Source organism: Perissodus microlepis, chromosome 11 (genome assembly GCF_051167445.1).
Source record: "Perissodus microlepis isolate ML-2025 ecotype Zambia chromosome 11, ASM5116744v1, whole genome shotgun sequence".
NCBI lineage: Eukaryota > Metazoa > Chordata > Actinopteri > Cichliformes > Cichlidae > Perissodus > Perissodus microlepis.
The window spans coordinates 18,446,198-18,584,736 of record NC_140471.1 but is presented as its reverse complement, the minus strand read 5'-3'; the positions used below and the strand labels follow the sequence as shown (position 1 = coordinate 18,584,736).

General features: G+C 39.9%; 14 protein-coding genes across 17 annotated transcripts in view; 5 read left to right on the top strand and 9 right to left on the bottom strand.

Annotated features, from left to right (window-relative positions):
* The window catches only part of LOC146377562 (uncharacterized), a 2,832-nt gene extending 1,972 nt beyond the window's left edge, over positions 1–860 (bottom strand). For both annotated transcript variants that reach the window (XM_084944747.1, XM_084944746.1), the window contains exon 1: positions 213–860. In XM_084944747.1, the coding sequence (XP_084800873.1) occupies positions 213–279 (67 nt within the window). In that variant the 5' untranslated portion in view covers positions 280–860. The remainder of the gene's footprint in view (positions 1–212) is intronic.
* Positions 861–989: 129 nt separating this feature from the next.
* LOC146377561 (allograft inflammatory factor 1-like) lies at positions 990–2,956 on the top strand. Its single transcript, XM_084944748.1, has 6 exons — positions 990–1,085; positions 1,276–1,337; positions 1,415–1,481; positions 1,583–1,624; positions 1,786–1,951; positions 2,575–2,956. The coding sequence occupies exons 1-6, from the start codon at positions 1,070–1,072 to the stop codon at positions 2,660–2,662; spliced, it is 441 nt and encodes a 146-aa protein (XP_084800874.1). The 5' UTR covers positions 990–1,069; the 3' UTR covers positions 2,663–2,956.
* Positions 2,957–4,874: 1,918 nt separating this feature from the next.
* LOC146377560 (casein kinase II subunit beta-like) lies at positions 4,875–9,421 on the top strand. Its single transcript, XM_084942888.1, has 7 exons — positions 4,875–5,000; positions 5,377–5,452; positions 7,262–7,364; positions 7,453–7,568; positions 7,648–7,723; positions 7,839–8,028; positions 8,144–9,421. The coding sequence occupies exons 2-7, from the start codon at positions 5,381–5,383 to the stop codon at positions 8,232–8,234; spliced, it is 648 nt and encodes a 215-aa protein (XP_084799014.1). The 5' UTR covers positions 4,875–5,000; positions 5,377–5,380; the 3' UTR covers positions 8,235–9,421.
* Positions 9,306–36,836, bottom strand: LOC146377559 (uncharacterized). The gene is made up of 33 exons (XM_084942885.1): positions 36,692–36,836; positions 30,069–31,420; positions 29,055–29,333; positions 28,830–28,934; positions 28,596–28,714; positions 28,251–28,469; positions 27,989–28,076; positions 27,460–27,612; positions 26,892–26,989; positions 26,419–26,591; positions 26,192–26,311; positions 25,295–25,531; positions 24,949–25,083; positions 23,805–24,824; positions 23,382–23,525; positions 23,095–23,244; positions 22,743–22,976; positions 22,488–22,649; positions 22,216–22,389; positions 21,920–22,120; positions 21,665–21,823; positions 21,195–21,401; positions 20,920–21,108; positions 20,132–20,337; positions 19,869–19,937; positions 19,700–19,744; positions 18,957–19,019; positions 17,418–17,597; positions 13,080–13,454; positions 12,451–12,573; positions 12,105–12,224; positions 11,939–12,019; positions 9,306–11,248 (listed from the first exon to the last, which is right to left on the bottom strand). Exons 2-33 carry the CDS (start codon positions 31,410–31,412, stop codon positions 11,219–11,221), a joined length of 7,002 nt encoding a protein of 2,333 aa, XP_084799011.1. The 5' UTR covers positions 31,413–31,420; positions 36,692–36,836; the 3' UTR covers positions 9,306–11,218.
* Positions 36,837–44,638: 7,802 nt separating this feature from the next.
* Positions 44,639–48,126, top strand: LOC146377558 (potassium channel subfamily K member 5-like). Its single transcript, XM_084942886.1, has 5 exons — positions 44,639–45,079; positions 45,613–45,724; positions 46,921–47,087; positions 47,173–47,341; positions 47,422–48,126. The coding sequence occupies exons 1-5, from the start codon at positions 44,897–44,899 to the stop codon at positions 48,123–48,125; spliced, it is 1,335 nt and encodes a 444-aa protein (XP_084799012.1). The 5' UTR covers positions 44,639–44,896; the 3' UTR covers position 48,126.
* A 230-nt stretch (positions 48,127–48,356) lies between these two features.
* Positions 48,357–52,466, bottom strand: LOC146377557 (serum paraoxonase/arylesterase 2-like). The gene is made up of 9 exons (XM_084942887.1): positions 52,354–52,466; positions 52,052–52,119; positions 51,785–51,840; positions 51,521–51,686; positions 50,125–50,248; positions 49,608–49,808; positions 49,280–49,361; positions 48,602–48,730; positions 48,357–48,518 (listed from the first exon to the last, which is right to left on the bottom strand). Exons 1-9 carry the CDS (start codon positions 52,434–52,436, stop codon positions 48,357–48,359), a joined length of 1,071 nt encoding a protein of 356 aa, XP_084799013.1. The 5' UTR covers positions 52,437–52,466.
* Positions 52,467–54,112: 1,646 nt separating this feature from the next.
* On the bottom strand, positions 54,113–59,163 carry LOC146377556 (serum paraoxonase/arylesterase 2-like). Its single transcript, XM_084944802.1, has 9 exons — positions 59,039–59,163; positions 58,885–58,955; positions 58,740–58,795; positions 58,406–58,568; positions 57,883–58,009; positions 57,506–57,709; positions 57,336–57,417; positions 54,958–55,086; positions 54,113–54,843 (listed from the first exon to the last, which is right to left on the bottom strand). Exons 1-9 carry the CDS (start codon positions 59,113–59,115, stop codon positions 54,682–54,684), a joined length of 1,071 nt encoding a protein of 356 aa, XP_084800928.1. The 5' UTR covers positions 59,116–59,163; the 3' UTR covers positions 54,113–54,681.
* A 3,080-nt stretch (positions 59,164–62,243) lies between these two features.
* LOC146377555 (casein kinase II subunit alpha-like) lies at positions 62,244–68,622 on the bottom strand. Its single transcript, XM_084944285.1, has 15 exons — positions 68,531–68,622; positions 67,721–67,812; positions 67,314–67,390; positions 66,984–67,112; positions 66,779–66,890; positions 66,583–66,684; positions 66,442–66,492; positions 66,271–66,330; positions 66,075–66,158; positions 65,852–65,962; positions 65,636–65,737; positions 64,208–64,308; positions 63,968–64,116; positions 63,780–63,869; positions 62,244–63,098 (listed from the first exon to the last, which is right to left on the bottom strand). Exons 4-15 carry the CDS (start codon positions 67,082–67,084, stop codon positions 62,983–62,985), a joined length of 1,179 nt encoding a protein of 392 aa, XP_084800411.1. The 5' UTR covers positions 67,085–67,112; positions 67,314–67,390; positions 67,721–67,812; positions 68,531–68,622; the 3' UTR covers positions 62,244–62,982.
* A 740-nt stretch (positions 68,623–69,362) lies between these two features.
* Positions 69,363–72,429, top strand: LOC146377554 (uncharacterized). Its single transcript, XM_084942628.1, has 11 exons — positions 69,363–69,400; positions 70,640–70,675; positions 70,815–70,876; positions 70,960–70,998; positions 71,080–71,127; positions 71,280–71,327; positions 71,462–71,512; positions 71,601–71,639; positions 71,748–72,146; positions 72,231–72,269; positions 72,371–72,429. The coding sequence occupies exons 1-11, from the start codon at positions 69,363–69,365 to the stop codon at positions 72,427–72,429; spliced, it is 858 nt and encodes a 285-aa protein (XP_084798754.1).
* A 528-nt stretch (positions 72,430–72,957) lies between these two features.
* Positions 72,958–74,175, bottom strand: tyrobp (transmembrane immune signaling adaptor TYROBP). Its single transcript, XM_084944812.1, has 5 exons — positions 73,924–74,175; positions 73,791–73,811; positions 73,553–73,696; positions 73,385–73,452; positions 72,958–73,263 (listed from the first exon to the last, which is right to left on the bottom strand). The coding sequence occupies exons 1-5, from the start codon at positions 73,958–73,960 to the stop codon at positions 73,207–73,209; spliced, it is 327 nt and encodes a 108-aa protein (XP_084800938.1). The 5' UTR covers positions 73,961–74,175; the 3' UTR covers positions 72,958–73,206.
* A 2,651-nt stretch (positions 74,176–76,826) lies between these two features.
* Positions 76,827–84,348, bottom strand: hcst (hematopoietic cell signal transducer). The gene is made up of 7 exons (XM_084943715.1): positions 84,289–84,348; positions 83,423–83,494; positions 79,068–79,206; positions 78,508–78,587; positions 78,304–78,324; positions 77,959–78,093; positions 76,827–77,727 (listed from the first exon to the last, which is right to left on the bottom strand). The coding sequence occupies exons 4-7, from the start codon at positions 78,560–78,562 to the stop codon at positions 77,684–77,686; spliced, it is 255 nt and encodes an 84-aa protein (XP_084799841.1). The 5' UTR covers positions 78,563–78,587; positions 79,068–79,206; positions 83,423–83,494; positions 84,289–84,348; the 3' UTR covers positions 76,827–77,683.
* Positions 84,349–84,379: 31 nt separating this feature from the next.
* Positions 84,380–91,772, top strand: nfkbid (nuclear factor of kappa light polypeptide gene enhancer in B-cells inhibitor, delta). The gene is made up of 12 exons (XM_084943711.1): positions 84,380–84,601; positions 87,818–87,954; positions 88,052–88,085; positions 88,313–88,500; positions 88,588–88,757; positions 89,287–89,392; positions 89,478–89,624; positions 89,725–89,776; positions 89,862–90,019; positions 90,241–90,357; positions 90,502–90,666; positions 90,781–91,772. The coding sequence occupies exons 1-12, from the start codon at positions 84,433–84,435 to the stop codon at positions 90,850–90,852; spliced, it is 1,515 nt and encodes a 504-aa protein (XP_084799837.1). The 5' UTR covers positions 84,380–84,432; the 3' UTR covers positions 90,853–91,772.
* A 714-nt stretch (positions 91,773–92,486) lies between these two features.
* LOC146377550 (FXYD domain-containing ion transport regulator 6-like) lies at positions 92,487–104,579 on the bottom strand. Of its 3 annotated transcripts, XM_084943713.1 has the most exons (13): positions 104,295–104,579; positions 101,310–101,366; positions 101,136–101,162; positions 99,632–99,655; positions 99,403–99,426; positions 97,507–97,581; positions 96,154–96,190; positions 96,038–96,075; positions 95,925–95,949; positions 94,732–95,826; positions 93,906–93,941; positions 92,958–92,995; positions 92,781–92,854 (listed from the first exon to the last, which is right to left on the bottom strand). In XM_084943713.1, the coding sequence occupies exons 2-9, from the start codon at positions 101,359–101,361 to the stop codon at positions 95,945–95,947; spliced, it is 282 nt and encodes a 93-aa protein (XP_084799839.1). In that variant the 5' UTR covers positions 101,362–101,366; positions 104,295–104,579; the 3' UTR covers positions 92,781–92,854; positions 92,958–92,995; positions 93,906–93,941; positions 94,732–95,826; positions 95,925–95,944. The 3 variants fall into 3 exon arrangements, with proteins under 3 accessions (XP_084799838.1, XP_084799839.1, XP_084799840.1); XM_084943714.1 differs by lacking the exon at positions 101,136–101,162 and having other exon boundaries at positions 104,295–104,561; XM_084943712.1 differs by lacking the exons at positions 96,038–96,075; positions 96,154–96,190; positions 97,507–97,581; ... (3 more) ...; positions 101,310–101,366; positions 104,295–104,579 and having other exon boundaries at positions 92,487–92,854; positions 95,925–95,955.
* Positions 104,580–105,390: 811 nt separating this feature from the next.
* On the bottom strand, positions 105,391–119,327 carry fcgbp (Fc gamma binding protein). Its single transcript, XM_084944728.1, has 22 exons — positions 119,258–119,327; positions 116,751–117,992; positions 116,290–116,636; positions 115,567–116,134; positions 114,868–115,466; positions 114,210–114,777; positions 113,707–113,972; positions 113,264–113,605; positions 112,592–113,165; positions 112,289–112,488; positions 111,896–112,037; positions 111,430–111,758; positions 110,751–111,330; positions 110,060–110,658; positions 109,111–109,678; positions 108,399–108,997; positions 107,699–108,266; positions 107,417–107,616; positions 106,938–107,318; positions 106,525–106,811; positions 105,611–105,660; positions 105,391–105,513 (listed from the first exon to the last, which is right to left on the bottom strand). Exons 1-21 carry the CDS (start codon positions 119,301–119,303, stop codon positions 105,651–105,653), a joined length of 9,015 nt encoding a protein of 3,004 aa, XP_084800854.1. The 5' UTR covers positions 119,304–119,327; the 3' UTR covers positions 105,391–105,513; positions 105,611–105,650.
* Positions 119,328–138,539: the final 19,212 nt, after the last annotated feature.

Sequence of the window (138,539 nt, the reverse complement as noted above, 5' to 3'; positions counted from 1 at the left end):
CCAAAATATGCAATATCAGATTAGCAGCATGCATATTTTTAGATTCATGGCATATAATTAAATTTCATTTGTTGTTAAATAATTTTTGGAGCCAAGATGATATACACTGAATAAACCTTTAGTTATTTAATTACAAATGTAGTAAGCATAGTTAAAAAGCGTTTTTTTTTTTTATGCAATCAGATCCGGACATTATCTGCAGAACTGCTTACCTCCAAATCCTGATGCGACATTCAACAGAATTAAAGAAAGGTAACCCTGAAGATATAAATGTAACATGTTCTGTGTAATGCAGCTAGTGAAGAGACAAAGATCAGTCACCTCTAGACCTTTTCATTTTCACTTCCTTGAAGTTACATAGAAGTCTCAACTGGAAACTACCATGAGTCTTTTGGATGTTCTTTACCTGATTATGTGATCAACAATACCACAGTGTGGCAAGAACTAGGCATTACATTTGACCAGTTTTGTGGCCAAGTTGCTTTCTGGGCTCGTGTTTAAAGTAAGGAAAAGAAAGTGATAAAGCTGCACTAAAGTTCTCTCCAAACACACTGATCTGACTTATGTGACTGCTTAAACCATTTTACTTCCACCCGTTCCAGTGGAGCTGTTCACTGGTACAGACATTTCACCTTTGAGGTACTTCCAGGTGTAAATGTGCACAACTCTTTCACTTTAAATGAATAAAAAGGAACCCACACCCAGAAAAAAAAAAACCGTGAATAACAAAATATGATGTAATCCAAAAATGCCTCATGAGCAAAAGTTTCCAGACTAGAGCACTAAAGAAAGATCTTATTGCCACATACGTCTTCTTCCTAAAACATACAATTTTAAATAAGCTGATAGATCACACGTGTGTCCTGCATGCACAGTTCTCCTAAAATATTATCTGTGTCATCAGGTTGGCCTCGTTTTCTGCAGCCTTAAATGTAACAGAGGAACCTCTTCTGTCTAACTGAAACTTTGTCACTTCACTTCCTCTTCTCGTTCAGTTTATAGAAGCATCATCGTAACCTTCCGCCTGTGTTTGTGTTGGTTTCACAGTTTCTCAGCTCTCTTGACAGAAATGGACTGTGCTCAAGGTTAGTTTGTCTTTCTGTTAGCTTTGGTTGTTAAAGCCACTTTAACCAGCCTGAACAATACAAGACTGAATTTACTTATTTAATCATTCATTTATGTTATTAATTCATTCATTAAACTATCAGTTCTTATTGATCGTTTGTGAGAGTTCTCTCAGGCTGTTGTTGTTCCTAAAATATTGGTTTTTCACAGGTGGTAAAGCATTTGGTCTTCTAAAGTCTCAGCAGGAGGAAAAGCTAAACGGTATCAACGAGGTGAGCTAAACACAGAACTGTTCAAGACGTCAACTGACACCCTGCAATGCTAAATTGTGTATTTATGTCATTATTAGGCTTTTCTCACAGATCCTAAATATGAAGGAGAGGAAGACCTGGCCTCAAAGCTTGAAATGTTTAAAAGTGAGTCTCAAAGGGGGTACCAGTAACACTTCAGTTCATTGTTCAATTGGTGCAAAGTCATAAATTTTGGAATAATAATAATCATATTGTTTATGTTGCAGAGAAATACATGGAATTTGATCTCAACGACAAAGGGGAAATAGGTAGGACGCCACTAGCCGTGTAGCCCTGAAGTAATTTTTTTTAGCAACATTAAGCAAGTGCTACTTTCAGTAGTGCCTCAGACAAAAAAACCAACAAAATAAACCTCTCAGATTAAGCAAGCAGTAATGTTTTTTTACTTCATTTTTCTTCAATTTTATAGACATAATGGGTTTGAAGAGGATGTTGGAGAAACTTGGATTGGCCAAGACTCACCTGGAACTGAAAAAAATGATGGCAGAGGTGGTTGGAAGTAGCTCAAAAGACACTATCAGCTACAATGACTTCCTCAATATGATGCTGGGAAAGAGAAATGCAATTTTAAAACTGTGAGTATGAAATAAGTCGCTATTCCGAGCATAGCTGTAGACTGCAAGTGGAGTCCAAGGTCAAATAAGGTTATAGCGAGATGAAGTTCCCAAACGACTGAAAAACTGAACTAATACTGGACATCAGAAACCTATACGTGTGAAATTACTGGTTATGTTGAAACTGAGCCTATATATCAAAGTAGTCCTTCAGATATTTTCTGCAGTTAGGTTAACTTGGGGAATGAGTTTCATTTACATGAACACTTTCTTCTCATTTACTTTCATTTTACTTGCTACGTGCACATGCTCTGTAGGTTTGTCTTTTTGTTGTTGGCAGTGGGGTAAAAAGATCCTATCCATCTCAATGTGATAATAACAATTTTACATAAATAAATACTATTCACAATAACAGCTTGCACAGCAACCCATAAGATACCTTTATAGATGAGAAGAGTTTTTCTTAGAAGGAATAATAAAAGAAATCTTGTATTTCAATTCCAGCACAGAAGCATTTTCATAAATAAACTGAAACTAAAAAGATCTAGGCCTACCGCTTACCGACAATAGAGAAACAAATGCGTAACGTTGAGGTTTGCAAGAATGCTTTTTAAAGCATGTAAAATGTCTTGTTTTTATTCAAGGATCTTGATGTTTGAAGGCATGGCAAAGGAAGAAGAGCAGAAAGAAGTTGGACCACCTCGTCGTAAAACCTTTTCAGACCTGCCCTGACCTTCCATCCGAGCTCAATTCTGTCAATAAACCTCCCCGCCTTCCCCCCGCCTAGATTTTAAAATCAATCAAAGGTAAAGTTGTGAAAAAAATGAAACATGAAGTAAAATGTGCAATTTTCATGAGATGTAAACTAGCCTGCATGTACTAGAACTGTACTGTTCTAGGTGTTTGTTCAAGTACTCTGATAATGTGAAATGTACATGGAGGTGGCAAAATATGTGATCAGTGTGGTTCATGTTAGAAGGTCAGCATTTTTACAAGTTCATTAAAAAATAAGTGGTTAAACAGTCACGGATCTCATGTTGTGTTTGTTAAAGTGAAAAGATTAAACTGCATTGCATTTTGCATTTCTGTTTTTAACCCTTATAGCTAAAAGAGCCTAAAAGTAAAAATATTAAACACATGAGATATAACTACAAACAACTGCTTTCGCTCGCCTTTATTTTATATTCTTTCATATTAATTTAAAAAAACAAAAACAAAGGTATGTTTCCATTGCATCTCCTCCATGCATCAAGGTATTTTACAGACAGAGGAGATAGAGGCACACCTCTTAACTATCACATTCAATTTGGGATGCATGACTGACATTATCATAATATTAGCCTACTTGAACTAAGGTGAACCATGTCTCATTTGGATCTGACGTATTACTTCCATTATTATTGGATTTGATTGTACTTATTTACTATAGTAGTTAAAAAAAATTGGGTGATTCACAATACAATATACAACAGTGTGGCCACTTTTCTTCTAATATAGCAACGTCAGATGTTGATCTTAGAGAACATGGCAAACAAACAATCAACAAAAAGATAATTGTACCGGTAGTAGGCTTATCTCTCCTTCGCATTCGCCTAGTATATGCCGGATGTAGTGATGGTTCGCTTGAAGCTGACGCTCCGGTGCGTGTGTCAAAAAAATCAACACATTGCTTCAGAAGCACTGTGTCGAAGCTTGATTCGTTAGGCCAGAGTCACGTGATCAGTGACGTCCGAAGCTTCATTTAGAACCTAACTGCTTCGGTGTCTGATTCAATGGTTTATAAGCAGGTGAATCATTCGCGGGATTTGTGGAGTGTTTTGATGGTGACAGATAGCGAACCACTGATCATTCTACTGAGAGATTTGGAGCCAGCGAGGAATAGAGGAGGTTCTGTTGTGTGGGAGTATTTTGAGTTGATTTTGGTCAATCGGGTGGGTTTTCCAGCTTTGTGTTCTGGCTGTTTGCTTTTGTTTTGTGCGTGTTTATTTTATCTGGAAACGGGAAAAACTTAAAATGTCAGAAATCTGCTTTTCATAATATAAATATCATTAAATAACTTTAGAAAACATTTAATGTTATAAAAATATATATTTTATTTTTAAAATAATCTTAAAATGTTAGTCTACAAAATGTGCAGCAATTTAATTTATTTATTCTCTTTAGCTGATAGTTTGTGGGGCCCGGGTAGACTGTATAACTGCATCTCTACCAGTTTTTCTGCACTCCAGCCTCTTCTGTGCCATGTGAAGGGATTTTCCTTAAGGCAGGAGAAATTATCTCCACGAAAATGAACAGTGGAACAAATTCTCTTCTGAAATGAAATGAAAAAGGGTTACCTTAAATGCATCATGTTTTTAATTTGCAAGTTCATAAGCATTTTCCCTTTCCATTTCACAATCAATTCTACCCCCAGGTCAAAAATATGTATAGGAAAATTTCCCTAATATAATATTATTTATAAATATACGCGTCTAGCGATTAATTGCATAAGTACATGGAGGCAAGACCTCACAGCAGAAGCATACTCCATAATGTGCATTATTATATGTATGTTATATGTAACGTGGTATTTTTCAATTATTGTATTTACCAACATCAAGAAGTCACAAGCAAAGAAAGACCACACCATGGTGCATGTTTAAACAAGGGCAGTTTACTGGTCAAAATTATTTATTAAACAAATAAACCACATTTTTTAACACAAAAAAATACACGTTCAAAACAGTGCTGTAACAACAGCAGCCCAATATCAGACAGAATTCCACTCTGTAGAGTGGACAATCATTATGAAGTAGTTGGTTTTATTTTGTGGATTCAAGCTGCTCTTCATATTTTTGGCCACAAGATGTCACCAGAGAGGACTGTGTTGAAAAGCTTCGAGTAATGAACCGTTTTTCAATACAAGCTTCAATGCTTCAGAAAGCTTCATTTGGACATCACTAGCCGGATGTGTAGTCGGCTACCTTATTTTGAAAAGACCGCATGACCGGAAATCATATTTTGTCACCCTAGGAGGGAGGACAGCTTAGCAAAGCTTCCAAATTGATGCGTTATTTAATATAAAAGAAGGGTGAGTGAATGCGACTGTTTGTATACAGTTATGCAAACACACAGGCGGTATTTATGTTAATAGATAGTGCCGTTGCAGTAATACATTTGTCAATCTCTGTACTGAACGTGTTAGCATGAACGCTAGCCAGCATGCTAAATCAAGAGCTGACGTATTTCCCAGGTTTGAGAGGCAGGTCTAAGCTCAATTAAAGATTATGTTTGACATTTTTAGTAAAACCCCAGGTGTCAGCTGCAGTCCTTATCTGTGCTGAAAATAATGTTGTGCTATGTTCACTTATAAAGCTCGGCTCACTAATCCTGTTAATGTTTTACTGCCTTTGTTTTTAACCTTTCTGGGTGTAAATTGGTTCACTGCGGCTATGTTGGTTTGTCAGGAGGATGAGCAGCTCAGAGGAGGTGTCCTGGATATCGTGGTTCTGTGGACTCAGAGGGAACGAGTTCTTCTGCGAGGTCAGTCTCATTTTCACTCTTTATTTTTCAAAGCTTTAGTTGCACCGTCATAAGCTTTTCACAGACTTCATCATTCGCATCGCCTGCTGGCGGAGTATACAGAAGCGTAAATTATGTCCCCACACCATCAGGCTGCTCTACACTGTGGCAGCACAAGCACTGTGCATAAATACGACTGCAATTCCTTAGTGGTTCACATGATTAAATTAAATCGAACCGTGACTTCTTGATTTTTGGTCCATATTCATCACAGCACCAAGATATATCAAATGTATTTGCACATCAGACCATACGTACAGACTTTCTTTGAATAAATCAAACCTGATGTGGTGTGCTGATTTCTTATGATCACTTTCTCTGTTTGCACACTTATGTTAATGGTTACAACATCACCTAAAGAATAATTTATTGATTAAGATCATGGAGACACTTGAATTTTATGGTTGAACGATTTCTATAAATCATGCAGATGTAATCTGTGAACCATTTCGGAGTTCAGCAGGATTCTGAGACCCTGCACCATGCATGCTTAGACTGAAAGATAAATGCCATTGTGTCTAGTATAGTGGTGACACATCAAAACAGCCAGTATTTAAGGATATGCTGCATGTTGCAAAACCATTTGGAAATCGCAGTGAAGCTACTCTCGATCAAAAATTACTTTGCTAAATTTATAATCTCAGCTAACAACATACAAATAAAAAAACAGTTTGAGAGCGTACTGGGACCTTTTGCCAAACCAGTAAAGTGTGACGTGTATGGTGGACTAAAGCCATCAGCTATAAAGAAGACAAAAATGACCACCACACTCATGATTTTGTTTGATATATTATGTGGAATAACACATGCGAGTACTGAAATGTACAGAATGTGCTTAAATCAAACTAACCAGGCTATGTAAAGATGTTATTTTACCTTCTGACCAGGTGTATGTGCTTAATGAATTTATTAGACCACCTTCCATAAAAACAAGAAAATTCAAATGCATCAAAAATGTGTTTGAAGTTTTACATCTGAACTGTTATCTATTAGGCAAACAACACACTGAATTCAAATGAATTTGTAGATGCTAGAAGTAGCTGCAGCTTTACATTAGAAGGACTCCTGGAAGTTCCTTTGTTTAGAAATTAGTTAATCACCTCAGTTACTTTTTTCCATCCAGTAGTTTCTGTTCTGTTGTAATTTCAGAACTGAAACCACCAAATAAAACACATTTCCCTTTTTTTTTTTTTTTTTTTTTTTTTGTTAAATCAGTTTTTTTGTGTTTGAGTGTCTGAATTTCTCTCTTGGTCAAATATCCCTGTGCTGTTATTTATATTGCAGTGTCTCAATAACTTGCAGGGAAATCTTTAAATAATGAAGTAGGTTGTCACCTACTGGATATCAACCTGGGGTCAAGGTCACACTATGGCCAGTAACCTGTAACCAGGATGATCTGCTGCGTCATTTACTTTCTGGTCTGCATTATTTATTTTATTATTTGGTATCTTTGGGGCTGGAAGATGCCACCTTGGACATTTTACACACACGTAGTTTTCAGTTCAGTTACATATAGTTAAGACCTGACTGTTGCAACTGCTCTCCTCGCCTGTTTGTGAAGAACACAGAGGGTTTTCTTTCTAAGAGTACAAAAAGGACATCAAGTAAAAATGCTTAAATGAAAAATGCCAAGAAATAGCTGGCTGCATCGCAGTAATCTTGTTAAACTCTTGTATAATGGTTCTATATCAGTGTGCTGTGCAGTGCACTGCTGCAACAGTAACTTGTGCTATTAATAGCCTTTGGTTTCCTTCTGCTGCTGTGTTTTAGGTTGATGAAGACTACATACAGGACAAGTTTAACCTGACGGGGTTGAATGAGCAGGTGCCTCATTACCGCCAGGCTCTGGATATGATTCTTGACCTGGAGCCAGGTGAGATTTTAAAGTGGTGCAAACCACTTCTCTCATAAAATGAGATAGTAAAATAGTTAAACAGGCTAAATTGTTTCTATTTAAACAGATGAGGAGCTTGAAGATAATCCAAACCAGAGCGACCTGATAGAGCAGGCAGCAGAGATGCTGTACGGCCTTATACATGCACGTTACATCCTCACAAACAGAGGCATTGCACAAATGGTGGGCTCTTATTTTATAGTTTTTGCAACAACCTCTTACAGGCATCACGAGTGATTTCTAAGTTTGTTCTTTTTTGTAGTTGGAAAAGTATCAACAGGGGGATTTTGGCTATTGCCCCAGAGTGTATTGTGAGAATCAGCCAATGCTTCCGATTGGTAGGTCTGATTTTTCTTGATCTTCTCATTGGGGGGGGGGAGATCACTTGAACTAAACAACACCCTGTGATATTTGTGACTATCCCTTCTTTTCTCTCTCTCCTGCGTAACGTAGGTTTATCGGATATACCGGGAGAAGCGATGGTGAAGCTTTATTGCCCAAAGTGCATGGATGTGTACACCCCTAAATCCTCTAGGCACCACCACACGGATGGAGCCTACTTTGGCACGGGGTTCCCTCACATGCTGTTCATGGTGCACCCAGAGTACCGCCCAAAGCGACCCGCCAATCAGTTTGTGCCAAGGTTTGTCCCCAAGTTCTTTTGCATCAATGTTACACTCAGCTTTCAAACGACACCAAACCACTGACCTCTGAAAAGTGAGGAATTTATTTATTTATTTATTTTTGTTGTTTTTTAGGCTATACGGTTTCAAAATCCACCCGATGGCTTATCAACTCCAGCTTCAGGCAGCATCAAGTTTCAAGAGCCCAGTAAAGGTGATTCGCTAGAAGCCATCTTTGACAAAGACAGTGGACTCAGAGACTTTGTTGTTTACAACTTGCGTGAAGCAATTGATTATGTATGACCAATAAATACCTGTACAGTTCTCCAAACTCACCTCTGTGTTGATAAGCACTTTCAGATTCAGCCATTTCCTCTCTTTTAGGAGGCAGTTACAGTTGAGCAATTTTTAATTATACTAATTAATTGAGCTTCAGACATGTGGTTGAACCTTAACTGATGTCAGTCCATCTTTTCAAAATAAAGGGGTTTCTCTTTTAGATTGAAAAGTGACTTTTACTCAGTGATAATGAAAACTGCAGTTTGCTTTGCGGCTTAGTTGAATGTAACAGAATGTCTCACCACCAGCCCCAAGAGGTTTGCCTTATCAGTGATTAAGCCTCGTGAAAATGTAACTATTAAATCCAGAACACATGTAGGAATGTGCTTAGATGTTGTTCTTGTAATATGTGCAAATAGATTCAGGTGCTCTTACCAACAACCAGTGAATACCAAATTAGAGAGATAAAGAAAAGACAAAAGGACCTATGCTTGTTTTAAATGTTACTCTTCAGTTTCAGGAGATATAGTGGCAGTGTATTTGCTTGTTTAGACAGCTCTAACAATCATTTCCTGATGGCTCTGTTTGTATATGTTTAAATAATGGGATAACGATCTAGACCAGGGGTGTCAGAACATAAGGCTCTGGGGCCAGAAGTGGCCGGCAAAGACTCCAATCCGGTCCACTGGGCAACTTTAGAAAAAAAGTTCAGAAATTTTAAACTTTTAACTGTATTTTCATCATTTTGACAGCGTTTCTTATTGATAAAGATCTCCCATTCATAATTCATCACAATAATTAATAATTAAATAAAGGTTTGTTTTTTCCACTACTACTTAGGTGTCTGTGAAGTTATGAAAACTTTGTATTGTATAATTACAGAATAGTCTGGGCACTGAACTTCCAGAACTACTGTAATTTTAAACATCCATCAGTTTCATTGATTCGGCTCACTTAAGATCAAAGTGGGCTGACTGTGTAAAATGAGTTTGACATCCCTGATCTAGACAGATGTGACTTTCCTTTTTTTTTTTTTTTTATTTCTTTTTTTTTTTTTTTAAGAGTTTGGTATTGAACGTGCAACATCCACTGCAAAACAAGTGACTGGCATTAAATATTTATTACTTACCAAGAGCTCATTTTTAATGTGACGTGCTTCATTCACAGACAGCCCAACAACGTGCAAAATAATGCTTATTTTATTTTATTTTCCATAAAAAGACAGGGATAAGTCACAAAGCAACAATATTTTCAATTTTCTAAAAACTATTATTTTTTTCTTAATGTGAAACTACTTTTTTATCGAGGGAGGAAAAAATGCAGATGTGGTTGAGTTTTAGCTATAATAGCAATGGCTTCTTTTTTTTTGTTTAAAAAAATGCTACCAAACATGCTACCTAGAAAAGATTTGTATGTTTTCTTCTCTATGAAAAAGTACAGGAAAAACAGCAAGTGAGAGCAACCTACTCAGACTATGTGGTTAAAAAGGCTTTACAAACTTGGTTGATTATGAATGTAGTATTTAACATGGTGGAAGCCTGGAAACCAGCTTGTGGTGAAACATCACAATACATCAAATCACATGAAACAGTTCCTACTTAACAAATAAATTACTGTATAGTAGAACACGTAGAAAAAAAAAAGACAACGTGTGCTCCCGTGAGAGGAAAAGCCACATTTATCGGGCAGCTGCCTTCATGGCTTACATGTGTGGCTATTGTGACAGACAAGCTTTTATATTTATTGACCTCACTTGACTGAACATACATGTACATTTACAATAGAGGTGGATAATAAATACATGGACATTCCTCATACAATCATACGGAGGTCTGTAGTCTTACAAAGAATATCAAAACCTGAGATAAACAGACCAAAAACCTGTAAAAACTTTTCATATCAACCAAATATGTTCAAAGCAGGTAGGACTTCTATTAAAATGAACAAAAACAGAGCTGAGTAAATCTCCACTGTTATCTGTGAGTTCTGTAAAGTCGGATGTACTTGGTGGACTACGAGAGGAAACGAATAAGAATGATTCAGGGTGATTCAGGCAAGACGAGTCTTAAATAGAGACCTCAAAATTCAGTAAAACAGCACAAATGGTAACCTACATTTTCATGAGCAGATATGAATAACTTAAAAACCTCACATTTGTACAAATACTATAAAAAGCATTACTTCTATAAAATAGAGAAATATTTCAAAATAGATTAATTTTTTAAAAATTCAAACTTTACAAGAATATGTAGGCTACTGGTTCTTAGCTGGTTGGGGAAGAAAATATTAACTTGTTTTTTTTTATTTCTTTCTTTATTTTTGTACCTGAGACGTGAACAAACTGTCCAAATTTGAGCAGAAAATATCTTTGTCCACATAGAGATGTGAGGTATGTCATTTCATTAAAATAAAAAGTCTCTCCTGAATTAAATAGACAAGTAAACAACAAGAAAAAAAAAAAGAGTTCCCTTGAATGTGGTCTTAACGTTCCCCTAGCAGCACCGTGGGAAGAAATGCTGATAATGGCATCTAAACTATAATGGAAACAGTAAATTTGTATAAAATCAACAATGTAAAAACCACTAGGAAAAAAAAGTATTTAAAAGCAAACGTAACTTGAGATCACACAACTGCAAATGCTGGGATTTAACCAATAAACGTGTACTCGCTAAACTTTTACAACACTAGGATGATCTGAGGACTGTGCAGCCCTGCCTACAATGAACAGCCTGAAAAAAATACAAAAACTGAAAACAAACAGACTATTAGGAATTAATATACGCTGTTATCAATCATTTTAGCTGCAGAGTTATGAGTGGGGTTTTTTTTCCCTGTTTTTTAAGATATGTGTGCGCAAATACAGCTGGTCACTGTGTGTTGAGTGCTGGGGATATCGGAGGTGATTGGTCAAAGGAACAAGGTGTGGTTCAGTTACAATGCTGATGCTCCGCCGTGCTTCTCCTGCAACACAGACATGTTTTGTTTATATGATCTCAAGTTGCTAAGACAAAACTGTCCTCGTCATTAAGCGCTAAAGAGTTGATGCAAGCACAAATTTAAGCAAAACACTGTAACTTCATATTTCAGATTAAAGAGTAGTATCTAAAACTAAGGAAGCTTGTTTTCGGTGCTGACAAAAAATTGGATAAGATTCGTGCGAATATTCTGTGCATTAAAAATATTTTTTGGACTCGCCTACTATTAATGTAGCTGTTGACCTCAACCGCTCACATGATTTTGCGGGATGAGGTTGTGGCATTTATTTTTCCAGTTCAAGCTCAATTTTTTACATTTTTCACATGCAAAATAAACAGATCTGACCAATCAGAGCACTGCATTTGGCAGCAAGTGCACTCGTAACTCAAAATGCGCACCCGTACTGAATATACAGTGATTAAATAATATTGTTTTACCTCAGAGACGATTACACGACAAGTTTGCATCTGAAAAATTTGGAATTAAATGCTGTTGTTTTGCACCGCACTTGGTGTAACGGTCTTTGCTAACTATCTTGGAATTTCAGTCCAGTTGTTGAAATTTTGAGTTAAGGATGGCTTTCTTTCCTTTTACTGCACAAACAAGCTTCCATATAAAACTCAGCCAAGAGAGCAAATACCGCCTTACGCCTAAACCTGTGTGTAGATTTTGTACCTTATCTTGGTCGATGTCAGAGTCTGCGGTTATGACAATTCTCTTCTCCACGCGAGTTTCTGAAGATCCACTTTTTACTACCTGTACGGGAAGGAAAATCTATATTAGAGAGGCATATAAAAAGTAATAGAACGGAAAAGCCGAGAGCCTAATTTGCTCTGCTGACCTTTGAGATGTGAGTGGTGGTAGTCGTCACTGAGGTGCCACTGGTGGTCTCTGAGGTAATGGTCTGGGAACTGGATACTGTTGAGCAATCTTTGTCCTCCTCTGTCCCATCAACGGTCACCTGAAGGAAAGAAGAAAAAAGGGATAGAGTGAATAATCATTTCTAAGTCATGTGACATCAAGGTTTCACCGAGGAAGGCACGAGGCTGCTTCATTCTTATTTTGGAGCCCTTCTACTGATCCTCCCAGACCTCCTTATTGGGAGTTTCTGAAGCCACCTCCACCATGCAAACCTGACTGCCTATAGCTGAGACAGATCTGGGCTGAGCAGCTGCTGGAGCCCCTACCTTTGAAGACTCATAGGTGAAGGTCTTAGTCGGGATGATAGGGACCTCTGTGGTGGAGATGCCACTGGGTAAGGGGCTGGAGACGGCTGTGATGGTGACAGTCTGCGTCTGCACCAGAGGGGGCTGTGAAATGGAGCACAGCCCCATGAGTGGCTGTTTAACCAGACACTTTGCACCACAGCAAACACTTTATTTCACACCATGCATTAGCTATTGCCTTTTTTTTCTTTAATTAGACTTTCACCACAACCGCTATTTCCTCTCACCAGATTAGTTTATTGTATTCGAAACAGAAGAATCAACGTGTTAACGTCACTTCCCACCACCAATCACTCCAAGAGAAACAGTGAATAAACGGCACAGGTGAGTTGGAAAGATGATCAAAAGTAATGGTTTTGTAGCAGAGATTGTTACAGTGACCCGTCACCGTCGTTAAAAACTTAGCACACCACTGTGCAGCACCTCTGCAGCGTCTTGAGTTCCATCTGACAATAACAAGCACTTTCACACCAAACCGAATACCACCTTAGGAGAGTCACAAGTTTTTTTATTTGTATCGGTGCTGCAAAGGAGTGTGTCAGCCAAGAAGGGAAATAATCAGCATCACCCCGAGGGAGTCAGGAGGCTACCTGGAAACAGCGTATGACCTGTGGACCATCGCTCCAGAAATAGGAAGCTGGGGAAGATCCACCTATCCTCCCAGAGTCATCCGACACTCCGGGACACGATCCTTCTTCCTCCGGGATCACTTCTAAAGCATTACAGGAGGGATCAGAGGAAGGAGGCAGCTGTGCCATTTCCACCTCTACGATTGGCACCAAGTTCGTCTCAAACACTACAACCTCTTCCTGATCACGTGACTCTTTTTCAACAGTAGCGCTGTGGACTTCGACACTCTCAGGCTCGCTCTTGATGGGTAGGCCTGTAAATTCCAAACTACAGCTGGTTTCCTCATGTGCAGTCTTTGTGTCTGAACCATTGCTTAGAGGTCTAATGCACACACTCTAAAAAAGACATAAAATAGTTACTATGTGAAGTATTTCCAACTGATACTGTGAAAATGATAAATACGCATGCATGCAAGCTAAAAATATGTACATAGAGTGGATTAGGCTGCACAAAGTATAGGTTTTATGAGGTACTGCAGAGACTGGTTATCTGATTGCACTTATGTAATAAAAATCAGCCCTGTTTTAATGCCATAGCTTAACAACACACAATGGCCACAATCATTTCTACATGGTGCATGCTAAAAGTAGGTGACCAAGTTTTATGAATGGTTACAACTTTATGGCATGCATCTTAACAATAAATAGAATGAGTCATGATTCAATTCTCCTGTTTAAATTTGGAGAGGAAGGAACAGCAGAATATTATGAAACCTGAAGTTTATATGAAATAATTCAATTCCATAAATGGAAATAAGAAGCATATGAACTGAATATGGAATGGCTTTTATTCTTTGGTCAACGTTGATTGTCAAAAAGTCATGCAACAAGGAATCTCTTGCAGCTGCTACATACTCCCTTTCCAAATACTGGTGGAGGACAAACAGGTTATTAAGAATAACAATTAAGCTGCCTCAAGAAATACTATAGTGTGAAAGGGTACTGATCATTTCCCCCATTAACAAGACTGCTGTTTTCTAGTGCATGTGAGTTCAGGAAAAAAGTCACAGTGGTCATCTTTTTCTTTTTTTTAAAGACAGTACTGTAAGACTACTGACAATATAAATGTACCTCAACATGTGTATAAAAGCAGGCTCAAAGTGATGCGGTCAAACATTAAAAACCTCCGGATAAAAGTCAAAACTTGTATCTTTAAAAGTCCAAAAGACGTCACAGAAAATGCAAACAGCACTGCGTTATCACTTCCAGTCCTGATCAGTCTTTGGAGAAGGAGAGGTTTGATTCTGGTTGGAGAAACCAGGGGTGGGGTGGGGGAATTGTGCCGCAGTGGAGGAAACAGGGAATCAAAGTCTCAACAGTTCAAAGGAAGCCTGAGAAAAAAAAAAAAAGAGGGCAGCTTCTCAAGTGGAGCAGAGGATGAGAGGTGAAAATGCTGGAGTGATGCTGCAGAGGAAGCAAAGGAAGGAGAAGAGGAGAAGAGAAAGCTAGAGGCTGATGGGTAGATGGGCAGGGTGCGGTCTCCGTGGGTCACATTCACACCTTGTGTGGGGCCTCCGCAGGGTTGAGACGACCCCCTCAGCTGCGTTTGGAGTAGAAGTCGAGCAGGGGGCCGCGCGGAAGGCGGATGACAAACTGATGGGAGGGGGGACGAGGATGAGCAGGAGGAGGAGGGGGAGGGGGGAAAAGATGAGAGGGAGGAATTTTAAAATACGATAATAAACTGAATTTGTCAAATCTGAATTTGTGCAACAGCTGATAAAATTATAACATTTTAAAGCCTTTATTAGAAAACAAACCAGATTTTATTCACTTTTCGTTTGTTTTCAGAGCATTGAAGTGTTACATGCATTTTAACATGCACTTTATTTGTTTCCATGAACAACAAACTTTTCTTTCTTCTTTTGAAAAGACAGAAAAGTCATTCACACTTGCGGTATCTTATTTAAAACTATCTCATCAGCTAAAGCTGATACAGCTGAGAGCTGATGGATAGCAACAATGCTATGCACCTCAAGTGACATCAAACTGCCATAAAGGTTCATAATGTCAGCAGCTCAGAACCTAAAGTTTAACTGGTTATTTTAACAAGTAGCTTTTACTTTATTTTAATTCAATTATCAGTCCGTTAGAAGCAGCAGAATCAAATCTAGCTCTGCTTAAAGTTGATGTTTACTTTTCTCACAGTAGTGAGTTGTAAATAAGACGATAAATGAATGATAAAAAAAAATAATATTACTCCTGTTATGAGTCATGTGGTTGTTGGCTCATATACTTTGTACAATTGTTCTGTTTCATTTCCAAACTGCTCGCTGTGAGCTGTCATTACAGTTGGTCCATAATTTGTTGGACAAAGGCGCAGTGTTTGTAGTTTGCCTATGCACATCACCACAGTGGATTTTAAATCAATATGACTGAAATGCAGACTTCCAGCAATTCAAGGTGTTTAACAAGTTGTGAGGTTTAAAAATAATGACATTTTTTTGCCAATTTTAAATATCAGGTTTGTTCACTTGAATAAAAATGTTCAAGTCCACAACCTGCTGACATCAAATCTTCTGTTTCTTTCCTTGTGAGGTTCTGTTACGTCTATTTGTGCATCTTTGAAATTTGGCCTTATGATCATTGGCTATTTCTCTCCTTCTCAATACTTTTCTCTTCCCATCATTCTGGTAGTTCATCTTGGTTTCATGTGTCCAGACTCTTTTAGATGTTTTCTGGCAAAGTCTAATTCGGCCTTCTCGTTTAACCACCCAGCTGTAAAGCCTCTGTATTTCCATTCATTTCCCTCTTGATAATACACTCGGACACTGATACTCTTACCTTGCTAACTTGCTTATGTGTTGTGAAAATGTTTTTTCTTAACCTTGGAAATATTTCATCATCCACTTTGGTTGTTTTCTGTGGTCTTTCAGGCATCTCGGTGTTGCTGAGCTGGCCATTGAATTCATTATCTTATAAAACGTCCGAGATTATTGATTTGGCCACTCTGTAGGTTTTTGCTATTTCTCTGATAGGTTTGATCGGATTGTTCAGCCTAATGACAGTCCCCTGACTTGCTCTAGCCTCATATTTTTGAATGACATTTTGAATCAACTTGTTATGTTATGTCTGTTTCATCTGTCGAGAAATAATAAGGGAACAAGTTTCACCTGGCCATGAAAATGTTGTGGAGACAGTGCATAAAAATGGCTGTAATTCCTAAACAGATAATGCTATACTTTTGTACAAGCCCTTAAATTAAAGCTGACAGATGGCACTTCAATCACATGTTGATGACTTGATTTCAAATCCACTGCGAAACTATTAAAAACAAATGTCTATCTCCAAGAAATTATGGCCCCTCCTGTACGTGTTTCTTTGAAAACTCAAGTGCATACCGACAATATGATATTTTTGAAGGAACTGAAGTTTTCAAATGTAATAATCTTTGTGTCCAAGTCATCATGAAGCACTTGATGCAAATGCATGCCAAGTGAACCTCAACAGATTACATAATTACTCATGTGACAGCGACTAAATTGAAACTGAGTTTCCATCCGTGAAAAGCTTCAATTACCTGAAATACTGTCATTCAAATATTTACTCATGTCAATAACAATATTAATAATAATAATAATGTTGTATTAGCTGTTTGCCAGAATCATTTACCAGAATAATGGCTGATACAACTGTGAATGAGGCCTCATCTCTTCATAAAAAAACAAACAAAGATGCTCAGAGAAAGCAGCAAAATAAAAAAGGTGAAAGCAGCGTAAAAAGAAAGTAAGCCAAGAAAAAAGAGAGGAAAAAGAGAGGGAAGAGGGGAAATACTGTTCAGCGCCAGCACGTGCAAAACGTCTTGAAGGTGGGTTGCCTTTTAGTCATGCAGCAAATTTGTAAAAGTCAGGTCTGTCAGTCATGCAGTACAAACGTGTTGGGCTTCAGAGGCATCCTAAGCAGGTCTGATTCAGACCGAGTGACATCTCAGGGAGGAAAACCTGTGCCAAAGATGCCTCACCCACAGCGGTCTTTTATGTGAATGAACAAATATAAAAGTCAACGAGTCCGGCTGCATTCTTCATACACATTCAATTAATGCATACCGCATGCCATCAGCTCAGATACATGCACACGCAAACTGTCAACACTGTCTACATCAGAAAGAGCCTGAATGACTCCTCTTCACAATTTCTTCTTTTTAAACATTACTCAAACACAAGTAAGTGCCAAGTCAGTTCCAAAACTGATCATCTTAATTAGTCAAATTAGATGTTATTTTTTACTATTTTTTCTCTCAAATTCTTCAACTGATAGACTAAATGAACTAAAAGGATCAGTTGTTTTTTGTGCCAGACTTACCCCATCCACGCTGGGCAGAGGCTGACCGTTGATTCCCAGGGTGCGGAAGGGAGAGTGTGTGGACAGGCGCTTGTCCCACTCACTTGGCTTGTGATCTGGGACCGCCTCCATGAAGTTTCTCTTCAGCTCACTGATGCTGGCGTGATGCCTGAGCAGCACCTCCTGAGGCTTATCGAAATCCTTTACAGAGGAAAGTCGAGATGGGAAAGACGTTGCGGTTGAGGGGGGGGGGAAGGATGGAGGATGGAGAAAGAGGAAAATACAAGGACAGAAAGTACACAGAGGTTGTCCAGGAAGGGAGAGGGAAGGCAGAAGATGTGTCGTAGAGAGGGAGAGATTAAAAGAAAAAAAAAGTCAGATTATTTGGTGTTTTTTTGCCGTTTTGTGCAACTTTGGTTGATTTATTGATGATTAAATAAGCAGAAGCGGGGTTAATGTGATTCTAAGCAAACACAAATTTTTCAGATTCCTTAAAAAATGATCAGTGTCTCCTTTTCAAAATGCAAATTAAACCTGGCAGCTGATTCATGAGAGCAGAGCTGGAGCTGCGATTTATCAAGCTGATAAATATTTGGAGTCATTTGGAGCCGTGGTTGGGTAGAGGGCCTAAACTATACAGCGCAACACTGAGCATCTATTTCACAGCATTAGGCTTGCAGTGAAACATGTTAAGAGAAGAGGCTGCAAACCAAAGAGCAGGAGAAAGGCGGTGACAGCAGACATTGTAAAAGCTCTTGAAGATGAAGGCTTGTTCCAAATGAAATCCCCGTTCATTTAAGACAAATGAACAACGGTCAAAGCGCTGATTTGGCAACATTTAGCACCAAGTTGATCTTTACAGGCAACTGCAGGATGTGATAGCAAATAAACAGAACATACTGCAAACTATATATCTGTAAATCATGAGCTGTTGTGGTGCAAAAGAGCAACTTAATGATAAATGTTTCACCAAATGGCATTTCTTTCATACACAACACAGCAAAGGGATCCCCCCCCCCATTTTCATTTCTACAGACTAAAACACTCATTTGCATAATTGTCAAGAAAATGAAATGCATTACTGACAAGTCTGAAAATGAGATGAAGGACAGAGCAAAAGAGGGAACAGGAGAATACTAATGATTATGAATAAATAAGTGCATAAAACATGAGCTCGGAGTGAAACCTGCCATTAAAAAAACAATTAAGGAAAGCTTCACTGTTCTTAGACCTCGGTGCCTCACCAACACCGCACGGTGAATCACTATGAACAGTTTGTGGATTATCAGGAGTGCAGCATCCTGAACAAGTTCAGATTGAACCCAGTCCATTTTTTTGGTCTTGTTGTTCTAAACTCAACAGCACTCTCCTGAATCAATCGGATCAGAGTCGGTTGCCACACACAAACACACATTTTTCATGTAATCTACAGCCGCTCGTTAACGCCGACGAGAAAAGTGTGAATCATGCCGCATGCAAGCGTGATGTTAAACAGCAGCCGGTGCGCCAAAGAGCAAGAAAATGCAGCTGGAGACCGACGTCTCCAGAAGGGATACCAACCTCCAACATTAATTGGCTATGTCTGATATATATTGAGTCACCCTCAATTTTCTTAGCTCTTTTCTGTGAAAAATGAAAAGAACAAAAAAAAAGAAGGTGGGTTTGTTTCAGTTTCCCTTTATGTTGGCATCAACCACACCTCTTCCATGCACACTACGAAGTTCACTAATGTGTTAATAAAACAGAGAAAGTAAGAGTAAGAGTGCATGCACAGTCGTTTGTGTGACCATAAGGGACCAAAATCTGCACTACACTAACAAAGCAAAGAACAGATGGCTCTGGAGGACTGACCGAAGATTTCTATTCTTATACCGAGAAAAGAAAAAAAGTGATGGAGTGACATAAATGTGATAAAACACCAGTTACCATGCCTCTTTAGTGCATTTAATCTATAATCATGCATGTGTGCATTCCAGTGTTAAGAACAGCAAGCAATGGGAAGAAATGATGTAACTGTTTCAACTTTTAAAAACAGCCAGAAGGTGTTAACGTACTCTGAGACTGTGAAACTGTTTGCGATCTATCCATTGTTATATTTTCTACCTTTTATAAAATTTAAAAAAAATAAATAAAAACATTTCTTGTGCATCGAACCTGATGTAGGTTTCATTTACGACCTAGCTGTGTGGAAGCACAACATGAGAAGAGGGTGATATTAGTCTTTGGGATGAGAAGCTCTTTATCATCAGAAATGGAGGTGGAGAAAATGGCTACGGTAACATGTACGGCACTAAGAATCTGACCTTTCGCATTCGCACCACCTCCGTGCTCGTCGTCTCAGACTCATGCTACCCCAGGGGAGGAGAGAGGAAGACGTGTTAGCATCCCCTGAATGTTGGCGTTAACACTCAGATCTCAACCGTGGTATAAGCACGTCTTCTGACATGCAAGACGCCTGCGTCTGACACTAACCTGGATGTCCCCATTCATGGTGGATATCAGTGATGAGTCTAGTTCTCTCTGGTCCCTCCACACTGCTGGCTACAGCAGCAAGAGATACACAGTTCACACTCAGACACAGAGAGCAATCTCAGATACTTTAGCATCTTTCGCCACAAAGGCTTTGTACCATTCACAATAAAAGACTTTCTATGAAAACACAACATTTGTTATCATTTTTTTCCACACATATTACATTACCAACATTTACAACAGCGATCAGAGTAACTGAATACCTTGGCGTCAGCCCCGGCTTCGATTTTTGAGGGCTCCACGGCTTCTACGGTGACCTGCAGCTTCCGTTCCTCCTGGCGGCTGGTTTTGATTGGAGTGGAGGTCTGGGGCTGGTCGAGAGTGGCCATGGGGATTCCCGCCTCCATCAGAGCAGCCTGGGAGAAGACCGGAGCACTGACAGGGCGCGTGCCCCTCTGGGCGCTCGCAGCTAGACAAAACGCAGACAAAATGGAAATGAGTGAATGTTGGGTTTTAGCACTGAGCAGGCTGCGAGTGGAGAGTTTTGTGAGGATCACGGTGAGTAAAATGCACACGAAAACAGATATAGCATTAAAAATAAAACAGCTTAACAAGCATATGGCACACTTAGCCTCAATGCTGCACAGGTATACTGTACCTCATTTGTTTCCTTTGCTCTCATTTAAAAGGACAAGCACGCATAAACGTAAGGATGTGATGTGGGCCAGAAGCAGATGTCCACAAAGTGGATCAGTAAAAGCGGTTCTTGTTATATTCCAAAGGCTGGATGCAAAAGACGATGGCATTAGGCTGCAAAAAGGCATAAAGCTAAATGAGATTGAACCAGGGAAATGACGACATTAAGAAAGCATTATTTCTTCAATCGAAGGTCCGTGAATAATGGAAAATGCTAGCTGTGAGCCAGTGTGTCCCGTGCAGAGGTTGCAGCTGTTAGAAATGAGTGTTTTTATGAAGCAAACAAGGCATGACCGTGTGTGAGTTTTTTTTAGCCACACACAAAACGAAAAAACTCCACACAAGGAAAAAATACCTGACGCTTTGAGGTCACCCTCGAGTAGAACAAACCAATTATCACTGACACGTGTTTGCGAGGGTCTTTCTTCCAGGATCCGTTTCTCAAACCCCGGTTTCGTCTCAGAAATCGTAATCTTTTTCGTGGCCGCGGCAGGAGCTGGAACTGTGACCTGTGCTGGGAGCTGCTCGCGCTCCGAGACAGCGGCTAATACAAACACACAACCAGGTGTTACTCACCTCAGCAAGAAATGTTTCGTATGTATTGGCATACCAAGCTCTTTGGGATTATACCTGATTTCTTAAGGGACTTATCCAGAAGAGCAAACCAATCATCTTCCACCTCTCTCACTGCTGGACGTGGCTGCACCACATCCTGCTGCTGCTGCTGCCGTATTCTCTCCACTACTGTAATTGTCTGCTGTGCTGTCTGCTCTGTGAGTGTAAGCTCTTTAGCAGGTCTTACATCAGGATATATATGGATGCGTTCCACCCCAGCCGCTGACAGAGTACAGAAAAAAAACTAAAATGAGACCTGCAGGAAGTTAAATATTCCCTCTACCTAAATATCTTAAATGAGCATTTTCCCCTGACATACTGCACCACCATACAAACACGATATAACTAAAGCTGGTGCAGTATTTCTGCATTCGTTTATAATGTGCTCCTAGTACAACATAATAGAAATCGAGCACAGTTGCCATGTTATTCAGTCTGATAGCATCTCATAGCAAAGCCGCACGGCCATACAAGCAGCAGAATACCTGGTGCTTTTGCTGCTACATCCAGCAGCACAAACCAATCATCATCCACTTTTCCTGCTCTTGCCGTTTCAATCTTCACCATCTCCACAGGTGGCCTCACACCTTCCACGATCTTCACTCTTGCTTCAGTGGTTGCCACTAGATCAATAATAGGTTTGACTACAGCAACAAACACAGAAACATAAACGTAAATACATCTGATGCAAACTTTTTGCGCACAGCTTCACACAGCACCCATTCGGCGTAGAAATCTACCTGGTTGTACGACCACAGGCTTTTCAAACAGGACAAACCAATCATCTTCTCTCTCAGAGAGGGAGGCAATTTGGCTGGCTCTAATTTCAGACACACTTGTCCTGTCTTGCTCGCCGTCCGCACCAATTACTGTCTTCTTCCATTTTTCGGTCACCTCAACCTCAAAAGTCTTCATTTCTGGAACGATCTGAGCTGGAGTCACTGGTACAGACAGAGTCAAAGGCATTGAGTGATACTGCTATGACCACCATAGTCCTCTTAGAATATTATGTTTCAGTCTGAATTTACTGTAATACCTGTTGGTATCATGACTTCATCACGTGCAGTACCAAACAGAGCAAACCAGTCATCCTCTCTCTCTGGCTGGGGAGGCTGTGGTGTAACCTGGTCAATCTGAAGCAATCTCTGCTCTATACTTTTCACTTCAGTTGAAACATCTGGATAGATTTTAGTCTGCATCGACATAGAAACTGCAAAACAAAATTTTGATTTCAACTCTGGCTACTATGAAGCACAAGATAAATCTTTTGTTGATCTTATAAAAAGCACATTTGTGAGCTGCAGATACCTATAGGGACATCTGGAATAACTTGCTTGGGAGCCACTGCTTCCACTTTCTCCACAACAGCATCCTCAACTACAAGCTCCCGCCTGGGATCAACAGCCTCTGCTTCAGTCAAGGCAGAAACACTCTCTCTGGTGTAAACCTCAACATACTCAGCCATGGAAGCTACCAACAAAGAAACGGAAAACTCACTGTATGACACTTGAGGCAAAAAGTGAATGAAGAAACAGCAGGAGCGCAGGGGAAAATCTGCTCTACCTGTTGCCACAAATGAGGGCTGCCTAATGGGAACATCCAGCAGCACAAACCAGTCATCTTCTCGTTCTTTCACATCCTGTAGAAGTGTTACCCCCTCCCTTTCTGGCAGCATTTGTTTTGCGTCAGCACCTTCAACCAAAATGTCAACTCTTCTTTCTCTCTGCTCAAGAGCTCTTACTTCAATCAGAGAGGCACGTTCCTCTGGGTGAGCAGCAATTCGCTCTGAAAAGGTGACTTAGTAAAAAAAAAAGAGGAAAAAGCTCAGGGACTTTGAAAATAAGAGTACCTGCAGTGCTTAGAATAATTGATTCTGCTAAAGCTGTGAGCCAGCACAGGGGACTTTTATGAATACCTGGTGGTGCGTGTGACGTTTGTCTTGAAAAAACATCCAGTAACACAAACCAATCATCAACTTTGTCTGACACTTGGTGTTGTAGCTTTTCTCCTATATATCTCGATCCGTCTTCGATTGCTATTTCTTTCCTCTCTTCCATGTGAGTAACTGGTAAGCAGAGTCAGGAGAGGCATCTTTAATCGCCAGCATTAACATGCAATTCTTTCATGAGCGAGTGAGGACAAAATAAAGCACAAGGAAGCCAAAGTTTCAAAAAACAAAACAAAAACAAGACCGAGCAGTACCTGATGGCCCAAAAAGCTTTTGTCGGGGAATAAAATCCAGCAACACAAACCAGTCATCAACCCGTTCAACGCTGATATGTGGTTTTTCTTTCTCGGGGTTGAAATAACCACCCTTGTCCACTTGAACACGTTCCACATCGGCAACTATGTAGGAAAGTGAAGACAGAATATTTGAGCGCGACGGAAAACAAATGCCCAGCTGGAAGAGAAGCTGGACAGTGGTGGTTATTCTCTCTTTAAAAAATACATAGGCAGTATGAAAATCTAAAGTCGAGTATATCTTACACCTCACTGCAGAAATCAAAGCAAAAGAAAAGAGCAAAACGAAAGCCGGTTTGGTTAATATAATGTTAGTGCTTCGGGACATGTATGTCTTTATGGTTTCGGTGATATTAGAATATCAGAGGGATTAGCATACTTTACCTGGTGTTTTGAAACCAGCTTTGTGTGGAGGCTGATCTAAAAGTATGAACCAAACATCATCAACTCTCGCCTGAGACAGACCTTCTGACCTCTCTGGAACCTCCCTCTGCGGCCTCTCCTCCACCACTTCTGTCTTACGCCACAGTTCCTGTCTTTCTAACATCTCCTCTGATGCAACACTAGACTGTCCCTGCACGTCTTCCATGCCTTCCTGCTGCTGCCCCCTCTCTTGTACAATAGTTACTATCTTCTCAGTCCTACGCTGAACCTTCTTGTATCCTGCTACAGCAGCAGAGCCGGCGACGTCTGCATCTTGCCACTCCTGTTCCATTTCACGCAGTTTCTCTCTAAAGCTATCGTCTGTGTCTTCTTCACCCTCCCACTTCACCCGTTTTATTTGTTCTTCCAAGTCATCCACTTCACCCTCACTTGTATCTATTCTCCGCACAGATTTCCTCACCACCATGTCCGTTATACCCCTGGATTGGATTGACTGTTTCTGCTCCAAATTGCTCTCTCCTTCCCTTAACGTTTCTACCACTTCCTTGCCCACTTGTTTTTCGCTCTCCCGCTTCACCACGATGTCTTCCTCCTCAGGCAACAAGTCCTTTAAAAACACCTCTTTTATTTGTTCTTCCAATTCGTCCACTTCGCCTTCTTCACCCTCTTTTATAACTCTTCTCCTCACAGATTTCCTCACCACCATTTCTGTTACACCTTTGGCTTGGATCAACTGTTTCTGCTCCATGTCTCTCTCTTCTTGTTTTAGCTTTTCTACCTCTTCCTCCCCCAGTTCTTCCTCTACTGCATGCTGAATTCTCCCTGCAATTTCATCAATTTCTTGTAGCCTTTCCTCAAGATCCCTCACGTCCCTCAATCTTCCTTCCAAAATTTCCTTCTCTGTAAATGCATCCGCCAACATCACTGTTTCCCGCATCCTCCCAATCATCTCCTCAGTGATCATTTGCTGTTCTTTCATGCTTATGACCTGCTCCTCCTCTTCCCCCTCCGTGGTAGAGACTGGAAGAGTGATACAACAAACCATTTAAGTGCTGCAATTAATTGGTTTTTTTGGGGTTTTTTTACCATTTTTTACCCAAAAAAGTGTGAAGGTTTTTGCAGAAAGCCAGACAAAGAAACTCACGTTGAAGTTTTTCAAAATGCTCAGTGGGAGACACGCTGAGCAGATGGTCAAAGTACAGGAACCAGTCATCCTGATTTATCGCCACTGGTTCCAGTTGGTGGTCCATAGAGCTCGTTTTTGCCAAGCTAATTTCAGCTGACATCAAAAAACAAGGTGCAACATTTTTTGTATCAGGTGATCAAACAACAACAAACTTCAAACAGCTGAAACGAGGGGGCCACGTGGAGCCACGTGCCTGGTTTCTTACTGAGTAGTGCCGTGTGCATATAGTATGGTGGCAACATGAATGAAGTGCATGTTAAATTTGCGATATTTGAGGCTACCCATGCACTATAAAGGTAGATACCTGGCTCTTCAACAAAATCAAAGGGTGATGGAATATGAGGCTGATGATCCAGAAGAATAAACCATTCATCTTCCGTTCTCCTCTGCTGGTGATCGTCATCGCTCGCCAGATCCTGCCACGGCTGACTGACTGTCTGGATAATGGTTTGAGGACCAGCAGTCCCAGTCTCCGTGCCAACAGTACGCCCCTCCTCCTCCTCCCAGGACTGAGTGAAATTCTGATCAAACTCCCTTCCGGCTGTGAAGACATGACGAGGTGATGCCAGTTATGTAATGGTTTTGCTGCAGAGATGACGACCGGCTGTGAATGCTGCACAGCGCTTCAAGCAAGCAAGATTTCAAGCTTTTGTGCCAGACTTCTGTGAGTCCAGTAAAGCGAAGTTAGTATAAAGATGAATGAAAGATGCCTTTTGCACTTTGGAACACAAACAAGCTCCAGATGGAACCCGTTACAATGATGGGCACTGGGGCAGTGATGAGGGAGGTCAGTCAGTCAAAAGTTCAAGCATAAAGGCACGCACTATAAGCAAATGAAAGCGGTTGTGCAACACACGTTAAGTGCAAAGTTATGAAATGAAAAAAAGAGGAACAAGAGCCTCAAGACTGGAAATACCTGTTTAGAGTTACATTTGTGAGGAAATTTGTTTAGTTTCTTTCAGATTTCAGTAACCAACAATACTGTGGAGTCACACTGGGGAAAGTACAGGGTACGTGTCCCATCTCATGTATCAGAATAGGTCACTTTCCAGACAAGCTGACTGTGCTGAACAGCAACAGTTTTGCAGGTGTGGAAGCAAAGATGAATGGAAAAATGATGCAAAAAGGCTGTTAGATCCTACAAAGCAATCTGCGAGTAGAAGGTGTGCCAAAAGGCATCACTTCACACTCTTCGAAGTACCTGTGAATTCAGAAGAAGGCTGGGGTCTGTCAGATACCATCAGCAGTGACCAATCATCAACCTGAGTCCTGGCTGATGCCGAGACTACCTGCAGAAACTGGAGAGTTTCATCTCCAGGTTCTATAGCAAAAGAAGTCAGAGGGCACCTTATTGGACCTGTGGTTTATTGCAGGACACACACACACATACACACACACACAGATGTGACAACATACACTCACGCATACCTCCATCTAGGTTGCGAGACAGCCTCTTGCTTGCAGATCGTGTGAAGCGAGGTGCCGGCCGGTCGATCATGGAGCTCGCCTGGCGGGTCTGGGCCTGAGTACGACCGCTGTACCGGAACTTAGAGCCCAAGGCGAGGAAGCGACGTGAAGAGGGCGGCTCCACTGTTGAAACCCTGAGCAAGAGATATAAGAATTACATTTTAACATACATACATGAACACTGTGGATTCAAAATTATAAACCCTGCACTGTCTTCTTTTTTAAAAAAAAAGGATTCGTGTTATGTAAAAAGATTAGCAACATGTTTGGATTTATCTCATTAAAGAGACAAAAGCTTTAAGGGTGTTCAGCTTTTCCTCTGTGGTTAAAACTGCTGTGGTGCCAATACAGGGCTTAAGGTGGAGTGAGGAGTTAGGTCCTCCCTATCCACTTGATAATTGGCTAAGTGTCACTCAGAATCAAAGTGTTGTTACCTGAAGAAGGTATGATGTTCAACACAAACTTTCCACAGCTTCTTTGAGGCTTTGTAGTTGGGCAGCTTGAAACCAATGGTGCTTTCATACTGCTCTTGCTAAAAGCAAAGAAACAAAAGTCAAATTCAATGACTCCATAGCGACATTATTCTGCAATTGTGAAACACAGTTTTCTTTAAATAGTGAAAGAAACTGAAAGACATCTGAAAAGCTGGATGTATCTTATCATTCTTGCAATCAGTTGGCTCAGTCATACAGTTACATTTATGTGTATAAGAAAACCAATAGCAATATAAACTAACAGTACTATTACATTTTATACCAGCCACTTCTGCTGAGAAATAATAAATAAGTTTAGGGGGTTAGAGTAACCCCCCCCCCCCCCCCCCCCCCCCCACACACACACACACACACACACACACACACAATCTATTGGTTATTAAAAGAAATCATTTCTTTACATTTTTCAAAGCTAAGCTCAGAGGAAATCTATGGAAATTGGATCTGTGTAGAACAATACAAAAATCAATACAGGTCAAACATACAGACTATGTAAAGTGAGATTTACCTCTGACGGCCTGATTTTGATAAAAAAGCTGCTCCGTTTGTATGAGATCTTGAGCACTTTGGGCCAAGGGAAACGGTTGATCCTCAGCTTGTCTTTGTAAACCATCAGACCACTGGAGCAAACGCCCAGCATTATATCAACACCGTCCAGATCCTGCATGCAAGAAACACCATGGAACATTTACAGCCCTGACCAAACACCGCCAGCCTGCACTTGCAATAATCAGTCACCGGGGGGCAGGTTTTCTCACGAAACACGAATGCTGTTTGAGGTCATGGAGTTTAGGATGTTATTAATCTCTTCTTTTTTTTTTCCAAAGGGGGTGACATCAATTTTGTAATTAAATATGGATGCTACTGCTGCAATACAATGATGCTATTGTAAAAAGAGCATTTTAAAATCGAATAAAAATCAATACATGCATACATACTTGTGACATGCATCTATGAAAAAGACTGGACCACGTGTTAAGAAGCAAAACCATTCATCCAAACCAGTAAAATAATTAAAAAAATAAAAATAAACATACCTTGGCTTGGTGCAGGTCAACTCCATACATGGCGAGCTTCTTGGCATTTTCCAGAAACAGCAGGTCTGCCTGGGCTGGACTCATTGATCTGGAGGCACACACGATAACGTTTAATTCAAAGATGTATTTTACTGTCAGAATCATTTTTGAGGCTCAATCATCTTCAAGCAGCTTTGAAAATGAATTAGGTTCCTTCAATGTATGCACATTGGGCTTAAATGAACACTGTGAAAAGGGCGTGTCTAGACAACTCCTTAATGACCTGTATGTGCGGTGCAGATCCATCACTTTTTCCTCCAGCTCTTTGCTCTGTCCGGGGGCCAGGTTCAAATCTTTAACGTAGTCGGTTCCATGGAGCTCGGGGTCATACTCTCCGAGTTCTGACTGGGCTGTGTAGGAGCCCAGCAGGGACAGTGTGACAAAGGAACAGGGAAGAACACCAAGCATAATGTCCTTTCTCAGCTGGAGACACAGAAAGTACCTGGAAAAGGTGTGAAACGATTAAGGAATTGAGTTTATGAACATTTATCCTGGGTTGAATAAATGCAGTGCAAAAGCTCCCTATTGCCTCATGTTGATCCATTCCTTTAAGCTGATGCTTGCTCACCTGGTTAGGTCTTCAGTAAGCTGAGCTGGATCAGGAGGGTAGAACTTGACGTTGAATGTAAACTCATAGACAGCACCTGGAACCTGTTTCCGTATCTCTTTGGTGGGTTCCAACCATGTCTGAGCAAAGCGGAAGAAATGCAAGAAAATTTGCTCACTTTTTTTTGCACTGTCATTCATAACATCCAGTTATGCTCCAAGTAATTAACACTACAGAAGGGTAAAACCATCCTACCTTGCTGGTTGGGGTTTCCCAGTGAGCCAGGCCAAAGTAGTCTTTCTCCAGGAGGTTAACATGGTCACACACCTTTGTAAGAAGTTCTTGGCCTTTAGCATGTTTCTAAATGAGAAAGAAAAACGCAGACATAGGACACACGGCAAGAGAAACTCTTCAGTTTCCATGTTTATCATCACAGAAAAGCAAACGCAACAGTGGTGCATTTTGGGAGGGTTTGCTTACATCAAGTTCACACTCAAACTGAGCGTCGTCCAGCAGGGTGACTTTGCACTGCATGGTCTTCTGACGTTTAGAGCCTTTAACCTCTTCAGTCTTCTTTTCTGTCTTTTCTTTTGCAGGCTTCTCTTTCTTTGCCTGCTTTTGTTCCTTTTCCTCTTCTTTGATTGGCTCTTCCTTTTCTGCTGGTTCTTCCTCTATTTTCTCCGTGTCCCCCTGTTTCACTTCTTCCACTGCTTCAGGCTCTTTTATCACAGCCTCTTCCTTGTGTTCCTCTTGGGCTGGCTAAAATAGTCAAAACCAGACAATTGCCAAAGTGTGTCACAAAGATGAAAGAGAAAGTGGGAGACATTATACAGAGCACCATACTAAGGTAGTACTCAAATAACCCAGGATGAACCCGAGCGGTTGATACTAGCATTAGTTCAAACCAGCATGGGTCATCTTTGTTTCAGACCAGCCTTTAAGCCCAAGTGAGCACAGTGATGCTCACTGAGCAAGCTGTCCACATAAAAAATTCATTAGAAAGCAAAACCCAATCAGCAGCATGAAGTGCTTTTTTTATAACCTTTGTCTGCGGTGATGTTCTTTTTTTTTTAGCCCTTGTTTTATAAAATACAGTTAGATGAGTTAGATGAATCTGTCTGGAGTCGGTCTACAGCACCTCTGAAAGTCTGTAATACCTCTTTTTCATCAAGGTCAGGCTTCCTGGGGTCTTGTTATCACAAGGACATTGCAAACAGTCTGAAATCACGGCAGTCGGCTTAAAAATAGAACTGCACATAACTTCAAAAAAATACGGTCTGTTTTTAGTGTTAGCTTTGTTTTTTGGTAGAAATATACAGGCAAAATATATTGTTTGACCCGTAAGTTTTGGAGGTCTGTTTAGGAGAGGCTGCCATATCTTTACATTTCCAGTGATCATGCTAATTTAAGCCAACTGCCTACTGGTTCTACTTTCATCTTAATCACAGCGAATCTTAGAACAAGAACTCTAAATGTGAGATTGTTAGGACTCACCTGCGCCTCTGTGCTGCTTATAGAGTGCTGATCAGCAGCCTGTTCAATATCTGGCTCAGTTTTAAGCTCGGGCTCAGGAGCAGCAATCGGTGCTTTCACCTGCTCCTCACTTGGTCCTTTCACTTCCTTCACTCCCTTCTCCTCTTTCTTTCCTTTGCTCTTTCCCTTGTCTTTTTTCTTCTCTTTGTTCTCTTCTTTTTCCTCCTTTTCTTCCGGCTTTGCTTCCTCCCCTTCTTTCTCTTTCTTCTTTGCTTCTTCTTTCACCTTTTCGTCTTCTTTTTTCTTCAACTCCTCTTTTGGTTTTTCCTCTTCTTTTGTTTTTGCTTTTTCCTCTTTCGTTTTTTCCTCTTCTTTCTTCTTAGCTTTTTCCTCCTCTTTCTTCTTCGCTCTCTCGGCTTCTCTGGCTTTTTCTTCTTCTTTCTTCTTTGCTTTTTCCTCTTCCCTCTTTTTTATCCTCTCTTCTTCCTCTGCTTTCCTTTTTGCTTTCTCCTCCTCTTTCTTCTTTAATTTCTCTTCTTTTTCTTTTTTCTTTGCCACCTTCTTGTCAACCTTTTCTTCCTCCTTCTTTCCAGCGTCTGCCGCCTTGCCTTTGACCTCAGCAGTTTCCTTCTTTTTCTCTTCCTTTTTCTCCACTTGCTTTTCCTCCTTTTCTACAGTCTGCTGTGTTGTCCCTTCCTTGTTTTGCTCCTCTTTTTTCATCAACTTTTCCTCCCCCTTTTTTTCCTCCTCCTTTTTTTCCTCCCCCTTTTTTGTCTCCTCCTTTTTCACTTTCTCTTCATCCTTTTCTTCTGCTTTTTTCTTGGCCTCTTTCTTTTTCTTTTTGCTACCTTTCTTCTCTACTTTTTCTTCCACGTTCTTTTTCTCTTCTTTAGGTTCTGCTTTGTCGTCTTTCTTTTTCACTTCTTTCACCTCTGGTTTTTCCTCCTCTGCTTTGGCCTCCTTGTCTTGACTTTTCCCTTCTTCCACCGTCTCCTCTTCTTTCTTATCTACTTTTTCCTCTTTGTCTGCCTTTTCGTCTTTGGCTTTTTCTGCCTCAAACACCTCTTCCTCTGAGCACTGCGATCGGCGTTTGAGGAAAGAGGAGAAGAGACGAGAAAGGCCTTTGCCAGCAGAGGTCCTGGTACGAGGCTTTAGCTGCTCCTCCTCAGGGGAGGTCGCTGCTTCGGCAGGCCCAGGCTCAGTGACCTGTTCCTGGGCCTTTGTGCTCGACTGCTCCCCCTCTGGGTCAGATGTAGCCGCCTCTGCCTTCTGCTTGTTCTCTGGTTCGGGTTCGGGCTCAGCGCCACTGGTCTTCTGCTTGCCCTCAGTGTCTGCCTCAGTCACGGCAGTTGCCTCTGTTGTCATGGTAGCCACTGCGAAGGTGAAACAGAAGGGAGTCATAGATGAAGAAAGGTCACAGCATTGATGGTGTCCAACAAACCAGGTTAACTTAACACTTCATTTACACATACGCAGTTTTGGAACAAACGTTTTTTTTTAAATAAATTTTAGGACATTTTTAAAGCATTTTTTGACATTTTACACGTAAAACTAGTGTTTTTTAATCAAGACAGCAACTATCACATCAGCTACACAAAATTTACTAAAATCTGTGGATTATTTCCTGTTTTAAGCTCTATCTAATCTGCCTTTCAGTCATCACCCTCGGCTCAGATTGCCAGCGGAACAGATAATGTTTTATTTTATAACACAAACAGGATTATTTCTACCCGTTCCTGCTTATTTTCTCTTAAATATTCTTCATTTTGACTTACACTCTTAATTAACAATAAGCAATTTTTCACTGTAATTTTCATTGTTGCTTCAGTGTATCGTTAGCTGCCTACTCCTTAAGAGTGCCTATTATTTATTAATATTCCAGGAAACATGGAGCCAACTGCCACCTACAGACTGCGCCGTGACTCAAACACACGCACGTATTTACACATGCACAAACATCATTTCATCACACAATGGTCCTCCTTGTTGCAGAGTGTTTCTCTGTCTGCACAGAGATCTCACAACAGGCTCATTAAAGCTCACTGACACAAAGGAGGCATTCTGCTCCGGATTTGCCTATTAGCACTGTCTACATTGGGCATGCCTGGCTCTTCAAATCACACACGCCCCTCATGCTTAGGTCATCTAAGGCACTAGAACAATATGACAATAAAGAGATAAATAAACCAATAAAAAGCTTATAAAGTTTTTTAAAAGTCATTCTTAACGTCTAAAATTGCAGGTCAATAAATTAACTCTACTCTTATTTCAGTCACATTTTGCTCTGCACAGTATTGTTATTGTATATGTCTGCTAGTAATGAGTAAATAAGTCACCTGATTACTCACACAATTTCAAATAGTTTAACACATCGAGATTTAAAAAATATTTCTTAGTGGTTTCACGTCCATCTCATTTTACCTCTTGTACTTTTCAACCTCACTCGGTTAAGGTGAGGCTGACTTCTATCAGTATGTAACAGAGCGAGCATACCTGCCCGTGTTATTACAATCAAAATGATGTGACTCGCAGTCCCAGTACTTGGGCCCTTTAATGAACACAACTTTGATCCTCTGCGGTGGCAGTGTGAGGACAGATCTGGTATATTTAGAAACTTCTAACCAGCTGATTAAATCACACAGGGACTAAAATAAACTGCAGGTATTATGCAATGGCACAACACCTCGCTTAAGCAAGTTACAGCCACTCGCATCGCAGATCAGCTCCTTATTTCGACTGTGCCGACGTGCACGCTCCCCCGAACTAGGTCTCGTCTGACTGGTGACGAATGTGGCTGTGTTTTTGTCTCGTCCATATGTAGTTCAAGCCCCACCCTGGGCTGGGGGAGGGGTGGGGGATGGGAAAACGCTAGACGGGCAGACGGGCCAATCTTCCAGATGCACGGGGCCGCCCCCGTTGGGTGCAGCCTGGACCTCTATACCGTGCACTTCCCACTGGCACTACAGGACAGCGGGAGAGGAGGAGGGGGGTACACATAAGAACAAATCCTCTTTAGCCCTCCCATTGTTTGTGTCCAGTGACCAATAACTGGGCTGAACACTATAACTAATCCTGCCTACCCTTCCCCCCATAAGACCCCCCCCCCCGTAGGCCTATTCCCTAGGTCACCACACACACATATGCACATACACACACAGATAGTGGTATGCATCAATGCTCACAGTCTCCTTTCGGTCTTTTAGTGCTCTGTCATCTCAATTCTGATTGTCAGAAAGCAGACATGCTCCTAATGGACCAGCTGAGCTTGTGTCTGCTGCCTCCTCCATTTTGTGTTGCCTATCTAACATCTCTGCTGTCACCCAGCTGAGCAGGCCCAACCTGCATCCTGACCAATTGAGACGGCGACCGTCACGCCACAGGATCTCAAGTCACAGTTAATTTCTAGCAACGTGACTAATATCTCCTCCTCTTACACATGGATGAAATGTTGCTGCACCAAGGGGGATAAAACTGCCCTCAATACCATATAATTAGTGTCTCTAATGAGCTAAATTATAGATGAAGCAGGCCACCCTCCAGCATAAGTGAGCTGCTGGATCAGGTGTGAACAGAACTGGAGTCAAAAGAGGATGTGATTTAGAGTTTATTATGCTCTTAATTCATCTGAAGGTTATTTAAAAATCTGAAAATAGGTGATATGATTGAGTGAACCTGACAAGAAAAATTGCATATGCTTAGTTATTAGCTATTAGAATAACTGCTTGAACTGATGCTAACCAAGCCACACGATCAAAACTCTATTTATTATTCTCACACTCCGAAAATATATTTGTCTCGCTACTAAAACCGTCACACTGTTTACCAGTGACGCTGCAGCAGCACCGCTGTGTGCATGTGTAATAAAATAAAAGCAGAGGGCTGAATGAAGACGAGCTTGCAGAGACGCAGGAGGAGGAGGAGGTAAAGTATATAAATAGCAACGTGTGCGCAAGAAGCTGGGACTCATTAGTTGGCCTTTACAGACAACCTCATATCTATTCCTGTTCACAACACGTGTATACATGTGCGCACCATCGCAACTGTACACTCAATTCCACTTAAAGCCCAGTTTTTGAAAATGGATTTAATCTGAATGAGTGCACTGCTCCGTCGTTATCAGCACTGACCGCTGACTTAAAATAAGCGCGGCTCCCAAAATAACTGCAACGACGTATAAATACTAGAAGACAACGAAAGCATGTTTCCTGGGCACTGACAGTAGGCTTAAGGAATTAGAAGGAGTTTAGAGTTAATCAGCCCCCAAGTGACCAAGTGAGATTATCTCCATCTACCTGCCCACAGGATCTCTCTCTCTCTCTGTCACCCTCCACCCTGATTCGCCAGCTCTGTGCTCCTCATCCTACATGCATCTGTATGTGTGTGTGTGCGTGCGTGCGTGAGCAAGGAAAAAGAAAAGCTGGCAGAAGCACAGTGGTGATCCGCTGTGCTGATTCATGGTTTTATGTGGAGCCCCGCCTACCTGGCTGAAAATCAACAGAAATGAACTGAAGACCAAGATATCAGCCCCTCCGGCCACATGGTGGCTCCCATTAACCTCTCCTTGCAAACAGAGGCACACATGACAACATACACGCCAACACGTGCCTCGCTAACCTATTCGTGTGCGGTTAACATAGAAACCTGCCTAGCAACACTGTGAATACAAGCACACGGGCAGGGATTTATATCCATATTTCGTCTTTACAGTTTTCATAAACACTTTTCTTAAATGATCACAGGATGTAATTTGCTACTGTGTAGTTATGGATTATGGACAGGAAGCATAGACTGACTACAACAAATTATATGTAGCAATCAAAGATTGGATCCACAATCTCCTGTGTGAACCGGAGGACGGTCGAACAAACGGTGTTGGTTTCCAATGGTTTATTTCAGTCTGGCTATCAGTGTAAACCTATCCCAAACTCAGTGCCACACCAATCAATACACACAGATGGTGTCTGTGAGTGTGATGCTGTAACATGAACCGACATGGGAAAACAATGAAGTACCGTGATTGATTTACTGCGGTTGCCCTGAAAGCAATTTCGAATCCATTTCCAACATTACCTCAGCCGCCGCCGATTAGAGTCATAATATTTCTGTACATTGCGAACGAAAGCTTCTTTCCATGTTGCAGAGACATAGAAATACAGACACGTTATAAGATTCAGAATCAGCTTTGTGCCATTACTCAGTTTTCTGTCATTAAGTGAAAAAAATGTCTAATTTGATCCTAGAATTATTTGTGAAAAGGTTACGTTAAATTTACTTTTTCCTTGGTGTTTAATAATCGTAATCACTGTCCTAACTGATGAAGGAAAGAGCAAATGGCTCTAAGGGATGCAGAGTCTGTTCCCTGTTTGGTAATGCTCATACAACACAGTAGTAGTCTAACTGCTCGAATGCATCATAACTCCCAAAAGAGGATTAACATCAGCAAGCTCTTCTGGGACCTGGATGACCTCACTCTCACACAGAAAGACCAAAAACATCTTTGCGTATCACTTCAGCAGCTCTGTGTCCACAACACTGCTGATTCAGCAGTGCAGGAGACCCTCGGTCTTATCTGTTATTTTTAACCTCCGCGTTTACCTCTGTTGCTCATGCCAGCACTTGCCAGTTCTGCTGCATTAATTCAACCCGCAACACTCTCCCTCATCCGCCCTACGTCACATCTGCAGCGCTTCATAAAAGATTATCTGACTATATATATTCAGCAGTATCATCAATGGAGATGAGGCTTATTGGATGAGTTTCTCCGAAGTACGCAGGCAGGAACAAGACAGACACAGGCACATGAAGCCCTGTGGTAAAGATGGATATCTTTTAACCCCTAATACACTCCTCACGGGGCAAAAGCAAGCAGAAAATATGAAATCCAAAGCAGAGCAGCACCAATTAAAAATAAACAAACAAGCAACAACTGAACATCTGAATAGAGAAGACAGACACGAGCATCATCAGCAATAACATACATTTTACATATGATTTAAGAGACCTAAACAGGGCGGCCATTCTCAGGCATCCCAGTCAATACTTTTAAAGCTCTTTATGTACCTGTCAGACAATAAAAAAATTAATGAAATAAAATAAATTAATAAAAACACAGTTTTATAGAAAACCTATGTTTTTCTCTTGTTATAATCTATGTTTATCAATTTTTTTTCAATCATAATATATCAGGATTGCTATAATAAAAAGAGGGAAAATTGCAAAGTGGGTTTTCCCGAAATGTCTAAATGCGCCCTCTTTTAGCAGAGCGATCACCTGCATTTATTTATTTATTTTACACTAAACAACAACACACCCTGCCTCCACACTACTGTTCGTTTCTAAAGGTGTTTTATTTGTTTGGTTGTTTTAAACTAAATAATCCTCAAGCGGAACAAATTCATTAATTACGCGTTAATAATAATAATAATAATAATAATATAATAATAAATGATCAATTAGGTTTAAAATGATCTAAAATGTAACTTTTTCCCCCTCCTTCCCTGAAACAGTTACGGGCTGTGTCGGACCTACATGCCGGGGTATTTAAACAATCTGTGCACGAAAATGGCGCCGAATGTGCAACAAAACAAACACACACCAACTCATCTCCACAGCCCCGGCGCATGCGAGCCTGAAATGCGGCTTACCTACTCCGGGATCAGCATCAAGGAGGAGACTGGATGGCGCAAAGACGGACAGAAAAAAAATGCGATATTCCGCGCGTTCACACGAGAAACAATGCTGCTGAGCGACACATGCTTTGTTGTGCTTGAAGGTGTCCGATGCTCGTAAAGGGGTGGAGTCTCACGCCGAGGCTTGGACTTCAGCTGAGCGAATGAGCACCAACCAGCGTGGCTTACAAACCCATGCCAAGGCGGAGGAGATGCACACAACTTTCATATAAGGCTGATGAGGCCAGCTCCAGAGAAATTCTGATGTAATATAAAAATGGTGCATAATAATGACGTCTAGAACATTGAAGATGGTTTTAGAAATTGCTCATGAATGAAATTTAGTAAGGCTATGTGGGTTTGCCAAGTAAAAACCCATATTTTGATTCATTTCACTGTATTGACCCCTTTTAAAAGTGCATGCGTGGTGTGGATCGGTTAAAGCGAGCGATCATTAGTACAGTGCAACGCCCAGAAGCAGGAGGAGGCAGGCACCAACACAACATAGGTAAGGGTCTCAAGACTGCAGACGTGACAGAGGAACAGCTTAAAACTCTGCCCAGCTGAAAACTACAATCCCAGACACACCCACCCGTCGATCTACATCTCAAAATTCAAAAACAAGCTCACACACATATGGGTCTTGTTTTTGGGCACACACATACACACAAGCAGTCTTTATGGACCCCATGACGGTTCCCCCACCCATCTGCTTGACCCCATTAGTGACATACGGCTCATAGGCAGAAGGGGGCTCATTATTCTCAGAACCACACGGGGGTGAGGCGCCATCACCTTTGTCCTACACAGGCAAGTTCATGTGGCGGGCATTATCAGTGTCATGTCATGTCTAGCACTATTATATGCTGAAGAAGATAAAATATCTTACCGGCAAAAAAAGGTTATCCTGCGATTCCAACTAAAATAATACCGGGTTGCCGTAAAGTCCGAAGCTCTTACCGTTGGGGCGAATGATGAAAGTGAACAGAAAATATCTCTCCAGGCCAGTAACAGTCTGTGTGCTTTTTTTTCTTTAGACTTTGATCGCAAAGCAAAGCGAGGACACCATAACAGCACACCGACTGGCATTTGTTAAACATTTACTTTGACATAACACATTAACAGGAATCAGGGTTGCGCACAGGCAGGATGTAAGTTTTGTGTAGCTACTGAGGAGAAAACAGAGGAAGAGGAGCAGGGCAGGCAAACAAAACCCATATGAACAACTTGCATTGCTTCCAGTTGCTTAGGAACCCCTGCCCAGCCCTAGGCCTACTGCAAGGAGCAGGTGTTGAGCTGGACCCAGGAGAGGGAGGAGAGACAGACTACAAAGGGGAGGAGAAGAAGAAGAGGTGCAGAGCACTGGCAGACCCAGTCTCTTGAGACAGTGACAGCCTGGAACCGCAGACCCTGAGACGGCCCACCTCCATGCACTCACACAGTAGACACACCCAAAACACTGACGCAAACATTCTGCTTCCCCTGCCGCTCTTCTACATTTGTTCAAAAGCGCAAGCAAACACGCGCATATAACGGAGCCGTGCATCACTCCAGCTGAGTGCATGGGGGTTATGTTTGTTTGGAACATCTTTATCCCTCTCTGGCACTATCGCACGGTGATTACGTAACGCCCCCCATACCACTTCCACCCAATTCATCTCTCTTTGACTTTCGTGACTACATCTGGGTACGCATCTCACACACAGACACACACACACACGCCCTGCACCCTTCCCTTTACATCTTATGTAAAACAATATGTGCAGCTTAAAAAAATGCTTCAAAATGTGAAGTTTGAGTGCATCTGAGAGAGGCACAGTTGCAGGAGGTTTTCTCTGTTGTTTTTTAGCTCAGAAACTGAGCTCTCAAAAGCACTAACGTGATAGATGGTAAGAGTACATCAATATTAATTTTGCACCATTATGTTATGAAGAATTTATGAAGTGGGAATGTTCCATGCTTCTGCCCTTTCCTTCCCACGGACAAGTTGCCCCTTCTTATTCAGGGCTCGCAAAATTTCAAAATCCCTGGTAGCCCTTCGGGCAGGGACTCTTCAGTTTTTGGTAGCCCAAAATAAATTTAAGTAGCCCGAATAAAAAAGAGAGCAATTTTTTGATTGATGTTTTGTTTCCTGTTTTGTTTCCGTTACAATATTATACATTAAAGTATAATATTGTAACGGAAACAAAACATTAATCAAAAAATTCTTTAAACACAAATTACAACATTGTATAAAAATTACAATCATCAACTCAAATACTTGGTTCTAATTGAACAGAAATTTCTATGAACTTGTAAGAACTGTGTAGGACATGAATCAGTCTGTGTCAGATCCTGAATTTGAAATTTCCACTGAAGTCACAGGAAAGAGGCAAGTGGAACCAAGATCGAGGCCATTTGCTTTTTGAAGTTTGCAAAGACTGCTAAATTTTGCCAGTGGTAGTTCACTCTTTGCAACATAGTACGCTATTCTAAACTGATTTTCAGGTTTATTTTTAGTATGTTATTTGCAATTGGTGTTTGTTCTGGGAAAGATATTGCAGACTGAGCAATAATGCATTTCTTGCATTTCTCATGGGTTCTAATGGGGGCCTTTCTTAAAATGACTGGTCCCAGTAACAAAGGCGCTTGTCGACTCAGAAATCGAGGGAAAAGCAACAACACACCCGGCAGAACATTATGTTATTTACACGGGTGCACATAAGTGGTCCGCATGTGCGCATTCGCTGTCAAAATAAAAGACGCGCACCAGATAAGAAGTTGCAACGCGCGTTTGCGTCCATATAAAAGGCACTGTTTTTGTCCGCTAGAGTGGGATTTTCACGGCACATTCTGCACCACACCTCTGTGCGTTCATCATTTGTTTGAAGCCAGCTCACCTCCTGCAAACACTTTTCCGAGAATACGTGCTTCTTTTGTGGTTCGGACTCCTTCTGACATTTCTTTGGATGTGGAGGAAAACCAAAGTAATTGCTTAAAGGAGTTTGCTTCTTCGACATCTTTAAGAGTTCTAAACAAATGTCTGTCCTCCTCCAGAAAATCTTATGTACGCAAACACGCGGTGCAACTTCTTATCTTGTGCGCGTTTTTTATTTTGACAGCGAATGCGCACCTGCGGACCACTTATGTGCAGCCCTGGTTATATAGCTCATCATATCGCAGCCACAGAAATTCTTTTGTCCATGAAACCATAAAGCTGCACTTTCTTTTTGCCTTATAGTCTGATTTGTCATAACCTTTCCGTTTTGTGGTAAGCTTTTCTTTGGCTGTCACTTCTTCACCCTGACCTGTCTTATTTGGCTCAGCAGAACTAAAATATATATCCTGCTGCTTTTACACACGCACTCACATAACGCTCAGCGATTCTCTGCGCGATCAACCTCTCACATGTTTAAGCTTGCTGCGGGAGATTTCACTTGTCATGTTTGCATAGTAAGCTAACGATTGATAAGACGATGTCAGAGGAATTGGTGCGCAAATTATCGTCACTCACCAATCAGTACTGTCGCTCTCTATACACAGTTCCCGCGATTGCAAAGTGAAAGCAAAAAACAAGCGCAAATTCAAACACGATTTCAATATGTCACATATTGACAGTGGCTCACCGATGCCAATGACATAATTACCCAGCTACATTTCCGAAAGAATGCAAAAGCATTGAAATATATTTTCCTATGATAGCCCGACGGGCAGGGCAGAGACAGATTTTGGTAGCCCGACTGGAAAAATCGCTAGCCCCGGGACGTCGGGCTAGCGATTTTGCGAGCCCTGTTATTCTACTAGGGCACATTTGACTCTCTTGCACTTTAAGGACAATAAATTACGCTATGAAAGGTACAGAGCAGGAAAACAGCTGAACGAGAGTGAATTTAAATGATCAATTTATTATTAATGAAGGTAAAACGATTGTTGTGCTCTGCACTTCACTTTGTAGTGATGCTCTATCCTTCTGCCCCTCTGTGGTGCAATTTTCACTTTGAATGTATTTACTTGTTTATTTTAATCTTAACTATAAAAACAAGAGTTAAAAATGTCTTCTTTTTTTGCTTCAATCATGTTATACTGCTAATCAATGCAGTATAACAATCAATCTCCTTTCATAAGGAGAAAAAAGAGAGAAAATTCTAATAAAGATACTGTTGAGGAAGTCAGATTGGAAGCAACATGCTTACATACATGTGTTTGGATGTCATCTGATTTTAATGGCTGGTGGAACATTGAACAAATTGTGGCAAAAATGTGTTCTCAGCCAACGAAGAATAGATGTGATCTGCTGAAGCTACTGTACAAAGGTGTGTTGGGTTAGTTTGCACTGCCACCTGGTGGTTGACTTCAATGTAGTTTTGCATGTAAACTCCCAGAATGGAAGCTTTTAATTTCAGTAACCAGTGTGATGGTAAAACCAGTCTCATCTTTGTATCATAAACCACAGTAAACCTTTCACTAAAATCATCTTTCCATTATCCACTTTTATCCATGTGTAAGTCATATTTTGAGTCTAGTAACAAACAAAACCAAAACAAAAAAAGACACTGAGGCGGAAGATCAGCTAGTTCAAGCAGTTCAGCGTAAATTATATTAGATGAGTAAGAGAGGATCACTGCCAATTCTAGAGGTGTAATGCATGCTGGGAGCGGGTGTTCATGAGAGATAAAGACCTGTTTGCGTCCAGATACCTCAGGGTGACACCATTAAACAACTCCTCCCAAAATTTAACTAGGCTTTGAGTAACCAGCAGTAAAACAAAAACTATGTGCCATAATTTTTGACAGGAAGTACACTATAGCCTTTTCAGATCAAAGCCTTAACAAAAGCAATCTTCTCAATTCTAAAACATTTTTTTAACCCCCAAATTTTATTTTTCCCAGATAGAAAGAAAGTGTCAGAGCTGACTCTTCCCTCACATCCACTACCCCAAAAAATACTGATAGAGTCTGAAGTCTGAACCCAAAGTGAATGGTTTAAAATAGAAATAATGAATAAATGAATATTTAATCATCTCTCTAAAGCTTGATGAGCTACGTCTTTAGGGAAATGCTTCCTCAATATAAGTGAAATGCATCTGTGCAGCTATTTAATTATACAAACACTCTGCATTAACTATGAATTGCATTCAGGTGCATTAGGAGGACATCACTGGTGCACGTGACAGGGTAAAAAAAAAATCATTGTAGGGCTTCAGCAGAGCACTCACAAAGCACAGCACGAATGCCTTTCATTCAAATTAAATGGGATAATACTCACATTATATCCACGTAGATGGTCATTTCATAATGCATGCGCAGTCGCAGATGGAGTGACCAGTTCAAGACAGAAAGAGGGAGAGGGGGACAAAAGTGCATAAATAAATAAAAACACACTTTTCTGTTTAAACAGTACAGATTTTAAGGATTTAGTTAAACGCTGAGGTAGACAATAATATTATACATGATATTAATAAATGGCACTGCCTGTTAAGAAGTAGCATGCAGTGCTAGCATCATTTGAAGCACATGAAAGGAAGGGGAATGGGCCTGGTTATAGGTGACTTATCAGCTGTCCGCTCAAAGTAATTACATCACCAAATGTTTTCTTTCTCGGCTTCTTTTTCTCCACATTAACAAACAGGCGTTGAGTTTTTACACAGTTACTACACCACTGCTGCTACCTGCATTCTTCCTATTATGCTAAGTATGTAAAGTATTTAGGGCCCGGGAGCTTTGAGGTACTGGGAGCGACACACCTCTGCATTCATTTGTGGGCATTTTTCTTTCTTGTTATGAAGTCATATTACTGCAGTAGGTCAGCAGTTCTACTTATCTTTTTGTTTTCCTTACCACAAATACTCCTGACCTCGCATAATCCTTCTAAATGCGTTGCAGTGAACTCTTCACGAACCACCGCCGTGAAGAAAACACGCCGCGAAAAGCTCTGGCAGGGGAAAAAAAGGTGTGCAACCTAAACACAAGCAGTGTTTGAGACCGCGGGTCATACCTGAACACGTAGCAGTCTCCTCTGTGCGTCTTCTCCACCTTCAGCTTGCTGCGATAATTCCGGTGTTTACCTTCAAGACTAGTTGGAAAGTATCGATGGGGTTTCCACAGGGAGGCGGTGACGCAGCCACAATGACGAAGCACTAAGTACTGGTGATGGGTGGAGATCAGAGGTGGGAGCTTTGCTCAAAATCCTCACGGGGTTCTTATTTAGTTCTCACACAGTCTGTAAAGCAAAGATTGAGCTTTTTTCTCACACGCAAAGACATTTTTGTTTGAGCCTGTCTTTACAGATGAGTGTAAGCGGCACTGCTGAGGGGACTGACTCGGGGCTGCTCTGCCAACTATATGACAACTTTAGGGCCTGAGTACCTGAACAGCTTCTTCTAGTAAACTGTTGGAAACTTTCAATGTGATATCATAAGTCACTAGAGCTATTTGTGTGTGTGTGTGTTTTGTTTTTATTTTACAGCTGACTCCACACAGAGGCGCTGTTGTGCATGCATGTGTGAGAGTGCAGGTAATGGTGGTATTTACAGTCACCAAGGAACTTTTATATTTACTGAGACGTGTTTCTGTATATGTATCAGGAGTTAATAAAAGTTGTGTTACTGCATGATTTGTACCTCTGATCTCATGTGTTATTGTGTGTCCTCTAAAAATACACAAATAAATAAATAAATGGCTCCCTCTTGTCACGGCCTGTCATGGGTTTGCATTGGTCCCCTAGAGTAAGTGAATGCACAGAGTACTAAATCAGCCCTCCCTTTGATGACCTGGGATGTCTTCTTTAAAAATGCAGAGTGAAATCCCAAAAGGTGCAATAGACCTCAATCTAACAGCTGATGCAGCTGGAGCATCTGTCTCTGCGTTACCTAAAGCCCAGAGGTCTATGCTGGCTCTGTCCCAGCAGGATATTATAACATACCCGGCCTTATAGATTTACTCCAGTGATGTGGAGTGGAACATTCACTTCAAACGACTTTAAACATTAAAAAAAGAAGCTTGGATTGAGATTCGATTTTTGTAATCTATAAATTTAAGGAAACTTGAAATTCAGTTTAGTTTTCAAATGCAAATATTTCAACCCTTATTATCACACAAAGCAGCCAGGATCCGCCCAGTGTGGAAACATTTAACTCCTGCACAAGATAAGAGCGACCGTTTCCCTAAACACACTGTGGAACGGCGTTAATGAAGTCATGTTGCCCCCTGCTGAACGTTTTCATTAAAGCGCAAGTGGTTAGATAATATAACTTTGTGTTTTAGTTCTCCACTTTAGCTATTACTTCCCCCACAAGAAGGTTATGATTTTGGTAATATTTGCGCGCGTGTCGTTCAATCTGTCAACACCATAGCTCGATATGTTTTGAATTAATTCTGATTAAAAAAAAAAATGAAAGAAAAACCTTGTAGTGGTAAAGAGGGAGGTCAATTTAACAATCTATTAAAATTTGACGTACACTCAGCAAGGTCTACAAGATCAACTTAAAGATCTATTGATAAAGATCTCTAAAATAAAGAGAAAGCAACAAAAATAAACACATTTTTTAAGAAAGCCTAACAGCTTAGAAGCTATTATTCTTATAAATGTGGTGTGTGTATTATCATTATACAGAACGTAACCTATAATATCACATTAACTGATTATGACCAACCCCTAATAAATTTGTGATCAAAAACTTTTTTCATTTTATATTTACTAAACATCTAAAAAAAAATACTACACAATCAGACGCACTATGCACATGTACTATATTCGCATAAAAAAACTAATTACACTCAAAATTATGTCAAGTACATTTAAGTGCATCAAAAGAACAGAGAAAACAAAATGAATGCATACAACAAGAAACAAAACAGTACTATTCCCTTAAAAGTTGATCCTGCCCATAGAGTGAGCGGGCTTGGCGGAGGTGTGTACTGTCGTAGTGCTTCTTGTTATAAACAGAAGTAACTCAGGGCCGCTTGTTTTGGGTTTTTTGAGTTGTTGGGGTTTTTTTTTAAGACTTTCTATACTTGATCTAATTAGAAGACACATACATATATTTTTACATGTATATGTTTTGTTTTTTATTTGTTCTGAGTTTAATTCCATCCCAGCTGTGAACCCATTATGTTAACCAGGAAGAGGCCAGGTAGGGTTAGGACAGCCCTCTGCGGGAATGTGACTTAGTCAGCGTGCTCGGACTGAAGTTATGACTTTAATATGGCTGATAAAGGTCCGCTTTTAACTTCGTGTATAATTTTTTATCTGTCGATTGGAGGCGCAATATTCCAAATTTTTGAAGAAGAAAACTGGAAATCAGCCAGAGACCTCTATGTCAAAGAAAAGGAAGACATTCTGAAGAAATTTAACTTGACTAAAGAGAATCTGACTGAGATACTGAAGGTATGATGAACCTATCTCTATGTAAAGGTAACAAGTCGAGCTTTTGTTTACAGAGGCTTCATTTCGTTACATACTGTATTGCTTACCTTACAATCCAGCGTGGACATTAGAAAGGAAAGGAAAATGTCGTTGCCTCCACATGTCCGGATGTATCAAACCAGTTTTACGTGATTTTGAACAGAAATGCAAACGTGTAAAGAGTAACTATCAAGCTAAACATTCTCAGAGGGAGCGGGGGAAGTGAAAATCCTCTTATTTAACAGCACAGAAAAGTTGTGAAACTTCAAACAAAACACTGATGTGTGCGCTGGGTGTGGAGCAGGCATGCAACATCAAGCACAGAACAAAAACATAAAGGCTGGCACAAGGCGTGCCTGTCGGTAGCCTGAGCCTTTAGTTAAGACTTTGAGAAGAATAAGGAGTTGTAAATATTTCCAGTTATTCGGTTACAAATAAATAAGTAAAGTAGTAGCAGAAGTATTAGATTTATGTTTTTTTTTCTGGGACTGATTGATTGTGTTAACTTTCTAAAGGTAGTATCAGAGGCTGCCGGGCAAGGCGTGGCGATCTCCGGGGATAAGGATCGCAGTCCGTGGGACTGGGGGAGTTCTGCCATCTTCGCTGCCTCCATTGTCACCACTATAGGTATGAAAGACTCAGCAGTTGACACACTTCATGTTCATGTTGTAATAGCACTCACTTCTTCTTCTTCTTCTTCTGGTTGCTGCCATTTCTTTGGCAATAGGGTTGACTCAGGAACGCCCAATCGACTTGCTTTAACAACATGTCTGGCCCTGCCACAGGCAGGCGATGTGTCCAGGGTGTACCCCGCCTCTCATATTCGAAGCTGGATAGGCTGGGATAATATTCATGTAACACGATGCCTCATGACTAAAAGCTGCATTTCTCTGGGCCTAATTGTGATTGTTTGTTTATAAGACACATTATAAGCTTCACAACAGTTACTACAGGGATGAAGCTATGGGTACTCTGATGCTGTGACTGTTTCAGAACAGGAAATGCTTTGTCCCAAAAGTTGGGAAATTATCGTGATTTGGATCTGAAATGTTTGTGCACTGGAGTTTTCCTGCAAAATGTCCAATAAAGAACGTTATAAAGAGAAACCTGAGCATAACTGAGACGGTAAATCCTAATCCTCATTGTTTTTTAGTTCAAGAGTCTTCTATGACTTTCCTGCTTTATATATGGAAAACAGAGAGACAGACACCCTCCCTACTTTTCCTACACTTAGATTACACTTTATCAAAAAGGAAAGTTTTTTTCTTTTAAGCTTATCATTAGGCTGGATCGGGTGACCATGAATACTCCCTTAGCTATGCAGCAACAGGGCTTGGCTGCTTGGGGCATCCCATGATACACTGTTTTTTGTTGTTTTTTTTTAACTCACTATGTGTTTATACACCACCCTGGATTTAATCACTAGCTGTTATTGATCTGTGCTTCTCTTCCACAGTGTTTCTTTTGTCCTATTTTCCTCCCTTCACCCCCAACCGGTCACAGCAGTTGGCTGCTCCTCCCTGAGCCTGGTTCTGCTGAAGGTTCTTCCTGTTAAAAGGGAGTTTTTCCTTTCCACTGTTGCCAAGTGCTTGCTCATAGAGGGTTGCATGATTGTTGGGTTTATGGTTGTTTTTCTCTGTGTTAGCCCTGCAACAGACTGGCAGTGTGTCCTGGGTGTACCCTGCCTCTCGCCCTGTGGTAGCTGGGATGGGCTTCAGCCCTCCCCATGACCCTGATAGAACAAACAGAAGAGGAAAATCTTCCTAAAATACTTATCACATCATGGACTGCTGTGATTGAATATTTTCTCACTGTATCTACAGGTTATGGTAATATTGCCCCCAGGACAAAAGGTGGACGTATTTTCTGCATCCTTTATGGTCTGTGTGGGATCCCTCTGTGTCTGGTATGGATAAGTGAGCTGGGTTCATTCTTTGGAGACCGGGCCAAGCGTCTGTCTGGGGTGATGATAGACAAAGGCATATCAGTGGTAAGGTCTGACTAACAATTAGTGTTTATCTGAAATTATGAAGTTTCAATGTCAAATAATATATTTTTTTCCTCCGTTTTGTCAGAAAAAAGTCCAGTATACCTGTATAGCCTTGTTCCTTCTATGGGGGCTGTTGGTGCATCTGGTGATTCCACCGTTTGTTTTCATGTCCATGGAAGAATGGACCTACTTAGAAGGTTTCTACTTCTCTTTCATCACACTCACAACAGTTGGCTTTGGAGATTATGTGGCAGGTAGGTTTTTACATTTGGCACAATTTGCATTTCTGAATTGAGGATATCCAAGTAATTTCAGCCCATAACTCTCATTTTAGGCGTAAATCCAGACATAAACTACCCCCGCCTCTACATAGTAGGTAAAGAATTATGGATTTGCATGGGCCTAGCTTGGCTGTCCCTGTTCTTCAGCTGGAATGTCCACATGGTAGTTGACGCTTCCAAAGTACTAAAGAAAAAATGGCAAAAACGCAGGCACAGAAACTTCTATCATGAGGAGCTAGTGTCTTTAGAGGACAAGCCACATGGAAATGTAAAGCCCAACGCTATTGACATCTTTGGCTTCTTATCTGAAAAGGAGGAAGACTACAATACTGTCATAAAAGAGATTGGAATGAAAAGACACAAACCAGCGCCAGCAGACAAAATGAATCGCTCAAAGAGCTGCAGTGACCTCCACGGCACCTCTATCCACAACTTGGAGCACTCTCCAAGGCGCAGACGTATGATCAGTATCAGCGAAGTATTCCTCAATGCAAAGGCCGAAGGGGACAATGACACAAAAGACGAGATGCTCCCGTTATTGCAAGAAAGCATGGGGGACCCTGAAGTGCGTGTGGAAACTGACGAGGAACAAAAGGACAGCTGTGCTGCTGATTCAGAAGATTGTGATATTGCCCTCAGTGGACCTGCCAAAATAGAAGAGGAAACTATAGAGCATCCTGATGGGGGGGAGACTAGGTTTAGGATTTCCAAGGTGGCTGAAGAAGAATTGCTGTTGGAAAACGATGAGAAAGGGTAAAAGAATTGTCCAAAGGCGTATGCTTCTTTAATGTACCGAGAGAACAAAATGTGGAAATGACACTGCATATGACATCGACAGGAACAAAAGCTGACAGTCGAATGGTTTCCTGTCTTACAAGGTCACTATTTTATTTTTTTATAAATGGCAAAAAACATGTTTAATAATTCTTTTTAATTCTTTCATCCCGTTACAACATTTGTATTCATTAAGCAACAGTGATCAGTGGCATTATTTTAGAAGACAGTATAAGGCTTTGTGGAAAACAGAGCCAATAAGCAACTTTCCCTCATAAGGAGCTGCTACACTGGAGCCCATAAGGACATGGCCATCATCCGCGTACTCCATGCTCACCACTGGCTGCTTTGAGTGAATATTCTTGATCCGGAGCACCTGAAGGACACACATTCATAAAATGAATAGGTAAAAATCTAGCTGCAATGTTTTTATTTTATTTTATTTTTAAACAAACTAACCTCAGAGCCAGGTGGATCTTCAGGATCATAGCTTGAAAACTTCATGGCATTTGGGTGACAACCCAGCCATACGTCACCTGTCTTGTGGTCCACCTCGATGTTGTCACAAAGTGATCCAACAGCTACAGACTGAAAGCATCACATGTTATTTACATGCTGTAAATAAAACCTGATTATTCTGTCCTTGTGTATGACGTTAAAGCAACAATCCAACCTTTTTTTTTCTCTTGCAACAGAACTGCTTTTTTATTCAGCAAAATTAAAACGATTAGTGCTACTTTTATGTCTACATGTTAAATATGAAGCTACAGTATTATGAAAAATGTACAGGCAGCTGTCACTGATACCCCTCAGCCTACTAGCAGATGTACCTATGGTATACATTTTTAAAATTCTAGGCTACAGTAAAGTTAATCTTTGACCTCGAGGTCATTGAGATTCAAACTCGTTTTTACTAGATTCACCTAAGGTATCGTACGTCACCTCGTTCTCCACTTGGGCATCCACTCTGCCCACAGGACGGGGTGATGACAATACCCCCTCAACCTCTCACGGCTGAGGGGTAAAAACTGCAACACTAGGCTGGGCTTAGCTTCATATTTAGCACGCAGATATGAGAGTTTTGGGTTGTTGTTTTGTTTTTGTTTTTTCTGACTTTAGAATACAAAACACTATTACCTTGATGTACCTCAATTGTTCCCCTTCTTGCCTTTCAAAAACATCTATGTTATGATCCATAATATCCGAAACGTATATGTACCTGTGTTTAAAAAAAAAAAAAAAAAAAAAAAAATCATGTTACAATAACAAACTGTAAAGCTCATCCCACTCCTTTTCAAGCATCTAAATTGTGTTTTATATAGAGATGTGGATGACAATTCGATGTCTTCACTTAATTTACAATGTATTCTGTTATTTCTGTTGTATTTCTGTCTGAAATAAAACAGATATTTAACTCAATCAACACATACATGATCGGTGATTGGTGTAACGAACTGAGATTAACCTTTTGTCAGGAGATATGTTTATGCCGTTTGGGGACCGCAGACCATCGGCCACCACCCTCACTTCGTGTGGACTGTAGAACACCACGTCACACCAGGTTAAGTCCATAAAGACAGCAATAAGCAGAAGTGCATCACTGTGAAAGTAGCGGTCATTTGTGGCGTAGAAGCTCTCCACTCCGACTGCAACAATGTCATTCACACTGAAAAACATGGGGGAAAAAATGGATGCAGACGTTTTGTTAAATGTAAAATGTGGACTGGTTCTTATATAATGCTTTTCTGCTCTAACAAGCACTCAAAGCGTTTTATAAAACGTGCCTCAGTCACACAAGCACTTTTTTTCCTATGCTTTTTATCTAATATTTGCATACATTCATGCTCTGATGGATGCATCGGAGAGCAGCTTGGGGTTAGTATCATGCCCAAGGACATTTGGCACACAGGCTGGACATGATGGGATGAGCCACAGCCACCCCAATAAATAAGGCATTAAAAGGTTTCTCATACAGTTCATACCTGTGGAGTAAGGGGTGGGTGATGGTTTTTATGTGCACAAGTGTGTCTTCCTCAACATAACGAAAGATCTCTACTTGACTGTTGTGATGAGGGTGATTGACCACAAACAGGTACACAGAGTCATCTGCAGAGAAGAAGAAAAGTCTTGTCAACCCTGCTGTGTGGAGGAAACGTAAGTTTCCCTTAGTGTTTCAGTCATGTTTGTGCTCAGGGAAATAAACAACTAAAATAGCTTGTTATTGTTTAAAAAAAAAAAAAAAAAAAAAAAAAAAAAAAAGCAGACACGCACACACATACACCAATTTAGGCTGCAGACTCATAGTAAATTGTCACCTTCTTTCCTTCCCTAAAGCAGTAAGGAGCAATTTACTTTTTTATAGCCTGACCCAACAGGAACTTATGCTTAAGTAAGAGGACAAACTAAATGCAGACAAAATATCAAAGCCTCACAAAACTCACTTTTACTACACAGAGATGTTTTTGGCACATATAGGAAAATCTCAGATATGTGTCAAGGACACTGTAATGCAACTGTCTCCTCTTATTCATTTGTCCAAAACCTGTTATCAAGTAAAATGAATAAAGGCAACGAAAATACTGATCATTTTTGCATCATTACATTAATTAAAATTATTAATAATATAGCTGTAAACATAAGGCCCCAAATTTCTTTATGCATTTCACTGTCACTGGCCTTTAACCTTTGGCATCTCACACTGCTGATACAAAGTATTCTGCTTATTTTAGACAATATTCCAGAAAAGACTGGTCCACACAATAGGATGTTTCATAAAGCAGATGGATATGCAACACATAATCACTAGCCAGATGAATCCAAAATTTATACTAGACACTACGGTGAACATCACCGAGCTAATACCAGTGAAAGATATTAGCAGTATCATGCTATAGGGGGTGTTGTTCAGAAGCAAGGGGCAAGTCCTTGAAGAAAACTTGGATGAAGGTACAAAAGTCTTAAGCCTATGGCCATGGAGAACCTTCAGCATGAAGAACCAAAGACTACAGCCAAGACAATGTTAGAGGAGCTTCAGACGTGTTCCTGAACAAGTCTGGGAAGATCCATTTGGAAAATTAGATACATTTCCAAAACCTACATGTGCAAAGCTTGAAGAGACTTAACCAAGATGACTTTAGTTCATTTATAAGTCACAGTAACAGTGTAAGGTATACTGCCCTAAATGTACTATGACAGAATGCACATAGTCACCACTCAAAGACCCATTCATGTAATTTAGTCCAGAATTACTGGCATACCCAAAAATGGGTGCATAAAGGTACAATGAAAAAAAATGACCTGAATACATTTCTGTTATTTAAAATAATAACAAATTTGATGCCATTATTTCATCCATCCTCTATCTGGTCTGTACGTCACCTGCTTCATCAGTGTATGCACTAATGCCATGTGGGTTGAACGAGCTGAGGTCCAGTTCTCCGCTGATTTGCAGCTCCACTGGAGTGGGTTTCGGGTGCAGCAGATCCAAAACATACATTTTCCCTGGTTCATCAGAAAATGAATGTAATCGAGGAAACTTCAACCCCTGAGCAGTAAACACTACATGTTAGAAACTTTTCTAAATGTGGGGCTTTGCTCAAGAGGTCATCACACAAACAATTGCCCATGAAATTAATAACATACCGTACTCATGAAGGCCAGTCCATCTTTCAGTATTGTGATATCCTCTGCCCCATATTCTGTACAAACAAATCAATAAATATTTTTCCCATTCTCAGTTCTTACAGAGAGCACAGTCTTATGTCATGCCTTGGTGACACATGCTCTACAGACAGTTGTGTGAACTTCAGACCCTTCAGCTAATGCCACATGTTAAACGCAGTTTAAACGTGATTTTCACGATGCAAACCCCAGAACAAAGATATGAGCATGAATACAAAGATTACATACCAATATTCTGCAAATAATGACAGCTGAGGTGTTTCACTGGAATCTCTCTGGAAGCAAGCATGATTTCCCTGCGGAAGAAGTTTACAGAGCCATTACAAAGAAGCAGTACAAATCAGTACTACAGTTTGAAAGTCTGCTCGAGAAGCCCAAGGATACATTTGTTAAGTCTTTCCATGAAAACATTGGCCACACTTCAACGTGCTTTAGCAAACAACAGCTGTGAACATTTACAATCTGTGCTGCCAATCCCCAAATTTAATGCGACATATGACGTCAGATTTTCTTGTCGGAACAGAACTTACTTCAGTTTCAGGAACCTGTGTCCACTGAAAACTGCAAAGGCAGCAACAGCAACAGCAAGTAGTACTTTCTTCATGGCAGCCATGTTTATAAGTGTCAGGGGTTACCTATGGAAGTGCCATGATTTTCAATGTGCATTAACACAACTGCCCCAAAGATGGAGACAGAGTGCTAAAATTAGTTTGATCTGTTAAAATTAGAAACAGCTGCTAAGACTTAAAAAAACAAAAAAAGAAAAGAAAAGAAAACATGGATTTTTTGTTGTTGTTGTTGTTGTTGCTTGTAACAAGTCAAGGTAGCATTTATTTTAGGGTATTTATAACATAAAATAATTGCCCAAAGAAAGAAACAAAGTTTAGTGAATATAAATGCATGGCTACACACGGTATATGAATAATGGATTATTTATGCAGCACAACCTAAAAGCTACACTGTATCCGAACACACCGCACATACATGTGCACTGCTGCCATCAAATCTCAGTTGGAAAAAAAATCACGGTGTATTTTTTTTTTCTGTTGCGTTTTATTTGCACACAAATAGAATCAACAACAATAATATGTACAGTTTAAGAATAAGAACAACCACCTTCCCTATAACATTAACAGGTAAGCAGCTGGAACAGACAAGTTACATACAATCATTTACAAATATAATAAATATATATTTGTGCTATTAGAAATAAACATAGTTATTAATTGTTTTTAAAAGAATAAAATGCAGTTGTGAACCGAAGAACTGGTGATAGTTTGTTCCGATAAGAAGATTCTCAATATTTATGTGTATTTTGCTTTCTGCATAAGGGTAAATAAAAATCACCATGGTGTCTTGTTTAGTAAGTATGTACATCTGAAAAAGACATAAAAGAAATGTTGCAAAACAACTAGTAAATCACCAATTAAATATACATACTTATACATAAAAAGAGATATGCAATATTTATTCACATTAAATATTGTCAAGATTTAGTATTTTACAAAAAGAGGAAAGTCTATTTGAAAAATTCATTATCTGCAAAAATGTCTTTTGAATTAATATAATTTTATGAAGACACAGCACCCCAAACACTATTACAATATATTATGTGTGGATAAAGTATAATATAATATCAACACACAAGCACAATTTATAAAATGCAGTACTCAGAATACCAATCATGTTCATTAACTTTCTGAGAGAATAACCGAGAAGCCTAAGGACAACTTTGTGAAATCTATATCAGTATAGACAATGTTGGGACATCCTGCTAATGAGATGATGGATGGTGTCCTGAGGGATCCCCCCTCCCCTAGAGTACGTCGGGCCCTCAGGCCACCCTCATGAAGTTTAGTTACTGTTGTCCATCTAGTGCACCTGTTTTTAATCTCATTAACAAGACCTAATCAATATCCCAGAAGCGATGTGATGCTATAATCTGATTAAAAGGTGTTCCTTTATCTCTTTCTTTATTTTTGGGGCAGTGTGTATACAGTGGGAGAAACAGTTATGTGATTCCCTGCTGAATTCCTAAGTTCTGTCACTTACAAAGGCATAAACAGTCTATGCCCCCCCCCCCCAAAAAAAACAAAGCAAAACAAAACAAAAAAACCCCACACTACATACAACTTTAAAACTGACCTGCACGTCATTGAGTGAAAAACGTATATGATCCCCTAAAACCCAGGAAGAATTCTGGCTCCCACCGAATGGTTGCACACCCATATGGCACATAGATTACAAACACTCAATCAAGCAATCAATCACAAAAAGCACACCTGTCCACAGAATCTATTTCTTTAATTCCATCCAATCAGCAAGAAGGTGACAAGTGTTGGTGTTGTTATTTGTAGATGGAAGAAATATAAAATGACCATCAATCGCCCTCGCTCTGGAGCTCCAAGCCAGATCTTGCCTCATGGGGTGAGGATGATTGTGAAAAGGGTGATGGATCAAATAACATTTTTCCCCCCATGTTGACAAATGTGCATTTACTTACTGGGGACACAGTGGACAACTTCATTGTGGAACCACAACAAATCTATTTATTAAAGTTCACATTTCACCTTTTATTTAAAGCCAAATACAGACAGTGACAAATTATCAAATTAAAAACATTATTTTCATAATTGTTCCAATTATTTAACAGTGAAGCAAATATCTTGGTAGTTCAGTCATTTCTGTGTCTAATACCACTTTTGTAGGCTGAACGCAGTGCAGTATAAACTGTCCCAGTTGAGAACAGATACAAATATTTGTTTTCCCTTTTTTTTGTCCTTTTATACACCTGAATTGAGATTTCCCCCCCCCCCCTCTCATGTGTTAAAGTGAGTGGCAGTGTTTGCTTTCATCGTCTAGTGTAAATCACAGCACAAGGCTTTGTGGAACACAGAGCCAATGAGCAACTTCCCTCCATACGAAGCGGCTACCGAAGAGCCCATGATCACATGTCCATTGTCTGCATACACCTGTGTAACCACAGGCTGATCAGAATGAACATTCTGGATACGGATGATCTGCAAACATACAAAATCATAAGATAATAAACATAATCAGATCAATCTCTACAAATGGGTGCATGTGCTGTTATATAGTGAGAAAAGAAACACAAATAAGAAGAAACACCAGACCTCTGATCCTGGTGGGTCTTTGGGGTCAAACATGAGAGCTTTCCATGCATTAGGGTGACAGCCTAACCAAAGGTCACCATTTTCAGGGTCAACCTCGACGTTGTCACAGAGTGTACCCACAGCAACAGACTGGTTAAATGTCAAAGGAAAGACTGCAATTACACACTTATCATAGAGTCATATATATAACATATATATATATATATATATATATATATATATACATACACACACACACACACACATACAGGGAGTGCAGAATTATTAGGCAAGTTGTATTTTTGAGGAATAATTTTATTATTGAACAACAACCATGTTCTCAATGAACCCAAAAAACTCATTAATATCAAAGCTGAATGTTTTTGGAAGTAGTTTTTAGTTTGTTTTTAGTTTTAGCTATTTTAGGGGGATATCTGTGTGTGCAGGTGACTATTACTGTGCATAATTATTAGGCAACTTAACAAAAAACAAATATATACCCATTTCAATTATTTATTTTTACCAGTGAAACCAATATAAAATCTCCACATTCACAAATATACATTTCTGACATTCAAAGACAAAACAAAAACAAATCAGCGACCAATATAGCCACCTTTCTTTGCAAGGACACTCAAAAGCCTGCCATCCATGGATTCTGTCAGCGTTTTGATCTGTTCACCATCAACATTGCGTGCAGCAGCAACCACAGCCTCCCAGACACTGTTCAGAGAGGTGTACTGTTTTCCCTCCTTGTAAATCTCACATTTGATGATGGACCACAGGTTGTCAATGGGGTCCAGATCAGGTGAACAAGGAGGCCATGTCATTAGTTTTTCTTCTTTTATACCCTTTCTTGCCAGCCACGCTGTGGAGTACTTGGACGCGTGTGATGGAGCATTGTCCTGCATGAAAATCATGTTTTTCTTGAAGGATGCAGACTTCTTCTTGTACCACTGCTTGAAGAAGGTGTCTTCCAGAAACTGGCAGTAGGACTGGGAGTTGAGCTTGACTCCATCCTCAACCCGAAAAGGCCCCACAAGCTCATCTTTGATGATACCAGCCCAAACCAGTACTCCACCTCCACCTTGCTGGCGTCTGAGTCGGACTGGAGCTCTCTGCCCTTTACCAATCCAGCCACGGGCCCATCCATCTGGCCCATCAAGACTCACTCTCATTTCATCAGTCCATAAAACCTTAGAAAAATCAGTCTTGAGATATTTCTTGGCCCAGTCTTGACGTTTCAGCTTGTGTGTCTTGTTCAGTGGTGGTCGTCTTTCAGCCTTTCTTACCTTGGCCATGTCTCTGAGTATTGCACACCTTGTGCTTTTGGGCACTCCAGTGATGTTGCAGCTCTGAAATATGGCCAAACTGGTGACAAGTGGCATCTTGGCAGCTGCACGCTTGACTTTTCTCAGTTCATGGGCAGTTATTTTGCGCCTTGGTTTTTCCACACGCTTCTTGCGACCCTGTTGACTATTTTGAATGAAACGCTTGATTGTTCGATGATCACGCTTCAGAAGCTTTGCAATTTTGAGACTGCTGCATCCCTCTGCAAGATATCTCACTATTTTTGACTTTTCTGAGCCTGTCAAGTCCTTCTTTTGACCCATTTTGCCAAAGGAAAGGAAGTTGCCTAATAATTATGCACACCTGATATAGGGTGTTGATGTCATTAGACCACACCCCTTCTCATTACAGCGATGCACATCACCTAATATGCTTAATTGGTAGTAGGCTTTCGAGCCTATACAGCTTGGAGTAAGACAACATGCATGAAGAGGATGATGTGGACAAAATACTCATTTGCCTAATAATTCTGCACTCCCTGTATATATATATATATATATCTAAGAGTTTGACTCTGCAAGTACTTGCAGTGAGCATATTCAGCGTTTGTATTTTCTTTTAACACCAAATGTAGATATATTTAACACATGACTTTTTTTACACTAAATAAATAGAACAATAAATTTTTAAGCAATAATTTGGGGAAAAAATGCTGGATATGCCAAAATGATTCAAGTTAAAACTCATATATGCAAATTTATATTAATTTTTAAATAAATTAGTTAGAAGGTTCAATTAAAAAAAACAAAACAAAAACACAACAACAACAACAACAACACCAAAAAAACACCTTTTTTTTTTTTAAATTGAATTTTTATGTAATGATTTTATCATGACCATAATTAATTTATGGTTCAGCCTTAGTTCAATTCAAGCCACAGACACGAATCCCTTGTGGCAAGAGAACCGAAAGGGACTTTGTAAATATAGCAATATTATTTAAAAAATATTGATAAATTATCAAAGTATTTTTCAATGGATTTAAATTTTTATAAAACTGTCAAAAAAGCAATTCCACACTGTTGTGGTAAGTCAGTTTTATTAGCTACCTTGACGTTGGCCAATGAATTGTCTTCTTTCCGCTCTAACACGTGCACTTTTTGATCAAACAATTCTACGACATAAATATACCTATAAAAGAGAGAGAACGTTAAAATAAAGACATTCAGATATTTGAAACATATGTAACTGTGTGCAAGGGCCTCCTGATCATTCTTACCTTTTGTCTGGTGACATGTTGATTCCATTCGCAAAGAAATAACCCTCAGAGACCACTTTTACCTCCTCAGTACTATAGTACACAACATTAGCCCATGTCAGAGGCAGTAAAGGCTCCACAAATACTTTCAGGATTTCTTGGTTAAAATAGTGATCATTTGTTGCATAGAAGCTATCCACTCCCACTGCAACAATATCATTTACGCTAGAATAGAAAGGAAACAAAAAATGTTTTGTCGTGTTATTATACATTAACATACACATGATTTGTATGGAACTATATTATGACATGAGATGGTTGCACAAATATTGTTTAAGGCTGACTATTCAGTAAATCTCAAATGTCATTTATAACAGAAATTTGTCATATTACTTTACCTGTAGAGAAGTTCATGTTTAATGGTTTTCAGGTGCTCTAGGGCACGGTCCTCCTCCACAAACTTGAATAGCTCCACTTGGCTTTTTTGTTGAGGATGATTGACAACAAACAGGTAGACTGTGCTATCTGGAAAAAAACAATAAGAAAGGCAGAGAACAAAAATAATGTCTATAAGGCGTGTGTGTGTGTGACTGTATCAAAGTTGAGGAGCATGCAGAACTTGAAATTAAATAAAAAGAAAATTATCACTAGGCTTTGCAAACACACTCATGAAAAGCCTGGCTATTCTTACTGTACTTACATGGTACTACCTGTAAGTATCACAGCAGGTTTGACCACATGCTTGGCAAGCACACACAAGCAAAAGAAAAAAGTAAACATTGTCCTCAGTGCCCTAAGTTGAGCAATAAATTGCAAAGTTTACTCAAATCGAGGACATCAGACTTTTTGCCTTCCAGATGCCATTCTGTGGACACTTGCATGCAATGTGTGCAAACGCATATGAACTGTAGGGTTGTTTACCACTTGGATCGATGTATACACTGATGCCATGAGGGTTGAAAGAGTCAAGATCAAAGTTCCTTGGCATGCGGAGCTCTACTGGTTTCATCTGAGAATCCTGTAGATCAAGCAGAAATATCTTTCCAGGCACATCTGAGGAAGGCAGTCCAGGAAACTTCAGACCCTGCACACACAAAGCATGAAAAATACTGTAATTATACAAAGTGTAATAACACTAGCTACATTATAAATTCCTGATGTTATTAACATTCTTATTCCACACGACTGCTATGGGCCTTAAGACTGTTAACCTAGGAGGTGGAGATTTGGCTGCTTTACAGCAAAAACAACTTACAGTGCTGATAAGGGCAAGCCCGTTTTCCAGGATCGTTATATCCTCCGATCCATAATCTAAAAGCACAATATTCACATATTGTTAATTTTTCTGGTTTCTAGTCTGCATCAAAGTATCGGCTGCATTTTCTTGCATGTTTGCTTACCCAGATTTTTGAGTGCAACACAGTTGGGGAGGTGTTTCGGGACGATCTCTCTAGTAGCAAGGCACCTTTTCCTGCAGAGTTTGCATTAAAAAAAGTTATTTTGAAACAGTCCGAGTGCACAAAAGTGCTTCGACATGAACGCTATTTGTATTACCTGAGGCTAATAAATCTCTCTCCTAACAGCACCGACAAGGCAGCTACAAAAAGTGAAATGTATGCCAGCTTTCCCATTTTGAAATCTGGTTGGGGAAAGGTTTCCAAACGGACTTAAAAACTGCAACAGCGGGGCGTTCCCGAAATGCTGCATTCATGACAATCCGAAATACCGCTTCTTACCATGTGAAATAAGAAATGCATCACTTATATATATCGCATTGTGAATCTCTAAATTTGATAAACACGTAAATTTGCTGTAGATCCAAAGAGTTGGCATCTAAAAGACAGATCTATGTTGTTTGTGCGCATGAAAGTTGGGTATTTTGAAAGTTGACAGATGTTGCTTCACTGCATGTTTTGCCCTTAGTAGACAGTGAAGTGCACACAGCCTGCAGGTTTGTTCCTAATATTCTAAACACATTCTACCAGCAGAGTTGCCTCATGATTAACATTTGGCCTCTTGACTCTGCACATGCAATGGAGTCACCTTTGTGTGTAATATGTACCTTTGTGAGCCCTCTGGGAACATCCAGTGCACCTGTATGGGATCATCTTTTAGTAAATTTCACTTTCTGTAAGGGGATATGTACTCACTGGTCACTTCATTAGATACACATTTTTAACCCCTTGTTAACAGCTAATGAGCAAGTCACATGGCAGCAACTCGGTGCGTTTAGAAATGTAGACCTGGTAAAGATGACCTGCTGAAGTTGAAACGGAGCATCAGAATGATGGAGAAAGGTGATCTAAGTGGCTGAAAGCGGCATGGTTTTTGGTGCTGGCCTGATTATTTCACTAACTGCTGGGATTTTCCCACACAACCATCGCTAGAGTTTACAGAGGATGGTTTGTAAAAGAGAAACTATCCAGTGAGGAGCAGTTCTTTGGGTGAAAATGGCTCAGAAGTCAGAGGAGAATGTCTCAAATAAACGCCTGTTTCAGCCAAAGTATGCAGAAGAGCATCTCTTAACACACAGCATGTTGAAGACTGAAGCACATGGGCTAAATCTACACTACTGGCTGCCACACCTGTGAGCTAAGAAGAGGTGCAGTCCCAAGAAGTAATTGTTGAATGCATGAATGATATCAAGTCATTTTAAGGTTTAAAAAGTGTATTGACATTAAAAATGTCTTTTTCAAGAAAGATCTGGCCAAGATTGCAGTAGAAATTGCAACAAGTATAACCCCACCATTCTGCAAAGATATCTTATGAGCCAAAAGAAGATTGGACTGATTGTAATGCAGCTACAAACACACAGAGTGATGAAGATTAAACAGATCGTTCTTTATTTTATATATAAACTCTTCATAAATCCTGCTGACTACAGTCTATTTACTAAAATATGCAAAATGATTACACATAAAAAACACAATTTCTGGCAGTTAATCAGTTGTTGGTATAACACATGAAACTGGAAAGAATATGGCATTATCAACATGAAAGCATGGATCCATCCTGCCTTGTATGGGCGGTTCAGGCTGCTGCTGGTGTAAGGGTGTGGGGGATGTTTGCTTGGCACATTTCGAGTCATTGTTTAACTGGCACAGCCTACCTGAGTATTGTTGCTGACCATGTCCATCCCTTTATGACCACAGCGTGCCCATCTTCTGATGGCTGCTTCCAGCCGGATAATGTGCCGTGCCACAAAGTTCAAACCATGCCGAACAGTTTCTTGAACATGACAATGAGTCCATTGTACTCACAGGGCCTCCACAGTCACCAGATCTCAAATGAATAAGCAACTTAATGTGACGGAATGGGAGATTCTCATCGCGGATGTGCAGCCGACAAATCTGCAGCAACTGCGTGATGCTCTCACGTCAACACAAAGCAAAACTCTCTGAGGAATGTTTCCAGTACCTTAATGAATCTATGCCATATAGAATTTTAAGACAAAAAAGGGCTCAACCCAGAACAAGCAAGATGTACCTAATGAAGTGGCCGGTGACTATGCAAGTCATGCTGACTCACTCTCAGGTTTACTGCTGTTGGTTACAGCATGATCAGGGCTGTGAATGCAGGTCCTTCCCACGTTTTAGACAGAATTAAAAACAAGCAAGCAAACACACAGAAGTCTTAATTAACAGTAATGTGAATATGAGTTGTGTATAATTATGGCATTGGATAGTTTTACTAGTGTTTCTTAAGGTCAGCTAGTCAATAAATCTCATATATAGCTTTTAGCAGGTTTGTAGTAGGTAAAGGGAAGTAGAGAAGTTTTTATGGTTTTCAGGTCCACGGGGGAAGTGGTGGCCTCTGAGCAGCCTGAGGATAGTTTGGGCCTGCTGTGAAGTGTCAGTTTAACTAGTGACATAGCAAAAAGGAGCGAGTTGACAGACCCCTCTGAATTCATACATCAGGTGTGACTCTCTTTCTCCATGCTCCCTGCACTAATGGCTTGCTAAACTTCTCTCTCTTCCTGGCCTTTGAAAAATCTGCACTCACACCACAGTTTGGAGACTAATGTTTGCTTTTGTAATCTGGACAACCTTCCTCCCAATGCAAGGTTTCAGCATTAGGCTGTTTTTGAACCAGTAGTGAAGATAACCATTTAAAAGCCTTCTATCGCCACTCATTCACATTTTCAGTGTAACTGGACTGAAAAAAAGGACTATTTCTCTATTTTTTTTTTTTAATAACAGCTACCCAAACTATGACTAAAGTGACTTCTTTTAGCCACAATAATCATATATTAAAAATAAGATATTGCCAGTTATAAAAACATGGGGTTAGCTTCCAAAATTAGCAGCCTGGTGATGTTTTTTCTTTTTTTTCATGAACAGAATGGCCTGCGATAGTCAGAAATCCCAGCCTAATTCATTGTTTTATTCCACGCTTGCACTAGGGCGTGGTCCTCTACAAGCTCGAACAGCTCTACCTGGTTCTGAGAATTTTATCTGACAAATGATAAGAAAAATAGAATACGGAAATAATCTCAAGGGGTGTGTGTGAGCGATTACATATGTATTCATTTCTTTCCCACACAGAGATTGTCGTCAGGTATTTTGAACCCTTACATTCTAAAAACACACCTATATCCACTAGTCCATCTAAAGGAAACCTAATATTAGGTGTAAATATTCATTCAAGTAAACTTTTCTTGCAGTAAACAATGACTATTGTGTTTCCATTCATTGAAGCATACCTACATGACCAGCCTGATGTACAGATGTATATTCAATAACATGTAGGGCCTGCAAAACCCTGTTTAAATTGTTTATTTTTGAAGTTGTTTTCTGTAGGTGATGACCCCTCCCAACATAAAACAAAAAAGTTACAAAATTGTCTATAATCAAAATCATGTGTAAGAGACTTCATAAAAAACAAACATGAACACATACATACACATACAGAAGTGAAGTAACATAAAATTGGCAAACTACTGACCCTGTGAAACTCAGCATTGGGTGCATGCAACCTGACAGTAACTGTAGAATATCTACAAAAAGTCCAATTAAAGAACGATAGCGTCTAACAACTTCAAAACACCTACAACTCCTGCACGTTACATCGTGTGCGACCAGCGAGCGCTGTTGGGTGGGGCGCGCCAGATTCCTGACTCTTGTTTCGTGAAGTCGTGTCAAAGGTTCACAGTGTAATACAGCAGGATCCCCGTCAAACAGTTTCAAGAGCAAGACTGTATATTTGAAACATACAAAATAAATTTTTATTATCCATTCTCTTCAGGTCTACATCTCATTAGGATTTCTAGACAATAGCATTGTCAAGTAACACACCCAAATTAATTTCTAATAATTCTGACAGGTGCAACAATACATTTCTGTCAAGTCCAGGTGTCAAAATATAACTGAATGTGAAAAGCAATTTAAATCTTCTTTGTTATTTTTCCAACATAAAAGGGGGAGCCATGGCCCTGGGTCGTAGTTAGAGCTACGTGGGTCATGGCCGTGGGACACATAAACAAGGGTGAGGAAGTGGCTTCAGGGCTGGGCCCCGGTGGCTGCAGGGACTTGTGTGGCCAGGGTGTTGGGGGCGGGGATGACGGGTGATCCAGCAATGTTAGCCATGGGCTGTGTGGAGGACATTGAGGTGATGCCTAGGAAAGGAAGAAGGATCATTAATCACCCGGAAAATGCACAATTACAGAAAGGAGGGAGATCAAAGAACGGGCATCACGATGGGCTGGATCTTACATCACAAGTAAAAATATTCATAATCACAAAGTTCAAGCCAGCTAGAATAATACAGGTGTTTTCAAAATGTTCCATAGTTATAATATACAATCAGTACACATCTTCGTACACACACATGCTGTTAGGTTGCTTCAATTTGTTTCAACTGAACTTTTCTATTTTCAAAAGGAAAAAGTGTGAAGCTGTCCAGGTGCCATTCTGAGAAAAGTAAATATGAGCAACTCCTGCAGAGCATGGCTTAAACGCAGCTGCAGCCGATATTATTATGTACCAAAGTTACCTGATGCAATCTATAAGAAATGTTGCCACATTACTAATCAGAAAATCACAGCTCTAAATGGTGATGTACTTTATTAATGTTTTTTAACACCAGTGCATAACTTTAACTGCAGCCACTGTCAGGTGCTCCTTCAAAAAAAAAAAAAAAAAAGTCAACAAAGTCACACCTCTACTTTACAGTAAAGGGCTAATTATAGATATCTAACAGAGGTCATCTGTCTTCTAGATAATTCTTTGCAAAAGCATCGTGCAGCTAGCAAGACTGTTGTCTGTAAGTGCATGTCACTTTGAACAAGATTACTCACCGGCCATCATACTTGAGGAGCTGACTGGAGTGGAGCTGGCAGCCATCCCTCCAGGAGTGGCCCCCCTTCCCTGATCTTTTACGATGGGATCTGAGAACAAACATGTATGTAAGCAACCACGAAATGTTAAAAAAAAAAAAAACAACCAAAAAAGCAATACATGCAGAGACAGGAAATACAAGACTTACAGAAGTAAGGATGATCCATGGCCTCTCTGGCCGTGAGGCGGGCTTGATGGTCGTAACGCAGCAGTTTGTCAAGGAAGTCTAGAGCCTCTGTACTGACTAGGTGCTGGTTCTCGCTGTGCACAAACCTTTCCCACCTTTTGCGGGAATGCCTAGAGGCAAAAAATTGGCCATTGAGACTTAGTCATAAGCCAAAACACTCAATGGATGCTTTATTATGAACAAGCAGCTATGATCTTTTACCTTCCCAGAATGTCATTGAACCGTGGATCCAGCTCAATGTTGTACTTGTCAATGTAGTCATACAGGTCCTCTGTGCCAAGTACTTTTGCAATTCGCACAAGCTGCAAAACAAAAAAATACAAATAATAATTAAAAAAAAAAAAAAGCAGTTGGATTACATGAAGCATTTGTTTGACCATGGTGTGTACAGACCAATAATTAATGGTGGGAGATTACAAATACAGGACTACACATTTTGTTATATTAAGACTGGGCATGTTTGACACTCATTCTGTTCATTCTGCTTTTAATCATAAAACTTATCAAAGCACGCTTAAAAGAAAATAATTTAAAAACCTGATGATAGTAATTATTTAAGAATCAGACGTTATTTTTATTTTAAAAAAAACCAACCAAACAAAAACATGTGAGCACAGAGTGGAAGTAGTACAAAGTGAACACATGAAATATAAAATGATGAAAAAAAAAAAATAATGAAAATTTGCTACATCATACCAACAAAAAACAGTTCCAGTAGTTGATTTTCTTATCAGTCACACATATTTCCAGAAAATAAAAGCCCACGCGAATAAACATGTAATTTAACCTTTTACTGTGATTCATTATTTTTTATTAGCAAAGACCAAAGGTTTCCTATTTATCGATGGTGGTTTACTTCAACTGGGTGGAGCATCTAGAGAAATGATTAACTAATCGTAGCACAGTCATCGTTATGATAGCTTTTCCTTTGAAAGTATATGAATCAACCTTGTGACCCTTAAACTGGTTTGAAATGCTACGACTGTTTCAGTAAGTAAGAAATACCGATATGAATCATCTGTCGCTCGCTGCATTTTGATATTATAATTCAAGAAATGTAATTACGCTAGATGAATTAATGCTGATAATTACAACTGAAAACTGCATTAGCAGGTGATCAAAAGCTAAAATGTACAAATAATCAAATATGGAATACTAACGTTTTATAAGAGAGGTTCAATAAAGGATCCTAACTATTTAGTTACAATAAAGAGGACTTGATGCTAGGCTTCAATTTAATGGACTACTTTAGCGTCTTGACCTTAGTCCTAGTGTAGATAAGCAAAGCTCCTAACATAACTGACATTACAGACGGGATTAAACTGTGTCATGATGTACGTCCTTAGATATGTCGTCACGTCTTGCACCCTTGGTTTTTCCTGGTTCATTTAATACATCACGCTGGCACAAAGTTAAGAATAAACAAACCCTGAAGCAATCGCTGCTGGTTTTCTACACAAGGTTACGATGACACCAGCGCCTGCTCTGAGAATACTAGTGTGACTGTGTAGAAAATAAAAATATCTGTATTGTGGGAAAAAAAGCTCTGCAGCTCTATTTTGGCCATAAGGTCCCTGACCACACTGACAAGACTATATTTAAAGAACAAAAACAAAAAAAAGGTCATACCTGATCATAGTTGTCATGACCATGAAAGAAAGGTTCCTTCCTGAAGATCATGCTGGCGAGCATGCAACCCAAACTCCACATGTCCAAGCTGTAGTCATACATCTACAAATAATATAAAGAGGGGCACTGGATTGAAGTGGCTTCCTGACTTGATTATATATTGAACACAGACATTTATTTGCCTCTACATGCAGATAGTAATATAAAGAGTTTCACCTGGTAGTCTACCAGCAGTTCAGGTCCTTTGAAGTACCTGGATGCCACTCTCACGTTGTATTCTTGGTTTGGATGGTAGAATTCAGCCAAACCCCAATCGATTAGACGGAGCTGAACAAGAAGAACAAGTCAGAATATGCTGCAATAACTGTATCGGGCTACAAGCCAAAGCTGGTGTGAACCACAAATGATAATGACAATAGCCAACATAATAATACAATACCTTTCTATGTTCATGATCAATCATTACATTGTGTGGCTTGACATCTCTGTGCATAATTCCCATACTGTGGCAGTAATCCAGAGCCTGCCATTAAAAAAAAATTAAAAAAATAAATAAATAAAAAGATATATATTGATCTGACGTTTCCAATATAACAGAACAGCTGGTGCAATCCCATGTACGAAAAACTGCTTACCTTTAAGATTTCGTACATGTAGAACCGTATGTCAAAGTCGGACAGAGTTTGATACAATTGCTGTAAAAGAATAAAAAAAAAACAAAAAACAAATTAGAGGCAGTTTGGGGAAAAAAAATAGTAAGATTAACATTTCAAAATTAGCAGTCCACGAAAACACAACATCATTACCTTGAAGTCTGTGTTGTTGACATGTTCAAACACCAGAGCTGGGGTCCGTGACTAAAAGAAAAAGGGAAATGTGTGTTTTTGTAAAAAGTCTTTCGCGTTTAAAAGCCTTGAATTATTTTAAGTAGAAAAACAGAACATTACCACAGGGTCCTTGACGATATCTAACAGTGAGATGATATTTGGACCACCCCTCAAATTCTCCAGGATCTTTATTTCTCTCTTGATTTTCTTTTTCTTAACAGGCTATGGACAGGGACGAGGTCTCATGAGGCTTATAAAATCTCAACTGAAGTGACAAAGTGAAATCCACCAACAATCAATCGATAAACATCCATACCTTCAGTATTTTGACGACCACTTTTTCATTGTTTGTGATGTTTATGGCTTCAAACACTTCACTATATTTGCCTCTCCCTAGTTTTCTGACTAGCTGATAGTCGTCTTGGTTGCTGGGGAAAAAAAAAATTTAAAAGTCAGAGTTAAAACCCTAAGGAAAAAAAAAAACTAAACCAAGGTCACCAACAATAACCCCTTTTCCTTACCCCCATTCAACAACATGGGACTCATAGTCCCAGTATTCCCGAGGTCTCTGTGTGTTTACATCAGGGTAAACTCGAGAGCGGCTTGGAACAGGGCCAGACATATTCTACAAAGGGTCTTCTCTAAATCTCCTGAGATGAGGCAGAAAAAGAACAAATGAAATTATACAATAAAGCTCTATTAAAGATCACAGGGGCACAAATGTGCAAGACAAATACATACTGATGGTTACATAAGCATTTTTGAGTACTGGTTTAGCATTCCAACTGTTATAAACAGCCTTGTATATAAAATGTTGGCCAAATATTGAAATATAAGACAGCACAGCATACCTGGGAGGTTTCCTCCAGGACAATGGTGAAAGGTGAACTGAAACAAAGTTGGCTGAAATGCCTCTACGGTAAGTAAGCTACATAGGAAAACAGACAAAAAAATATACACATATATATATTGTTAAAAACAATACCAGTTCTGGGCATTTATTAAATATTACAGGAAGAAATGATGAGCAACGTGTAGCAAAAAGTTTAAGACATATTTAGACTCTCTCAATGGCAGCCTGATTAAAACTTTCAAAAGAAAAATGTGAATATTCCCCACACGCTACAGAAGAGCAGTAATAATATCTTAAGTAAAACAGAGCCATTTTTAAAGTAAAACAGACACGTTTAAACAAAACTAAGGATAGCCCGGGGATGTCTAGTGTGTGGAAATGTGCTGGCGTATAAAATGGAGCAACCTGAATGTTAAATGGGGGCATCCAACCAGTCTAATCAGGAGGTACGGGGTTCAATACAGTCATCACTGGGGGCTACACCAAGCCAGTATCTCCTGTTGAAACGGGGCAGAAATGTAGGTTAATTAAAATCAACAGTATCAATCAGGAAAACACGAGCAGTGTGCTAGCCAACGTACGCCAACCACTATATAACGTTATTAAGCTTATGTCAAATTTACGAGCACACGAGGAGCATCCAGTCGACAAATGATCTATCTGCTACGAGACACGCGTTCAGCTGGAGCCAGTTTGCCCGCTTAATACTTTGATGAAGAGGTGAAATGTGCGCACAAGCCTTCTGTGGCCCCACAAGGCCTACTGTGGAGCTAAGAGATAGCCGGGCAGCTGGCTTACATGCTAGTTAGCGTTAGCTTCGCCAACTGCAGAGTAAAAAAAGCCGGGTACAAAGTCACAACAAGCTCTCGACCACACTATGGGTCTGTAACGGAAAGAAAATAATAATTCTGCGTTAAAGTAGTAAAACGACTTTCCAATTGGCCATTATTAAAGTGGAACTTCACAAAAAGCTTCGAAAAAATATATTTCTTAAAGCTAAAAAGTGCTAAGCTAACAAGCTAGGGGAGTGAATAGCCAGCTTGGCTGGCGAGGCAACTGGCTGACAACGCCTTGAAAAAACACCCTTGAATCACTGTGATCGAACAGCAGAATGGCGTCGCGGCTGTGTTACTTATCCATAGCCTTTCCTCGTGTGCAGAGCACCCACAAATAGCTCTAAACCAACGAATATTTGCGATTAAATAACCCGATTACCTCTCAGCGTTGTTGGGACGTCAATATGGCGATGCTCGAGATCAAGAGCTTAGTGCGAACAGCCTCTCCTGCAGGGGGCGCTCTCTCTTTTCCTTTTCATAGGGAGACTGTAACTCAGTCTGCCACCAACAGGTCTCGCTAGAGGAGGAAACTTTGATCCGGACGTCTCTGTAGTTAAAGCTTTTTAGTTTATGTAAAACTCAGTGTTCGGTTCCACAAGTAGACTAAAACATCCCATCTGTTAAAAACAAGTAAATGTATGAATATAAATAAATGTATTACTGTGTGCATAATATTGTATTTTGGCTTTCTTGTTTCTATTTTGTTTCTATTTTTATTTTTTTCTAATATATCTCTAATTCATTTTTTCTTCCTGTACCTTGTGCTTTTGTAACAAGTGAATTTCCCCAGTGTGGGTTTAAGCAAGGCCTATGCCTATATTTATCTGAGCATCACAAACGGTTTACTTAATTCAGTACTGTTATTTTCACATCTGACATCGGGAAAATACCTAAATAATAAATGTAATCATTTAAGGTTGAAATTTGATTACTTTTCTTAAAGTGACCCAAAATACACGAAAATAAAACTCAAATATGACCTTCATTCATTGAGATTTTTTTAGGTCCACAGATGTGCGTCAAATCAAGGAAAATGTGTAGTTTTAGGGAATTTTGAAACTGTGAAAATGTACATGCCATGTTTGTCTATCACATGAATAGTCAGTGTTTCCTCCACATTTGCCCAGGTTTCTGCAGACAAAGGAACCTATTGGTCTTTGAAGGATCACGGTGGAATCGCCAAACAGCATCATAGTAAAACATCAGGGGGAATGATCATAAGTAACAGAGGTATGAAGTCTGAAATAAGGTGGGCATAGTGGTAGACTGGTTAACACTGTTGCCTCAGTGCAAAAAGGTTCCTGGTTCATATGCTCGCTGTGGCATCTCTGTGTGGAATTTGCATGCTTGATCTACTTCAGTGTATCTAGAGTGGGTTTTTTTCCCCACAGTCCAAAGACTGTCAGGTTAATTGGGGATTCTGAATTTGCAGTCAATATGAAGAAGGTAAAATACTTGAAGTGTATGGAATAAAGTTCTGTATGAATGTATAGTTAAAGTGTGAATTATAGTAAGAAGAGTGATCATTAAAGCTATACTAAATATAAATGTGTGTACCAGCAGATAACACATGTGAGAATATCTAACAATAAACAGACTGTAATCCATCTATTCTGAACTATTGAAACAGAGATTAAAGGAAGGAATGCGGCAGAACAAGATTATAATGGCATACGTGTGATTGACCTTTTATTGCTGCTTTGAACGCACAGACAAGTTTGCAATAAGCATTCTTTTCCTCTAAGTGTTCATTAACATTGAATAAATATTGATAATCTGTGAAACAATATTTAAGGATAAATCATTCATTTATTAATGCAGAACAGGCTTTGTATATATTCTAAATTGATCTGATCTGTTGTTCAAAATTTGTTGTAAACTTTTACTATGAATTCAAAATTGATCTGAATCATAATGTGAAAGCATATAGATTATGAACAGTATGTAAGGGTTAAATGTGATTTACATAATTTTCCTGCTTTTAATATCATTGTGGTTGTACTGTAGAACTAGAGAAAGAAGGGATATATATGAAATTGCAATTTAAATAGATTCACCTGAAATCTTGCACTCTTCATGACATTTGTAGGACCACAATGAATAAATGGAGAATGGAGAAACAATACATGTTCTGTGGCCATAGAATAGCCTCAGGAGCATTTCTCTGAAAAAAAACCTGCCACCTGTAATTAACACATAAATGAGGGGAAGACCAGTGGCTTCTGTGAATGTTAAGAATGATTGTTGTCATACTGAACTGAAATGAATAGGCCTTTGTAAACATATCAGAGCCTTTAACCTAATTGTTGCTCCTCTACGTGCCATTCACGCACTGTTCAACACAAAGAAACAGTCTTTGACTAAAACTCAATTTGATACTTCTTGTGAGAATCTATAATTAACTAAGGCAAGGCCTATTAAAGGTCACAAAGCGAGACAAAGCAGCAGCAAATAAAAGCCACCTAACTGCACTCTTACTGACCAACAGTGGACAGACCCAGGACCCAAAGTCAGCAATGAAGATGTAAGTCTGGATGGATTTATTTTGCATTTTAAACTTCTGTAGTTAAAGCTACTTTCATGTACTAGCCACAAATGAGATATTGCATTAGTTTTGATATAAGTATGTATTTTCTAACTGAAATCTTGAATAATTTTTTCAGCCTCTTGTGTTGCCTGCTCCTGCTTCCATTTGCAGATATGGTGGTGGCAGCTTCTATCAAAGGTAAACCATTGAAAGAGAGTAAATAATTAAATATTGTCCAGGAAACTGTTAATTTTGTAATAAAATTCAAATCTGTCTAACAGGGCAATCCCCAAAAGAAGGTGTGTTAAGCTTTCTACGTGGTAAGAACTATTCATGTCGCTAAACAATGCTTGTACCATTGTTTGAAATGATCACAAGACTTGTTCATTGCAAATTTGTAGATGCACTAGCACTTACTACAGAAAGGACCACACCTGCAGCCGTTACAGGTCAGTGCTTCCAAATGTAGCTTTCAGATATACTCACATCCTCAAATTACTTTTGGTTCTCTATAAAAATAATCCGGAGTGCATTAAAGAGAACAGAAACATTTCTAGTAATCGTGCTGTTTTTGTTGTTTACTTTTACTTGTTTAATGCAGCACAAAGGACCCCTCTATGTGGCACTGTGAATAAGCAAGACTCAGACGGTACACTTTTTTGTTGTTGTTTTCTTTTTCATTTTTAAAGAGCATCTAAAAACACACTGAACAAAACAAAAGAACTCAAACAAACAAAAAAGCACAATTACTTTTTCAATAAATGGCTAAAAATTAATTCACAGATATGTCAGATGCCAAATCTACAGAGAGCTCTGAAACCAACAGATGTTCAGGTACGTGAGCAATTTGGATGATGTGCAAATTTAGTAAAAAAGAATGTAATGCTATATCAGTAAATAAAGATATTTTCTAATATTTCAGAACCTGATGCGTTTGACAAAAATGGAGATGAAAGCAGAGGTGCAGTGCTTTTAATTAAAATTATTAGCCAATTGAATCAAACTGTCTGTATCAGTGCGGTGAATGTGGTGATTCAGATGGCATAGCAATGACTTCCATTCTTCCTAGATGTATCCAAAGACCTTGACAGCGATGAGATCATGATTCCTGGAGCTGTGGCAAAAAATGAGGCTCCGTCAAGGAAGGTGACTGTAGTGGGCAAAGACAGTATGGCAGCGATGGATATGACCAGCAGCCTGGTTCAGGACCATGGGAGCAGGGAGCATAGTTTGATTCAAAGAGAACTCCAAGAAAGCAGAGACAGTGAGGAAGGAGGGATAACAAATGCTTGGGAGGGTGGTGGTCAAAGCACCAATCTCCAAAGGTGGGCCACACGAGGAAAAGTTAATGGGATGAGTGGTATGTTGGTCCATGGTCAAATCAGAGAAAGGCCAAATTGGGATAGTTTGGAAGACAGCAGTGACAGCCTGGCTGGAGTGAGCACCAATAAACAAACGGACTATGATGGTAAGACCATATTCTGTATGACATATTTCCAGGAGTTATGCTGTGAGAAATAAAAAAGCTATACAATTGTTAATATTCCCACAGAAACCAGAGAATATATGAGCTCTGAAACCTATCCACTTGGTAAGAATTTGTTGTTCTCTTAATTACTAATGTAATGCACACAGTGACTGTTTCCAGAGGGTTATATCAGTGTTTGTGATCCTATCTTTTCTTTGCTTTAGTCCCACAAGAGCACAGGCCCAGCAGCTTGCCCATTCCATCCAAGAGCCATGTCGCTTGATGAGCACACAGAGGTCAGTTTCCTCTGGATTTGAATCACATTTCAAGTATAACTCCAAGTAACCAACCTGACTTAGAAAACCACTGATGCCACATTGCCCGACTTAATTCCTCACATTTCCTTCACTTAAGATGAACCAGTTTTCTATGTCTGGCTTGTGTTCCACATGTTCTGATTGCAGTTTTAACATTTTTCCTCTCTATTTTCAGATTGCATGTCTTCCTTATGAATCATGGATCACTGTCTGTTGACTCAGGAGACTCAACTCAAGACAGTTTGCTTCCACATCCGGATGCTGCAGGGACTTTTTCTATCCAAAATTAGATTTTCAGCACACGTTTTTATTCTCTGATCAAACAAACAAATGTAAAAAATAAATATGTTTTGATTTAACCTGTGCTGGGTGTGTTGGTGTAAGCTGTCAGAGTGTGATGAAAATAAAGCCAACATCAATTAAATCATAAATGAAGCAATGCAATTACTTTTGAAGACTTGACAGGATCTGTCTGAGCCAAAAATCTGGTTTTAAAATGTAATTTCATTTATTATTAGTTAGATACAAATACATATCATAAAACAGCCTAAAACAGGAATGTGAAGCAGCAAAGATTACATTTAGTGCCAGGCAGTACTCACTGAATACAACATCAATCAATTAATGCAGAATAAACAAATTATTTGCGAGTAAATGTGACAAATCTTAGTTTATATTTTACATTGTGGAGCTAATTACAAACAGGACACTGTCAGCACTTTGATACTTGTTATGTTATTCAGTCATTTCCTATAGTGCCGAAGTTCACTGTAAACATCTGACTGGACTCCATGTAACTCCTACAGAAAAGTCAAAGCAATGCATCATTGTAATACGTATAACATACATTATATATATTGTTTTGTTTCAAGTGTGTTTTTAGTTATTCATTTTTTATTTTTAAAAGAGTCTATACATCACCTGGTATGGAGATTCTGTGACCTCTGTTGCCATTTTCTTTGAAATTGATGATGGTACACTTCTTTTGCCTGATAGGAGATTTAGAAGTGTCTGGTAAATGCCCATTTGGCATAACACCACTAGGCAAACATACACATGTAAAGAAAGGCACACGAATACAGTGCTCACCACTGTGTGATTCCCATTCCCTCTTTCTCCTCTGATGAGTCGCAAAGCAAAATACAGAAATAGTGATGAAGATGGTCAAGATGATGTCAGAGGCAATAATGCCTATTACAGATTCCATGTTTATCAGGTAACAGGAACCACATTCTGTTAAAACAAAAAAAACCCCCAACAACATATGATTGAAATACAAAAGCCAAACACACACATCATACAGGAGCAAAGAGTTAAAGCTAGATACCTTGCTGTCCTTCTGATGAGCCTGCGAGAAAAAGAATAAACGAACCTCAGGTTATAAAAAGAATCGAGGGTAGTCCTGTGTTCCTTTGCTACCATCGCTATAGATGTTCAAAACCAAAATATACGCTACTCACCAAACAACGAACCCACAATACAGAGAGCATCAGACATCTTCTAAAGTTTTTGGTTTCTGGTCTAAGAGGAAATGAGACAAGGAGGGTGAGAGCCTCCGGTCCTTCTGTTCTCTTTCGCTAGGCTCTCGCACCTAGATATCGAAAGGTAGAAGGGTTCTCTGGTAAAGGGCTGTGCACAGGGAGCGTTGTCAGGGTGTCAGGATTCGTGAGCATATGACTGTGATAGCAGGAGGAGAAGTGAGTCCACTCAGAGAAGAGGAAGCTGATGGTTCTGTTTTTGCCACATTTCTGTGAGGAATGCTGCTCTATAAAAAGAAAATATTTGACTTTAATCCTTTAATTTATTTTAATTTTAATTTTTAGCGATGTTTTCATAAAAATAAAATCTAGGCTAGGCAAAGATAAGGAGCTGTGTGAGGTCAGTTTCATTACACCTTCAGTTTCTGCAGAAATACATGTGATGGTATCTCTGTATAGAGCGTTTCCGCATGACCTGTGGTTTAGTGCAAGCGGTTGGCCACAGTAAGAGCTACCTAGTCTCTGAGCCGCTTTAAAACCACCGGTTTATCTATAAGTCGGGTGTACTGTCAGTAAAAATGAAAGCTTCACTGTTATTGTCACGCAGATTCCCACATTTAACCAAATATACACATTACTGTTCCCGTAGTAATTAAGAGGGTTAGTAGCAACTGGGTGCTGCGTTTCAGGACACCCAGTGATATATTGAGCACAAGAATCAGTGAGTGTATGAACATTAAAACAAGACTTGTGTTTTTCATGTTTTCAGTATCACTATTTTGCAAGACAAATTCAAGCATTTTGACTGTTTCTGATAATTACCAGTGAAACATCCTTGAAGTTTTGTATTTACTTTCACTTTACAGATTTAAGAAAGAAACTAAACCACAATCAAAACAAAACACGAGGAAAACAGAAAATCATAATCATAATATATAACTTAACATGTTCAAAGAAGGAGTAGGAAGTGTCAAGGGGGCCCAGGGGCCAGTATGCGGGAGTGGACCCAAATGCAGACGAGAGCAGGACAGTGATAAGATTTTAACAAACTTTATTGGGTGCATAGAGAAGCAAGATAATAAGATGTGGGGACATAGTGTGAGTGTCTGACATGAAGGCATTGAAACAGAGGGAGAACTAAGTTAGATGTTGAGTGGGGAGAGCAATTACTGGGGAAAAGGTGAACACTGAATTTGCGGTCTTATTTGCAGGAGGAGAGCATGGAGCTCTGAGGAGGGTAGCCAAAACTTGAGCTGCACACGAGTTACGCGGTGTCATGTCAGAGAAACTGAAGGCACAAGGAAATCAAGGCAAGTAAAGATCATAGACATAAAGATACGAAGCAATGAGGCCTGGTTACCACCATGAGGTAGCTGACAAACTGGCGGAGAGTGGATGACTGCGCTTAGCTATTGCCTCGCTGATTGCCGTCAATGGATGGGAGGTAAGCAAAACATGGAGGTGTTGACTTCGTATGATCCAATATAGCATGGAGCTAGCTTGCGTGATTTGAGAGGAATGTCTCTGGCAGCAAGCCCTGGTGCATACTTGGGGTTTGGTCTTCTCGCCGATCCCCGTAGCAGCACTGTCCATCAGCGGTCCTTAGTAATGTTTCCAGAGTCCAGGTCCAAACATGTCGACAACTTTCGGGTTGACCATCGGTGGTATTTGGTGCTAAGGCTTACTTTGGCTCCCAGGGAGGCGCAGAAGGTCTTCCAGACCTCTGAAGTGAACTGAGGACCTCTGTCAGAGACCTTATGGAGTCTGTGGAGTCTGAAAACATGATCAACAAAGAGCTTGGCGTTTTCGGAGGCAGAGGAGAGTTTGTCCAGAGAGACAAAATGGCCTGACTTGGAGAACCTGTCAATTGCAGGGAGAATTATGGACTGGAGGAAACGGGCTCGCTGGTAGCAAAGTCTAAAGTTATATGTGACCAAGGTCTATGGGGGTGGTTAGTGGTTGAAGTAAACCTGATGGTCATTGATGGTCATTGAGTGCTGCTTTTGTTTTGTGCACTGGTGGAACAGGCAACTTTATAGCCTTTAACATCACTTTGTAGAGTTCCCCACCAAAAGTAACGTCTGATAAATGGGGTGACAGGTGAATTTGGCAATGTGAGCCCAATGAAGTGGAGACATAGCGATGATCAGGTGGCTCAGAGCATAAACCTGAACTGATGTCTTATTAGGTGACACTCTTGACCTTTATTCAATTACTTAGAAATTAATTACTTGGAAGACTGTTTTTAAAATATAAAACAAAATAAATAAAATATAAAATATAAAAATAATTTCAAATACACTTTTTTACACAAACACAGATTAACAGGGAAATGTTGTGTTGTGTAAAATTTTCTGTTAATTAACAAAGAAACAGGCAGCAAGGCATATTTGCTACATATCACCGGAAGTTTAGCTTTAAAAGTTGACATCATCCATAAAACTGTGAAAGTAAATGACTCACAAGGTAATAAGAGACGGTTGAAAGGAGACACTGTACATCACTGTACTTGAGATCAGACACATAAGTAAAGAGATATGAAATCACTTTGGTTAGCATTTTTCATTCTGTGTTTGCCTGAAAGGACAAAGTGGAGCCATGTTAACCACACAGCGGCTTCAACACACAGCGGAACCACGCTCCAAATCTAATCATGTCTTACATGTCTGAAATCTAATCAGGTCTTAAATGTCAGCTACAGAATGACAAAGTAGATGAAAGCAAGAAACAAACAGAAAGTAATGAGCAACTGAACAATCTGTGAAGCTATACAATGTAGAAAAACAAGACTAAGTTAACTGCCTAAAAACCATATAAATGTATTCTGTGAACATGTCTGAAGATGAAATATTCCTCCATCTTTAAAAAAAAAAGAAAAAGAAAAACTTACCAGACACAAGAATGTTTTAGCTTTCTTTTATTAATGTGCTAAAGTGGACATTTTTTTTAGCATTACTTTTTATACATTTTACAGTTTGTAAATATAATATGAACATTTGGACAACATCTCCATGTTCCGGTTAAACTATTTAGATAGTTTGCATTAAATTAACATTAAATAACACTGCTGAAAAATATTAAAGGAAGATTTAAACCACACATCTTATGTCCGTGAATAAAATACTCAACTTTGAATCCTTGTATATTATTTTTTGTAATCAAAATGCTGTAACAATGCTTTGAGGGCTGATTATACAAAATCAGAGCAAAAATGAAAGTTAAGATTGCTCAAATGTTTCCTTGATAGTTTTTAACAGTGTATTTGAATGTTAACCATATGCAATTATTATTATCACACACAATTAATATTATTAAAATACAGTATTATTGTAGGGTCCTTATTTTACAATAAACAGTACCTTGAGGCAACTGTTGCTGTGAAATGGTACTATAAAGATAAAACTGGACTGCCTTTTTCAAAGTCTCTACTAAATAAACTGAAACACATCTTATATAACTTTGTAACATATTTAAAATCACAGTCCACATTGTATGAGTATGAAATCCCATTTATGAGACTCTTTTATTTATTTTTTGTAGTATGAATTAACAGGTTGAAGTCTAAGTACAATTAGCTAAGAAGTAAGATATAAAATGTGTAAAACAATGTGTTCATGTTAACTTAAAATGTAATAGTTAAAGATTTTTTTGTATAATTAATTTTCAGAGAAGATTTCTTTAAAAAAGGTAAACAGTTTTCTACAAGAAAGTTGAAAGTGTTTTCATGCACTGCACCATCCTTTTAGCTCTTGCAGTTGGCCCGAACATTCATATACACTTTGTGAGCTGTGAAGAAATCAGACAAGAGACAGCACAATGGAGAAAAGCTATTAGTTGAAAGTATATACACTTGATGCTAAAATCACACATAACAGAAGAAGTTAGTTTGATGAATTTAGTAAAAATATAGTTGAGAAACAGTCTTATAGGTGAATATGAAAAAAAAAAAAAAAGAAATCCAACGTGATAAAATAAAAGGGCTCCCAGGGACCGGCGAGCCCTTCACCGTCATCTTACCATTATCTATCTTTTGACGCCGAAAACTGGCACATCGGTATGTTACAACGACAATAATAAGGGTCAGCACCACATCTGCACAGATGATGCCTGCTATTGTTCCTGGCTCAATCCTATAGCAAGACACTGTGCTGTCTGGTAAATACAAAAAGTGAGAAACAGACAGTTAGACAGAAATGGAGTGGGAAGAAAGAAAAAAACCCAAGAGATGTAGAGAAAAACTGAGTCATCACGACTGGTTGCCTAGTTCTGCATTTACTTTTTTTTTTTTTTTTTTCTAAACATTAAGATTCATTTTTTTAAATGCATTTAGGAAGTTGACACATCATATTTTTTGATACTTACCAGCAAGTGCTGGAGCAAGGCCTTAGAGAAAGAAAGGGAACAAAGAGGGATATGTTAGTTGAAACTTACTTTAAGCTCCTGTAACAAGTCAGTTAAGTTTCCGTCGTGCACAGCAGCTTGTGGTTTTACTTTCCTGTGTAAGACCACCTTCATTTTGAGTGTGTGTACAAAAAGAAAAGAGAAATACTATTAAATCATCCTTACTGAAAAAAAGACCAAATAGGACAACGGTGAGGAATTTGTTATTTGCCATCGCCATGAAGGTCGGCTCAGTTATGTTCTATCTGAAAGACAAGAAGAGACCAAACATTGTCCTATATTACATGTTCCAAAGATGTGGAGAATAAAGTTCATGTTTCAGTATCTATTCTTCGAATTTTGATACATTTTAATTTTTGTATTAAGGACAGAACATCTGAAATGTCTCAGAACTGTAGGCTTGACCTCTTTTGTATACTCTACATGACAACGAGACATGATGGACTGTGTGGGTAGTTACAAAGCGATAGAGATAAAATTAGTAAATGAAAAATTCAGAAAATGTTAACATATCTCTAAATCATTACAATTATTTAAAAAAAACAAAAAACAAAAAGATTTAGCTCAAGCAACTGCATTTCATATGCAAACATTTCCTGTTCACAACTTTATAAATCCAAACTTTCCTCGAATAATCTAACCGATTAAAAACATTCTGACAGATTAAACCTTTAAAATTAAAAATGATGATGAAGAGAAATAAATGGGAGTCCAAAACCTCGTACCTTCTCTGGTTTGCTGATCTGCCTTCTGCTATCCAAAACATGGTGTGACTTCCTATTCGTTTTCTCCTCTGACATCTCTGACGTCAAACTTTCTAACTTCCTTTGGTGGGCTGAAGCACCGTCTGCAAGCTTGTCTCCACTACAGATTATTTAATAACAGTTGAGCTCTGACAGAGTGAATCTGTATTTAATGGAGTACAACATTGTTTCCAAAAACCCCCACAATATATCCAATGTTGAAAGGAAGAATGTGGGAATCAGTTTTATTTATTTACTACAGTCCATTTCTGCTGTTAGCTGTTGTAGCTGCTGAATGTGGTTTTGGGTTTCTGTTTTTTTTTCAAATGTTGTTGCTGTCAGCGTTCACACTGACAGAAACTGTGGGTTGTTAAATGTCACCACTGCTGATGCTTACAACATAACTCTTGGCTACTCCTAAAAGCCAGAAAAGAAAAAAGAAAAGTTATATTTTATTTAATATGTATATAATCGTAAAATGATATTTCAGGATTCATTTGAATAACTAAACTGTAATAAATACATTTCACTGAATCCCTTCTTCCAGCGATTCAGATTTTGAGTTTCGTAAAATTCTTTGTTTACACATTTTATCCAGTGGTTGCCAAAATAAATCTTGTATTTTGTTCAGTGTGGTTTGACTTCGGTTTCGGTTCAGGTCAGCAATATTGCACTGCCACCTGCTATATTCTAGCTGTACAACAGCAGAGGGAGCTGCAGGCCTTCTCATAGAATGACCAAGCTCATCTGTTAGAGCAAAGATCAATAAATAAGCAGAAAACATAAAGGGGAAATAGCAGGACTAAACACTTAAATTGAAGTAAAACAGTTAAAAGACCACAGAAAAATAAAGATGCACATTGATGCACACATGGCTACGACTGCTTTCTTGTTGTCTCTTCTGTAAACAAGCTTTGTAGCCACAAAAGCAGTGAATGTACAACCTGTGGGTGAGGTTAGTTACCTTATAAAGAATTGTGAAAAGCACAGAGTACTGCTTATACCACATCTATAATGTTAGAAGGGTAAAAAACACTTCCCTGTTTTATTTAATTTAGCATTACATTTCTTCATTGATATTTATTATTGGTCTGAAATTTGTACTTCCACTTTTTCCTTCTATTCTAATTAATATCCACCCATTCTCTTCTGCTTATCCAATTCATGGTTGATTTGAATGGGCAATTATCCAAATGATCCCAATGGGCAATTTGGAATCACCAATTAACCTAATCCAAGTAATTTCTAGACTTTGGACTGAGGAAACCAGAGTAACCAGAGTATGGGGAGAACATGCCAGCAGACTCAGAACCTTCTTGATGTGAAGCAACATATAATATAATAAAACAACATAGTTCAACATTTGAGTCTTAAAATACTTTGGGTTTGTTGGTTACGATTTTAGTAAAGCGATCCACTAGCCACTTCATTAGGTACACTTTGCTAGTATCAGGTTGGACCTCCTTTTGCCTTCAGAAGTGCTCTAATTATTCATTACACTGATTCAACAAGCTAGAAACATTCCTGAGAGATTTTGGTCCATATTGACATGATAACATCACACAGTTGCTGCAGATTTTGTTAGCTGCAAATCCACAATGACCATTTGAGAAAAGTGAACTCATTCTCATGATCAATAAACTAGTTTGAGATCATTTATGCTTTGTGACATAGTGTATTTTCCTGCTCCAAGCAGCCATCAGAAGATGGGTACAGCAGTCATTAAGGTAAGCAAAAATACTCAGGTTATGCCGTGGTGTTTAAACAGTGTCTATTGATATTAAAGGTCTGAAAGTGTGCCAAGAAAACAACCTCAACGTCATTACACCAACACCACCCACCAGAACGACTGATACAAAGCAGGATGGTGGTGACCCCGCCATCAAAATGTTGCAGCAGAAATCACAGGCAATGTTTTTACAGTTTTCTGTTGTCCATGTTCGGTGAGCCTGTGTAACCTGTAGCCTCAGTTTCCTGTTCTTAGCTGTGTGAGTGGCACCCTGTGTGGTCTTCTGCTGTTGCAGCCCATCTGCTTTAAGATTCGACATGTGTGTTCAGAGATGCTCTTCTGTAGTTCAGTTGAAAACTGTTGTGATTTGATTTACTTTTGCCGCTGACCTCTGGCATGAACAAGACATGTTCACTACCACTCACTGGACATGTTCTTTTTTTTTGGACCATTCTCTGTAAACCCTAGAGATGGTTGTGTGGGAAAATCCCAGTGCATCAGCAGTTTCTGAAATACTCAGATCAGTCAGTATGGCACCAGCGACTGTGCCATAGTCAGCGTCATTTAAGTCACTTACCTTCCCCATTCTTATGCTCAGTATTAACTTCAGACAGTCTTGACCATGTCCATGTCACTGAGCTGCTTTTGTGTGATTGGCTAATTTTGATATTTGTATTAATGAGCAGGTGATTTGGGTGTAACTAATATTGTGGCCACTGAGTGTATATCTATTATGTTTAGCATTAAAGATATTATTCAGCAAATTAACTACAGATTCTCATTATCCTTTAAATAGCCTCCTTAAGAAGAATACTGTTATTTGTAGACACTTATCTCTTCTGAATATGTGAAGATAAGGGGACATCAAAGAACTGCCATATCTTTGACGGTTACATAGTTACTGTGACTTAATCTAATAACATAAGTATGACTAAGAAAGTAAGTTAAAATCTTTAAAATCCCCATATCTTTAAATAGTTAAAAAAATACTTTTAACATAATTTTGGAGCCCTGTAAATAGTTGCTACCAAAACATGAGAAGAAGTCCCCAGAGGTTGATTGTTTACCCTGAAAAGATTCTCTGAAGAATGATGCATAACTTTCTCTGAAAGAAGCTTATTAGTTTTCTTTCTGACTAGGAAAAGTGTAGCTGAGTGTGTGGCAGACCTGAGGTATTTCCAGTAGTTATGTGTACAGGTATACTGGCAGTAGCAGAGCAAATGTGGGATGTAGAATATAGATCAAACCATCTGGAGAATTTACTGAGAGGTGGAGCCAGCACTCTCGGTTAGGCTTTGGGCTGGGCTGTGGATGACCACAGCCTGATATACTAAACACAGAAAACATCTTGTGTAGTTTCCCTTCTTTTATCTGCCCTTTCAAGTCTGAGTTGTTCCTTGAACTAAACAGAGCTTTCAGCAACAAAAAGTCATCAGGGTCCAGAGTCATCTAATAGAATGAAGACTAAACTTGGTACTGCTGCACAGACAGTTAAAGCTGGATAGGTAAACTGTGTCTACTGTATGCATTAACTATGCCTACTGGATATAAACTAAACATCTGAAGATATATATCTATAGTATATAGATAAGTAAATATTTCCAACACGGTATATATTTGTATTATAATCACTAGACGGTACAATCCTTTTTCTTTGTATCTGACTTTCTTCCATTCATTGTTTTTATCCTTTCTGCTTCTTTCTTCTTTTTCTAAATGGAAAAAACCTAAATCACAGAATTCTCACACATACAAGAGATGCAAAAGCTTGAAGTTTACCCATTACATTCATTTTCAGCTTGCCATTTACAGTTTTGGATCTGACTAGAGTAGGTCTTCACAGATTAAAATAATCCTTATTTATGTTATCTTATTCCTTTACATATTTCATACTGCGCTCCGAGGTTCAACCTTTGTCTTAAACGGGCTTTTTCACCTCTGTCTTCAAGGTCACCCTCTCTTTAAGCTGATTTTCTTCTGATTAGCTGCCCTTTGCATACAAAAGGTTTGAATAGCAAGTGAGCATGACTGCTGTATTTACAGACAATGATAATCATATTAAGGACACCCACTCAGACTGAGAATAATACAGAAAACCACAGACTTCAGGACAGCCTCAAGACTGCACTTTTTGCTCAATTATTTGAGAATTGTTTAATATGAATTCCCACAATGGGAACATGTATGACAGGGCGAGCATTAGGGTCACTATAACATTTTGTGATGAATGTACAGGTCACAAGCCCTAGTCCTGAATATATGGAAGTGTGTATTTAGTCCTCTGGGTAGGTTCGTATCTGAGAGCATATTTACAGCAAGCACACAAATGGAATATCCAAACCTTTCAAAAATAACTAAACCCACAGCTAAATAACTGACGAGACACATTTTTCCTTTAACATTGTTTGTTTAGTAGCACTTTTTCACAATTACACATTCTTTAAATATATATTCTAAACTCTTTTTTCCACTTGTTTACATCTTCCTGCATTATTATGTTGTTCACCCTCTCTCTGTGTTGTCTTGACAATTGTTTATGGAGAAAGTAGGCAAAAAAACCCTAAACATATATATTAGTCATTTGGCAAAAAACAAAAAAACAACTCACCACCGAGTTGGATGTTTTGATGTTGTTTTTCTCTTTAGGTGACACAGAGATTCCCGTAAGACTTTATCTGTACTGGTAACAAAGATAAGAGAAAGATAATATGTTTACATGTAGTTTACATACAGTCCACAAAGAAGAGCTGGAAAGGAAGGTCTGGGCATCTCTATTGACACTGCGGGCAGCAGAATGGCAGAAAATGTATATTTTAAATCATAATAAATAGCCTGTTCACTGTAAGCTGAGATCACATTTTTTGGCTATAAAAACAATCTTGACAGGAGTTCATTATCTTTAGAACTTTATATAAGTCATAATAACACTAGGTTTAGATAACGTGTTACTATATTTCTTTAGTTTTCTATCAAACGCTGTTTTGCATCAGCGCAATATTGAAAATTTCAGATCACTTATCTCTTTGTCAGTTACTACTTTAACATTTAGGCACTTGTTGTACTTTTGCGATCACTTCCACGACCTTTTTGATTCCACACATCTAAAACTACCAACTTGGGATGAGCTTTTGAAACATGACATAAGTGTCATTATAAACTCAACTACAAAACAGTCAAGGAGTTCCAGCTTGGTTAGGCTTTCAGCGCAACGTAAAAACTAATGTATTTCGCCGTCACTCACTTTTATCCTCAAAATGTACTTCAAGTATTAAAAGCGAACGTACTCTATAAGCAGAATGTCTGATTGTGTTTATTGTTAGCCAACTACGAGACTGGACAACCCATTACTAATTCCTGAGGCGGTTTAGTCGTTCAGCTGGTGCAGGGTGAAGTAATGGTAACCATTTATAAATAAACGCTCTTCTGTCCGAAACAGCGCCTAAATATAAACAACTCTTTATTCACTTGTCATACCTTTTGCTCGCATAACTCACAGCTCGTTCTCACACTTAGCTCTTTTATTCTTTTATTTTTTTTCTTTCTGCTTTTCACGCTTTGCCCTTCCTCCTCGTGCTCGAGGGCGTGACCACAGCTGGGGGTTGAGGGGAAAGGGACTGCATGCTCTGTGTGGAGCACTATCACAACAAGAAAACAAGCCAGACAGACTACAGCGTGGCAGAGCGTCAGAGATCCCTCGGTCATCCCTCATTGAAAAGGTTGGCGAGCAAGCGGACGATCTGTCGAAGACTTCACAGCAAAACAGTTTCTGACATGCACTTTGATAAATGTGAGTACGTTTGTGCTTTTGATGCGGCAGATTAGAAGCCTGATCGTGTGAATAGTTTGACTGTGATGACGACACCGCTAACTCATTACTTTGTATGTTTTTCGGGTTTTATATAGACAGGGATGGTGAAGCTGTTTCTCTTTTTTTGTGTTGTGCGTGTGTGTGTTAGAGTTGAATTACAATGAGGTGTCATTTAAAAGCTTACGTCGACACAGACCTCCTATGTCATCAACAGGACAGGACACATCTGATAGGGTTTTCTGTGAACTTTAATCGGGATGCTGCCTCCTAAACGTGGCAGGAATCGCTCTTTTTCAGCTCCTGGTGTGCTTTTATAGTCAGACTATGTTTGCCACGCTATGCCAATAGGGGGATGTGTTTTTGATATGAATAGAGTACAGTGAGTTCAGTCATTTCACTGGTGCTTTCATGCACTAGCCTTCCTCTTGGCTTGATTTTTCATATATGACATCACAGTTCGGGTGAATCCAACAAGCAGGACATCATTTGGGGAAACCCTAATACACCTCCACCCATGCTAGTATGTTTTCATTTCCCCATTTTATGATTAGTGCCAGACAGACAGGCTGTGTGACGTGACAGCATCTTGTTTGCTTAAGCTTATTTGTTTATGGTCTCCCTTAAAAAACAAGCACGAACGATTACATATTCAGCTCTGCTAAACCACAAAATGAGGAAACTGGCTGTATGCTTCTTTCTTTTCACTGAGCATAGAGCCAAAAGAGAAAGGTCGTCGGAATCCCCAACCGCCCACTCACATGACTCAATGTCCAGGGGTTTCCACAAAACCTATTTGAATATAGCACAGTCTAGCCCAGAGCTGCGTGGGGGTTAGATTAGTGTAAACCCAAATGTATGTGCATGCGTGGGTCCCCCAGGCCATTTCCTGGCGTCTGGCAGCCTACAGGGCAACTTCGATCAACTGGTGGTATCTTTTCAGAGATACTTTTAAACATAGAATATGCACTTATATTGCAGCATTACATCACCGGGCCAAAGGTGACATTTTGATATAAAGTTTAAATGAGTCAGGATTGAGTAACCTATAGTAACACCTTTTGAACTTGAAAATGAAACTTGCGGCCCTGAAATGTACAGACTGATGTCATGTATTCTCATTAAGTGACCTTTATTGTGTGCTGGTGGCGAGGGGGGGGGAGGGCATATGACACACAGCACCATGAGCTTATTGTCAAGGACTGGTTTTTAAGTGGAAGTGAGATTATTGTTTCTTTTTTTCCTCCTTCTACTTTGAGAAGAGGCGACACAGCTTGCCAACAGAGATCTACAATCTTTTCTTTCTTTTTTTTTCTTTTTTCATCTCAGTGGTCGAATTTGCATTTTTTTTTCCGGAAGCGCACACTCTGTGTGTTTGCTTTGGTGAACAGGGCTGTGTTGTGCCTGTAAGGCTTAATATTCATAAAGTAAAAGCAAACAAACAACAACAACAACACAAACCCCAAACAAAACAAAACAGAGACGTGACAAAAGAGCAGACTCCTTGTGCTCTGCCTTCCAGACATGGTTCAATAGAAAGCACAAGGCAACTACACGTGTTGAGGTGACAAGCCTGTGACACACCAAGGCAGGAAGATGTGGTTTGCCATTGTGTAGCGTAACGGAGCGGTACTACAGGAAGATGTCATAGAAAATAAGCAGTGGTAATCCCATACTACAGCCTTTCTGATTAATCTGTCTGGTTTGCTTGGCCACATTATCTGTGTTCCTAATGGAGGAGGTTTTGCATAGCTTTGTCTTTTGTACCGCAGTTCCACAGACAGGGTGGAAATATCACTTTATCTTACACATGTGGGGTGAAGTTTTTGAGGAAACAACCTGTGTGGTCACAACATCTCAGCTGGAAACATCTGAATTCTGTTTTGTAATATTTGTTTCCTATTTTTCTGATTTCCTTTACCTGTTCAGTGGAAATGATACTTTAGTATCAGAAAGGGAAAACACACTCACTGCATAATGGACTTGATGTGAATGTATGTGAAAGGTGAGCGTGGAGAAAATGAGATGTGATGAGAGTTGTACAGATCTTGCTCATACTTTGATAAATGAATCATAAGCTCACGACTCACTTTATATTTCTTATTCTGATGCTTTCATACCTTTAAGCTTCATTTATATCCGTGATATTTATATCATTAGGCTGGTTGACAGTTAACCCTCAACAAATCAAAGCCAAGTGGCACATAGACTCCATAGAGTACACAGTGAGAGTAAATCCACTTCTGTAGACATAAAAAGGCTGTCTGTGATCAGACTTCATTTATTCGTTAGACGGTTTAACTTTTTGATAAGCTAAGTTTTAATGGCTGTAAACAAGTTTGTCATTTTGTTGGAAAACATTTCAAATTGATATTTCCAGACATGAAACGCTCATTGCATTCATTCATTAGTGGATTAACAGAAAAAAAAATTGGCAGCTATTCAAGCGTTCTCTGCTTTCATTTTTCAAATCTCAAAATTTGCATCTTCACCCTATTTTAGATCTTTGTAAAGTAAGTCTGTAAGAAACAAGATCTTTGGCTGTAGAAAACCTTTCGATACTCCTAGACATTCTAGACGAAAGCAAACAAATGACTAGTGATGATTAAACATTGCCTCTGATATCGATTAAATGTCACCAGTATATAGTCATGTGATTAAAGAAGTAAAAAGGCAACAGATAGAGAACATATATCTAAAATTTACATTTTGTTGTCATTTATGTACATTTGAATAAATTTAAAGACATAAATCACGCAGAAAAAAAGAAAAGAAAAGTACGTTCATGCCCATACACTTACCACACCTTAAAATCAGTGAAGTTGGAATCAGGTTCCAATCATTAGTCTCGCTTGTGTAACAAGTTGAACCTCTGGGTCTGTTGTTCTCATCTCCCTCCATTAGGCCAAGGTCTAAAGAGCTCTCTAATAGAGGTATCTAAACACAAAAAAGGTTGTGGATCCCTGTAACTGGGATGAGATTTAAGAAGTCTCAAATTTGTCCTTAATTGCACTTTAGGATCATTATGGTGTATACAGCTGGTCACAGGGACAGTAGACAAGGAAGGAACCTCACACTAACTGTGAAGCAAGGTGGTTGGAATATCATGATTTGGGCTTGCTCAACCGCTCTAATTACTGAGGAGGCTTGCCAGTATGTTGAAAAATTGAGCAATTTCCATATTACTTACTTTCCCAGCGCCAAAAGAGAAGCCGTGTTGCACACTGCCCACAGTGAAAAAACTCTTGGAGCAGAAGAGAAGACGCGAGACGTCCTCTGTGCCACCCTGCTGCCCGACAACCAGCACAAGTCCTGTTCCTCCAGCTACTGTTACAGTAAGCCTGCACATATAGTACCTGTGCATCTCATCAAATTTTACATGATCAGGATTTGATTGTTCACAGTTTTTCCTGCTTCTTCTTCTTTTTGCAGCAATTGCCTCCATCAGAACCATTTCCCTGTACAGGTAAGGACTGGGCAGCTTCTGTTAAAGACTTAATGCAAAAATTTTTGGATGTGTAGGATTAGTCTCATAAAGCATTTTTCTTATTAATACTGACCTCAACTATTGCTAAAACTATTGCAAATGATTGCATCACAGGGAGTAGAGAATCAACCAAAAGTATATCAGAGATTTTGTTATTTAAGTAATTTTATCTTTTCAGTGATAAAAAGAAGTTTTCTTCTTTCTAGGTGCAGCAAGTAGCTACTCAGACATGGCAGTGAGCTATGAGCAGTGGGCCCCAGCTCCTGAGTCTACACTCAGTTTCTATGGCAACCAACCAGGAACCAGCTTTACCACAACCTACAGCCACACAATGACATCTGAATACACACAGCAACCAGTCCATCCATTTGTGGAAACAATGTCCCAGCCATATGTAAGTGTTAGCCTTTGTTTGCAGACTTTGCAAGTTTGATAATCCTATCTTGAGTTTGTTGAGTAAAATCTGCATTCCTTTGCACAGGACTGCCTGGGGGCTCTCTCAGATTCTTCCTGGTCACTTCTGGACCCAAGCCAGACCACACAGCTGACTTTCAGTTCAACAATGGATACCACCAAGCTCGAGGAAGCCAGGATGCTGCTTAGCAGGATGGACTACAGCAGAACTACCTGCCAGGATGAAGACGGAGACACGTGAGTGATTATGAGTGTGTTAGCGGGGAGTGTTTGGTTTATACCGGCTATTGAGATTTAAAGCAGAGAATAAAAGTCAATTTGCCAGTGGGAAATGTGGACTGAGGTTTCAATTTTAAGTTCTAGCCTGCATTACAAACATTACAATACAAGTAAGTGTTAATTCTTCTAGATATTTTGCAATGCAGTGCGTGTTCACTTTCTGGACCCACACAAACCCCCGCTGATAACTTTATTGCACTCTTTGAACACGAGTACACAATTTATTTACTTTCCTACAGTTTCGTTTTCAGTCGTGAGCTCAAAGTGAGAACCCATTTGGTAATCCTAGACAGATGAATAAAAAAAAAAAAACTAAATATGAAAATGAGTCAGCCACTCATGCTCAGTGACAATTACAATCTTACAAATTCTATTCCTTGTCACAAGTGAACTCGTGAGAGAAAATAGAGTGAAATTGGCTGTGGGGATTACCACAATTATGTAGCCTCATTCATAACTAATTTGTGATGTGTTCTTTCTCTATCAGCATCCTGCATATCTACACTGCCAAGGGACTGAGAGAGTGTGCCTATGCTGCTGCGGAGAGGCTGAGGGATGTAGGGAGACTTGATGCAAAAGAACACAAGGGAAAGGTATGAACAAAAAAAAATCATTCAGTTTGATTGTTTTTGACATGGTCTCTTAAAATACATGTGTATACTACCTGTGCTTGTGCAGACTGCTTTACTGGTGGCAGTGACGGCAAACCAGGCAGACATTGTCCAAGATCTGCTGTCTTTGGGAGCGGACATCAACGCCTGTGACGTTAATGGACAAACCGCTCTTCATCTGGCTTCCCACTATGGATTCCCAGGGGTTTTGCGGGTAAAGCTACAGTAAATACTTAATGACTTTGGCATGACTTAAAAAACAAAACAAGCAAAGATAAGAGTGAGGAGATCTAATCAGCGATCTGTTTCTGCAGGCGATTCTGTCGAGCAGGCCGGCCGTCAACCTGGAGGCCCGCAATTTTGAAGGTAAAATAACATCTTAGCTTTTAGCTCCAACTCAAACATATTTACTGGAACCCCTAAAAGATATATATTTTTTTCTTTGTCTCAGGGATGACCCCTCTGCACTGTGCAGCGATTTCTCACAGTGTCACAGTGAAGGCTTTGTCTACCAATGGGCATGCAGATGTTAATCTTCAGACCAAAGCTATGGAGAAGCTCTCCTGTGTGCAGATGCTACTTGGTGCAGGGGCATCCCTTCTCAGTCAGGTAGGTCAACTGTGAAGTTCAACACAGTAAGGCCTGTACTTCAAGGCAGAATTTTCAGCTACCTGGGGTTTTATCTAACCAAGATGTCGTCATGCTGCCAACCATTCCCCTCTTTGTTCTCTCTTTTGTTTTCTCCTTGTTGCTTGACGCTTTTTAGCGGTTCTAGTCTGACTTGTGGTTTCATTATGTCTCTCCCATTACTTCCAATTCTCCAATTCCAGGAAATCAAAAGTAACAAGACTGTGCTGCATTTGGCTGTGAAGGAGGGGAACATTGATCTGGTGCGTTATCTGCTGAGCATTCCCCTGCCGAACATGAAAGACTTTGTCAATATGAAAGTGAGTCCCACACTGACAAGAAACTCAGAGCAGAATTTTATGCATACACGTGTTTATGCGCAAATACATAATGTGTAAGCGTACAGCTATAGCTGTCTGTGAACAGTCCGAGTTATGCGGCTTTTATATTTTTTTCCCCCACAGGCTCACGGCCACACAGCTTTACACATGGCAGCCGGTCTCCATGGTAACCTCCACCAGGAGGTGATCCTGCAGTTGCTACTGAGCAAAGGAGCTGATCCCAGCATCCGCAATCTGGAGAATGACCAGCCAGCTCACCTGCTGCAGAGCGGCCTGCTGGGAGAACAGGTAATCACCCATATCTTCACTTTTTTTTTTTTTTTTTTTTTTTTTTGTCTTTCTTTTTTTCTGATTGACTTGATTTTTCAGTTTACTTATATTAATTTATCTCCTAACTTGTAGCTCAAGCTCATGCTGAAGAAACGAAGTGCTTCCTCTCGTCGACGTATCGTGTCCTTGCAGGACCAGGAATGACTCAGATAATTTGTAGTCCCATTTTGGAGGGAATATGTCTTTAAGATAGTTCCTCTGTTGAGAAGGGGGGTTTACGTTTTATTTTGATGACACTCTGGGAGTATCCAGCCTATATATTGATGAGTAAACAAGACTACTTTGGTATACAAATTTCCAAATGCTGTGTAATTCACATTGCAATAGACAAAGGATGCTTTAATTCTAAAGCTTCAAATTTGCTTGGTATTTAGTTTCTGTAAAACTGTAGTGTTTTATTTATTTACTACTCTTAGGCAGAAGTATTCCTCTGTGAGTGAAGGATTTCATTCCGAAATGTGATATCTCTGTGAAGACTTTTCCACGAAACGCTGTTGCTAGAAATCAGGCATGCATTTGAAAGTTTTTAAGTAACATATTTATTTTTTTAACATTTTGCAATGAAACAACAGAACTACAAAACATTAGCATTAGTTATTGGAAAAAAAAGTAGTAGTCGAAGGTGGAGTAATATTTATTTTTCTGTTAGGCTAAACTCCCGGTTTTATGTTGATTTCTGTGAAATCGTGAAAATAAGCTCCAGGACAATGTCCCTGAAAGACCTCTTGTTGTCTCAAATCCCCCTCGTTGAAATATTATCATAATGATACAGTGAGTGATGGTTGTCATATCAATCAGTATGTGTGCTTTATGTGTGTTTGGAATGAGAATAATCTGTTGTACGATTGAACCTTCTTTCTGTATGCATCATACATATTTGTGTAACCTCAGGTGCACTTTCCTTTGTGGAAAAGGAAACTTTAAGGGTAAAACCTCTATGTTTTTAAAAATGATTGTGACAGACAATATGTTTTTTTTTTTTTCTTTGTCGAAGAGGCATTACATGAGTAAGTGTGGTGACAAATTGTCTGACTGACTGTACTTTTTACTCATGAGTCATGAGTGCGAGGACGATAACAGTGCTTAAATTCCATCAGGTTCTTTTGATCTTCGGGGTACCCTTTGAACAGTCCCGTTTACATTCAGCTTCAGAAATTAGCAGCATGGAAAATACAGCAACACATAAGAAGCTTGCACTTTTGTTTACACTCACACAGTATTTATTTTTCAAGGCCAATTTCAACCAACCTTCACTGCAATGACAGTGAAACTTAATCACAGATTAAATGTGTAATCTGAGTGACAAGTAAGCCTCTCACTTATGTGTCATCCTTTATATTAGACACGCTGTAAATTCCTGTAAAGCACAAAGGAAATCTCACAACAAAACCACATAACATTTCTCATGAACATGCTTTTCATTTTCTACACTCTTGCTTCACATGAGAATAATTTCTGACATTCTTATAACAAGAGTAGATGGGATCCATTCGAAAGTAGTCTCCCTTTTAGCCTTTACAGGGAATTGAATACTGTTGCTTTAGAACTGAATCAGTTATATTTGTAAAGGTAACCTCAAAATGAATGTTGGCTTTTCATTTCTTTCATTTTTACAAATTTTGATTTGTTATGATTTGGTTTTTCCATCGATTGGTTTACCAGCTGGATCTGTTGTTTGAAAGATCCTGGGCAGGAAAAAAAAAAGAGTAAATCATAAAGACGACTGTTAAACTGGCTCAATGAATGCAGTTTCATTTGCTGTACACATGATGGACACATTTCTAATTTTGTAATCATGCTCTTGATTTTATTGTTTTACAACAGTAAAAGATGTAGAAGAGAAACCACACCCGTTTCCTGTGTTTGATGTGAACATTGTTGAGTGTCCTTGTCATTTCTTTTTCATCTTAAACACTACACAGAGTAATCTATAGACAGATGTTTTGCAGCTTTGCCAAATAATATGGTATGAGGTCAGGTTGTATAAGAAAACCCTGTTTATCAATCACCCATCAGAGGTATGTTATCCATAAGAGGAGTGGCCACCAACACAGCTGATCTACTTGTATCTATTTGCTAGCATGGGCTTCTGTTTTTTTTTTTTTTTCAAGCTTGTGCTGTAATGCCTATACAGTTGGAGGAGGTACTGCAAAAGAAAAGGAAATAAGTCAGAGAGAATAATGGAAAAATAGCAAAGTTTTAGCGCACACAGTCACTCTAAACAGTTCCATCTAGATAAATGAAATTACCTTCTGTCTTTGGGATTTGAGTACCAGATGAGCTGGAACTGCAATTAGAAAAACAAAGGAGGAAATTAGTCAAGAGGTGACTTCAAAATTAAATTCATCAATAATTCCAATAAAAACATACTCGTGCGGTTCGAATACTGTGGCAACAACTTCAACTTGACGTGTTTCCATTATCGGGGTTGCAATATCAGGTAGATCTAGGTGCAGTTGAAGCCACAGGCTTCTAAGTGTAACTATAGACCAATATGCAGCTTTTGCCCCATTTAAACAGCAGCTGTCGCCTTTCTTCCAGTCTTACTATACAAGCAGCATGCAACAATCTGAGAATCGACACTGCCCATTCACTACCAACACAGGAAGAGTGTGATGCGTCCATTCAGAAATGCTTACTATGCGCATGTGATTTGCCACATCTGTGTAATCTCATAAATGTGTTGGAAGTGTGTGTGCAAAGAGCAGAATAGGGGCATTTTGAGAAGAGGCATCCAGTGCAGGGATAGGGGGGGAAATGTAGGATATATATATATTTTTTAATTTAAAAAAGATGGCAAATTCATACAACATGCACAGGGGGATCATCTGCTAAACTCTTACTTGGATGAGGATTTTACACATTTTGTGAATTTTTTACCTGTTTGAGGAATGATAGATGAGTTACCAAAACAATACTTTTATATTGATATATGTTACAAAGCCTTTGCATTACATATATATTTTTACAGATATTTTAAAGTCTAAACTTACTCAGGGCTATTAATATGCCAGAGACAAACATAATGACAGCAAGGATAACCCCTGTTGTCCGCAATGTCTCATAATCTAAAAGGAACAAAAACCACACACGAAACACTTATAGGAATTTATTGTGTATTTAAAGAATGCTATCAGTAGAAATACAACACTCATTTGGCTTTGATCTTTGAAATGAATAAACAACATAAATCTTACCATATTCGAAGTCGCTTTGGTCTGGAAACACTGTTTCTGCAAAGAAAGAGTGTCAAGTTATAAACCACATTTTAAAAGTGTTTATTTGGCCACAACAGTAGTGGGATCATTACAAAGCTTTTTAATGCACTACAAGGGAAAGCAAGCTTTTCAGCTTCCCAGTGTGCAGAATTGGCTCCACAACTCCTCAGGAGTATTTTTCCCCCTTGACTGCAGCATCTTGGCTCAGCAGAAAAAATGGGTTAGAAGCCAGCAGCAGGATACAGAGGTATCATCCCAGCAGCAGAGGATAAAAAGATCTTAAATTGAGTTAAACAAGAACTTGAAGTTAGGAGGATATTTAAAAATAATAATAATAATAATAATAAACTAAAATAAGCAATTTAAGGAGTCCACCCCTCATCAACATAGTGACTTTTTAGAAACATAAACGAGCAAGCCCGTGCTAAGCAATTAAGATGTCTGGATGCCAATAATGCAGCTTGCATATTGCGGAACCCTCAGTTTCTCAGCAAGTGGCTGAGCAGACAGTTTTTCTTTCCACAGGTTTCCCCCTTCCACAAAATCCGAGAACTGTTTTAGAGAAGTACTTAATATTCGATCTGTCCATTCCAGCGGGGACATTTACTCAGGAACTCCCTGTGTTATGACACTCCGTGCATCAGCAGCTAAATTGTTTCCCACAACTCTAGCAAACAATGCAGCAATGGAACAGCATAAACATAGGTGTGAAAATGAAAGCAGTGATTTCAATTTGTTCCTGATCTGCAAAATAACTTTTTGTATGCGTTTCATTTTAACAGGAAAAACAAACAAAGAAACAAACCTGTGGTGTCCATGGCTGCAGTGCAGAGGTGAAGATGAGCTCAGGTGCTGGTTTGCAGTGTTGGACTGGATGCGAAAAGTGGGAGCAGCATAGCACAGCAGGGAGAACAATAAACTCAGGAGGGTCCCTCTGGTGGTTATGGTGAAACACTGCATGCTAACCGAGTGGTGCAAAATGGAAAAAAAAAAAGGCAGCAGGGCTGCCCCACACATGGGATACTGTTAATGATCCAGCCAAAGTTAAAATAAATATCTAATTTTATAATTGGTAGGCTTGGTAATTATGCCGTCTTCTACTACCTGCTAAGGACCCCAGCCTTGTGTTGTGTCTAGGTTTGTGGTGGAGAGTTGCTGTTATTTTCTGTGTAGCATCATTTTGTTTCAGCAATCATTATATGTAACCGTTAACTTTCTGCTATAGAGTATATAAGCTTGCATGCATAAAAACCCCAGCTCCTGCCTCACATTGTGTCTTTTGTGCAGTGCAGTCATCCCATTGCTGCAACTCCAGGAGGAAAAAAAACAAAAAAAACAAAAAACAGCCTACATCTGCAGCTTTTATATTCACTGAGGCTGGCAGACTCATACTGGTACAAAATCTGCCAATAAACAGCACTGAACACAGAAACAGGCAAAATTAAAGCCTTTTTTTCAAAAAGAAAAAGAAAACACTCCAAAAGCTGCAAAACGCGGCATAAATCACTCTGCACACACTGCTGGTTGTTACTACTGCATGTGTAACTGAGCTGGCTGCAGTGTCAACAGAATCAGGGGTGCGGTGTGGTACAGTACAATTCACTGGTTTAAATTTGCAGTGGTGCCAAATTAAATAAACACGCATAAAAACGTAAAACATCGTGTCAAACATTTGCTTTATTATCCTGCATCGAAGTGAAAATCTCAAAAATAAAACGATAACAACACTATCGCCATCATATAAAGTTGGCACAATATCTACTACCATGGAAAGGAGATAAAAACATAAAAAAGGAGAACTGTAACATTATGTAACTGTAGATAGCTTCATGTGTTCATGGAAAGATTGTCTGCCGCTGACGTAGTATTTGCTGCCACCTAATGGCAACATTCAGCAAAACTGCAGAAGAGGTAGAGGATTCAGTTCAACTTAACAGAAATTATTTATTTTTGAGCTTCACTTTAAAGGTGATTCACACATGTTTGCAGGATACCTACCAGTTGTGCATCTATGCCTGTTAAACTGTGGAAAGAGTCTTATGTTACTACATGGTCAGTGGGAAAAAAAAAAAGAAAAAGAATAATCATTATATAAGAAAGGAACCATTTACCTCTTCGAACACCTGGTTCCCCATCAGGACCCCTGGGTCTGAAAACATAACAAAACAGAATTACATTTAAAAAACTGATCGTGTGCATCCAGAATGAAAAATGTTTATTTACTTACCTTGGGTTGTCTCTCTTTGAACAGGTACACTTTCGGCCTGTTATTTAAAAAAAAAATAAATTAGACAGAATCACAAGTAAAAGAATTACACAGGGCTGGTATCAACAACACTATGCTTTTCTACAAAAAGCACAGAAGCAAATGTTAAGAGAATTTATACAAACACAGCAGTCAGCTTTGTACCCTTAAGTAGTAAAAGAGGGAGACTGCTCCAAGCCTTGATAGATACATTAATTCGCTTTCAAGCTCATTTTCATAAGCATGTCTGGGCTGCAAGCCTAGGAAGGCCTTATAAGCTTCCAACTACTTGGACTGAACCCAAGACTATATTCATCCACCAAAATCCCCCCAAATATTTGGTTGCTTAACTAAAAATACATGTGGCGGTGTGCTGGATAACTTCTGGCTAGTAGAATTAATGGTGCATGGTACGTGCAAGCCAAGAGTGCTCAGCTCGCTTTAAAAAAAAAAAAAAAATTGTAATTTAGCGATCAGTTTGCTTTTAATCTCAATGAGGCAGAGATGAGATGATACAGTTTTTTATTATCCTTCTTAAATCTCTTTCTGTCAAGCTGCAGCACTTAGAAAATATCAGAAAAATTATTAAGCCTGTGACCTACGTATCGCAAACTGTGAGTGCCTTGAAACCTCTTTTATTCAATAATTCTGACAAATTATATCTATATATGTGTATAGCTATCTATCTATCTATCTATCTATATATATATATATATATATATATATATATACACACACACACACATATGTATAGGTGCATTTTATGTATATTCTGAAATGTCATTGAAGATTTTATTTTCTATTCAATTAAAAAAAATCTGTACTTTTCTTAAACAAATGGCATAAACATCTTTGGTTAGCCTCTCTGTTTAAAGGACCAATCAATGACTGCTATTTCTATGTATAATTTCATAACTCATATACTAAATAATAATACTAAAACAAAAACCTTCACAAAGTGCACTTGGAAGCCCACTCTGCTTTTTACTAACAGAGGCAGGCAGAGAGTGTGGCGGAGCATGTGACTGCCACTGAATAATTTATTGGCAGGTTTTGGTTTCAGGGCTCCCAGTGGCAACAGCAGCATGTGCTGGCAGGTAGGAGGAGGACCCTTGGAAAGACACTGACTTCAGATATAAAGGCCAAATTGCTGTGATGCAAGGAGCATAAATGTGTTGAGACTGCACCAGAAGCATCTGTGTGGCTCCCTCCAAGACCTCTGAGGGAAACAGGGGGGCTGTGAGGTGAGTTTGCGCACACAGGCAATACAATCCGCTTACACTTTCGCGTTTACACATTTGCACTCTTGCTGTCTTTAGACGGCCATGCACTTACTGACAATGATTGCGATGCCCAGGAAGAACAGCACCACTGCAAAAACCAGCCCACCAATTCTCAGAGATTCATAATCTGAAATAACAAAAAACAAAAAAACTAAAAACACTTTGTAGTGTTTGCAGATTTATATGATGTAACGTTTGAAGTCTTCAGTCTGGAAGCAAGGCGTGAGACAAACAGCAGAGAGCGAGAGAACATCAAAAGGAGAAAGGTCTGTTTAATATATTTTAATATACTTTAATATAGGTATATTTTAATTATACCTGACATCATTTTGAGTATTGTTAATTAGTAATTATCTGTATTTATTTGTATATTGTACATGTATATTAATTTCATGGTTTAGTAAAATGTGTTAAAATCTTTAGTAATAAATATCAAGTGAAAAAACATTTTGATCACAAGTTTATTTTGTTGTTAAAAAGAACAAAAACACTTATTACGGTACATTGTACATGTATTCAAACTGCTTTGGATTTAAATAGTTATTACCTGTTACTCTAATGCAATTAAAGTCATAAAAAATAATGCAACTATAGTCAAACAGTATCCCATGACAACATCATCACTTGGAGCTTCAGATAAATCCATTGACCTAGAAGCAGAGGTTTTAATGGCACTTTCTCTTGTTGCCAATACGAACTATGATTTTTACAAGTGTAGTGTGTAACTTCTAAGGCTTTTTGTCAATTTTTGACTATTTCATTAAAAACTTTGCTCATTCTTAATTTCATGGCAGCAACGCATCTAAAAAAAGGTTGGGTTCCACAGAAACCTTCTCTTGGCCAAACCGTTATGTGATCAAATCGAATTTTCAATTCTTTTTGGAAAACATGGATGCCATGCCCCCTGGCTAAAGAGGACAGGTATGAAACATCTGGATTGGTATCAGTGCTCAGTTCGAAAGCTTGAATCTCTGATTCTATTACGCTCATTGTAAAAGAGCCTGTCACAATACAGTCAACAAGTCCCAGGACTGTTTAGCTGCTAGAATCCCATGTCAACAACATTCCTCTCCCAAAGGTCCGGCAACTGGTCTGCTCGATTCCCAGATGTTTCCCTGCTGTTGAAAGAAGAGGGGATGCTGCACGTTGGTAACGTCATGTCCCCGTCCCAACTTTTTTTGAGACGTGTTGCAGCCTTCAAATTCAAAATGAGTAAATAAAATTTAATTTGAATTTGCAAATCAGTAGCTTCCCTTTTTATTTACAGTTCACACACTGTCACAACTTATTTTTTTTTTTTTGCAAATTTAGGGTTGTATATACAAATGATTGTGGCACTTTTGCATTACAGCGCACTCATTCTCCACCAATATTTTCCCTGAGACAGCTCTGTTATTGCATCCGGTAAACAACAGATCACTGCTCTTAGGAAAGCCTATTCCTGTAGTGTAGCATTTTGATTATTTTAGTGCTGTGCCCAAGAGTATTTTAACAGGAAACACTTTGGTGGACCTTAAGTAAGTGAAGCAAATAGAAACACATGGAGGAAAAAGCGAGGTGGACAAAAACAAACAAAAAACTTTCCCCAGTGAAAATGATGCGTTTTGATCACCGTTTTAGAGGTAATTGTGTGGAATAGTACACTGTGGGCATGAGAACACTACCAAATAACCCCCTACCCTCGAGAATTAAACACAATAAAAGTGCATATAAAAATGCAGATGTTCAGTCATTCTCTACACTCTGTTCCTTTGGGTCGACTAAAAAGCCGTGACAGTGCTCGGTATTTACATTGGGTTTACTCCAGAAGCTTGGCCTTAGGGTGGAAGTTTTCCATCACTTTTGGAGAAAAAACATGTGAAAAATGTAAACTCATCTCAACCTCCCAGATGTTTCCTGTGTGGAGGGTCGATCATTAAAAGCCCAAGTTCATCTGCTCAGCCCTCACCGTATTGAAAATCCCTGTCGTAGTCTGGAAGAAGAAAGCAAAAAAGAGGAAACAAATGAGAAGCAGATTTACGCACTGACACGCTTCAGCAAGTACTCACAATATGACAGCAGTTCTAGAGCATTATTAACCACTATGAGCCTAGTAGCAGTTTACAGTAAATGCTCTACAGTGAGTACTTAGATTAAGCTAATTTGACTTTCTAAAAAAAAAAACCCACAATACCCACCTTTGTCATCATCAGCTGCAGAAACTGTGAGAGAGAAAGCAAAGAACGTTGACCTTTATTAAGAAATTCAGCAGGTTACATAAGTGCATGTCAGCAAATGAGTGGCTGTTGTTGGACAAAACTGGGTTGAGCAAACATCTGAAACAGCGCCGATTAATTAAGGTCTTCATTTTGTAGCTGGCTCCTTAATTAAAACAAAACAGAACAAAACACGCACGCGTGGACATTGTTCTCATGGGAACAGCGTGTTAACACTGTTAAGACCCAACTTCAAATCAATAAAATCAGGATTAGAGGGGTTCCAGTTATTGGCAGGACGACCAGTTTCTATTTAAGTCTCAAACATCACAAGAAATGCAGAGGATAAAATGCTCGCTAGCCCAGATATTAAAAAAAAAAAAAAATCCCACCCCAATACAACGGAAAATAATAACTGTGCTTGTTGTGCTTATTCTTCTACCCCAGTATTTTTATTTCATCGCCCTGTTTTAATCCGTGCTCTGTCACTAATGCGGGGAACTTCAGATGGGTCTGTTCTAACACCATCTCTGCCTCCATGTGGAGAAAAAAAAGTTGGCTGCAGACTTTCAGATCTACACTGTTCATTATAAGAAAAGAGAAAGCAGGCACTGTTTATGTGAGCGCCAGTGGTCCGAGTGAGAACAGTGCAACCTTGGAGGAGCACAAGAGAACGCTACACAAATACTTGTGTTAGGCAACATTTTGCATAATTAACGCGTTATTTTTAACAGTTATCATTAACAATATTCGACCGACCGAGAACATAATAGCCGATGCTGAAAGCACTGACATGATAATTTGCGTGCAAGCGGAGAGTTATTAAAGAGTAAAAGCTTTCTGTTCTAAAGTTTAAGCTTAGAGACTTTTCTGACACTTGCTGAAAGAATCACATGAACTGCTACAAATAAGACTGATGCGGTTGAAACCCTGAACTCAGTAATATGTTATCTGTTCTACTGCATCCTGGCTGCTGGAGAGGAAGGGTGAAAGTCACACAGTTAACGCTGACCATGTTCTTGGGCAGTAAATCCTAATATTATTCTTTTTCCTCACCAAAGCAGAAACACATTCTATCATACCGATGCCGACAAGTCTTCCAAAATAAGGTCTAACCCAAGAGTCGGACATAAAAGTCAAAGAAGATCTGCTTAAGATCAAGCACAGCCGATGGCATGCGGGGTGCACGGATAAACAACTCTGAGACCAGAGCTTGCATTAACAATGGAAAACTTGGCAGCAGTCTGAATAACTGATTTATTCAAACTGCTGTATAAGGAAACATTTACACTAGACTGACACGGCCTTTTCTCTGTGTACAACACTGGGGTGAAAGATTTAAGCTGATTTTTGTTTAAGTATGCAAATTATGTTAGACATTATAAACATCTGACCATGTTAAAGTGCCATACAATTATGCATGCAACATTAAACAGAAGCAAATCGAAAGTTCATGCTTCGTCAGTGACCACTCACGCAAACTTACCAAACACCTCCCTTCCAAATGCTGATCCTATTATACAGACACATCAGCTCATTTAGCATGGAAGGACTTAAAGCAAAAACTAGGGAAAGGGAAAGCAACTGAAGAAGGTCATGCTTGTTTTAAAGGGGGGAAAGCACGTAATTCTGCTGAAGGTCTCGTGAAAAGAATACCCACCAAGCGCAGGAGCCAGCCAGGAACTGAATGCCACCAGTGTCACAAGATCCATTGTACCTGTTTGGAAAAGTCAAACAAGAAAGGGCTGTATCAGGATGTGAAATCACAATAACAGGAAACAATAAATGTCTTAACCCGATTGTACACAGTTGTAAACCCCCCCCCCCCAAAAAAAAGACGTGAACCTTCATGAAATCAAGTCTTCATTATAGACAAACGCAATTCAACTGGATTAATAACACACAGTTTTACTTTTCGTGTCTTTATTCAACACGCCGACTGATCCCTCACAGTGCAGGCTGAAAAAAAGTAACTCAAACAACTTTCTTTATTAGCAACAACCTCAATCAGATGCTAGCCTGGAGAAGGAGAGGTATGCACTGGAGAAAACAGGAAGAAATAACACATCTGTGTGAATGAAAGACAGACAAGTGGGACAAACAAATAATACCATTTTAAGCTACAGACAGTGGACAAGAGAGGTGAAGAAGAGAGTGCAGGCAGGGTGGAGATAGTCACAGAAGAACAGCAGCAGAAGTGAAAGGGAGGGTTTACAAGACAGTACTGATTTGGTGATATTATTAGACAAAGGATGTTAAAGATGGAGCTGCCAGGCAGGAGAAAAAGACAAAGGAAGTCCAAAGAGAATCTTTATGGGTGTAGTGAAGGTCATGCATAGGGTTGGTGTGATAAAAGTGGATCCTAAGGACAGGGTAATATGGAGGCAAGGTAATCTACTGTGGTGACCCCAAAGTGAGTAGCGGAAAGATGAAAAAGAAGAGCCTCAATCAGATGTTACCGGTAGCTGCTTATGAGATTGGGCAACAATCAAGAGGAATCTCGCAACGTTTTAGGAAGATTTTTGAAGCATTTTCCAGCTAGGGGCACCTCTTTAATGAGTTTTCTAAAATTCTAAGAGTTGTCTTGATCAAGGCATAATTTACACATCTACACATTAGAAGAACAAATTCTACAACCCTCATTTCAGATCTCATCTCCTTAACAAGAACGTCTGATTCCAAGACGATTTGGGAGAACTGATTACAGCAGATGCTTTTACCAGCCTGGACTTTTAGCGAATGTTTTTGTGTTCAATTAAGGCAAGCGAAAGATAACTTTTTGTGTTTCCAAAACATGCTCCAAATTCACAGATGGTGTTTTTGTAGAACTATAGAAGCAGCCTGCTTACAACTTGTATTGATATAGTCTTATTAGTGTGGTTATGAAGAAGCTTAATTTAATCTGAATGACATCTTTCTTCATGAATATCTGACATCCTCTAGTCTAAAGTAAATCAGCTGCTCACACTGTTCTGCTAACGGAGAATCAGCCACTTTCGATGAAGTTCAGAACTGTTTTCACAATAGTATATGGTTAAACTGAACTGAGTTTCACGTGGAAAATCATTGACACCATGCCTGGTAGGGAGACAATGCTCTTTCTCAGCTAGATGCCACATAACAGGCTCATGAATGTTTTCTGTATGGGAGTCTTAATAACATAGTGCCTTAACTCTGGGTAAGGGAAGAGGGTCTATTTCAAGCGCAGCCCCTCAGAATATGGAGCTCAGCAGTGGAGGGGTACCAGGCAAGCCTGGTGTTGAGTTGCACTTGATATTTGGTCAGTGGATTTGGACTGGTTTTGCTGGGTCATCTACTTTACAAGTGGAGCAAAACCCTTGGGGGAAGCATTACTGTCTATATATTACCTAGTACACTGGGATTCTCTTACACCCATATGTGTAAGGTTATGTTTTAGGTTAAGATCTCACCAGATCCCACCCTTCATGATTGGAAATGGGCTGAAGGTCCATTCAAGACAGTATATGAGGCAAAATTTTGTTTGCTTCACAGCCCTAATTACCAAGAAAAAAATCCCAAAGCAGGACAACAAAAAATGTAATGCAGGTACGCAAAGCTTAGCTCTGCAGTCATAGAAAATCTAAGCCATGAAATAACATCTTTTGCAATGCAAAGATCAAAGCCTATGTTAGCAGAGCCAATGGCTCCCTCCCTGGCCCAAAGCACTGATGGGGATTCATGCATGACTAGAGTGGAGGTGTGAACACGAGCCTGGAGCCTGGAGTGGAGAGAAATGAACACTTCAACCCTGGGAGCAGGATTAACAACAAAGGCCTGCCAATCAGGTTTAATCAAACAAATACAGGGTGAGTTATTCGAACAAGTGCCAATCCAATAATCTTGTTTGTTAGACTTCTGAGTGATGGAGAGGAATATAATGGGGAGACAGGAAAGAAGCCCGTAGAGCAACACGTAAAATGAATTATAATGGGTTATAATAAAGTGGGATTAACACAGACTGTTTGCAATTAGGAATAGGAGCTTGTGTTTTACATTTCACTTACATAAACCCGTTACGGGGTATATATAGACTCCAAACAGACTGCATCACCATACTTCCAAGGAACAACACTTGAGTTTTTTTTCCTTTCGTAGTTTATTCTGTGAGGTATAGTCTGAAAAACTATGATATTCTCACATCTGTGCGAGTTCTCAACAATTGAAGCCATTCAGATTGTTACAGATTAAGTGACATTTCACAAGTTGTTGGCCACAAACTCACGGCTCAGCGCAAAAACGAGCCTCCAGTGAACTTGGCAGTGGCAAGTAGAAGTTAGAGCAAATTTATGAGCAGGGAAAAAGGCTTTCATATTGCACAGAAGCATTGCAGGTATACGCAAAGAACGCGTAGGCATGAGAGAAGCATGAGCGATGGCTTATCTAATTAGAAGGTCACATGGTGGACGCAGGCATTTAGTTGGGGGTGGTGGTGGAAACAAAGTTGAAACCAAGTAGAAAGACGATATCTTTCTAAGAACATATCTACCAATCAAACGCTGCTGACACAGGGTCCTGTTTATATGCGTGCAGAATTTATTTAATATATTTGTACCTGCCTTAATATGAAAGTCGTGTTCAAGGAAACGCATTAATTTCAGCAGAGCACAAGTCAAAGTGAACTTACCGTATATCCGCCTCCTGGAAACTAATGTGAGTTGAGACTTTTCGCTCAGTGAGCTAAACTTTACTTGGAGGGGAGGAAAAAAGTTTCCCTACGTTAAACACGCGCAAAAAATAAATAAATAAAATGCATGCAAAACCTTCTATTATGACTTGATTAAAAATGAAGCCGTCTGGGTTGCATTCTGTGTGGATCGTTCACCATTCCCGCCTGGACCAAGTCGGTTTCTCCTTGGTCTTGCCTCAGGAATGAAAGGGGGAGGGGGAGGCGGGGTGCCACTGAAGTTACTCCCAAAAATTACCCAGGACTGCCCCGCTCACAAGTAAACAACGCAGGGAGAGCTGGACTGCAGCGCTACTGTGAGAGGACATCATCATCATCATTATTATTCCCACGCTCTTTGTTGCCAGCGCCTCTTGTCAACATGTATTCCATAATGAACTATTAATCACGCTCATTTCTCCCCACTGGCAAATAATAGCCACAAACTGCACGGAACACAGTGACCTCTTTGTTCTGTGCTGCAATTTCCAGGCTTCAAAGAGAGGCTCGGTGCAATTAAGCAAATAAACACTAGATGGCCAGGACAGACTGTCACTGTTGCAGTTTTCTCTCAGCTACATGAAAACTTTGTTCGCGAGGTGTTTTTCCAAGTCAGAGTGCCAGCTTTCTGTCCCCTGACAGCAAAGCCTGGCCGGGGTGGAGGAAGTGCCCCCCTCCCTACTCTAAGGACCTTTAGTACATATAGGTTTCTTATAATGGCATTAGGTTAGCATTACTTCTATTACATGGGCAAAATGTCATGTTTTTCCAGTTTAAATTGATACAGGTTGCTAGAGCTTCTCTAGAGGAAACACGCGAAGAATCACAAACAACCCACATACTGCAGAGAAAATATCTTTATTTAGTGGTCAGAACAATGTGTTTTTTTTAATAACAGACACATATTAAAAAGTATTGCAAGACAGGCAAGACAGGCAAGACATAACGGGAAAGGAGATGGAATAATTTCCTCCCCCACTAGATGGAGATATTGGTTAAGAATGAGCTCCATTCCTCTTTCCCCCCTTTCTTTCTTCCCCCCCCCCCCCCTCTTTTTTTCTAAACCCTAGGTAAACAATAGAAGGCACAATCACCAGGAAGCAACTTAAACTATTCCATGAATCAAGACGAAGTGCTGAAGCAGGTTGAGTAAATCTGTGAACAAGCGAGATTCTTCATCCTGTTTAAGAGGGGAAGAAACATGGACGTGAGCCACTGTGCAGCTGTTTCATTCATGAGCAAGCATCAGTTAATATCTGAACTTTATATTTTATTACCTGTTAACCAGATGCTTTTGTCGGCACAGGACCAGCATCTCTACAGGCCACTGCAATGAAAACAAAAGGGAAAATGAACTTATAAGGAGACTGGAGCAAAGGAAAGTCGTGTCCACTCGGGCACAGCGGAAATTACGCGTGATGACTTTGTACATGAAATTTGTGTTTTAAAAGAACTGAGGATTAGCACTAGTTCTTATTAGAGTTATTTTCTTGTGTTCTCTATGGACTTGTTGAAAAAAAAAAAAGCCAAATAAACGACAACTCTGAATAACTCAAGTCAAGGGAAGAAAGAGACGGACAAAACTCTGCTCTCCAAAGAGGTGACTTAAGGCTAGGACACAAAACTAAACACGAGGGCTCAAATTAATATTGCACCCAGATGAGTCTTAAGTGTCCTTGGATGACAAGCAGTGATTGGATTGCAAGCTTGGTAGCTTTTGATGGCCATGCCTGTCAGCCTTACCTGCTTTTTAATCAGTAATTACCATAGGGGATTCTCTGGCATTTCTTAATTAAATTGGACCAAATGCAATTAAAAACCACACTCTCATTCCCTTAAAAGGGCTCTGTGGAGTCCTTGTTTAGTTCTTGCTGTTAAGAGAATAAGCGGTTGAATGGTCATAGCACTTTCCCATCTCTCGCTGATCTGTACTTGATTATTTCAGTGGTCAAATTAAGTTTGCAGTTTGCATAATACGGGGAAAGATAGCATTTAAGATTGAAAAAATAAACCCTCTAACATGGAGCCAAATAATTAAAAGTTAATATCTGGAGCTCTGGATCACTATGAGAGTAAGTAGTGAAGCGAAGGCTGATCCTGTCATAGCACTAAGTGTAGTATTATATCTTCCCCTTTAACCCCCTTATATTTATACACAGGAAATGCTGCAATGTGTCTTTAAAATACTCACCATCTGGAAAAGTCCCCAGCGCTCCAGGAGCCGACAACTACAGACACATCAGTGGTGATTTTTCCATCTGCTGTCGTCATGTCATCTTTGGAGTCGTTATTGTAGTTACCACAGGCGCCGCACATTTTACCAGACAGGCTACTGTGAATAATGACTGTGACCTCCTGAGAAATAGAGTAAGTGACCCGCACAGCGGACGCCCTCTCGATGATCAAAGCCCTCTCTGAGATTTGGACAGAGAGTGTGCTTGTCACTTTGTGGGGAAGAGACACTTTCCTGCCATTTACCTGAATGACACAGATCATGGAACATAACTGTTATTATTATGGTATAAAATGTCTATTATTATCTAATATAGTATAAAACTGAGCTCAAACCAATCACGTTCAATTTTTGCATAAAAATGTTCTCACCCAGGTCACGTGTTCGCTGTTCACTACCACGATGGTATCGCTGAAGAACACATACACACTGGCAACAGTGGGAGCTGCCCCCTTGTTGCAGACCCTAACGTCCACGACCACACGGAACCACAGCTCAGCGCTCTCATCACACAGAGACGCCACTTGGAAAGCGCCCTGTGCTCCTATCGCGCCTGACATACCATCAAAGGAGCTTAGCTGGCCATCATGGCTGACGACGCATTGGCCCTGCTTCAGGTGGCAACCCCTGACCCCGTCTCTGATATCGCAAACTTCCCCGCTGGCACAGGACAGCTTTTCACACTTTACCATACCAGAGGCCTGGCACACACACTTTGACTTGCAGTCGTTGTCCACCAATTCTTGGCCCACCTGGGAAGAAGATGTTAAAAATTCATCATACAGAACTTGTCATAGCTCTATTCAGGTGTTAATTCAGTGACCAGAATATAGGGCTAGTCAGTTTTTACCATCAGATATCTGCCGTTGTACATACACCCACAGTCTTCCAGGACAACACACTGGACACCATTGAAAACGAAGCCATCATCACACTGGCATCCCTCAAAACAGCCCGGAAAACAACCAAACGGGGTAACAAAACTGGCACATGTCCCACTACAGGTGTCGGCACACAGCTCATAGTGACTGTGTGGAGGGCAGGAAGCAGCTAGAAGAGAAAACAAGCGCAAAAAATTTGTGCCTGAAATACAGAGCTAATCTTCAGCTAGAGACTGCTGTGTGTTACTTACGGCAGAAAGAGTTGCTCCTCCACTGCTGGATTTGAACTCCTGCACTCTGGCAGGCCAAAGCGTAAGCCTGCACACTGTTACACAGAGTGTCTTTGTTGCCCCCCACAGCACAAACATCAAACACACAATCCGACAGATATACTGCTGGGTCAATGACACTGTGGCAGGCTTTGAAAGGCCCATTAGGCGCACTGATGATGCCGCAGGAGTCGGATTTTCCATACAGGACAGCTTTGGCCTGCTCACATTCTGGGCACTGTCCTCCACAGCCTCCACATATATACCCAGGTAGGTCCACCGTCCATGCCATCCCAAATTCATCAACGTTTTTGGCTTGTTTGCCACCAGGAAGAATGAAATCATCACCACTGTTCTTGTTGTAGTTTCCACAAAGACCACACATCTTACCCTGGTATGTAGAGGGAACAATCACCTCAACATAGTACACAGTGTCATAGAGGACTGTCAGTCCAAAGGCTGTTCGAACAATTATGTTGCGACCTTCCTGGGTTATTTTGAGACGCCCATTCTCCAGGGATAGCGGAAGGTTTAGTAGTTCATCATCCACCTTAAAGATCGAGACAAAAAAAAAAGAAAAAAAAGAAGAAGATCGAGACAAAAAATCATTTTTGGGGAAAAAAATGAGAAAAAATACAAGACATATCTACATAAGTATGTTTGATCAAGATAATAAACTCACAAAGACTTTCCAAGGCATTTTCTGCTGGATGTAAATGGCATAACCATAGACTGACACTGCCACTGACTTCGTCACAGCCACCTTTCCATTTCCAAACTTCTCATTCCCCTGAGTGACGGTGAATGGCGTCAGCTGACCTTTGTCATCATCACAAACCTTGGCCAGTACATAGACACAGGTACCCTGGAAATCAAACCTACGTCCATCAAAGGAAATGTAATGAGGATCACCGGAAGCCACACATTTGCCTTCCCCCTCTGGATAGCAGCCTTTCACTCCATTTACAAGCTTACAGATTTCTCCTGGACGGCACTTGGCCTTTTGACAAGACACAGCTCCATTGTCCCCACAAGTGCATTCCTCTGCGCACTTGTCTTCAGAATAGAAGACGTCTCCTTTTTGGTAGTACTGACCATCATAAGAGCACCCGCAGTCCTTCACAGGCACGCAGGTATCCCCGCTCAGGAGGTAGCCTTCGTCACACTCACAGCCTTCTGAACAATACCTGTGGCAGCTGGTAACGGGGGTTAAGCTTGCGCAGGTGGCTGGGCAACCCGTGGCACACAGGCTGTAATGGCTGTTAACAGGACAAGCCATAGCTGTGGGATGGAATGAGAAGATGGGAAAGGAAAGAAGGTAAAAGGTAAAAGATATTTTGAAACAAGAGACTTAAAAAAACAGGCAAAAAAAAAAAAAAAAAATTCAAACTCACGACAGAAGCTTTCTGCTCTCCAGGAGTAGATGGTGACTCCAATGCTCTGACAGGCAGAGGCATACACTTCCACAGCATCGCACACTGATCCATGGTGCCCTTGATATTGGCAAACGTCAAAAACACAGTCCTCCATGTAAGGAGCTGGGTCCACACGGCTATGGCAATCTTTAAAGGGCCCTGCCTTGTCTGCAATAATGCCACAGTACTTGTTGGCTTCATACACTTTCTTCTGGGAGTCTGAACAGGCTTGGCACCACGGCCCTTGGCAGACTGATGAGCAGCCTGGTACAATGGCCACCTGCCAGCTGTCCCCCAGCTGTCTTTCATTAGACGTGGTGTTGCCGTTGGGCATTGTCAGGTCATCCTGAGCTTTGTCATTGTAGTTACCACACAGGCCGCAGACTGCACCCTGGTAGGTGCTGGGCAGAGTAACGGTCACTGTGCTCTGCCAGTCAAAGGTCACCGTGATACCAGCAGCTGTCTCCACTACAGCTTTCCAGCCGCTGAGGGACACCATCAGCTCGTTATTGTAATTCAGTGGCAACAAAACAAGCTGCCCGTCGAGCTGAAAAGCAGAAAATGAGGGAAGGAGAAGGGAATATTTTTAGGAGCTTATAAATTTAATAATTTTGTGGCCCTTGCTAATCCACTCTAATGTGCAGTTAAATCTTGGTTTAATTAAGTCTGCCAGGATCAAAATTTTAATATGCAATTAAAGACATATGCAGAAGAGCATGAGGGATGTCAGAATTAGTACAATGACAAAAGGCATTATCATCCAACGATTTGAGGCTCAGAGTATCTCTTCTGTTTTTTATTTTCAATAAAGCGACTACATGCTGTGCCCTATTTCCTTTTCTCCTCTAATAGCTGCACAAAATGCATTAGGCATTCAATATTTTATTACATCGCCTATGTGCTTCACATTATCCACATCATCACTTACCAAGACTTTGTAAGGGTATTCTCTGCTTATGGTGAGAGTGATGCCATATATGGAAAATTTGACGGTGCTTGTGTAGGACACGGCCTTGCTTCCCCGGTGGTCATTCTGCACAGTCACCTTGAACGGCACCAGCCCAGGCTGCTGAGAGCAAAGCCCTGCCAGCTGATATACACACGTGCCTTGGAAATTATACCTGCGGCCATCAAAAGTGCGGTAGTGCGGGTCACCTGAGGCCGAACAAGTGGCGTAACTAATGGGTCGGCAGGCGCGCTCTCCATCCACTACAGTACACTGCTCTTTGGCAGAGCAGGAAGCCTCACGGCATGCCACAATGCCCAGGGTCATATCACACTCGCACAGGCGATGGCAAGCTTCATCATCCCAGAACTGCTGTCCTGGTTTGTAGTAGCGACCCTGATATGAGCAACCACATGTTTTTGCAGGTACACAGACGCTGGCGCTGAGGACGTAACCCTTGTCACACACACAGGTCTCCACACAGGTCCCGCTGCAGACCTGCTTTTCTTCAGTGAATGGGCAGGATGGCTGACACGGGCTGGCGCAGTCTTCGTAGTGGCTGTTGCGCTGACAGTTCATCGCTGGTTATGAATTAAATAGAGACAGGCAATCAGAAAATAAGAACTACATATTTGATTTGAATCATTAGACGAAGAGTTTTTCAAATACTTACGACAGCCAAATTTTGTTCTCCAGTTCTTGATTATTATTCCTTCGTCACGACACTTATCACTGTAGGAGGCCAGAGCCTGGCACAGCATCTTTTTGTCCCCCTTGTTGTAACACATGTCATACACACAGTTGTTCATGAAGGCCTGGGGGTCCACCTTTTCATGACACTTCTGGAACACGCCGTTGGTCTTGTCCGCAAGAGCCCCACAGAACGCCTCGGTTTTATAGAGCTTAACATCATCGTTGTCACAGGTAGGGCAGTTTTTCTCACATGTGTCCCAGCAAGGATGTTCCTTGTCCTGTTCAGGTGCTAGCCAGCTCTTGCCCCACTCAATGACTGAGGAAACTGGTTTGCCTGCTGGATTTAGCATTTCATCAAGAACATTAGCGTTGAAGTTGCCGCACAAACCACAGACCAAGCCAAAGTAGCTGCTGGGAAGCTTAATGACAAGGTACCAGTTCCAGTCATAGGAGACAACCAGACCAAAATCTGTCTCCACCTGTGCAGTGTTCCCTCTTTGTAACACTGAGACTTTACCATCACCCAAATGTACAGGAAGATTCAGCAGCTCCCCGTCCACCTTTAAACAAAATGCACCAGAACAATGGATACACATATATATATATGTACTGTACACAAGCAAATGTCAAAAGTAAGCAGGCAAGAAACCGAAACTTACCATGACTTGACCAACTTGGTTCTTCTGGATGGTGATCTGGTAATCGTACACAAACACATCTACATTTCTGACGTAGGAAACTGCTGTGTTGCCTCTGTTGTCATTCCTCTCAGTGATCAAAAATGGAACTAGACCATCCAGTTCGCCGCACGTCTTAGAGATGACGTACTTGCATGTCCCCTGGAAGTCATAGTTGTACCCATCAAATGTGTGGTAGTGAGGGTCGCCCCAGGCCCAGCAGGTGCCTGTGTATTTGGGGATGCACGTAGCCTCGCCCTTCTCAACTCGGCATGTCTCCTGTGCCCGACACTTGAGATCTTTGCAGGGATCTGCAATGGATAAATAAAGAATAATTTTCAAATAGCTGTTTAATTGAACCCTAATTATTCAAGTTACTGTATTTTTTTCATTTACCAGTAAAGATTTATCAAATGGGTAAATACAAAATACAGTGTTTGTGTCTTGCCTGTGTTGTAACATGCCCTGATTCCGTTCTTGACCATGCATTTGGTGTCTTGAGGACAGGAGTGCTTTTCACAGATGAGGCCTTTTCCTCGATTACATGTGCACTTTCTGTTACAGTCTTCCTCATACACAACATCACCAGGCTGGTGACACAGAACAAGGTTCATTAAACATGGAAAAAAAAAATACTCATTAGAAACTAGTGAGAAAAGACCCACATTATTTCATGCCTAATCAGCAATTTAAACACTAAAATTGTAAGAGCAAATCAAAAACCATAAATCAAACATCGAAATGTCCACCACTCTAGAGAAAAAGCATTATTTCTATATCAGTATTTGTTAAAGCCACTTTGACACACAAAAACTATATTATTGTAATTCCTCAGTCATACCTTATAAGTTTTTCCATTCTCATAGCATCCACACTCAATCTCTTTAACACAAGTCTGTCCATTGAATAAGAAGCCGGCATCACAGTCACAGCCTTCTGTACAGTTGGAGGGGCACTGAACAATCTCTGTGAGGCCAGCACAGGAGGCGGAGCAGGCTTCAGCACACACTTCGTAGTGACTGTTGATCGGACATTTCATGGCTGAAATAAAGTATCACAAGAAAAGAGAAATTATTTTAGAGATGAAGCCAAAATAGTATTAAAAGGGTATAATAAAGATGAATTTGTGAACTTCATGACTTACGACAGAAGGAAGGCGTTCTCCAGTTTTTGACATCGGCTCCTACAATGTGACAGTTAAAGGCGTAGGCTGCTACGCTGTCACAAAGCACCTTTCCATCGCCATTGGAAGCACACAAATCAAACACACAGTCAGCAAAATATGGCTGAGGGTCCAAGATGCTATGGCAAACTGCAAAAGGCCCGTTGGGATTGGTCATTATACCACAGTAGGCGGACTTTGAAAACACTGCCTTGAGAGCTGGGTCACATTCGGGACAAGAATTCCCTTCACAGCCATTTTCACACACAACATTGGGAATGGTGACCTTCCATGACTTTCCAAACTCATTCACGTTATTGGTAAGCCTACGATTGGGCATCTCGAAGTCATCGTTTCTGTCCCCGTTGTAGTTGCCGCACAGGCCACAGACCTTACCACGATAATTACCAGGTACTGTGACTGTCACTTGATAGACCAGATCATAAGTGACAAGGAGCCCAAAATTGGTTGCAATAACATAATGATTGCCTTCTTGATAAACTAGAATGGCTCCATCATTTAGATTCATAGGAAGGTAGCTCAACACGCCATTTACCTAAAAGCAAGACATCTGTGTTAGTGCAAGAAATAACTCCACATCAACATTTGTATCTACATAAAAGAGGTAATTACAAATTTAGGCCAACTACTCACCAGGACTCCAAACATATTGTTCCTCATGATGAGAGTGAAGCCGTAGACCTCCACGGCAACCAGCTTGGTTACAGACACCACCTTTCTGTTCATAACCCTGTCCCACTGCTCATTTTCTACTTGAACGGAAAAGTCCACCAAGTGGGTACCTTCCAGTCCACAACTCTTGGACAGTGTATAAGTGCAGGTCCCCTGGAAATCAAATTTTTTACCATCAAAAGTGAGGTAATGGGGGTCACCAGCAGCTTGGCATACACCCTTGCCAACAGGGTGGCATTTTTGGACACCATCTTGTATTTTACACTTCTCATTAGGGCCACATGTGAACTTCTTGCACTCAACCTAGGAAACAAACAAACAAACAAACAAAAATCCAACCAGGTCAGTAAAAAGCCTCATCTAAATGATTAATCTTTACTTTTCCCTCCTCTAGTTTCCTTTACCTCTCCTCCTTTTTTGCAGTTGCACTCCTCCTCACATTGCCCATTGGGATAAAACACTTCTCCAGTTCGGTAGTAGCGGTTATTGTAAACGCAGCCGCACTCCGATAAGGGAACACATGCATCTCCGCTAAGGATGTAACCATCATCACAGGAACAGCCCTCCACACACTGAGCTTGACAGCCTTTAGGAGGAGTCAGACTTTGGCAAGTTGCAGGACAGGCGATTGCACAAATTTCATAGTGGGTGTTGGTGGGACATTGCATCGCTGTACACAAGGGACATAAAAGAGCCAATTCAATTTAGAGCACAGAAGTAGGCAGCCATTAGAAAAGGTACATAAAACCAGAGGGAAAAGAAGAAAAATTCACTGAAGTGTGTAACATAAAAAACAAGACATACACTGTTTATTCTAACTTTTCCTTTTTTCCAATTCATGAAAAATATACTTATTAATTAATTATTTTTCAATGGAAATTATCTATAAAATGAAAGCATTTCTCACCACAGAAGTGAACCGTTCTCCAGTTGTACACATTGGCCCCTGCAGCCTGACAGGCAGATGTGTATGCTGTAATAGCCTTACACAGCACGTCCTTCCTGCCCTTATATAAGCATACATCATAAACACAGTCTTCAAAAAAGCTAGCTGGATCAACCTTGGCGTGGCAGTCACGGAATGGCCCTTTTGCATCTTTTATCACACCACAGAAATCATCTTTTTCATACTGAACTTTCTGATTAATGTCGCAGTCAGGACAGACCCCTTTACAGCCTTCGACACAACCCGGGATCTCAGCCACTCGCCAGCTGGTACCGAAATCTGCTGGCGAAACGGGTGTTTTTCCATTTTTCGGGATCAGGTCATCCTCAGGTTTGCCGTTGTAGTTGCCACAGAGGCCACAAACGGCACCCATGTAGTTGCTTGGCAGTGTTACAAACACGGCACTGTCCCAGTTAAAGGAAACTTTCAGGCCAAAATCAGTTGTGACGACTGCATACCAGCCACTCTTGTAAACAGATATCTTTCCCTCCTCCAGGGTGATAGGCAGATTGACCAGCTCGTTATTCACCTGAAGCCAAATGAAACATTCAGTTTGGTGAAAATAGGACCACAATTCACAGAATTAACATTGTCATATTAAACACTAGGTACTTCTTACCATAAGCTGGCCTTTGTGTGTCTTAGTAATGATAATGCTGAAGGAGTACACCTTGATCTCTACTAACCCGGTGTAGGCGACCACCTTGCTGCCCCGGTGATCATTCTGCACTAGGATTTCAAATGGCACTAACTCTGGGTCCTTGGAACAGAGTGCAACAAGCTGGTAGACACATGTGCCCTGGAAGTTAAATTTCTTCTTGTCAAAGGTCATATAATGGGGATCACCAGTGGCCTGGCAGGTGCTGAAAGACAATGCTTGGCACTTTCTTATGCCATCAACCACTTTGCACTCCTCCCCGGTCCTGCAGCCCTTTTCCTCGCACTGAACCTGTCTGCTTCCAGCAACACATTTACACCATCGCTTGCAGCCTTGGTCAGCCCAGAACGCCTCTCCGGGAGGAATATATCGACCCTCATAGGTACAGCCACACTGAGCAGCAGGAACACACTTATCTCCGCTTAAAACAAAGCCTGCTTTACAGGTACAGGTCTCCACACAAGGGCGTTTGCATTTGGAGGAAGCATTTGGGTCCGAACATGTGTCAGGACAGGCGCTGCCACAGAGCTCATATTGGCTGTTTGCTGGACATTTGGCAGCTTTAGTGAGAAAAAAAGAATAATGTAATTAGTAATTCTAACAGTTAATGAAAAATAAATGTCTCTTAATTAAATTGTTAACTTAGTTAACATTACTCACGACATTGTGCCTTCTTCCTCCACTCTTGAACCTGGACCCCAGCAATCTGACAAGCTTCAGCATAAGCCTCCACTGCACTGCAGAGGAAATGTCGCAGACCACCTCCCATGCATAAATCATATTTACAGTCCTCTATGTATGGTAGTGGGTCAATGATTTTATGACATTTGCTAAATAGGTCAAGTGCAATGATGCCACAAAACAAGTCACTCTCCCATGTTTTCATCAGGCTGCTTTCACAGTTATCCAACCCAGCTGTACAGTCATCTCTGCACTGAGCTTCCCCAAGCCCTGGCACCTTCCAGCTCCTACCAAAGGCCAGAGCTCCACCTGCCTGTGCGCCAGAGGGTGTGGTGAAGTCGTCACTGGGATTTCCATTGAAGTTACCGCACAGTCCACAAGTCTTACCAGCATAACTGCTGCACAAAGTGACCACAAGCCGTTGTTCCCAATCATAACGGACTGTCAGACCAAAATCGGCCTCAATGAGCACAGAGCTTCCGCTCTTATACATTCTCAGTTTGTCATTATTCAAGGTTACTGGCAAACTCCACAGAATATTGTCAATCTGCCCAAATGAAAGATGAAAAGAATTATTTACTACACTGCATTTTGATAAATATTATTTTGAAATAATAAATAATAATCATAAATAATTAAAGACAAGTCAGGATGTTTGAAAAATTAAACAGCTTTTTTGCAGTAATAAATTGGAAGGCTTACCCTCACACGCCCAGTCTCGGACCGAACTACTGTGATGGTAACATCAAACACCTTCACTGTGACCATGGCAACATAGGATACCTTGAGATTTCCTCTGTGCTCATTCTGGGCGAGGATCTCAAATGCTGGGAGACTATCACCCTTGTCACAGTTTTTAGAAATGACATATGTGCAGGTACCCATGAAGTTGAAGTGTCGTCCATCAAAAGTACGGTAGTGAGGATCTCCCACTGCCCAGCATGTTCCAGGATTTCTTTTTACTGGAACACAGGAGGGACGGCCATCCTTCATCTCACACACCTCATTGACCCTGCAGGTGATGCTGCTGCAGGACAGAGATGCACTTCCTGTTAAAAAAAAACAAAACAATAATTACTCACATCAGTCTGCTTAATAAATGTGATTTATTACTGGTGAAGGAGTGGGGGGAATGCTAAACATCAATACTGTGTGCTGCTTACCTGGCTGCACGCACTGTCCTAGGGACCCATAACCGTTCATCTGACTGAATCCTATACTGTAGAGAGCAAAAGGCGAACCTGAGCTGGACAGGGTGTGTTTGTTGTTGGTAGGGCTTTGATTGTAGGATATTTCTGCCCAAGAGAACTCTGATCCTTCGATCTTTTTCCACTGCACATCACGAGGCAGCTCTGTATTATCCCAACGGAGTGTTGCTGCTGCACTGGTTTGTGCTACAACTAAAGCTTTGTTTTCAAACCCAGCTAGAGCCTCAAATGAGTAGGAAAAGCAGAAACGGTCCGTGGATATTATATTCGTCAAGAAAGGGTCGTAGTACAGTAACCAGCTATGTTCCACACCATTGAAGAGCAATAGGACCTGGATGCCATGATCAGCCTGAATGGACAGTGCGTCAGGATTGTGGTACTGGATCTCTATTGTCTGCCCTGTGCTCAAACTCAAATCATCTTTACGTTGGCCATTTTGGACAGTGACACTTGTGTTCTGGGAGGCCTGAAGGTAGACACTATCAAAATTCTTCTGGAAACTCAGGGGAGGCATGACGAAGCTGGTTCCCCAGCTGCTTACTGGCAGTAGATGCTCATAAACATGGTTGCATTTTGCGAATCTCCAGGTACAAGTGTGACCAGTGAAAACGGCAACAGGGTGTTTGGAGGAAACTCTGGTGCCTGAAAGTTCATATGAACTCTGAAGCTGGACACTCTCATATGGCTTGAGGTTTAATACCATTTTGCTTTTTTGATCGTAGACACGGTTCTCGAACTTGATTGCCCCTTGTGGGAAGATCTCAACTTCTTGGGCCTCTTTTCCATTTGTCACAGAGAACTCTTTAAAGGTTGCATAGGGGGTTCCAGGAGGTGTAAAGATGAAATATTCTGTACCCCATTCACTGACTGGATAGATCACAGATGTATCTGCTGTGTACAGCTTGTAGTTGAAGGAGGTTACAGTCACATCTGCGGAGGCTTCAATACGCACTGTATTGGAAGACTTCGTGCTACCATACATTTCAACGCCATTGGGGAGACTGATGGTAACCACCTCTCCAGCATTTAAAGTTTTTTCTTGCTTGAAGCTTAAGGGAGGTACTTGCACTGTCACTTTAGTATTTGCCTGAATAGCAGTGATGTGGAGTTGATATTTGGGAGTGTCATAGTGCTGAAGATAATTCTGTAGGAAGGAAAGGGCAAACTCCCTCCCTGCCCATCCAGCGCTAGATGGACCTGGGAGAAGGTGAGAGAGCAGGAAAATAGCAAAAAACACAGAGTAAGAGCTTTTTCACATTCTCAGAAATGAAAAAGGCAGGCATCATCTTGTGCATGATGAAAATATGTCATAAAAGCGTCAGGAAATTAATGAGACAGTTTTTGCCAAAGCAGTCAAAGCATTCTCAGGCTGGCAATACAAAAACACGGCTTGAGAGTTCTTGGATAGCATACACATTACAAAGAAACAATATGACACCAAAGAGAGAGCGGCTGAAAAATGCCTCCATTTCAAAGTTACAAAGGCTGGGATGAATGCTACTCTATAATGAATGGATAGCTTCTTTCCTTGATAACAATTGTCAGAGATTTAGACGAAGGAATAGTCACTTGACTGCTTCTCTGGAGCACTCAATAAGTCACTTGCGCAGACAATATAATTGCATAATGGAAATATTATCAATATCTGCGCTTTTGCTGTGAAAAGACCACATTCTGGGCTCAGTCAGGGCCTGAGGGATTTAGATTACACTCCTGTTTCATCCATTCAGTTTTAATAGTGCCAACTCAATAGCAGCTAAAGGTAAATGCTATTCCCAACAAAAGCAAATTTCAATTTAGATGGCTATCCTTTATGTGCCGCACTCGCAAATTCTTTACCTGTTTAACATTCTGCCTCATTCACACAAACACCTAGTGTGGTTACACAACAATGCTTTCAAATCATGAGACTGGAATCTTGGATAAATTGCTTCAAATTGAGCAGTTTCATTCTGCAAGGTTTGTGTGGTTTGTATCCTGAGATTCTTAGTTTTCATCCATTTTTACGAGGTAATTAATTTTAGGCGACTGGAATTAACACACAAAAAGAATATATAAGAATATATATATAATTTTCTATATATGAACAATTGAGTGAATTGATTCTTTGCAAGAACTGAACTGATTTCCTGCTTTTATAGTAATATTTGAGCTGGCACAATGGACTTCTTTGAGAAGTTGAAAATTAATCAAGCATTCAACCACTAAAAATAGTTTTTCTGTTCAGGAAAACAACTAAACTATAATTAGTAACTGTAATTTGGCATCATAGTAAAAAAAAACAACAACATTTTTTCAGCTGTTTTGTAAGATAGTACATTTGAAAATTCATGGACAACAACAACAACTATATTTTAGAATTAAAAATATAATTGAAATCTACGTGGTCACACATCTCGAATTGAGCTGAAGAAAAGAACAAATATATCCAAGCAAAATGAAGAATGACCAAATATACTTACAGCTGAGTAAAGCTGCCAAAGCGCAAAGTATCAACAGGGCTCCCATGGCTGAAGGAAAGAAATTCTTGTTTTAATTGCTGAAAGTTTTCTGAGTTATATTATTTAACTGGCCTGAATCTTAAAGAGCCCAATGCTTACCTGCTTGGAGCTATGCGTGGGATGATAGGTCTTTCACCTCGATCTTTTTATAGCCTAATGGGCAAAAGCAACAACCAATAAAAAAACACGAAATGTCCACAACTCTATCAAAACAATACCCTTCCTCTAAAACAAATTTAGGCAGAACTCGGTTGACTTGCTGTTTGTTAATATGGGTGTGACGTCTAATACAAACTATAGGGTCATGTATGGAATGAATCATTTATATTTTACTGTGTGAGCACACTTTGGTATCTGTCAAGAATTCTTAGATTTTTTTAATGGTCTCTGATAAACTTTTGTTAAAAAAGAAAGAAAGAAATAAAAAAGTATGTTTTTTTTAAGTAACTCTTGTTCTCATTTTCTCTCACATAAATAATAAAACATAAAGCTTGACCCCATTTTACAAGTTTTCATCAAAATAAAATCTAGTGACACTCAATATCTAAACACTGAGAGATATAGGCTAATTTTATTATTAGCTGATATCCAGTTGTATATTCTGGTGTAACCAAACAATATAATCTGTTTTAGATTAGGAAAGGCACGAACCTGATAAGGCCAAAATCACTGCTTACCTTCAAAGTTACTCAGATCTCTTGATAATAGAACAACTTTGAACAATACAAAAGTACAGACAGTGTTTATATACTATTTTTTTTATTTTAATGTTGATTTCTGATGTTACAGTTGCTTTCTTATTTTTTACTCAGTTTATGTCTATAACAATGATCATAATCATCATCACAATGGCCAGAACATAAAGTGCAGTAACGGGCAATGATTCTTTCACATTGCTGTGGAGGAACTTTGTCCCACTGCTATCTGCTAAACTGTTGAAATCCAGCCATATGGGAGCATTTTCAAGCATTAACTGACAAAGCATTGTGATAGGATTTCAGTCCGGACTTTGACTGGGCCACTCCAAAACCTACATTTTTTTTTTCAGAAGTGGACTGGCTTTTGTTTCAGATCAATGTCCTGCTGCATAGCCCAAGGGTGCTTCAAGGCACTAAATAAAGACTGGACACTACTTCAGGATTTTCTCATAGACTACAGCAGCGGTCCCCAACCCCCGGGCCTCGGACCGGTACCGGTCCGTGAGTCGTTTGGTACCGGGCCGCGAGAGTTGAGGCTCAGGTGTGAAATGTATGGTTTTCAGGGTTTTTATCGGTTTTCAGCGTTATTTTGTTATCGTTTTTATCGTTAACTCGGTTTTCCTGGGTCTTTTCACGTGTGTTATGAATAACTCTTCTATTTTTCAGTACCGGTACTAGTTTTATTTTGTTGTATTTATCCGCGACACCTTAAAGGCCGGTCTGTGAAAATATTGCCGGGCATAAACCGGTCCGTGGCGCAAAAAAGGTTGGGGACCGCTGGACTACAGAGTTCATAGTTCCATCAATTACGACAAAGCACCCAGATCCTGAAGAAGCAAAGTAGCCCCAGAACATCCATATTACTAACACAGTTTTTATGAATTGCTGTGTTAGTTTTACATCAGATATAACAGGACTTAAACCTTCTGAAAAGTTCAGTGTTTGTCTCATCAATCCACAGAATATTGTTCTAAAAGTCTTGTGGATCATCAAGATCACTGGAGTCTCAAAGCCTTATAAATGGCCTTGCAACCCTTGATACATGTCAGTGACTTTGTTTTGTTTTTTCAGTTCATAGGATAATGTGTCCCTTTTTGAGCTCTTTTAACCTACTTCACTTTGTCAAACAGGCTCTATTTAAATGATTTATTGATTTCACATATCTGGCAGTAATAGGTGTGGCTAGTGAAAATTTTACAATTACTTTTTCGCACAGGGCCATATAGGTTTGTATAGCTTTTTTTTTTTACATTATTAAATAAAGTCAACATTTAAAAACTGCATTTTCAACTAACATCAGAATTTGTTTTTATAAAATGTGACAAACCAAACAAAAAACAGATCATGGGCAAATACTTTTTTTTTTACGGCACTGTATTTTTTGTTAAGATAAGCAGCTAAGAACACTTTTTCTTCATTTCTCAAATGAGACGTTCTGACCATGTCCAAACTACTTCTGTCCACGACACCGTATACTTTAAGGAAGTTTCTCATGAATGATGTGTTCGTTGTAAAGCTTGCAGATTGGGTGGATGATCCCATGGAACTGAGTCAACAATTATTAAACTAACATTACTGTAATATGGATATAGCTGGGCGAAATGGGAGGTTTCTGTTGGTTTTGTGTGTCACTCAAAGAATAACAGTGGGCAGTGAAGGGTGCAACAATTATATGTGATAGAGCAAAAGTAAATATAACTCAGAGCTCAAAAGTGTACAGTAGAGTTTGTTAAAAAAATCTAATACTCAAATATTTAATTGGTGATCAGGAGGTCTTGGGCAGGGTCAGAGAAAGCCTTGTTTCGTTATTATAGACATATTGTTGGACTGGGTATAGGTGCGCCCTCACTGTTTTTTCTTCTTTTTCAATAGACCTGTTTTAACACTACTGACAGGTCCTCTTTTTTTGATAAATGTCTCGGGGTTCAACTGGTAACAGTAATTCCAATATTGTGTCAATATTAGATTATGGCAGACTACAAAGACATTCAGTGCATATGGCATCCAGTTTTGCTGCTATAAAAATGTTATTACGCTATTATATTAAGTAGGTAATATGATATGATTGTCGTGGAAAACAAAACATACCAGGTTGGAAAGTCATGAAGGAACCAGACCTGACAGAACTGAGGATTGAGGTACTTAGGATTTCTGGAGACACTACAGTCTTGGGACCACTGATTAATCCTTCTTGACACCAAACTATTTGAGCAATGGGTTGCAAAAGTTGTTTTTTGTTTGTTTGTTTGGTTTTTTTTTAAAGCTTACATGTTTTTTATACCTTTTTATGCGTTTTAAATTTGGCCAGTTTTGACCTGAGACTCTCATAAGTGGTCTATACTGAATATAAAACTACAGAGCTAATTAACATGTTGTCCACTTGTCCACAAAAAATATACACAGACATGATATGTCTGGTTCAGTTTTACAATTTCCTGAACCCCTGATTTTACCTCTATTTAACACATTGATGGATCTAAAATCCATCAAACTAGAGACAAATTTGACCAACAACAGCATCAGCGGGCAAAATTTAGTAGTACCTGTGCAAGAGTATAAAATATAATTTTTAAAAATGTTTTTGATTGAAAAGTCATCAAATTTCAGGCTGGAAGAATGACATTTAGGGTGTCTGTGAAGGTTCTCAATGGTCCAGGTCATCGGCGGTTATGTAGCTTGGAAAGAAAAGCGTCTGGATTTCTTTAAGTTGCTTGAAGACCTCTCACTTTCACCTCTCATCCGAGAAGCTTCTTCGGTTCTAAGTTCAAATGGTGGAGAGTCCCAGATTTAAGCCCTGTAGGAGTGTCCCCTAAGAAGGACATAGACCCTTATTGATCCTCTACCTAATCACACGAGCCAAGGTGTGAAAACGTATGAAGGTCACATTCAGCCAGGGTTTCAGGTGAACTCATTGTGAAACCTGGCCCCAGCCTATCATGCAATTTCCTGAGGTCAAATGGCCCAGGATGTGTGTGGGTGTTAAGGCATCTGGGAAGGGTTCTCAAAACTGGATTATAGACGGCAGACAGTTGGTGTCTTAGGCCACCGCCTCTGTTCAAAGATGGTCGTTCACAGTAGACATAGATGGCTTCTTTCACTTCTCTTTCAAACCATCTGTCCTCTCTGTCCAAAATATGAACATTGGCATCCACGAAAGAGTGACCTTTGTCCTTTAGATGCAGATAGACTGCCGAGTCTTGTTCCGCCAAGGTGACTCTTCTATGTTGTGCCATGCATTTACAAAGTGGGTCTTTAGTCTTTCTTCAATGTACAGGTCTAAGCAATCCTCATTACGCTGTACAGCATATACTACGTTGTTAAGTTTGTATTTAGGAATTCTGTCTTTGGGATGAACCAGTATTTGTCTGAGTGTGTGAGTGTGTAGCTGGGTCTGAAGTACACTGGGATGTTGTACTTGGAGAAGAATCTCCTGAGTTTTTCTGATAAACCGGCTACATAGGGGATGACAATGTTGTTGCGTTTGTCTTTCTGATCCTCCCTAGTTGGTGTCTGATCTCCACCATTTGACCTTAGAACTGAAGAAGCTTCTTGGATGAGAGGTTATTTAGGGTATGTTTACTACTGTCAAATGTCAAAACATGTTTCACCATTGAAAGGTTAAATATGTTTAGCAGCTAGGATAACAGAAAGTATTGCTGTTGTTTTGACTTGTTTTGCTATGACTATTTGCATATTACGATACCAGCACTGACTATAACAACGACTACCCAGAGATGGGCAGGTTTCATACAACAACCATGCAGTCACGAAACTTTACTGGTGTGCAGCCATAATTGGAATAAGAATCTTGTTTGAAGATGGGTGTGGTCTGAGTCATGGGACAATTGATTGCAGAATGTCAACATGTGGATGGACGCTGAAGCCGGCATGTGTTCCCAACACAGAATAAAAGTTAGTTCGCTGATATCAAAATCCCCCCAAATAAGGCTCTGTATAGGTATGGAGCAATACGTGTACAGTGCCTTAATTTCAGGTGGCTGTGGCTCAGGTGGTAGTGTGGGTTGTCTACCGATTGGAAGGTTGGTGGATCAATCCCCATTCCATCCTTTAGTCTATCTGTTAAAGTAACCATGGGAAAGATATTGAACCCTGAGTCTCCCCCGATGCATCCAGGTGTGTGTGTGTGTGAGTGATTAGATCAGTGAGAATTATAGTAGAAAGTCCTTTGAGGGTTCACACTGAGTTGAATGATTTCATATAAATACCAGTCAATTTTACCGTTGTATGACTAATTGACAATCCATGCAAGACAATTTAAAACGATGGCAAAACTTTTAGAGATATTCACTCCACACGGAGCTCCCGTGAGGGGCATCAGATTTCAGTTAAATGAGACAACATTCACAGTAATATGTTTTAACTTTAAAATGATGGTTTAGAATTAAAAAAGCATCTTTGTTCAGTGAAAAACCTTAGCACAGTTTTAGAAATAATCTCATTCTATGCTAACAAGCCTGTAAATACATACAGCAACATATGTTTTCTGTACCATTGCTTTAAAAAAGTCCCTGTTTCTGCTGATCCAGCCAAAAACACCATGTACCTGAGTTTTTAGAATCAGAAATGTGACATAACGAGTTGCAAAAGTCTTTATAAAAGGCACCACGGTTTCATCTGTATTCCTGTGCCATGGCCGGCCGTACATGCGTCCAGTGCGGAGGTAATTTGACGCGCCACAGCACAAACGGCCCTGATGCACATAATAGTGTAAATATCACGCTCCACGCCACTGTTACAACGATGTTGCAATTCAGAACTACTCACCAACAGGATATCACATACTGTGCTGTCATGCTGTGACACGTTGTATTCATCTTATCCTCCCCCACAAATGTCATTTCAGTTCTGTCCAGGATATACTGCCTCGCTGCGGGAACTCTCAAATCCTTCAGCAAGATGACCATTTCTCAGCTGAAAGTCATCACATCTGTTTCCACACAAGAGGCATGAGACTGAGATGGTTAACTTGAGGTTAACTTACTGGGTGGATGACAAGTCAATTTTGACCTCAAATAGTGTGAAAAATATCAGTCTGCAGCTAAACATATAGTGTAATTTATATCCTTCATTGTCAAATGGCAGACTGTGTTCCTCTATGTTTACTGGAAAGCAGAGAGATCAGTTCATGCTTGCATTCTTAATTCATAAACACTGTTTTACTTATTGTATTTTCCTGAGTCACCGCCAATAGAAACCTAAAGTGAAATATTACTGTGTTTATTGTGAAAATGTCATTGTGATCCTTTTTAAAAGGACAGAAAGAAGAACGAACTGACAGTACAGAGGTACAAACTCTACCATAAAATAGAAAAACACCAGCAACAATGGTGAAATCAAAGACATGTAACACTTGGCACACCCATTCCTTGAATCACTATCTGTGGGGCCTGTAGACCACACCTCTGCTACAGTTACACTATAGGCAGCTTTTCTGAGAGTAGAAGTGGCCACAAAGGTCCTTTTGCCCCTAGTGTATTTCAGAAACACGTACACATTGGCCATCACTGTGGGCATAGCCACGTTTAACACAGGCAGCCCTTCTTGCTTCTCCAGCTGCAGTTTGCTGGAGAGGAAAGGCTCAGTGGACACAACAGGACGGTGGACCTCACTGAGCTCATAGCGGCTATTCTTAGAGCATGACATACCTAGGAGGGAGACAAGTCTTACTTCAGCAGCCTTGCTGAGCTGATTTACACAGTGTATATCTCATTAAACTAATTTTAAAAACTGATTTACATAATATTGCTTTTACTTTATACATACGCTCCATCTAAAGGGCCCTTATCTCTGACCATTCTCTTTAGCACAGCTTTTCCAACTCAGTACAAGGCAGGGTCAAGGTGCACAGTGTTAGATGTGAAATGAACAAGTCTTGTGAAAATTGATCATTTTCTATTTAAATTTAAAGGGTTATAAAATACTGTTTAATTTGGTTTAAATAATGAGGGTTTCTGTTAATTATACCAACTGGGGCAGTAGATATCCCAGGATGACATAAAATAGATATTAAATGAGGAATATAGGTATGAGATGGCAAGATGTATCCTTAGTGCTGTTCCATTTGTCACTCCCTCTGTTACTATTAACATCATAATGATTATGGGCAATTGCTATTGTCCCTCATAAAGTCTGCATGACTGCTATATGCATAAAATGTTCATAAATGCCTGCACATCAATAAAAGGGCCCTCTAATGCTCTCGGGGTAAATATATCTTTAACTGAGAAAAAGAATGATTAACCATTTACTCAGCATAGAAAGCGTCACATCCTTACCAACAGTTGCTCTTCAGACAGAATTATAAAGATCTAAGCAGCTAAGCAGCGCCTGTGCTTATCAACAGGAATTTACTACAATCATGGAAGTAAGTAATGGGATTTAACACATGGCGCTCTGCACATGGCTGTGATTCAACAACACTCCACACTGTCTTCAAAAAGCTTCTGTGTGTGTCTCATAGGGACATGAAGCAGAACTGTGGGTACAAATTAGAGCACCTCAGACAAGCTTTTCATTGGGTGACCATGTTCTCTGAAAAAACAAAGACTGCAGAGCTGCAACTGCTGTGTTTGGATGTGAGGACCAAATGATGAACTCCATCAGCTTTAAGTCCAAATACATTTGAATTATGAGAGATTAAGGAGTGCTGTAGGCATTTACATGGCCTGACTGGAGACTATGATAAAGGCCTATAAATCTAGATGTGCCAGCTGTGCGCATCCAGCTGATCTGATGTGCACAGTTCTCTAGGCTCTGGGTAAAAAAAAAACACAATCTTAGAAGCAGGCCTGAACACAGTCTTATTTTATTTAATTAATTAATTAATGTTTTTTACAGCTGAGTCACCACTCTTGCAGTGGTCGGTGGACCTTGCTCATTTCAAGTACTGGTGTATGAATAGCTAATGTCAGGCTACTCACATGACACAGTGAGGAGCACAATGACACACTGGTTGTAGTAGCTGAATTGAGGAATTCATAGGCCATTAAAAAAGTGACAGTCGTGAATTGTATAATACTTTATTACACTGATCATTTAAATGGTTCTATGTCTTTTATAATCAATCATTTAAGCAATTTATCAGGCTGTTGGTGTTCATTCAGAGGTCAGCCAACTCCTAGTGCAAATATGTGGGTGTGCTAAACTTTGACAAGAGGAAAATGATCTAGGATTGTGTGAAAAGGCCACAGTGCACAACAGAGAACTACATCATAGAGGAGTGAAATATTAGACTTTTACTGTTAACATTTGTTCTTCTTTTGTTTGTTTGCATTTTTTTGTTTTAGTTCAGTTTGGCTTCAGTCTCACTTCTAGAGTAGGTTTGTTCATTTTAGTCTAGTTTTTAAGATTTGGACTTAAGTCAGTTTACTAAAATGCCCCCTTCACACTCCCTCCCACCATGTTTATTTTTCTGTTTAGCTTTAGTAAAGTATATGTCATGTAAAATATCAGTTGTCTGCTACAGGACATGGATGCATCATGTTGAGGGTAACCGAGTCACCGCCTTTAATTAATTGAATGATTTTAAGGAAATCCTGGATGGGAATTTTATAAATTTGCAGACAGATCTGCCTTACATGAATATGTTTGCCCAGTGCTGCTATCAAAACAGGCACACCTACTTTCTAAGAAAGCATGTCTGCAAGTGTACATGAACCATGACATTCAAATGCCTTCCTATTAAATACAGGGAGTGCAGAATTATTAGGCAAGTTGTATTTTTGAGGAATGATTTTATTATTGAACAACAACCATGTTCTCAATGAACCCACAAAACTCATTAATATCAAAGCTGAATGTTTTTGGAAGTAGTTTTTAGTTTGTTTTTAGTTTTAGCTATTTTAGGGGGATATCTGTGTGTGCAGGTGACTATTACTGTGCATAATTATTAGGCAACTTAACAAAAAACAAATATATACCCATTTCAATTATTTATTTTTGCCAGTGAAACCAATATAACATCTCCACATTCACAAATATACATTTCTGACATTCAAAAACAAAACAAAAACAAATCAGCGACCAATATAGCCACCTTTCTTTGCAAGGACACTCAAAAGCCTGCCATCCATGGATTCTGTCAGTGTTTTGATCTGTTCACCATCAACATTGCGTGCAGCAGCAACCACAGCCTCCCAGACACTGTTCAGAGAGGTGTACTGTTTTCCCTCCTTGTAAATCTCACATTTGATGATGGACCACAGGTTCTCAATGGGGTTCAGATCAGGTGAACAAGGAGGCCATGTCATTAGTTTGTCTTCTTTTATACCCTTTCTTGCCAGCCATGCTGTGGAGTACTTGGACGCGTGTGATGGAGCATTGTCCTGCATGAAAATCATGTTTTTCTTGAAGGATGCAGACTTCTTCCTGTACCACTGCTTGAAGAAGGTGTCTTCCAGAAACTGGCAGTAGGACTGGGAGTTGAGCTTGACTCCATCCTCAACCAGAAAAGGCCCCACAAGCTCATCTTTGATGATACCAGCCCAAACCAGTACTCCACCTCCACCTTGCTGGCGTCTGAGTCGGACTGGAGCTCTCTGCCCTTTACCAATCCAGCCACGGGCCCATCCATCTGGCCCATCAAGACTCACTCTCATTTCATCAGTCCATAAAACCTTAGAAAAATCAGTCTTGAGATATTTCTTGGCCCAGTCTTGACGTTTCAGCTTGTGTGTCTTGTTCAGTGGTGGTCGTCTTTCAGCCTTTCTTACCTTGGCCATGTCTCTGAGTATTGCACACCTTGTGCTTTTGGGCACTCCAGTGATGTTGCAGCTCTGAAATATGGCCAAACTGGTGGCAAGTGGCATCTTGGCAGCTGCACGCTTGACTTTTCTCAGTTCATGGGCAGTTATTTTGCGCCTTGGTTTTTCCACACGCTTCTTGCGACCCTGTTGACTATTTTGAATGAAACGCTTGATTGTTCGATGATCACGCTTCAAAAGCTTTGCAATTTTGAGACTGCTGCATCCCTCTGCAAGATATCTCACTATTTTTGACTTTTCTGAGCCTGTCAAGTCCTTCTTTTGACCCATTTTGCCAAAGGAAAGGACATTGCCTAATAATTATGCACACCTGATATACGGTGTTGATGTCATTAGACCACACCCCTTCTCATTACAGAGATGCACATCACCTAATATGCTTAATTGGTAGTAGGCTTTCGAGCCTATACAGCTTGGAGTAAGACAACATGCATGCAGAGGATGGTGTGGACAAAATACTCATTTGCCTAATAATTCTGCCCTCCCTGTATACTGGGCTCCATCCCTGTGCTGCTTTAGCTTTGGAGTGGCAACCTAAAACAACTGTAATAAGCTTACCTCCCAATTCTTACTAAATGAAAGAATAGGTTCCACATCATGACATAAACAGCTATATTCCCATGTGGACGCCATCGCTTCAACCTTCACGTGTTCCCTATAGTGGAAGCAGCCACAGTTTTCTAGACTGACAGTGAGTTCTCCCTGTGTTTAGCGCCATCCCTCTTATTTTTTTCAGCACAGGCAGAGGCAGAAATCATGTTGTTATTGGAACAGGAGGGACAGAATGGGTCTGCAGTGGTACACAGCAACATCAGTAACTTAGGGTGGGAAGACAGGAAAAGTTGTAAAGGTTAGGGTTGGCCAGTGATGCATTAGTACCATCTAGTGGCTCACAGGCATCTGAAAAGGTTGTGGCCTTAATACCAATAAGTCACTGCACATTTAATTTACACAAACATTTCCAGCGTGTCATAAATACACAAGAAAATTAACTTTACATCAGGTGCCTACAGGCATATATCTGATTTGTGTGCAAATAATGCTCAAAATTCTCTTTTCCTCTTCTGTCCTGATCAATATCAATATCAGCGTATCCAGAACACAATGAAACGTTATGTGCTTTTAGAGGCATCTGCAGTCTCTCCATATTTCATTTGGTGTGCAATGATGCTGAACTACAAACAGCACAGTTACAAATTGTAGAGGATATTAATTCAATTCAATTGCACAGCAGAGCTGGGAGCACATTAACACTCACAGCAGAATCCGAGACTCCTCCAGGCATAAACTGTAGCCTTATGGGAAAAGCAGACAGAAGAATAATCTGCCAGGGAGAGAGAGACAGCGCAGACTGGAGACCTCCATGAAGACACAGGTCACTGATGCAGTGCTTGTTAAAGCTGGAGGGGTCCACTTTGCCATGACAGTGTTTGAATGGTCCATTAACTTCCAGAATTTTCCCGCAAGCCTCTGGGTCAGAGGAGTGGACCAGACGCTCAGATGAACACTTTAGACAACTTTCTCCTATATTGTCTTGCTTTGCTCAGCCCACTTCTTCAAAGCGTTCCAAAATGGCCGAGATGGAGATGCTTCAGTTTGCCATTTGCTATGAGGTCACGAAGATCACAGTCAGGGTTACCACACAGTCCACCAGTAGCATTAGCATATTTTCTGCAGAGATGAATGCCAACTGTTTCCTCTATGATAAAAACAAAATCCAAAGTCAATGTCCTTATAAAGTTCAAGTGCAAGTGTGCGGCTATAATGAGAAGGCCAGTGCAGTGGGGCTGAAGTGACAGGGCAAGTTCCTGTTGGTGTAATCAACCTGTAGGGGGAGCCATCTGAAAGGAAGTGCAGAGAAACTTTTACGAAAAGGTAACCTTCCTGTTCATTTGTTTACAACTTATAATGGTACTCACCTCTGTCCATGCTCAGCCAGTAACTTGACTGACAGGTACTGTGCAACTTAAAGTCATTCAAAGGAGATTATGTGATTACCACCGTGCCAACTTGTTTCTTTATAGAATCCAAAGAGTAATCAAAGCTTTGTGCAATGGAGTCATATTTATGATATTTTGTTCATCTTCCAAAAGGAAGATGCACAAAGTTCTTAAGTTCTTAAAATGACACTTATAAGGCCATCCTGATTATCTTCACTGTTGTAGAGATTTCAGTGTTTCTGTGGTGATCAAAATGATCAAATCAACTGAAATAATAAAGGCACAATAAAAGAAAATGATTATTGAGACTAGAAAACTCCTGCTGACAGGCAGCACTTATGAAACTGCTGGAAAGTAAAGTTAAATGGATTAAACAAATGTGTCTGAGTTATGAGATAAAGTGCAAAAACTCTAATCACAAAAGTTAAAAAAAAAAAAAAAGTTAAGTTGGATGGCATTAAATGCAATCTTTTGTGACACATCCATTTAAAAATGTTATAGTTCCCTGTGAGCAAAGGATAAAACTGATCCTTTATCATCTTAAAAAGCAGCACCGTTCTGCTCAGGTGGGGAAAAGATGTTAAATATACGTTTAGGGCTTTACTCGCTTTAGGTAAAAATGGCAAGATGTAAAATAAATTCAACTGTTTTTTTTTTTTTTACAAGGTTAAAAAAGCAGCTTCATCAGAAAACAAAGTGCCACATGAAATCTGATAAAGCAGGAGTAGTGCTGCACGGTGCAGCTGACTCAACAACGGTTAAGAGCTGTCACTCAATCCAGCAGAACCAGCTATGCCTCCTTTTCCTTGCACAGCCCCAGGTATTGTCAAGGGTGTAGCTCTCTCCCTCTGGGCAACAAGCTGGCTCATAGCACACTGTGGCAATGGCAGAGCAGTTTTACTGCTCAGAGCATCCCTCAGCCTACGATTTCGCCCTGATATACAGAAAACAGTGAGTCACCGTGTGCAATTGTCCAATTGTTTTCAAAACACCAAGCAAACAAGACAGCATAAAATAAAGGTTTTGTAATTTGTCACGTCATATGCAGGTGAGGCATATGCATGATTGCCCAAAACACTGAATCATGTTACTAACAGTGCGTAGAAAAACTAAGGCAAGGCACAGTTCAGCTGTGGCAATAAGTGTGTTTATAGCTATAGAGCTGGAAGGTGGTTAAGTGATTAAAGGAATACATGGTTTAGCTAAATGTGTGGCTACTCATCTCATAGCCCTGTCCACAGAACAAATGACATTGCTCAGGTGTGATGCAGTCCTTCTCACTTTGCATGTATCCAGAACTAAATTGACATTCCTCATAACAGTGACAGAGTACATCAGATAAAATAAAGCAGGACTCAGGGCATGCAGCAACACATACAGTGTAGTCAGACTCTTGCAGGCACAATAGTGCTGTGGGAGAAAAATGGTTTGTGTACTTAGCAGAGTTGAGCTAGTCTTATACATCAACCTGCTGAGTTTATTGAACAGAGCATGACAGTTTTAGCAAATACAACAGAGATATGTGTGCAGACCTGTTTGATGTACATGCACTGGCAGACCATACTGGGTTTATGAAAGAATAAATATACACATATACATGTGAGTCAAGATTCATCTTAATCATAGCACTTCTCACCCTGTGTACTCTCTCAGTGTACTGCAAAACAATTCTTCTCCTATTAGAAACATTGTACACAAGTCATTTACACAGTAATGAGAACAAGGCAACCACCTTATTATCCCACAGGCGCAAGCAGTGTACTGCAGAGGTTATTAGATGTAACTGTTAAAGGAAAATTCAAATATTAAAAAGTATAAAAACAAAGCACGCTATTTTTACAAAAATTTGTAACAACATTTTGTTATTTTTATGAAACTTTTTAATCATAAGTTTCTTTTGCGACCCAGTGACAGCTAAGCTGGTAAACTGGGCCGCCTTGTCCAGCATAGCTCCTGAAGTACCTGCCCCCTACAGTATTATGGCGTTATTTTTGTGCCACTATTCTGAGAGCACGTAAAAAAAATTTGAGCGCAAGTAAAAAAAAGTTTGCAGGTGCAAGTGTTGCATTTTGAGAAGAAATTTATTTTGAGCGAAGAAAAGCTGAATTTGAGTGAACAAAATTCATTGCTGCGTGCAAAAAATGTATTTCAGTGTTTGCTATTATCCACACACACACACAATAGCAGCCCCTCTCGCACAGTTTTTGTATTTGCGCTCGCTCGCAATGTGTTGCTCGCGCTCTCAACATTTCTGCCCGTGCGCGTTCAACTCTTTGTGTACGCCGTTATATTTGTGCCACAAAACCAGCCAATCACAGACTTGGATGCAAAAATATCTGATTGGCTGTTCTGGTCTCCAATCAGCTCGAAATGACGAAATGCAATATCCCAGAATCCATTTCATCCAAAACTCAAACGAAGCAGTGGCGGAGGAACACAGATTGGCGGAGTTTGAAATATTACTCTTTCTGGGTCACAAAATAAACTTTTAAGATATTTTCGTGCTAGAATGGTGCTGTGTCAACTTCAAATACCTGCTCGATTCATCAAGACATCACATATTTGTGATGTCTTGATGCTCTAACGTTTTCGGAGATGCCTGTTACCCACCAGCTGACCGCATAGCTGGACTGGCCATTGGGCATACCGGGCATTTGCCTGGTGGGCCGATGGTGATTTTTCATTTTTATGTTTGTTTGTTTTTGTAACGGTATAAACAATGAAAGGTGGTGGATTAGCCCAGCGGTCCCCAACCTTTTTTGCGCCACGGACCGGTTTATGCCCGACAATATTTTCACGGACCGGCCTTTAAGGTGTCGCGGATAAATACAACAAAATAAAACTAGTACCGGTACTGAAAAATAGAAGAGTTATTCATAACACACGTGAAAAGACCCAGGAAAACCGAGTTAACGATAAAAACGATAACAAAATAACGCTGAAAACCGATAAAAACCCTGAAAACCATACATTTCACACCTGAGCCTCAACTCTCGCGGCCCGGTACCAAACGACTCACGGACCGGTACCGGTCCGAGGCCCGGGGGTTGGGGACCGCTGCCATACAGTATGACCATGACTGTGCATTCATTAGTCTGTAATGTGTTGTACGCTCCATAACCATCTTAGGAGGCACATCTTGTACCATTTGGATGTACCATGTTCTCTCACACACGGTAAAACAGACAGTCCTCATTAAGATAGAAGTTTTCATAGTTGTCATAGTAAACCCAATTATTGCAGAGTTTGGCACACATTCACCACCGCTGTAGGGGAAAAAAAGGCTTGAAATACTTTGTATTTTTTATGCTAGAGGACTTGGACTCCACACAGACACGAGACTGGAGTGCAGATGGTAGACATTGTTAGATTGGGTAGGAAATTTGCATAACAAAGTGGTCCATATACTTTGCAAACAAAAAATAAACTAAAATAATTTGCTTTTACTATAAAAGTTGGGGGAAATGTTTATCTATTCACATACAGCAGCTCCAGTGTCTTGACCCACAGCTAAAAAAAAAAGATCTAACAGATCTTCTAGATACAGTTATTAAAGAAATCCACTGTTTTGTGGCAGCTTGGGATTGTCCCATTTGTATCCAGTAAACTTCCACAGAAATATTTCATCTGATAAAGAGCCATATCTTGTGGATCACAGCCCAAGGTGTGAATGGGTACATTTACACATTCTTGTTCAATGCTGGTTCACCGCTATCTAAGGGTCTGAGATATATCAGGTTCATCGATGCGCATCAGGTAATCCTGTGGATTAGCATTAAAGTTCTCACACAGGTCACAGAGAGGGAAGAGAAGACCTTGGAATTTAAGCTGTGAGGACATGGAACTTCTACTGTTCCGCTCAGAGGTTTATATATGCACTCATGATGAGCATAAATATCATGCCAATTTTAGCTTGACAACGATGAGGCCTATTAACATCTCATTAGTGATCATATTTTACTACCACTGATAGTTTCTTGTTGCTGACATAAAAAAGGATTTGTTTAACAGCACTCATTGGATTGACTAATACTTAGAACACCAGGAAAATCCACTGAACTCAATTACGATCTAGGAAGGTGAACTGTAGAGTTACACAAGTCGAGAAGGTCTCTTGAAGCTATTTCTAAATAGAATCCAACATAATCAGTTCAAACAAAAACTGTACATAAATATGATTTTTTTTGGATGTAAACTTACTGAATTCTGAAAGAAGAACCAAAACTGTCACCCTCAGATAAGAGGAAATTGGTTAGGATGCATAGGGACAAAACCGCCAAGGCTCAACCCTGCCACAAACTGGAAACTACTGGAACACCAGTGTTACTGTCCATAGTGACGCCATTTTAAATCACCATGGACCGAGAGTGTGCTGACCACAACGAAGTCCCTGCTCTAAAAATGGACACCTTCAAGCTTGACTGAAATTTGCAGCTCCCCACATAACCCAAATGCTTTATCGAGAATTTTTTGCTATGGTCATAAAACAACGACAATTTCGAGGAGTAAAGGTGAGACTCTAGCAACACTGAGCCAGCTTGTGGTAGCATCATACTCTGCGGCTGTTTTGCTGCCATTGCTACTGGTAGATTGCACAAAGTAGATGGAATAATGAAGGAAGCATACTACCTCTAAAGTCTTTAACTTGACCTTAAATAAACAGCTAGACGCCTGAAACTTGAACACAGTTGGGTGTTCCAGCAGGGCAGTGATCCTAAACACACATCAAAACTGGTTTTGGAAAGGATAAAGCAGGCTAACATTAAGCTTTTCGAATAGCCTTCCCAAAGCCCTGACCTCAACCCTATTGAAAATTTATGGACTATGCTTAAAAGCCGGGTCCATGCCAGGAAACCAAATGATTTAAATGATTGGTTGGTTTTTAGTCTCAAAGCCATAAGACTCGTAAAATAAAACAACAACAAAAAAACAGTGCTTCTCCTCAAAAATTGTTAAGGACTTTAAGATGATTCTCCATTTTAGGATTCTGGTTCCAAGATTATGGCAAAAATTGTCTAGGATAAAGAGGAATATGCAAGTTTAATCAGTATTTTGCAACAAACTGCAAAGAGATGCCTTTATTGCAAGGAAAAGGTTTTGCCCTGGCTTTGGTTGAACACTGCACATGAGACAACAAGATTTCAGTGCCAATTAAAAGACCCTTTGGCACTTTTAATCACCCATGGGAGGGTAAAATCCACAATCAGTCTTATCAGTGCCATTAAATGAAATTATGCCATCTGAAGATCTATGTAATATATCTCCACAGAACCCACACAGGGCAATGCTCATGATGCTTCCGGGATAATGCAGAGCTAAACCAAAAGTGATGTCTAAAAGAACTAAATATATTTAGATATAGTTTGAGTGGCCCATTGCAGGCCCAGCATTGCTTACTCGAATGTGATTGTTATTTTTAACTATGGCAATATTAAAGACCATGATGGTGTTCTGCATGTTGTGGAGGGAGAGAGTGACACCATACTATACCACTTTGTCAATCCTACCGAAGTATTGTTGGTGACCATGTCCATCTGTTAATGTCCACTGTGTACCCATCTGATGGTTGCTTCCAGTCGGATAACAGGCCATGACACAAACCTCAATTCATGTTAAACTGGAGTCTTGTCTTGTGTCTTGTGTCTTGTGCGCTCACTGAACTCAAATGGTGTCCACAATCACCAGATCTCAAACCAACAGAGCAAATTTGGGATGTGGTGAAATGAGATATTTTGCATCAAGATGATTTACATCGTCATTTCCAGCAACTGCGTGTGCGATGATATTATGTCAATATAGACCAATGTCTAATGTAGATACAGCCTCAGTGGAGGATATATATCTCTTCCATCACACACGAGATAGAAAGTTACTGCATGCAGAGCAAGATTCAGCTGAGTGGTTTACCACGTGTCACAGCTCGTTTTTATTTTTACATTTCATAGAGTTTACAATTTTCATGCAACACAAATTAACGAAGTCACCATAAAGTTGGCACGCCACTATAGATCTATCAGTAACAACAGCTGTTTTGCATACACCTACATCAGTGGGTCAACTGGTTTTAAATGTTATCTGTTGACTGTGCTCATGCAGTGTCCTAGCATCAGGATATGTTCGTGAAGAGAACTAGAGAATGAATTTACCACCAGATTAGAATCTTCTGCGTTAACGTATTGATAATGTCAGTTTAAGTCGTTCCACTGAAATCTTACAAATACTTAATCTGGCATGTATATTCTACAGAAGGTGGGGAGGGCTGTTGTCCGTTCTACTTTCTGAAGTAAACATGTTGATCAGAACTGTCACCAGTTCTGCTGATTTTATCTTAAGTCATAACTGGGATGAAGTTTAAAGCACCACAAATAAGAAGCACATTCCTCTGCCAAGTGCAGGTGATGATGTGCAGAGTTGACACTAGTCACTGCCAACAGGAAACTGGAACTTATTCTTGTTGTTCAACATTGGAGGGAGAAGGTACAGGCAATCCCCAGGTGCATGCAAAGTCAAATAACAATGCCCACAGCTTTTTGAGAGGTTATCTTTGAGCCACAGAAGCTTGAGCTGTTTTGGGTGTAAATATGGTGACCATATCTTTACAAATTAAATGTGAGACATAGAGTATGCCTGTGGGACATGATTTTAAGAGTAATGGTTCTGCTTTTTGATATACAACACATGCAATGTGTGCAGATTGTTTCATGCATCAAATAGCATGAGAAGGTCATATATATATATATACATATATACACATATACATACACACACACACACACACATGTGTATATGTGTGTGTGTTTTGAAGTGTTCCAGTTTCATTGCTAAGTTAACAGAACATGTAGAAAAAAATGGAAGCTAAAGTTTGTTCTTGTGGTTTTACGTGATAGTCTCAGCATAGTGACAATCAGAGATGGGCAGTAACGCGTTACTGTAATCCGATTACTTCTTTCAAGTAATGAGTAAAGTAAGGGATAACTATTGCAAAAAATGTAATTAGATTACTGTTACTTTCCCGTAAGCACGCTGCGTTACTGCGTTACTAAAACCGTGATTTTTTTGCGAGTGTCTCATGACAATGACGTAAGCGAGTGCGACGTTTGTGGCAACAGCTGTGTGCAGATCAACAATGGATAATATATCGAGTGCGGGAGAGAGTATGAGTGTGCAGCGTTTAAAGCGTGGAAATACTGACCTTACTTTGAGTTTGATTCTGTGGGAAGAAAACTTCTCTTTACAGCGAAAAAACCCCTTAACTTCCGAGCAAGCACCGAGTACGCTACCACGGAATGGGAAATTCACAGACAAACTCGCGGATTCTTCCACTGACCGCTGCGGCACACCTGCACCAGGGCAAACATCCGCCTGCTATACAGGTGAAAATAAAGCAACAGGCGTCTTTGATTTTTTTAAATTTCTGCTTTGTTTCACTTGCATTTATTTGAAAGACTGAGTGTAAACACAAAAAAAAATATTTTATGTGCTGGAATGTGCAGAAAATAGGTTTAAATGTTAAACAAATTTCTTCCAGTCAGAGAATGTTGCATATAATTAAATTTTTGCTTGATGCATAAAGTTAAAAGATAAAAACTAATAAAACAAGTTTTAAAAAGAAACTTTTCCATTTGATTACATTTTGTATGATGGATTATGCAGAAAAAGTAGAATTGGGCTGAAAGATCTATTGCTTTATTACCTATTCAGGTTGTAAATCGTAACTAACTAAGTAACTAAGTAATTAATTACTTTTGAAAACAAGTAATCAGTAAAGTGATGGAATTGCTCTTTGGGGGGAGTAATCAGTAATTAGTTACTGATTACTTTT

Excerpts from the sequence above, each read along its gene's own strand:
- LOC146377561 (XM_084944748.1), top strand. Across the intron at positions 1,625-1,785 it reads CAACGACAAAGGGGAAATAG|ACATAATGGGTTTGAAGAGG; the intron begins GTAGGACGCCAC and ends TCAATTTTATAG. Across the intron at positions 1,952-2,574 it reads AGAAATGCAATTTTAAAACT|GATCTTGATGTTTGAAGGCA; the intron begins GTGAGTATGAAA and ends TTTTTATTCAAG.
- LOC146377560 (XM_084942888.1), top strand. The coding sequence starts at position 5,381 with ATGAGCAGCTCAGAGGAGGTGTCCTGGATATCGTGGTTCTGTGGACTC. Across the intron at positions 5,453-7,261 it reads GGAACGAGTTCTTCTGCGAG|GTTGATGAAGACTACATACA; the intron begins GTCAGTCTCATT and ends GCTGTGTTTTAG. Across the intron at positions 7,724-7,838 it reads TCAGCCAATGCTTCCGATTG|GTTTATCGGATATACCGGGA; the intron begins GTAGGTCTGATT and ends TGCGTAACGTAG.
- LOC146377559 (XM_084942885.1), bottom strand. The coding sequence starts at position 31,412 with ATGACAACAGAGGCAACTGCCGTGACTGAGGCAGACACTGAGGGCAAG. Across the intron at positions 29,334-30,068 it reads TAAGCAGCACAGAGGCGCAG|CCAGCCCAAGAGGAACACAA; the intron begins GTGAGTCCTAAC and ends TGACTATTTTAG. Across the intron at positions 26,592-26,891 it reads GAACATCATACCTTCTTCAG|GGTTTCAACAGTGGAGCCGC; the intron begins GTAACAACACTT and ends TCTCTTGCTCAG.
- LOC146377558 (XM_084942886.1), top strand. The coding sequence starts at position 44,897 with ATGGCTGATAAAGGTCCGCTTTTAACTTCGTGTATAATTTTTTATCTG. Across the intron at positions 45,725-46,920 it reads CTCCATTGTCACCACTATAG|GTTATGGTAATATTGCCCCC; the intron begins GTATGAAAGACT and ends CTGTATCTACAG. Across the intron at positions 47,088-47,172 it reads TAGACAAAGGCATATCAGTG|AAAAAAGTCCAGTATACCTG; the intron begins GTAAGGTCTGAC and ends CCGTTTTGTCAG.
- LOC146377557 (XM_084942887.1), bottom strand. The coding sequence starts at position 52,436 with ATGGCTGCCATGAAGAAAGTACTACTTGCTGTTGCTGTTGCTGCCTTT. Across the intron at positions 50,249-51,520 it reads TGCATACACTGATGAAGCAG|ATGACTCTGTGTACCTGTTT; the intron begins GTGACGTACAGA and ends TCTTCTCTGCAG. Across the intron at positions 48,519-48,601 it reads AAGATCCACCTGGCTCTGAG|GTGCTCCGGATCAAGAATAT; the intron begins GTTAGTTTGTTT and ends TGTGTCCTTCAG.
- LOC146377556 (XM_084944802.1), bottom strand. The coding sequence starts at position 59,115 with ATGGGAAAGCTGGCATACATTTCACTTTTTGTAGCTGCCTTGTCGGTG. Across the intron at positions 58,796-58,884 it reads TGTTGCACTCAAAAATCTGG|ATTATGGATCGGAGGATATA; the intron begins GTAAGCAAACAT and ends TTGTGCTTTTAG. Across the intron at positions 58,010-58,405 it reads TGTATACATCGATCCAAGTG|ATAGCACAGTCTACCTGTTT; the intron begins GTAAACAACCCT and ends GTTTTTTTCCAG.
- LOC146377555 (XM_084944285.1), bottom strand. The coding sequence starts at position 67,084 with ATGTCTGGCCCTGTTCCAAGCCGCTCTCGAGTTTACCCTGATGTAAAC. Across the intron at positions 66,685-66,778 it reads TGGTCGTCAAAATACTGAAG|CCTGTTAAGAAAAAGAAAAT; the intron begins GTATGGATGTTT and ends CCCTGTCCATAG. Across the intron at positions 65,738-65,851 it reads AACTGCTGGTAGACTACCAG|ATGTATGACTACAGCTTGGA; the intron begins GTGAAACTCTTT and ends TATTATTTGTAG.
- LOC146377554 (XM_084942628.1), top strand. The coding sequence starts at position 69,363 with ATGATCATAAGTAACAGAGGTATGAAGTCTGAAATAAG. Across the intron at positions 72,147-72,230 it reads TAAACAAACGGACTATGATG|AAACCAGAGAATATATGAGC; the intron begins GTAAGACCATAT and ends ATATTCCCACAG. Across the intron at positions 72,270-72,370 it reads CTCTGAAACCTATCCACTTG|TCCCACAAGAGCACAGGCCC; the intron begins GTAAGAATTTGT and ends TCTTTGCTTTAG.
- tyrobp (XM_084944812.1), bottom strand. The coding sequence starts at position 73,960 with ATGTCTGATGCTCTCTGTATTGTGGGTTCGTTGTTTG. Across the intron at positions 73,812-73,923 it reads TATTGTGGGTTCGTTGTTTG|GCTCATCAGAAGGACAGCAA; the intron begins GTGAGTAGCGTA and ends TTTTTCTCGCAG. Across the intron at positions 73,697-73,790 it reads CTCATCAGAAGGACAGCAAG|AATGTGGTTCCTGTTACCTG; the intron begins GTATCTAGCTTT and ends TTGTTTTAACAG.
- hcst (XM_084943715.1), bottom strand. The coding sequence starts at position 78,562 with ATGGCGATGGCAAATAACAAATTCCTCACCGTTGTCCTATTTGGTCTT. Across the intron at positions 78,325-78,507 it reads CCTATTTGGTCTTTTTTTCA|GCCTTGCTCCAGCACTTGCT; the intron begins GTAAGGATGATT and ends TCTTTCTCTAAG. Across the intron at positions 77,728-77,958 it reads GCGTCAAAAGATAGATAATG|CTCACAAAGTGTATATGAAT; the intron begins GTAAGATGACGG and ends ATTTCTTCACAG.
- nfkbid (XM_084943711.1), top strand. The coding sequence starts at position 84,433 with ATGCTCTGTGTGGAGCACTATCACAACAAGAAAACAAGCCAGACAGAC. Across the intron at positions 89,625-89,724 it reads GATTCCCAGGGGTTTTGCGG|GCGATTCTGTCGAGCAGGCC; the intron begins GTAAAGCTACAG and ends CTGTTTCTGCAG. Across the intron at positions 90,358-90,501 it reads AAGACTTTGTCAATATGAAA|GCTCACGGCCACACAGCTTT; the intron begins GTGAGTCCCACA and ends TTTCCCCCACAG.
- LOC146377550 (XM_084943712.1), bottom strand. The coding sequence starts at position 94,943 with ATGTGTGGGGCAGCCCTGCTGCCTTTTTTTTTTTCCATTTTGCACCAC. Across the intron at positions 92,996-93,905 it reads CCAAAGCGACTTCGAATATG|TTCCAGCTCATCTGGTACTC; the intron begins GTAAGATTTATG and ends TTCTAATTGCAG. Across the intron at positions 92,855-92,957 it reads TCAAATCCCAAAGACAGAAG|TACCTCCTCCAACTGTATAG; the intron begins GTAATTTCATTT and ends TTTCTTTTGCAG.
- fcgbp (XM_084944728.1), bottom strand. The coding sequence starts at position 119,303 with ATGGGAGCCCTGTTGATACTTTGCGCTTTGGCAGCTTTACTCAGCT. Across the intron at positions 113,606-113,706 it reads ACTGCAAAAAAGGAGGAGAG|GTTGAGTGCAAGAAGTTCAC; the intron begins GTAAAGGAAACT and ends TTTGTTTCCTAG. Across the intron at positions 113,166-113,263 it reads ACAATATGTTTGGAGTCCTG|GTAAATGGCGTGTTGAGCTA; the intron begins GTGAGTAGTTGG and ends TCTTGCTTTTAG.